Raw genomic sequence first — 144,179 nt, 5'->3', positions numbered from 1 at the left:
TTTGCCATGTTTGATCATCAACATAAAACTCTGTCTGACTCCTATAGCCAGATTTCCTCAAACTTGGAACTTTTCCACTAAGTGTAATTGCACAGCCCAGTAAGTCACCATTTCCTAGGTCACCTCATCTGAGACACTGACTAAACCCTCATTCACCTTCCATTTACAAAGAAGAAAGGGAATGTCTTTCTGAATTTATTATAATCATTACTCAGACATGTATGCTTGACTTTAAACTCAAACCAAAAACATTTAAAAATCGCTTTTAAAAAGAGAAAGACTATTGAAAGATTATAGCTTTTCACATTCATTTAGAAGCTATAAAAATACATATTTTTTCTGACTTATGACCAATATACAATATTTGGCCATGTTCTGAAGAGCAAGAGAGATTGTCTGGACAGTAACCAAAATGTTATCTCATTCTCTGACTACTTTAAAATATTAATTAGGGTGAACCTAAGCTTGTAAAATGGAATAATCATTTTAGCACTTTTATCATAACTTATTAACATGAGTATTGCATGCTAATGAATATGAAATATCATCACTGCTATAAAGTACCTGAGGACAACTACAGTAACTTGGAAATGACTCATTTCAGTGAAGACACATAAGACAGACTGGAAAGAAAACAGAAGGCATGTGATGGTTACGTAAAAAAAAAAAAAAAAAAAAAGAAAAAAAAAAAAAAAAAGTTCCCTTCTTGAAGATTTCCTTCTTGAAGATTTATATTCTATTAAAGTCATCGTTATGTTCTTAACACCTCATTCAGAGAAAACAGGGTGATTTATTCCACTCTGAAGCCCCTTGACCTTGTTATGCTAGGAAATTGTTTCATGTTAGAAAACCCATAAACATCTTTTAACTAATTTCTTGCTAAGTGCATCTGAGCTTCTAGTGTAGACATCTGTAAAGTAGTAAACTCCAGTTAAAACTGGGAGCACACGTAGGGTTAACCATGAAGACGTTGTTCCCTGGAACAGGACTATATTTATGCTTATTACCATTTTACTTGAAATATACTGACACATTTGTAGACATGGTATGTTTTCCCAGGAAATATATGTTTTCTGAAACCAAGTGCCCCTTTTAATTCTCTCTTTTCATTAACGTTGTTGATTCTAGATCCTGTGGGAAAGGAATTCTTGTAGCAATTTTAGCAAGTGCCCAGATCTCATGTAAACATTTATCCTCCTACAAGGGTTGACACTATTTTTTTAAAAAGATTTCCATCTCTTTTATTTTCTTTGGTTCTTTGGTGCTAGGTTATTCAGTCCCATTTGACATTTGATCTTTCCCATTTTCCCTGATGTTGCAGCAGTCCTTTTTTTTTTTTTTTTTTTTTTTTGCCAGCAGTTCATTTGATTTGTGGGGGTCAATGCTGTTAATGTTTGGGGTACCATTCCTGGATTTAGAATTAACAAAATATAAGCAGAACTAGGCTTAATTTATTGTCTCTGCAACAGAGTTTCACTCATTCTTAAAGGGAACAATCTGCTAAAGTGCCAGAGATACATTAACAAACTTTAATCAATCTCCTAAAATTTCAGTTAAAAAAAAAAAAAAAAAAAAAAATTAATCTATTTGCATACTTGAAGTACTATCTCTGGTTAAATCTCAGGTACTGAACAGACAGGCTCAGCAAGGATCCTGCATGTGCTTAGGAGTACATTAGTGTGGTAGGAATTAAAGGTTTGAAGACTTCTTACTTTCCTGTAAGAAGTAAGTCCTCGTGTAGAATCACTATTCCTTTAAAAGTCAGATATTTTTTGCTAAATTCTCAAGTTAAACTGCTGAGTTGGGCCTATTTGGCAGATACAAATGACTTTTCAAAACCAAGAACAATTGAGAAAAATCATGAACACAGAGAACTCTTGGAAGGTTTTAAATAATAATTGGTCTAGGTATAATGTCAGATCTACGCTTGTTTGCTTGAAGGTTAGTCAAACAAAGAAGTAATAAATGATGACTAGTCCATAACTATAATGTGAATCATGACCAACTGTGTGTTTGAAGAACCTCACTACACACAAATTTATACTGGGCGTTTTTCACTATGTCATGATAAATGTGGTGCTTATTTGCCTTCCCTGCTGCCTTTGATATATATTCACTTCACTGTAAGTAAATTTGCATCTGGCACATGGATAATAATGAATGGTCATCAAACTTTAATTATCACCTGAACCTTAATCATCATCTGTTTATAATAAACACTTTTGGACAAAGCTGTGCCTATAGTCCAGGATGTGCCACTATTTCAAGTCTGAAGACCTGTCTTGGATTAACAAGTTGTTATGTCTACTGTGCAGTCTATCACTGTGCCAAGTGAGTGGTAAGCCATTTTAAAGTAAAGCTGAACAGAAAAAAAAAAAAAAGAAGAGAGGAGAGGAGAGGAGAGGAGAGGAGAGGAGAGGAGAGGAGAGGAGAGGAGAGGAGAGGAGAGGAGAGGAGAGGAGAGGAGAGGAGAGGAGAGGAGAGGAGAGGAGAGGAGAGGAGAGGAGAGGAGAGGAGAGGAGAGGAGAGGAGAGGAGAGGAGAGGAGAGGAGAGGAGAGGAGAGGAGGTATTTCAGTATTTAGTAAAGAGAGAGGGAGAGAGGAAGAGACCATGATGTCATTTAAAAGTGATTCATAAGCTCCTGGAGGTCTTTGCCTATTGTTCAAAAGCCTAGAAGAAAATTCCAGGCATTAAGGCAAGAAAATGTTTAGAACTGTTTTACTGCTGTAGGCAAAAGTTATGAATGACCAGCTTGTAAATGGTGTAATTAACATACTTAATCCTAGTGAAGAAATAACAGAAAATGAAGACTTCCCAAAGATGTGTGTTGAAAAGACCATTTAATAAAGGAGCAGACTCATTCTCAAAAGCTAGGATTTATGCCCTCTAATTGTCAATATCCATACTATTTACATCCATGGTATTTGTTTATACTTAGTCAGATGAATCTGATCTAAGGTACTGAATGCACGTAAACCAAGTTTGTGAGGCCTAGGAAAACACAGCATCCAGTCAAATGCCATATAGACTGCCCATTTGAAATGTCTCATTGATGATAAGAGATTAAAATAATTCATCTGTTAATTAAAGTGAATAGGAAGTAGCTAATCCCTCCACACTTCTTTGCAGATCCAAACCCACCTTTCCTTCCACCATTAAATGCTTATAGGTTGGTTTTGTGTTTTTTTTGTGTTTTTGTTTGTTTGTTTGTTTGTTTTTGTTTTGTTTTGTTTTTATCTATGCACCATCATCCTTGAAATTTTATTTTGTTTTGTTTCGTTTTAATCCATAGAATTTTTTTATTATTATTATTTTTTTTGATCTAGTCATATCCTGGAAAATATGTGATTCACAATCAATTTATTTCATAATACTTCTGTGAGATATTCTGAAATATTTCAGTGAGGTATTCAGTTTAGGCTCTGTGTTTCTTTCTTCTTCAAAAGAGTTTAAGAAAACCTATCCTGCTGCACAAGTCCCCCTGATCTCAGTTGCACCGCAAGACTCATGATCATGAGTCAGTTTATATCAGCTGTAATCACCTCTCCAGGATAGGAACAAATGAAGGTTCAGCCCTTTCTAGTTTGCCACCCACCCAGGTCCTGGGTGGGGAGGAACAAGAGGAGGTATGGGAGCAAGGGTTCCTCTCCAACTCTGCACCAGCCTCTAGTCTCAACCCTTGAGTTCTATAAAAATGAGCACTTCACGTTTCCATCCTAAGCTCCTCTGAGAAACACAAACACTTTTAAAGTCAATGCTTTAAGGAAAAAACATTTCTTCACATAGGAATGTCAGTCTCACTTGCACTTTCCCAGGGAACCACCAAAAGTAGGTGCTTCACGTAACACAGAAGAAACATCATAATTCCTGTCACATCTGACACATCTAGAGTCATGACAGATAAAGATTGTTATGAACCATTGGCATGAAGCTTATTAAATCTTTCAGAATTTATTAGTATTCACTACTATAAATGAGGATATTCTTGGCTATTATATAAGCATCCAGCTACCTCTTCATCTCAGTAAGTCTTCATCCTTAACAGCATCCTTTGCAAGAAGATTTAATATTTACCTGCTCTATTTGACAATATATTTCTTTTTATCTATTTTGAATTTACCACCTTCTAATTTCATAAAAGTCTCCATATTCTTGTGTTATGAGACAGGGAGAACAGATGCTCCTGATCTACCTCTTCTATACTGTTTATTATTTTGCATATTTTTATCGCATTCACTTATTCATCTTTTTTTTTTTTTTCCCAGTGTTTTCAATTTCTCTCATATGAGTTTTTGCACTGCTCTATTCATTGTATACCTGAAGATGAAAAATGAAATAATTTTAAAACAGTTAAATCAGATAAAATGGCCGAAGCTTACAAAAAAAAAAATTAAAAAAAAAAAAAAAGATAAAGTTAAAAAGAAAAAAAAAACAAACTTCTTTAGCGAGACCGAGGACAGAAAATATTAGTGAAAAAATACATTCTTTGAGAAAGGCCCCAGTAAAGAAAATGAATAGATTAAACATGAATATTATTTTTTATTATACTTATATATATAAATATAAATATACAAAATCACTCACTCACATACACAGCCCTAAATATTTAAAGGTATATAAGCATATACAATACATTTGGCTTAGATGGGGGAATTACGAATCCTAGGTCAATGAAACAGTTAAGTCAGGATTGTGACTACAAAGATGTGGCAGTTCATGATATATCTCAAAGCGTTCTGGCAACTGAAATAGATTTGCCATATTATTTAAGTAGAATGGAAATCAATATGATAGAATTCTATATAAAATAAAATGTTTGTGGTATTACAGAGCAAACAACATGGTGCCTATAAGCCTGTTCTGTTACCAAGGAAATTAAAGATGGGTCTTACACCAGCTGCTGAAAACCAGCCTTGCAAATATACACAAATAAGTAACTTCACTCAAACACATTTATTTTGGCTATGTTAGTTTCCTCATCTTTAATCGGGGTCGCTGCTTCATTTGATTTATTACAATCATTTCCCCCCTAAATCACAGTCTGAGACACCTTTCTGAGCTGAAGTAGATAAATATTCTAGTTTTCTACAAGTAATGCCATATATTTATCTATTTTCTTACTCTGGAGTTGTTCTTTTACATTATAAATGCTAGTGAATGCACTGTATTTGAACAATAAAACTGTAATTCAGTCCAAAATCCCAGCTTCTGTACAAGCCATGGATTATAACATAGTTTACAGTGATAGCACAGTCCTTGACGGCATTAATGCCTTAATTCACCAGTATCTTCCAACCTGTCTATATTTCATCTATATTTGACCAACACATAAATGAATAAATCATAAATAGAAAGAAAGCAAAGATATAAGAAGCATTTTCCAAAACTTTTTGTGAACATGCCCACTTCAAAAAATAGATAAAAGTAAAACCAGCAGTAAATTACATAATATTACATGATTTAATCTCAGCTTCAGTTACCACTCAGCAAAACACTTGGTGTCAGAGCATCTGCTGCGTTGCACCAAGTTCTTAATTGCTGAAGTAGAAAGGAACTGGGGAACTGCAGTGAGTGCCCAGGCTGGCACTTATCATGACATCTCCACACGGCCCTGGGAGAGCTCAGGAGGGACAAAGCTCCTGTAAAGAAGAAAAGGGAGGACTATGTTTTAATTTATTTACCATCTTGTCTAAACCAAAGGACAGGTCAATGGGTTCAGCTCATTTCTGAGTCATTTGTGTGTTGTCCTCTTGACCAGGGCATTAATATTCTTGTACTCTGCTGAAGTTAGGGCATCCTTTTCCAGAGAAGGAAAAAATCTTTTATATCCTGTTCTGGTTTTGGCTGGGATGGAGCTGATTTTCTTCCCAGTAGCTGGTATGGCACTGTGTTTGGGATTTAGGATAAGAATAATGCTGATAGCACAGTGATGTTTTAGTTGTTACAGAGCAGTGTTCACACAAGCCAAGGTCTTTTCAGCTTCTTGTGCTACCCTGCCAGCGAAGGTGCTGGGGGTGCACCAGGAGCTGTGAGGGGACACAACCAGGACAGCTGGCCCAGACTGGCCAAAGGGATGTCCCATACCATGTGGGGTCATTCTGAACAATAAAACTCAGGGAGTTGGCCAGGGGTTAGGGGGAGCAGCCGCAGCTCAGGAAGGGGCTGGGCATCAGACAGCGGGTGGTGAGCAATTGCATTGTGCATCACTTCTTTTGCTTATTCTTTTATCACCATTATTGTTATTGTTATTATTATTATTGTTGTTATTATTTTCCCTTCCTTTTCCATCCTATTAAACTGTATTTATCTCAACCCATGAGGTTTTGCTCTTTTTGTTTTTTCCTGATTCTCTCCCCCAGTGAACAGCTGTGTGGTACTTAGCTGTCTGCCAGGTTAAACCCCAACTGTTTCTCTGTTCACTAGCACCAGAATCAGCATGGTTTGGTTAGTCAGCAGCATCTGTCCACTGTCTGTCCAGGCAATAATGCTATACAACAGCTTTAACTGGAAAAAGATGTGATTTTTTCAAGCTCAATGACAGTGAAGATAAGGCCAATTTTTTAAAGCTGCTAGTGAAGAGTGATGCAAAATTGGTAACATTCTACATTGTAATGACATTTCTTTGACAGATAAAGCTCATTTTCCAAAATATGGTGTAATGTATACTGAGCCCCTATCCATTACTATACCAGATCTAAAAAATAAGAGTGCTGAAAGGGAAAAAAAAATGTTAGTACTGTATGCATTCTGAAGATATCTTATTGACACCTGGAGATTTTCCTATTACAGATGAGAAAGCAAATAAAAAATGGCAATTTTTAGGAGTCAAACAGATGCTAAAATTTAATTCTCCATTTAAAAAACTGAAGATAGATCAATTTTGTTTTTAAAATGTAACAACATGATAAAATTACATTTTTGAAAGTTCACATTTCTTCAAATGGAAAATATACTAAAAGTGATTCCTTTAGCAGTTTCAATTTTAGTTTAAAAAAAAAAAAGAAATTTTTTGAAGTTCAGCTGTGGAGATGATAATGTTGATTTATCCCTTATAGAGCAAATGGATGAATTGTGGAAATCCAATGCAATGTTTCAACTTTGATGGGTATGAATTCTAGAAAATACAGGTCTAACCTATATTTATATTTACCTTATTCACTGTTCTTATATGGTCAAATATTTCTACTTGTGCAAGGAAAGCAGGTGTTTGGCTGTGTATAAGGAAACAGCGTATGCATATCCTTCCAAGATCAGTTTTCACATGAAGTCAATACATTTTAGTATCGGAGTTGAAGATTGATACATTCTTGCTAGCAGATTTGGGGACTGCACATTCAAGGTATGTTCAGCTCCACTAGCAAGGAGCTTGCCAGCTGCAACAGCATGGCAGAAAGACCATTAGTTTGCATATGTGATATAATGAAGAATCTAAATCTTTGAATCTAAAAAGCCAGTACTTGTGTTGCCATTTCAGAGCATTTTTTCACACAGAGGATCTGCAGCAAAATTAACTCATAGCAAGAAGCTAATTCTAGTTTGACTCACCCACTCCCGTCCACAGATGCTCAGCAGAAGGATTATCTGAAGGTCTGCTGGAAGTTCAAAGTCTGATCCAAAGCCCATTAAACCATCAGTCCTTTGGGCCCCTAAATGAGAATGAATCATCCACCCTGCAGCATTTTCACACTTACAAGTTTGCTCAATTGATATTAACTGATCAAGACAAGTAGCCAAATATTTATCACACATTGCCCTACCCAGCCTTGACGCCTGGTTCAATAATATGTCTGTGCTGTATAACAAAAACACTGAAGCATGAGAAGTTATTTGAATTCAGGTTTCTGGTAGCTCTTAGTTAAACATTTGGCAACTGTTATTATAGAACCTGACAAGACGTCACTCTTGACAATGAAGAGAGAAAACCTGGGGTTCTACACAAGCACCTGTTTAAAACAATGACAACAAACATTGTAACCACACATTTAAGCGGTTGCAACAAAGACTGACTTGGTAATTAAAAGAACTTTCTCAATTCAACAAATTATATCACTTTGAGCTTCGGTGTCATCTGTTAAAATTCCTCAGAGGGACATTTTTAATAGGGAATTTTAGTGCTTTTAATAAATGGCAAAGCTGGCTACACAGGAGACCAAAGTACAAGACCAGCACAAGCTGTATCAGAGCTGGCCCCTCTCAAGCCCTGCTCTCTCTTGACCAGGGCAGACAGATGACCATTAGAGATGAGAGCTTACACGCCTATCCCGCTCTTGGTCTTCCTGTCTGCTGACATTGCCAGAGGGTCGTTTTCAGATAGAGACAAGGGTGCATCACTAATGCATAAACATGTCAAAACTAGACTGCTTAAAACTCTGTTTTATTACACTGGAGCTTGCAGCAGTGATCTGGAATGAGTGATGAGTCTGGGTTTTGGGTTTGAAGATGGCCAAGTTTTCATTAATTTACATCATTTTTGGCCTTGACCATTCACTGTTATGTTTTTTAATTTTTTTTTGCTGGCACAGTTCTGATTGGTCTCCATCCAACTACCCATCCCAAATTGTGTTTACCTCATACTTTTCAAGAGAGGTTTTATTAGCATTGTCTAGTAGTGAGAAAGGAAAGCTCGAAGAGCCCAATTTAGTTTTTAGTCAGAGAATGCCATGCCACTGATGTATTAAAAACAACCATAGTAGGTCCTTGGAACAAAAACCGAGGAAAATAAGAAATAAAGGTGATAAAATAAGAAATGAGAGAGGAGATTCTTCCACAATTAATAGAATACAGGACTCACTACTAATCTAAATCCAGTTCAAATAGCGTTCTAGATGAATTTATTCTACGTATACAACATTTTTTCACTATCAGCTGTTCTCTCACGTCTTTATAAAAATGTTTCCTGTCACAGATCTATCTTACTCCATGTCCTATACAAAACACTTGCCCATTCTAGGTGCTGAACAGATAATGAAGTCATTATTATAGTTTCTGGTCCACTCTGTCGTAGAGTTACCCAGTTTATTTAGCACAAAAGTGGCTTGTGGACATAGATGCCACATTCTTGCAACCCTTCCAGACTGTCTGTATTTTTGACAATGAAGTGCACAAGCCACATTTCTGTTGGTGCCTCTGTATGCTGCCTAAGTGCATGCTATCTACCCAGGCAAATAATTATGCAGACCCTCCAATAAACAGTATCCAACAAAGATACCTGTTCATGTCCCCAGGCTGGATGGCCGTGCTCACTGGTCAGTTCATAGTTTAGGGTCCTATTCTGTCAATCTTTTTCAAAGGTATTTTTACAGTGATGTGTTCCTAATGCTTTCCCCACCGTTCTAGTCTGAACCCTATTTTATATGGAAATGTTGTCTTGTCACAGAACAGATCCATTTTTTTTCCAGAGTACTTAAAAAATGTCTATGCTGTGTAATAAAACCCAGACAGAAAGCCCAGCTATGGAAGAAAATGGGAAAAAGGGATCCCAGAAACCCTATTATTATAGGGTATTGGTATACTACCAATATACTACATTGGCACATGTAGTTTGATGTTTAACGTCAAAACAAAACTGAATGGACTCATTTTCACTTGTGAATGTCAAGATTTATATATTAGACTATATAGAAATAGTCTGTGGGAAAAAAAAAAAAAAAAAAAAAAAAAAAAAACCTACAATGATATTTGGATTTTTTGGATTAAAAATAATAATATATCTATTTTTTAACGGCTGATATGCAGAAGCTTCCCAAAAGAAAGAAAATCTAATTTTCAGTTTGTTCTAATCTCAAAGCTTACAATTAAATCTCAAGAGATTTCTATCTGGTGTAAAAGTCTCCACAGTGTCTACTACAGGATCATATATTGATGTTTTTTTTACTGGCTATAAGAATTAAAAATAGCTGACAAATTGAAACGGCTTCATAACAAAAACATTTTATATCTCTGCAGGTTGAGAACATGATTGAAGAAAGCAAGTAAATGTATTTAGAATTTCAATTGATGTTCAGGGGAAAAAAAATAAGCATTTAAGTATGTGCTTAGCTTTCAGCAGGACAAAGCATGAGCTTTAAGTTAAATTTGGTTAATATGCTTTCCTGAACACAGATAATTTTCTGCATCAGGTTGTTAATGAGCAAATGGTAAGTGATACATTTTTTCCTTGCTACAAGTACAAATGTATCATGATAATTTCAGACTAGCAAGTAATAAAACTATATTGTGAGAAATACCTTACTAAGAAAATCTACTTTGAAATGTTATATAAAAATAACAGATTGTTCTGCATTTGATTTCTCCAAATGATCTCATTTAAATGTAAATTTTAACTAAGTTATGCTTCCCTTGGTGGTATTACTGTTTAAACTAATTGCTGGCTGTTAGAACTCAAAATCATGTGTGTATGCAGCTGTGAATAATGAATTTCTATCATCTTGCTAAAGAGCACAGGTTTTTCTTTCTTGATATCTCTTTGTCTTCATGGTATCTATCAGAACTAGTTTTTACACAGAATGAAATTAAAGAACCATCTAAGAAACATTAAAAATAGGTTTTGGAAGAGCTTAGGTGTATCTCTTCTGAGGGCAACATTGGTAAACCTGCAAAATTTGTCTTAAGAGTCATGTTAAAATCATTTACTTAGCAGAAAATGAACTCTAAGAAATATTTGCTGTCTTGTTTTTATTTTTTTTTCTTAGAGATAATCAATTTGGTTTTGACATAATTTACAATACAGGGAGCAGAGTCATCTTCACAGATTGCAGATAAATGGTATTACTATATATCTCATGATGGTGGGAATTTCACAGATATGCAGTGAAATGTTCACGGCCTTAACAGATCAGTCCTTAGGTCTGTTTGTGCCTTTCAGGTGTGACCAAGTGCAAAGACCAAGATTTGCCCCAGACAAACACAAGTGTAAGTCCATTTCCTTTTGTGGCTTTTGCAGAACTGTTCATAGTCAGACAAGTGTGCAGTCATTCAGCATCAGATCCAGATTTGCCTGCTCACTGCATACCAATGCATGAGATTAACTGGATGCCTGGTGTGCTGTGAAAGGAGAGAGCACAAATACACATGGTGCAAAATGTGTCCTCTAGATAGGTGTCCTCTCTCTTTATTTTGTTTTGTTTTGTTTTGTTCCCATAGTACAGTGATTTCTTTCCAAAAGAGAACAGCATCTATTACCAGGAAGTATAGCTTACGGCATGGGATGCATGTGCATAGTAAGCGTAGACCCACTCTTGGGATCCCAGGTATAACCCTTCAGCCGTTCTTATCCAAAACCACACTGCTGTGCAGGCTGACCTTGGAAGCTCTGCCAAACATCTGGACATGAGTTTGGTTTCCCTTTTTCTGCCTTACAGTCCTTCCCTTTATAATGTGTATCTGAAACCTACCTTGATCTTCTACTGACCTGGGTTACAAAATCTGCCAGCACTCCTCTTGGCTCTTCTTCTCTCTACTGGTTATTAGTAAAAACATCAGGAAAGAGAAGCTGTTGGTCCATCACTAATTTCTAAAAGGATTTTAATGTTGTGCCTGAGAAAGAAAAAAAGAATTATAATCAATTGATATGATATTGGAATGACATATGATACAGGCAGCGAGTGGCAATGATATAATCTCTTTTAAATTTTTTGATTTCACAATATGGGTGACCTTGGAGATTTTTGATCTGCATTCCAATAGTATACTTGCAAAATGCAGAAAATATTTCCTAATAGGATTGTTTTAAGTGTAAAATTCAACCTTGTAAGATTTATGGTGTCCATTTTCTGACCCCTCCCCCCTCAAAAAAAAAAAAAAAAAAGAGAGAGAGAGAGAGAGAGAGAGAGAGAGAGAAAGAAAGAAAGAAAGAAAGAAAGAAAGAAAGAAAGAAAGAAAGAAAGAAAGAAAGAAAGAAAGAAAGAAAGAAAGAAAGAAAGAAAGAAAGAGAAAGAAAGAAAGAGACATAGAAAAAAAAGAAAAGTGTAAATTCTGACTATTTGTGAGACTATCACTTTGCAAAAAACTTGTCACTTGAAAAAACAGATGAATGAACTGGAACCCGATGTACAATTTGCATGTATTATTTAAAAGCCAGACTACTTAAAAGCACAGCCTTCCTTTACGAAACTCCTGCCAGCAAAGCTGAAGTATTTTACTTTGTCCAGTTTCCATTTTTCTGTCAAAGCTACAAAATAAATTAATTCATTTCTCATGCTGCCACTTTGCTTTAAATTAAGTTTCCACATATTCATTTAACTTAAAATACAAGCTGATGATGATAAGTTTAGCTTAGAGGTGGAAGCTTTAATGATATAGGAAACTAGTAACTGGGCAGAATCTTTCAACTTGGATTACTGGTTCAAACCCAATCAAACTAACCTCTTACAGGCTGGTTATGACATTCATTGACACCCTGCACCTCATTCCTTGAACAGGAAACCACTTACTGGCAGACATGCTGGCAATCTAAGCAGAACAAGTTGAGATTTAAGAGGTTTGGAAACTGAATCTTTTCCAAGTGTCGAAGAGCGCAGAAGGTCCTGCTGCTGCTCTGATGATGGGCTCGGCTCCCAGGCTAGAGTCACTGGGAGTACTTCCACTTCCCACACGAGCTTGGGTTCACAAGTAAAAGCTGAATTTCAGCTTCTCATAGCAGTTGGTCTGGGAATACTAACAAAAGTAATGTCATTTCTTTATTGCTGCGGTTCGTTAGCTGGCTGTAAGTGTGTTTAAGACTCCTTCACATAGTGCTAGAAAACTCCTAATGTAGTAAAGACAGGGGCCCTCCCTCAAACAGTATAAGTTTTATGGTTGCCAAACATATATAGATAGCTTGATTATGCTTCAGTAGTTACCAGGACACCATATAGCAAACTTAAAGAACTGCACTCTTTTTTTATGTCAGCGTTTCCCCACTTGTAAAGTGTAAAGGAAAATGCAGATTTCTCAGAGTTAACACTGGAACATGAACTGTGATTATCGCAATCAATAAAGTTAAATTTGATTTAAAGAATAAGGCTGCTCAAAACAAATAAGAACACTTCAGTACTGCTACATTTCTCTGTTTTCTAGTCTTCTAAAACTAATGGAAATGACATGAAAATATATCAGAAATATATAATAAGAGCTTGAAAATGAATCAGGAAACATAAAACTACAGTTCTGACCACAGCATTATATTTTCCACATTGCATAATGTTGTTGCTGCATAGCTTAAATTACTCATATAAAATCAGGGTTAAGGCAACTTATATTGAAATCTTATTAATGTTAACTTCAAAGGTTCCTATTGACTTGAGTGGCTTGGGACAGACCTAAAAGAGATTTTATTTTATTTATTCTTGATCTTAGCATTGTCACTTTGCGGTATTGTCTCCACTGGACTACATTTATCAGTAGAGTCAATAATTGTTATATTTTAGAATTAGAAAAGAGTGCAGAAAATCTGTTGATTTGAATGAGAAACCATTATGCAGGACCTGCAGCAAGGAAACTGTAAACCTCAACCCTCCTTTTGAAGAGTTGCTTGAACACCCTCCATAAATTGTAGCTGAATATCTTTTATGTTTGTTTTTGTGGATTGCCTGTGCAGCTATGGAACATTAGTTAAATAGAACCAATATAGATATATTATTTTGTATTATTGAAGGCAATTTTCTTTAATTAGCATAATAAGAGGAAAATTACATATCTTACTAAGGGCCACTTGTGTCATTTCCCTGTACACACAGATCTTTCCAGCTGATTGTTTTCAATCAACCTATAAAGCACTATGAACAAAACTGCTCAAGTGTAGCAGTCTTACTTTCAGCATTATTCATTTTATACATGACATATTTTCAAACATGGTTTCTGAGACTCAAACCACATGAAAAGATTTCTTTTGACTCTTTCAAAAAGTTTGTGGTCTGTTTGCTTGCAGTCATCATGGAAAGACTTATTCAACAACTGCATGTTTTTAGTGTATTTTGTTTCCTTTTCCTTCTTGTGAGTGAAGATGAAAGAAGAACCTAATTACTGTAGGATTAAACTTCTTTATATGAAGGACATTTTGCTGTGACTTTGAACATTAATATCACTAGAAAACACAGAGACAATAATTCTCATTTACCATACAGGTTCAGATGATGCAATGTGCCGAATTAAAGAATGTAAAACTATAATTATATACATATGGCTTGTCAGAAAGTAAAAGGAATGTCATAATAGCTGCTAATTAACTTTTACAGGCATGAGCAAAGTTGGTTATGTATTTTGAATTAGGAGAAGGTGAAAAACAGTATTTCATCTGAGCTGTGAAAAATAGTCATATGGGCACTTTTCCCCAGATAAACCTGTATCTGTAACTTGGCATGTCAGTAATGATTAGTGGTCATGTTCTTTGATGCACTGTAACACACCAGTTTGTCAAATAATGGAGGGTGAGTAGCAGTTACAGAATCATAGCTCTGAACTTTTTAAAAAATGTGTTGTCATATATTCACTTTAAAAGTAAATCTAAGGATCTGTCAATAAAAAATTAATGTTGGCAGTATGGTCTTTCATTTATTATGAAATTTTTTAGTTTTCAAGAGGAAAAAAAATAAATAAATATGAGAAAGGGAGCAATTTAAAGGAAAAAAAAAAAAAAAAAAAGCCACCAATTATTAAAACACACCAGAAGTTGTAAAGTTTTGTATGAATACTTTCAGCTTATCAAAAATGTATTAAAAAAAAAAAAAAAAATTCCCATGTGCATAGTTCCTTTTTTTCTGTGTAGTTGAAAGTAAATTAAATTTCTCAAACGGCTACAGCAGAAAACAAAGAAACTTCTGACGTGTTTTTTTTTTTAATACATATCCACAGTTGAGCAGCCATGACTCACAAGCTTACCATAGTAGAAAATAAGGACATCCACACTAAGACAAGTAGCTATGTAACTCTATATTTGGCTAAAAATTCTCATATAGATAAGCCCTAATTACTTGTCAAGAGCCACACTGATATTTTATCCATAGCAAGCAACACCCAGCTTCACCAGAAATCTTATGAAGACACTGGAGGAATGTTGACCAAAACCAAAAATACAAAAATGTCTCTTGCAATATGAATTCAATCAAATTCCATATGTACCAGTCTGCTTTCTTTTTGAGGAATTTAAATTTAAAGAAAACTGAAAGTCCTATCTGTGTCAGAAGACATTGCCCTGTGCTTCAAGGCAAAATCCTGATTTTTATTTTAAAATGACCCTCCTATAAAAATCCAGACTATCATTTATATATATATATTTGATCCAGCCAAAATTCCAATACAAGATTTTTTTTGCAGTTGGGTGTTTTATTTTTTTATTCAAATAATGTTTTTAAATTCTATTTAGATTTTGGATCCTCAATGCCTTTGCATGAAGAGATCACTCATTGAAATTGTGATCACCTAATTTTCCACATTACAAGCAAATCAGTTCTCTTCGTGGCATAAGAACATGCAGGATTCATCACAGCTTTGCCTTGTAACAAAATATTCATGACATAAAGCCCAGCATATGTATCAACCACATTGCTTATGTGCCCATAATTCTGAGATATGATGTTTACATTGCAGTTCATAGGCCTTTGAGCCAAACCTTTCTGTTATTCATTACCTGGCTTTCCATTCCGTTCAGTACATGTGCAAGATTTTAGCAATCAAAGTGACATGTTATTTTCTTTTTATAATAACCAGTATCAACATCCCCCTCCAAGATGCATCCTTCCCAAGTAAGACTTGCAAGGAACAAATAAATACTACTTAAACTAGTGTTTATTTTGCAATGACCACAGGCAAGGTCACAGGGAGTTTGAATGAAACCAGTTTTCCATACTTGTGCAAATTCAGTGCCCATGCTTTTCTGAGCAAATCAAACCCAAACTGCTTTTGCCTAGAGTTTTTAAACGTGAATTATACACAGAAAGCTTCTCTGGCTTTGATTCTCCACTTGGATTACCTGCAATTGCTTGCAAGTACTTAGATGCAAATAAGCACCAATTTCCTTTCAAGATCAAAGATTTATTAGATGTCAGATTTTATCTCTGACAATCAGAACGCTGTATGCATAAGCCTATTGCTGTAGGTTCTTACATTCAGATTCCCATGTTCCTTGTGTTAAACAGAAAGTAGGTTGTTGCCACATAGTAAGTGAATGAGCATAACACTATAAGAAATCTATAATTCTCTCTTGAGGGTTCAACAAGGGACGTAGGGAAAAAGATTGGATTAATTCTCCTGGAACAGTGTGGTTGGTCATTATTCTTTATGTGGATCAATATGAATCGAGTCTGGGCTATTCTAAAATGTACTGTTACTTTCCAGAAGGCAGTGAGCTATTTTGGTGGTGTACTCAAACCATAATAGTTACATTTGTCAGATTATCCATTATACCTCACATCTCCATAAAAATTCTCAGTGCTCAGACATGCTGTTGAAATCATCTTAAGTACTTTTGCTTGGAGGTGAGATGATGTAGTTAGACCTATTTTGGGTGATATTTTAATGATAACAGAATCAACCATTCTTTAATAATAATAATAATAATAATAATAATAATAATAATAATAATAATAATAATAATAATAATAATAATAATAATAATAAAATCTGAGGACAATTTGGTCATAATTATCCTTAATCATTTGGGCTATTTTAAAAATTCTCTTACCATCTAATCTGAGAACAATAGAATACTGCAGGATTAGACATTCAAACATCAGATGCTTCTTTACTATTACTATCAAAGGTTTTTCTCTTCTAATTACGAAGCTTGCTTTCTTAGCACCAGAATACTCAGTGCTCATACGTATATACTCAGGATGCATCCAGCTGTATTCCCAGCTGTCCACTGGGAATAAGTTTAACAGTGGTTTAGATGTCTACCAGTCAGATCCTGTAAAGGGCTGAACAACTTCTGGAACTGTCAAGTTCTTTCTTTTAAGGACTAGATTTATTTTTTTTTTATAGGTGTAAACTCTTACTGAAATAAGAAGGAAGACTTCCGTGGATCTATGATAATTTAAACCAGCTAATATTTTACCCCAGCTTTCAAAATTTCAGAAGTTGAGATCTTTCAGCAACATGTTACAGGTTGGAGCCATGAGCAATAAAAGTTAAAAATCCCTTTATGACCTCTACTATGTGCTGAGAATGTATATTTTAAAAAGTGTTTAGAACTGCATAATGTATGCTGTGCAAACGTCCTTCCTGCTTTTGACATTGGCACCGATTGTCTCAACCCATTGCAGAATGTTTCCTGCTTATAGCTAACTTCATTTTCATTTATCTTCACTGAATCTAATGATAGCAGGTAAAATGTGCAGTCATTTAGACCAAAGCAGTGTGCTTCTATGCATTCCCAGTAAATGGTGTCAGGGAATGAAACAAGGATGTCCAGAAGCAAAGGAGAACTGCAAGAAAGACATAGAGGGCACAGAAAAGTCAGCTTTTTGAAGGGAATGTGCAAGATTATTGCAGTAACCTTTATATGAAGATAAAGCATTTGACCTTTATCTTCACTGCAGCATTTAAAGGATAGGTGAAATGTTTTGTTTTGTTTTGTGTTTTTTATTTTATTGTATTTAAAAGGCAAGAAACAAAATGTGTAAAAAAGCAGTTATTTTCAGTGCTAACTGTACCAAGAAAGTAAAACCTATTTTCTTATACAATGTTTAGTAGTCACTGCTGCTCAGTAGATGTCAGTCAAAAGGAGTGAAAAGAGTTGTGAACAGTGACTAAAAATCCCTTCTTCTCTCATTTGTTCAGATTTCAGCCTCTTTTCTCTTGAGATGTCATAATTTCATTGTATCTCCAGTTACCATAGAGTCTTTCAGGATGGACAAGAGATGAATGCACATAAAAGAACAAATGACTAAACGAATGAAAGAAAAAAAAAAAAAAAAGACATTCTTTTTTCTTTTTTTCAAGATCAGTATTAAATGATATCTTTGTTCCTGCAAAAATAAATGCAGTGGATTAAATTAAAGCAATGCTGACATTGTGACATGAAAATACAAGGTCATTATTCATTTATTATACCCTACTGAGTCATAGAAGTTACGGAAACGTGCACAGTCTCACAGCATATTACCTAAGGTCCTTGATCCTGCTAACATGCACTTTAAACACGGAAGTCATTCCATGTAACCATAGTAGAAAAACTGACATGCTAACTAAAGCAGCTGCATAAACTTTTGTGGGATGGAAACCCAGACGCATGGCAGCTAATATGAACACAGAAACTAATCTGAGTTTCCATATATTAGCCATGCAGAAATAAATATTAAGTTTACTTCTACTGGAAATGGCAGCTTAATTTCCCTTTATGGATATCATCACACAACAGGAATACAAGGAGATTAAAGTAATATATTAAATTGGCTAACGCAAACCCTTTAAATCATAGAAATTCTATGCCGCATAGAAATAATGCTGCCTAAAGGTAATGTAACACACTTCTTCAAGGTATTTGCATTGAATCAACAGGGTGTGCAAACATATAGTATCCCTGTGAACCAGGTCAGTTAGTTAAGTGACTGAATGTGGATTTGGGATTTGGATTTTCAAATAAAGCTGAAGGAGTTAGACCATTCCTCTGCCACTCTCTCTTCAAAACTAAGTGAATAAATGATTTAAATGCCCAATTTTTATTGTCTTTTCCTTTGATTTATCAAAAATCATAGCCTAGTGCTGAAATCCTGGTCCCACTGAAGTCATCTACAAGCCACCCATTTGATTTCGACAATGCCAGGATTGCATCTGGGCCACCTTACTTTCCCCACTCCAGAATGAGCATTCTCTAGATGAGAACTGTTTCTGCTCCCATTAATGATTTTATTTAGAGCCAGATCAAGACACAGGAGATTAGCTTGACTTCAATCCAGCTTAAGATGAATGACCTTTAAGGGGAACAATCACATGGTGAAAATAAGACCTGGATAAAACAACCCCAATAAAAAGCACAGATTTCTGCACGGGGTTTTTATTATGCTTCCAATAGGCAGAAGCCAGTATTGCTGATCTGTGCTGCCACCCTGTGTCACTCAGCACTCTGCCTGCCTCTTGATAGCAGTTGCTAATGGAGTATTTTCCATACAGTTCAAAATCACTTACAGTATCGTCTCCTTTTCCCTTTCTTTGGTATTGAACTTCTCCCAGAGCAAACATCCCACACTAAATTTCCATTCAGTCAGTGGGATTTATATTCCAGATGGAAGCATTTGTCATCAGTTTGGTTCAAAACACACGTGTGCATTAATAGTTAAATAAATAAAATAAATAAATAAATAAAAAGCTTTCATCGTACCAAAGTCAAACTGATATTTATTTACCGCTAGGGATAGACATTGTCGCATGATAATTGTCAAATAGGTTATGCCCTGATTTAATAGAAAAACCACAACTGAAAATGATGGATAATGTTTTCATTATGTTTATTGCAAGGCATTGCTTAATCATACTTATAGTTCATGATGGGGAAATATTTTAATAGGATTTCACTGGGCCAGTCTGGGGACAAAGACTGTCCTTTCATTTTCATGTGAAGTCCTTCAGGCAAGAAGATTCTGATCTTTAATCATGGCCTTTAAATACAACTACAACTAAAAAACACATAATTTTTATATATATATAAATTTTACTGTAAATTATAACTTTTAACTCATTACAGATGTGCAAGAGCTTGAATGGACATGGGAAAACCTACCTGACTGCTGTCTTATAGGACAGTCAGTGTTTCTCTCTGTTGAAAAGCTGAAGGATGCAAAGGGCAGAAACATATATTTATTTCAATCACAATATTCTACTTCTTTGAGAAAATATTCTATTAAGAGAAGCCTACAATCTATCTGTTAAAATTAGCTGCCAGCTGAACTCCATGGTGCCTTCTCCATTTGCAGATAGGAATGCTTTTAATTAAAGTATGATTTTTGCACTCGGCAATGTTCACTGGCCAGTGAGTGCCTATACTTTGCTTGCATCTGAAGCTGAGAGCTCTGTGATCACTTCTAGTTTGTCCTTCACTTCAGATCTGCAATGGCCAAAGCAGGCAGCTTTGCAGAGCCTCTGCAGCTTTGCCTCTGACTCTTCAGGTTGTTTGTTCAAAGCTCAGTCATTTTTCCTCTGAATTGCCTCTTTCCCAGACTGCAGAACAGGACATTTCTCATGGGTCCTCTCTGCTTCAGAGAAATATTGACTAGGTACCTATATTTGCATTATATGTCACAAAACTATGTTTACAGGCTTTGGAGTGGTATACAAGCACACAGAAAACATGAGATTGTTAACAATTGTTTATTAGATAATTGTTAATTAATGAGTACTGTCTTTGATCACTATTATTTTTTCCAGCATCCTTCAGTGTTAAGAATGGACAGTACTCAGGGAATTTGTATTGCTAGTAATCCTTAGGACACTCATTGCTGTGATTTTATTTACTGCATGCCATTTAAAGCCTTGAGGTTGTACAGGATTCCCATGTCTTCATGGGCTTTTGTGTGCTATTCACTGCCATTGCTCAGTTTTTCACAAATATTCATTAATTCTAGGAGTACCTGCACCAAACAGTGGAGTGTTGGACAAGCTAGTCACAAAACCAGGACTGTTATAAATGCATCAAAGTCATTTCACGTCTATTCCTAGGGAAAGGTTTTGGCTATGGTATGAGAATCACATTTTCTGTATCTCAGACAAGTGTCTCTGAATGGTAATGTACTTTGCTGTTTAGCTGTACCAAATCACATCAATTCCTATTTGGAGTGTGTTGTTGTCTTGTACCATGCAACCGTGGCCTTATCTTTGCTATGATGGGAAAAGGTAGGTATTGGTCTTTGTATTAAAAAAAAAAAAAAAAAAAAAAAAAAAAAAAGATTATCCATTTTTGTTCCTATCTTGAAATGCCTGAAGCCTGATTTTTCAGGATTGTCAGCATTTTTATGGCATTTTAAAGCACAGTTCCCTTTGGCTCCATTTGCAAACCCATCAGATTTTGCTTTAAATTTCAAGTTAAAATGATCTCACCTCAAAACTCTGTTATGCCATGGCTAGTTTTGTGGAAAGGTAAACAAGAAAATCCCAGTCTCAACCACATATTATGAATTTTGCATGGTTTCAGTGGAAATCCATGTCTCAGCCCAGATCTTTTAAAAAGCAAGTTAGAAATTGCACATGCAATAACTGCACTTGGTTTTCAGAGAAGACAATGAATAATGCTGGAGGCATTTTATCATTTTGCAGTGGTGTCAAATTTTAGCTTTCTAATATAATCCTACCTACCTAATGAGATATAAATGCACGGCTTTTCTCACTGCCAACTGTGTCAACAGCAAACTCCTTTTGGCCAACAGCACGGTCAATAAGGCGATGTGAGTGGAAAAAGGAAGGAAGCTCAAACCAGCAGTGTGACCAACAAGAAAGCAAGGGTTAAGCTGAGGCTTTGCCATAAGACGGGGTGATAACATCAGTTTTAAATGAGACAAGGGTAGAGGCAGTACTGTAATACAGCACAAAATCCTGCTTTATGATAAAACAGGGAGCATCTGCCCTCTAGAGGATTAGCGACCAACAACCAGCAACTTGCTCTTTCAAACTCGCAAATCCTTTGTTGCAGCTTGCGAATGGTGCGAAATGGTTCAAGTTACTGACATTCCCTTCCTCCTCCTGGCTTCGGTCCTGCTGTGCTCCCATGACTGTGGAGAAGTCAGAGAGGAGGCGGCTCAGCAGTAGGTGCTTTCCCAGAAGCTGTCACAGAAAAAAAACTACTATAGGTCTAACCACTGAAGCTATCTGGAAAATGATTCAGACACTTCTGGAGCTATAAACTTGCAAATTGTGACTTTCCTGGAACAAAGCAGAGCAGATGTCATTTTTCAACACAGTTTCTTGAATAACAATTCTGCCAGTCTCCTCAGTTCCATTTAAAGATGATGTTATCACCCTTTCTCCTGGCATTGCCTCAACTTTCCTCTTGTTCTCCTGTCCCTTCCCTGGCCAGAGCTGATCTCCTTAGCACAAGTGTAAGCCCCATTGGTCACTGCTGCCCATGGACTAGGGAAGGTTCTCCTCTGATGGGCACAGCAGGTTCTGGGTGGAGAAGTTTTTCCTTGTGCGGTACCACAGAAGGGCTGCTTTGCTGCCAGAAACGCATCCTCGGTGTCCTTCCCACAGGTGGCACAAGCCTCCATCTGCTTCCTGTTGCATTCTACAATATTCCTTCTACCTCCTCCTCAGTCTCAGAAGGCCTGGAAGACAGGGGAGTTTATGACGTTTTCACTAATTCAACATCTACCATGGTGCAGACCTAAAATTCTCCACTGCCAATATCAGTTCTCTGAAGACTGAACCACTCATACCTGTGAAGAAAGCAAAATGATAGTTCCAAAATCAATAATCTGAAGCAGTATTCCCAAGATCCAGAAGCAAGGCTAAATTGATCATTTAAGAGAAAACATTTGAAAATGTACGGCATGTAATGGCACTTTGGAACTAGTTACTATTTTTATTTTAGAAATATGTGCAAATTCAACTAAGGTTCCCAAAGGCCTAAATTTTAAGGCTGAGTTGAATTTTAATTGCTTACTAACAACATTACGTAATTCTCTTATTAATCTTCTCTCAAAACAAGCTTACCCATGAGATATATTCCGAAGCCAGCTTGTGTAAAATTAATATTTTTGAAAATGAAAATATATTTGATTTCCTAGCTGGAGTTAACCTCTTCTATACTGAACGATGTATTATGCAGTGTTAGAAAATATGACTGTCCCGTTCTGCAAATAGATACAGCCCTTCTTGTGATTACATCAAGCCTTCCTCTGAAAGTGATGTACCAGAAGAAGATTTGGGGCCAACATTAAGACAGCAGAATCTATAGTCTAAAACTGTATGTTTAGTATTTTATTTAAAGTGTTTACATGTGTATGATCTATACAGGGGTGCTTGATACAGTACACAACACACAGGTAAATATTTTATCTTAGCCAAACACAGCTAGCTGAAGGCAAAACGCATGCTTGGTGAGCTATTAAAAGAAAGATATCTGTAAGCAGGCCTGGGGCGTGTACATTCAGTGATTTTTACATGTACAGTGATTTTTCTAATGATAAATGTCATATTTCACATTCAGAGCATATATTATTCTGTCTATTGAAAGCCTTGTCAGTTCTCTTTTGAATGGCAAACCGCACATGCTTGAACTATCACAATGGCAAAGCTGAGCATAATAACGGGACACAAACTGCGGGGGCAAAGGCTCTAGCCTAGAGGAGCACTTCCGCATGCCAGGGTTAGACATTGCCTCATCTGAGTGCAATTGTACCCTAACACATATTTAAGAATTGAATAAGTCAGTTATTATCATGTTCACTTTTATGCTCAGCTGTTGCTGTAGGATATAGTCTTCTGCCACTTATGTGCTGCCCAGATGCAGTTATTTTTAGGCATTCATTTTGTAAGGTTTCAGACATGTTAAGCACAGGAAGGTGAAATATATAGTACAGCTAAAATGAAAAATATTATGCATATTTTACTGACACTAAGTACTGGAGATCACCTGTGGGTTCAAGGATTCAGTGTTCATGGCTCCACATTTTCAATTAAAATCTTCTACTTCCTTTTTAATTCCCTTTTGTCAAAGCCTCACAAAATGTCAAAGCATGCAGGATTTTTTTCTATTTTTTATTTTATTTTATCTGTGACTACATACCTTGTAGTTATAGTGCAGTCCAGTTCTGGGTACCATTTATCCTGATAAAATGACAGGAAAAAACAGCATGCAAAACCTTCCTGTGCTGGTCTTATTTGCAGTGGTCCTTGATCTGATCAGCAGTTTTCACATCCCCTTCATTTTCTGTTTGTTTGTGAAAGATATGAAGTGACAGTTTATTCTCAGTATAGGGAACAACCTGAACTCTTGATGAAGCTCTAGGAGGGGTTTCTGCTAAACAGTATCCAAGATTTTTAGTGGAAGGTGTCCCTGCCCATGGCGGAGGGGGCGTGAGGGGGGCAGAATTAGGTGATCTTTAAGGTCCCTTTCAACACAAACCATTCTATCTATCATTCTGTTATCCAAACAAATAAAAAGCTGTGACATATACATTCCGCATACATATGGATACAAGCCAAAGTGAAGTAGATTTTTTGGTTGCTTGTTTCTAAAAATGTGGGAGATTGAAACTAGCATGTTAATTTCATGAGTTCTTTTTACATAGTTTGCTATGATTTTGGACAAAATAAGCAAACGTAGTCTTCAGAGAATTTGATGGTCCAGTGAAAGATTCACTCCTGAGTTAGCTTTCATGCTCCCAAGAAAAGTAACTTAAAAAAAAAATAAAAATAAAAAAGTCAAAATATATAAAACCACACAGGTGACTGAGAAGTTTTTGTTCAAACTATACTTATTTGTTTGGAAAATCCATTTAAGCAAAACAGATACTTGTGAAATTGTCTTGTTTTGAAATTCATCATGTAGGGTTAAGATAAAGACATATTTGAATTTCAAATACATACAAATAGATTTGTGTATCCGTAAAAAGTGTCCCAATCCTACAGGAACTTCAGAGGAAGTTTCACTCATGTATGTCAGGGAGGGATTTACTACATAGGTGCTGCATGATTATGACAAAGAAATGAATCTTTTTCCTGACTCCCATTGACTAATTAATGGAATTCCATTAACTTATCTGTAAATTAATAGTAGCAATCTTAATACTTTGTCCAAGTGCAAAAGTGAGACCTGGTGACTGAAGTAGAGATTATAGTGATGTACAAGTCATGCTTAATCTTAGCAAGGCCAGAGTTTCTTTTTGTAAGTCAGTGGCACAGTTAAAAGATTCCTGGAGTTGTAGTACAGTCTTCAGTTTTAATAAATACTAAAGCCATCAAAAATAATAACTTGGTTCTTTTTCATATTATTGGTGCAGGCTGCTATCCAACACTAAGCTTCTGTAGTAGGCTGCCTTCAATTATTAAGCAGTAAGAGGTGGCAGGTCTTTATAAGGAACAGAGATGAAAGAGAATACTTTGCTTTACTACAAGATGGAAAAGACATGTTGCTGAACATAATGAACTGTATACTATGTGGAGTACATCATAATGGGCTCTTTATTTGGGTTACATGTGGAAGATGAAACAAATATGTTCATACATTCCAGAGACATCTTTTCAAAACTTCAAACCACCTCATTTCATTCACTTTGGATAATATTTTACATCTGACAAAGCATAGGATCATTTAGCAGATTAGGTCACATTGCCTATTTGAAGCTTTTATGGATTATTCAAAGGAGAGAGTCTTACATGTTCTGAAAAATGTAAGTAAAAATAAAACGTGCATGATAAAAACTCTGGCTCAGTTCTGCAACCTTACTTAGGTAAATCTGACAGTAACACTTAGCAGAAAGCCACTGCTACGGGAATGAAAGCTACTCATACCCTTGCCTAAATGCAAGGATTGCACAGACTGCAGCTGTCCTTAGGCAGGTATGCTCTTCTGCCCTTCTGTGAGTACAGTGGCGGTAACAGTATTTGTGCACCTCCCTTTCCAGATGGCTATTTGTACAGCTGTGGATAAGTAGAAAGCACCATAAAAATAAATAAATAAATAAATAAATAAACATAGGGCAAATCTTCAGTGGTGTGTGCTTGATAAGATACTATTTACTTCAGTATGATTGACAATTGACTACACCATATGCAAATTAGAAGATATTTTTCGCCCATGCGACTTAAAAGATTAACTGAAAACAATCTTATTGAGCAAATTGGGAAAAAAAAATGCACCATCTTCAACATTTCTGAAGTGTTTTGACTCTAAATCTTCATAAAAATTACACGTTTTAAGTTTTACTTCAATAGCACAAGATGATAGCACAAAATACAGATATTTAATAAGTCTTACAACTGTGTCTCATGTCTAGAATGTGATTATAAGAGTTGGCCAACTGCAGCATGATGTAGACATTAACTGTGGAAGATACAGATGGTTTCTGTTTAGCACTTGTTTATAATAATGAAGTGTAAGTGAAGTTGCATTTTGTACTGCATGCTAAACAGCTGCATAAGAGCCAGTAAGAAATCTAAAACCAAGTATGATTTAAATTATAACATTGCTTTGCTTTTCTCAGAAACAGCCATTGAAGTGGAGAATGTTTTGATTACTTTAACTTTATGTCACTTATACACTTGTTTTTAACTTGGTTTTCTAGGACAGTTAGGTTTTGCAGCTCATGCTTTTCTTGTCTGTCATTGTGTTCCCCTCTCATCCACCAACTGACTACTTGCAATGGAACATGGTGAGAGCAGAAGTCTCGGATATTAAATGCCATATTTTGTTAAAAGAGACAGATGAGCAGCAGAACAACTTAAATGTTAAGATGATGGAAAAGCAGGAAGAGCTCATCCATTTTATACTCAGTTTTTTGAGCAATCTGTCCATGCATCATCATTCCAGATCAAGTACAGTATATGATTTTGTCCCTTCCAACCTCATCCATTCTGTGATTTTATACTGCTGGTATCGGCAATGGAAAACCATAGTCAAGATGAGAGGCTCTTGAGACCATCACAATATGGGGACAGATAACAGGAATTGGTTTACTTCATTGTACAAGATGTGGCCAACAAGAAATTATATTTGGTTGTTCTGCTGCTCACGGAACAACTTTACATTCCTACCTCTTCCCACAACAAACTTCTGATAGCTGAAGCAGCCAGAGATGCAAATATGGCATTTTTACTCTAAGCTTGTCAGAATACATCCAGCTGAGTACACTAAGTGTTCAAATAAGCATTCAAATAAGAAAAGCTGAAGATTAGCAAATAATTGATTCTCTGGCATTTGGAATTCAGAGCTGGCTACACCACATTTATTGTTCACATCACATAAATATTAATTCACTCTCAGAATCTCTTTTGGAGTGTACAGGTTTGTCTTGAAACAAAATCAGATTATGGATATGGCTTGCTCAAAGACCTCTTCTAAAAGGCAACTGGAGTAAGACTTAAGATGGTTAACCTGCCATCAGCTTCCACAACTCAACAGCTTAGTCATGGGGTGTTCCACACTCAGATTCTCCCATGCACAGGGGCATGCAGCACAGTTTTGTATTATAAAATCACTGCCCCAGTAAGCTGTAATACAGCTCTCTCACTACTTCAGGTAATTGAAACTAAAATTCCTCTCACCTTAACTATGTTTTATGGCCTTATAGGGATCTGAAGAGACCAAGGGCCAAGTGTGGACCTTAATTTTTATGAACCTTCTCTGGCTTTATATTTAGAAGACACTTTTTATCATAGGGGTGCCCTGCTACCCTGACATTTAATTATGTAAAAAAAGTGCAAGAAATTTGAGGGTTAAATATTTTTTACCTTTCTTCCCTCCTCCTTCCAAAATGGAAGGGAAGAGATAACAAGAAGCAATTCTTTCCTGCATGTGACAGCTGAAATGTTTAAAGATGCAGAGCAGTTTTCAAACTACTCTGAACAGAATCAGACATGTACTAAGTCCCACCTCTCCCCATAATATGTTTTACTTTACTAAAGCAAGACATAAATTTCATTCTTTTCCATTACTATGGCTCCACAGGATCTAGAATGTGTTTTTGTAGGTGCGGGCAGATAGCTGCCTTAAATTAAATTTTTAACTCTGCATAAACTCCATAACTCCTTTATGTAGGAGAATACACTTTGGCATGTATGTGTACCTGCACTCTTAAGGTCTTTGTCAGCAGTGTGACAGGAGCAGGACTGAGGTACCTTATTAGAGCTATGTGAAAGACCATATCTACACAACATTAATCTCTCTTGTGGCTTGTCTGACCCTAATGCAACAAATAAGTTAAGAAATGAAATAAAACCCAGCTAGGGCTAAAAGAAAATTCATAAAGTGGGGACACTCCATAATAAGTGTCAAGAATGGAGCAGGTGACAGAGTTTTCTACTTGCTTATCCTCTTCTTGTTTTTGTGGATTATCATTCTTTAACGGGTCTAAGAAGACAACAGCAGAATTTATTATTAGTGAGGGTTTTGTTTTTCTTCTGTTGGCAAAGATGGACTCTGATGATTCATTATTACTTATGTTACTGTTACCTTCCAACAGCAAATGGCATTACTAATGGTTAAAGTGAATTTATTCTAAAATGTTTGTAAAGGATGAATGAAAAGACTGATAAAACTATGTAAGTGATGTAGCTGAATATTTCTGGGTATTATAAGCAACCAGCAAAGGAAGATCCTTCCAAACAGAATTGCCCTTAGAAAGAAGTTCTGTAGGTTATAAATTTTTAAGCCATATTCAATGGAATAAAACTCTGCCACTTCATAATTCATTGTTTTTCTTTGTTAACCCTGAGATTGATTCTCCTTCAGCTGTCATTGTTAACAACTTCCTCATACAGAATTCGGATATAGCACTAAATTGCAATTTGAAGGCAGCACACAACAAGATATGTATGAAGTTCTCCTTACCTTCAGAGACACTGAAATGTATTTCCTTTCCATTCCTGTATTTGTGATTTTCTATAACAAAGTCTTTCACTTAATGATAATCCTTTGCAATATCCTTTTTCCTACAAATAATATTGATGTGACACTAGCTACTTTCACTTTTGTGCACACATAAGAACCAAGACATTTTTTTGTTAAAGAAACAAGATTTTTTTTGTCAACCTTCACCTAACCCCTACCTTCCCTCTACCTTTCTCTCTCCTTCCTCTACCTGAATTCTTTACTGTCACAGTATTGGTTAGCAGGGCAAGCAATTCTAATATTTAAATCTTCTAATAAAGATTTAATAAAGAAAAAGATGTGAAGGACGGTAATTAAATCAATCAAAGTGTAAACTGTTAAGTAAGGTGTTCATCTTGACTGTCACCAGGTATTCTGGTTTGGTTAAGGTAATCCTAAAACACAAGAAGCACTTGTGTTATGCTACATTACACCAGGATTTTAGCAAGACACAAGATTTTCCTCTTTCCTTCTCTCATATAACTGGTTGGAGACAAAACCTACTCCTAGCACTGCAGCAAAGGGAGGTATCTTCAAATCTAATTGTGTGATAAAAAGAAGGGTCCACAAGCTCCAGCATTAATCCTGCACAGGGTCCCATAGCCCAGTGCAGGGTGTATTTCTACCTTGTAGGATGTCTTTAAGAGAAAGTGTAAAAAAAACATCACACTGAACATTACCTGTGGTTTTTATTCCCTTTCCTACTGTAAAGTCTTTGTGGTGAACACACTCTCTTCACTCTACCATGTACCCATTTAATAACCTTCCACCTGACTCTGACAGGCTTCCTGCTAACAGGCAGGCACTCTTTGGGTACCCCCAAGCCTTAGCTTCAGTCTAAACAGGCATTTCTGAAGAAAAAGAAGAAGAAAAACAGGAGTAGCAGCACAAACATCAGTTTCTGTCTCCTGTCTTTTACTTACAATTTTGTCTAGAAGGAAACATGGGCAGAGCAAATTAGGAGGCATGCTGAGGCCTGGCAAACCAGCTTTGTAAAATACTGATTTTAATGACTTGCTGAATATTGGATGAGACCTGTAGTACAGAAACCTTGGCTAGCTAATTTTTCTATTATTTTTATTTTTTATTGAAGAGAATACTTTCAAAAATATGAATATGAATAGTTTTGGAAATGAAATTGATACACGAGCAAAGGGTACAGTGATGTTCAAGATAAAGTTGAAATTGCAGTCATGCTAACATCCTCTCAAAGAACTATACTCACTAGATCCTTTCTCAGAAACATGATGGGTGGTGTGTGAAGGCAACAAGGGTATTTGGGATGCTGAAGTTTATTCTTTTCAGCTCAGTGGATGCCCTGCAATTGTCATGAATTCCCTTCACAGAATCTTTATTCATCGCCTTCAGACAAGGGTTGACAGACAGTCTCCTCATTATTCTTTCCACTGGCAAAGCAAAATTTCTGACATACGAACTATATCCCCTTTAAATTTCTATCTTTCAGTAGACCTTGAGCTTAGCCTTTTTTTTTTTTTTTTTTTTTTTTTTTTTTTTTTGTTCCCCTGACCTTTATAGGGAGTTTTATGTTTCTTATACAGTAGAGGGCTATACAGAAAATCATGTCTCTTCCCTGGGAGTGTGAAGCAGTGTCCTGGGTTTGGTTGGGACAGAGTTAATTCTCTCAATGGAAGCTGTTATTGCACTGTGTTTTGGATTTAGGATGGAAATAGTGTGGATAACACACCAACTAAACAACTCAGTCTAGGACTTTTCAGCTTCTCACAGTGCCCTGCCAGCAAGAAGGCTGGGGGTGTGCCAGGAGCTGGGAGGGGACACAGCCAGGACAATTGACCCAGACTGACCAAAGGGCTATTCTGTACCATCGGATGTCATGCTCAGCAGTAAAAACTGAGGGGGAACTGGCCAGTTCCACGCCCAGGGGGCGTGGCTGCTGTTTTTCTTTTATTTGTGTGCTTTTTTTTTTTTTTCTTTCTTTCTTATTAAACTGTCCTCCTCTCTCTCAATCTGCGAGTTCTCACACTTTTACCTTTTTCGATTCTCTCCTTCATCCCATTGTGGGGGAGTGAGCAAGCAGCTGTGTGGTGCTCAGCTGCCTGCTGGGTTAAACCACAACAGGCAGTCACAAGGGAAATAATTTTTATTAACTTTAGCCCTGGGAAAACTCTGGAAGAAATGTGAAAATGCAGTCTGCTCTGTACAGGCAGAAATTCTGAGATCCAAGCATGCTTGGTACAGGACACCATAAAAATACAGTTATCCAGTTGCAACAAGCACCTACTAGGTGTTTTTCAGAGATTTTAACTTGGTAAAATTTGGGTCTTATTGGCCAAAAAGCTAAGAAAAAACACTCTCAAGTGAAAAGGACCAAACTCTGCCCCAGAAAATAGAGTGAGATTTCTTAGTTAAACCCAAACTAGTATTTTAATTCTTGAATAGTTTTAGTTGAATCTTTTGAAATAAATAGCTAGTACAGGCACAGGAATCTTTAACTCAACTATGTAATTTAGGTAAACTTGTAAATGATTGAAAACAAAATCTTTTGAGGGAAAATAACACCAAGTAAAAGTATCCCTCTACTCAAACATTGAAGATGAAATTGTCACCTTACTTTCACCAATTAAAAGCTGATGTAATTGCAGTTAGTTAGATTTGACATTAAATAACTGAAAGCAAAATCTGATCATGGTAATTCAAACGGTTTTAAGTGATTTGTCAAGATGAACCAACTAAGATGATTTTATATCTGTTATACTTTTACATAGTGAGATTTTTCTTAATTGAGAATTCTTAAGATGCAAAAGTCATGTTTAAGAAATTAATACATATGTGTGTGTGTGCCTGTACATTCACAAATAATATAGTGTTCTACTCTTATATTACCAATGCATCACTAATCTACACAGTAAGAAGAAGAAGAAAAAAAAAAAAAGACAAAATAACGATAATAGAAACAAAACACACATCACTTTCTGTTCCATTTCCCAGAAGAAAAGTTCTGATGTGCAAAATACATCATAGACAATAGCGGGAGAAAGAAAAATATTTTAAAGTTGTCTAAGGGGTAGTATGAAAGCCCTCCATTTTGTGATTAAATTTAAGTTTAGGAGTGACGTTTGATAGATTTTGAAACTCTGCCCAATCAGACTGGTTAAGTTTGTGAAAGGTTGCTTGTCAAATGCTAGTCAGTGATACAAAAACAGACAGCCAGTAAATCATCCTTCCAATATAAACATCAACTAAAAATAAATAAATGTCTGCAGCAGAATGTCAGCTTGATTCTCCATTAAGATGAATCTTACAAACAATGAAGCAAACTCAATAATGAATAAATCTGTAAAAAGAGACAGTCACTCATGGCCAAATTAGGAAAATGTTAGTAAAACTAGGGAACTGAATAGTCAACAAGAAAATAAATAAACAACTAAATAAAAGACAAAAAAAAAAAAAAAAAAAGCTGACCTTTATAATAAAAATTGATGCAACTTATTTTTTTTTCTTCTAACTATAATTCCGATCAGTACTTGTTCTTCATGGTGTTAATCACTATAAACGTGTATACTGAAAACAGCTCCCGCCAAAGTGGTGTGCCTTTATTCTAATCTGAAAAAAAAAATAACATACAGAGGACAAAATGACACAGGAAAGAAAAATAGAAATGCAATAGGTTAAATGAGAGAAAATCAGGTATAAAGAAAATAGGCAGTGAACAAATTACACTCACTAGTACAGAGTTCCTAAGCTTTACAAGTTTTACTGAATCTTTCCACTAGGCTTAAAAATGAATGAGAAAAAAAAAATGTAATTAAGATAGATGATAGGTTATATAGCACAGCATCTGAACTTTAACTAGAGCAAGTTATTGGCTGTGTTATTTAATTTAAAAATTAATTAAATGGGAAAATTATATGGAAAACACAAAAGAGAAAAACAGGAAATGAAAGACCAGAAGCCACATAGCTAGAAGGGAGATGGACGGTGTGCATTAGGGCAGCACAACCAGCAGCAGGGGCAGAGAGAGTGAAGGGCAGTGAGAATTGTGCAATGATGCTGAAACCCGCAGTGAGACTGAGCACAGGCAGCAGCAGGAGGCAGAGAGCAAAGGGGAGGAAAAGGTCAGAGATGATAGAGACAAAAATTCCCTGGATGCTTTAAATTCCTACATTTTATCTTATTTTATTTTATTTTATTTTATTTTATTTTATTTTATTTTATTTTATTTTATTTTATTTTATTTTATTTTTTAAGTCTACATTGAAGCAAAGATGTGAAGACAAGCAGCTTGGAATGTGCCAAGCATCCATTGCTCACACTGAATTTATTTAAAATCCCACGTACTCTCTGCTTTCAGAATCAGGCTTCTGATGTCTAAATGGCTAACCAGACATGTTTAGGAAGGAGGGCTTGGTAATTTGGTGGCCAAACTTTGCAGATCCTGTCCTTCTTTGAAACCTCATGGAAGTGAGATATGGAATCCATTATGAATCCATGACCTACAAACCGTAATAATGTGCAAAATGGAAGGAATAGAAACCTAAGCACAGACTTCCAACGTACCAACACTTTAGTAGTGGGTACAGTGGTGTCTGCTGAATCTTCAGAGGCCCGTTACCACACAGACTGGAGTACATTTCTGCTAGCCTTTTTATCTAAGGTGTACCGTTCCTGTATGAAAGGTCTTGTGCAGGAGATAATGACTCTGCACACACAGATACAAATGCAGGATTCAGCCCTGGTTTTGTTTCCCCCTTGTTTTTTGTTTATTTTTTTGTTTGTTTTTCCCTCTCAAATTGGTGGAATATGAAATTCACATTTGATATTCATGGGCAGGGACACCTGCAGAGCCCTTGAAAGACATATAACTAATTTGTGTGGTTTTTGTTGTTGTTGTTGTTGGTTTTGTTTTGTTTTTTCAATTTGAAAAAGCAAACAAGCTTTTCTCAAATATTCCCTTTACAGCCAACACAACGTTTGATTTTCCTGAGAACTCCCCAAACGCGCAGAGACATTACACAGAGTCGGTTTTATTTTTTTTATTTCTTGTCGTATCCTCCCCCCTTAACCCCCACCCCCAAAGTCTCTCCTGCCTTTCCCCAAAGTCAAACGTTTTCGGGCAGTGTTCCACCACCACCACACTCCAGTACCTTCCACTCGCGGTCCCACCGCCTCCAAGGCACCCCCGGGTCGCCTCACGCGGCTCCCCCGGGGCGGGCCGGGGCTGCGGGCGGAGCCTCCCGCCGCCAATGCAGGCCGCGGGGCCGCGGCGCCTGCGCTGCTCCGGCTGCGAGCCCCGTCCCCGGCCTGTCCTCCGCTCTCTTCTCGGGTCCCGTCCTGCCGAGCCATGTGGAGCCGCTACCGGGTGGCCGGGGGGCTGCTGAGCCGCGGCCGGTGAGGGTGGGGAAGGAGCTGGGGGGAGCGGGAGGGAGGCAGGGAGGCTCCGGCTGCGGTCGTGTTTTCAGCGGCTTGCCCTCCGCTGCCCTCACCCAGCACGGGGAAAGGCCTCGCTCCCTGGTGCGGTTGCTCCCATCAGACGGTGTTTGCTTTAAAGAGAAGTGTTGTTTCAGGTCTCTGAATCAGAAGTCGTGGAGGTGGAAGAGCGTTTCTGCCAACGAAAGAGCGCTGCAGTACAGGGTAGGAGAGCAAATCCATGGCTTCACTGTACGTCAGGTAGGCATTGCCTTTTCTTTGCGTTTTCTCTTGGTGGGGAAGTGTCACAAGGAGGCCAAATGCCTGCACACAGTGCAAATATTTACATAGATGCTTTGGTTAGTCTTTAAAAACTGATACATTAGTTTCTTATATTTATCCGTCTGCAGCTAAGTTCTCTGGATATCATTAACACATGATCCTGTAGGGACTTTGTTGTCATAGAGTAAATGATGCACTGTAGGAGTATGTGTGTCTGTCACAAATGTTAAATGTTGTGTGGTCTTCTAAAAGTATGGGCAGATAATTGACGCTTCACTGTGTGTTGTTTCATAGAAGACATTAAATTTTATTCCCAGAGTTGCTTTTGATTGCCTTGTTAACAACTTGCAATAGCAGTAATATGTGGAATTTCTTTTTACTTTTAAAGAAAAAAAGCAGAAGCAGAGAATGAAGGTAATCTGCAAACAGTTATTGGTAGCAACAGAATTAGTAGTAGAATTGAGTTCCTTGATTCCTTGGTTTTTCTTTTGCTGCCCTAGCCACTGATACTTGATATGCCTTCTCTTTTAATTCACTATCAGTTTTTTTTTTGTCTTAATATCTATACTGGAAGGGTATAGTTCTCTGATTTTAGTATAGTTTATTTGTTTTTATTTATATACAGTTGTGTTTTTTTTCCATAAAACATAGAAACAAAGACCTTATGTAATACTGTATATGGTGTCATTATGTACAGGATCAACAAACTGATCATTGCTATATTATTCTTAATTTATTTGATCTTATGGCAGACACACTCTAATGTAGATGTTTTCTTCTAATACAGGTGACAGCTGTTCCTGAGTTGTTCCTGACTGCAGTCAAGCTTAGTCATGACAGTACAGGAGCCAAATATTTACATGTGGCTCGAGAGGACTCCAATAATCTATTCAGGTAAAACATTAATGTATGTATAGCACATTCCATCTCAGCATCAACTTGTGGTTTATAAACTGTAATTCAACTTTGTAACTGGATTTTTCTGTAATAACAAAGATAGTACTTACTTTGTGGAACTTCCTTAGAATTATTCATGTTGGAACAAATGTTTTGAGAGCTGTTGTTAAATATGCTGCTCAAAACAGGGTCAGCATTTAACTCAAATGAAGTTCTTCTGAAATTTATTCAGGTAGGCCCTGAAAACTTCCAAAAGCAGAGATTCTAAAACCTCTGTGGGTAACTTCTTATCAGTGTTTGACATACCATATGTGGATTATTTTTTTTCTTCAATACCAAGTTGGAACTGTCTTTGTTTTTATTTATGAATGTCATCACATAGCCTTCTCTTGTGTGTACCTATGGAAAGAACCTGTCTCCATCAGAACCTCATTGTATGTATTGGAAGGCAGCAATTAGACAAGATTCCCATGTCTTCTGGTACACTCAGTCTACCAGATTAGTTGGGAATAGCTGGTCCTTGGTGAAGCCATAATTAGAGACAACCTTGGTTGGCTGTCTCTAATCACCTTCTCTTCTGTCTGATTCCACGTAACTTCTGGGAGGATCTCTTTTATGGTTTTACCAAGCACTGAGGTGAGATTGACTGGTCGGTAGCTCCTGGATAGTTCCTTATTACTATTTTTAAAGAGTAATATTTTTCCTTATTTCTCTTTTTAAAAATGGGTGTGATATTCCCCTTTCTTGAAGTGTGATAGACTCTGCTTCTTTGCTCTGACTTTTCAAATATCACCATATTTGATGTGAGAGTGGAGAGATATTTGGTGGAGAGTGGCTTAACAATGGTCTGCCAGTTTCCCTCAGGACACTGGGATGCCTCTCATCATATCCTTTGGAGTCATGGATGTTCAGGTTCCTCTGAACTTGATCTTCTCTTACGATTTCCTGCCTTGAGGTGCGGGAACATGAGAGGTGTGGGAAGAGTGCTTGCCCTTGAAAACAGGCAAAAAAAATTGAGTACCTTAAGCTTCTCTATATCAGTTGCCACTAATTCTCCTGTCTTATCAGTGGGGTGCATTTTCTTTAGTATTCTTGTTCTGATCAGTGGGCTTGTATTCTTCAAGTTCCTTGCCAAATTCAGCTCCAGTTGTGCTTTAGCTTTCTTTATTCCACCCCTACGTTCCTGACCAGCATCACTATATTATTCCCAGGGTATGTGTTCCTGCTTCCACTGCCCATGCATTTCTATCTTCAGTTTGATCAGGAGGTCCTTCCTCAGCCATGCAGGTCTCCTGCCTTCCCTTCCTGATTTCCAGCACATGGAAACTGAGAGCTCTTGCGTTCCAAGAAAGAGTGCCTTTAGGAGCTGCCGTTTCTTTCTGCTCTTTTTATCCCTGAGGAAGTTTTCCCAGGTAGTCCCATCCATTAACTCCTTAAACAACTGAAAACTTGCTCTCCTAAAATTCAGGGTCTTGTGTTTACTGGACTAGCCCATATCCCTCAAGATCGTAAATTCCACCAGACGTAATCACTGTAGCCCAGGCTGTCACCTTTCTTGACTTCTGTAATTAGTTCACCTGTGTTGGTAAGCAGTGGGTCAAATAATGCTGCCCTGTGGTCATGCTGTCTGTCACCTGGATTAAGAAATTATCCTCAGTGCGCTCCAAGAATTTCCTGAGCTGCTTACAGCTTGCTGTGCTGCTTTTCCAGATACCAGGTTGATTGAAGTCCCTCAGCAGGATCCTAAGAGCAGGATGCTTCCTGTACTTTAAGTAAGAATGCTTCATCAGCATCCCCCCCTTGATCAGATGGCCTGTAATAAACACCAGCCATGAGGTTTCCTTTGTTGGTTTGGCCTCTGATTTTTCACCCGTAAGCTGACAACCTGTTTTTCATTGCTGTTTTTCAAAGGCAGCTCCATGCATTCAATTCTTTTTTTTTTTTTTTTTTTTTTTTTTTTTTGTGTAAAGGGCAACCCTCATACATCTCCTTTCCTGCCTGACACTTTTGAATAGTTTATAGCCATTGATTGTGTGCTTCAGTTGTCCCATCAACTCTACCACAACCACTCTCTCAATCTCCCTCCTCAAAGAAAAAGGAGGAGGCAATACAATGGAAAGAGCTCAAGGGTTGAGATAAGGGCAGGGAGATCACTCACCAATTACTGTCTTAGGCAAAACAGACTTAGCATAGGGAAATGGATGTAACTTACTGCCTATCACTAGCAAAATAGAACAGTGAGAAACTAAAAGCAAAGTAAAAACACCTTTTTACGCCCATCCACCCTGTTCTATGTCCTCCCCCTGAGCCATGCAGGGGAATGGGAAATGGGGGCTGCGATCAGTGCTCCTTCACAGTCTCTCCCTCATGGCCCCTCTCTGTCCCTGCTCCACGAAGGGTCCCTCCCATGGGATGCCGTCTTTCCCAAACTGAGCCTGCAGGGGCTGCCCACAAGCAGCAGCTCTTCAAGAACTGCTCCCACATGGCTCTGTACCATGGGGTCCATCCCCCAGGAGCAAACTGCTCCAGCACAGGTCACCCACGGGCAGCAGCTCCCCCCAGACCCTCTGCTCCTGCATGGGCTCCTCTCCATGGGCCGCAGCTCCAGCCCGGGGCCTACTCCTGTAGGGGCTCTCCATGGGCCGCAGCCTTCTCCAGGCCACATCCACCTGCTCCACCAGGGGCTCCTCCACGGGCTGCAGCGTGGAGATCTGCTCCATGTGGGACCCATGGGCTGCAGGGGGACAGCCTGCTGCACCAGGGGCCTCTCCACAGGCCATAGGGAAACTTGTGCTGTGTACCTGGAGCACCTCCTGCCCTCCTTCTGCACTGACCTTGGGGGCTGCAGGGCTGCTTCTCACTTCCCTCTCCCAGCTGCTGTTAACACAGTAATTCTTTTTTCCCTTCAGTCTGCTCTCACAGAGACCCAACCAACATCACCCATGCTGGTTCTGGCCATGCTGGCTCTGGCCAGCAGCAGGTCCCTTTGGAGCTGGCTGAAGCTGGCTCTGATCTGACATGGGGCAGCTGCTGGACTCTTCTCACAGAAGCCACTGCTGCAGCTCTGCTGCTACCAAACCCTTGACAGATAAACCCAATACAAAAGAGAGAGAGAAAAAAAAAAAAAACAACAAACAAAAAAACTATTTTTCAGCTACTAAACTGAGTAGTAGGGGGGAAAGACTGTATTTCCCAGTAGGATGTAAATCTAACTGTTGATATTGGCTACTGTTGTAGGTTTATGAATTACTTTAGTTACACAGGTTGTCTGCTGAGCCACTTCTGGCTCTAGCGTTTAGTTACGTGCTGAAATATTTTGCGCTACTTACAGAAATAGAAGTGCAGAAGTGTTACCCCTTCTAGCAGCGATGGCTGAGCACTCAACTCAGTCCTTCATAAAAGCTCAGTAACTCTGCATCCCACTGTAAATCAGGTTAGTTACTAGACAGTGACAATATTTCCATAAATCTAAGCTGCAGATGGGAGGTGGGGGCACTTCTCATCGCAAATAAATGTGTTCATCTCTGTGCTGTCTGTCTTACAGTATACAGTTCCGAACCACTCCAATGGACAGCACTGGGGTCCCGCATATCCTTGAGCACACCGTGTTATGTGGTTCTCAAAAGTATCCTTGCAGAGATCCATTCTTTAAAATGTTAAACAGATCGTTGTCCACTTTCATGAATGCATTCACAGGTGAGCCTGAAGTAAATAATACTGTTTAAAATTAATATGGTTTTACTGCAGCAGAACTTTCTGTTGGTTCTCTTTATTTTCCCTTTGGAGAGCCATTATTAAGCGTGAATGAGAGACTCAAAATTTTGAGTGAGGGATTAAGAAACTAACAAGGCAAGGCAACAAAGTAAATCTTGTTTGTTTGGCAGTTACAAAGGCCCAGCAGAGCTGGATTTTTATAGTATACTGTAAGACATTTAAATTTTTGTATGTTTGGCCAGCACAAAGTTTTCTTTACAAATAATTACTTCATATGTCAATTAGTAAATTTCTTCTCTTCCCGTTATTTATACTGATGAGTGATTAAATATGAACGAGAGTAAAATGCATCTCAGTTGTTGAAGTTCTGTTCTTTTACCTTTATTTGTACACAGCTAGTGATTACACACTCTATCCATTTTCAACACAAAATCGCAAGGATTTCCAGAATCTCCTGTCAGTGTACTTGGATGCAGCTTTTTTCCCATGTTTGCGACAACTAGATTTCTGGTAAGTTGTGGAGATGTATGCAAACTTTAGATCTAAAAAAGATTTTAAGACCAAAAAACAAAAACCTCTTGAACTCTCAAGCAACACTTCCTGTATTAATGTTTTTCAGGCAAGAAGGCTGGAGGTTAGAACACGAGAACCCAACTGATCCTCAGACACCTCTAGTCTTCAAAGGAGTTGTTTTTAATGAAATGAAAGGGGCATTTGTAAGTTTTGTGTGTTTGTTTTTTTTTTTTTTCCTTTAGATTTTCTACACAGCTTCAATTACAGGTTATCAACAGCATTATTGCACCAGAGATATCTGTTCTTCCTTTATGAATCTTAAGTCTTAGTAAAGACAAAACTGTTACATGTTTATTCTTGAAGGTAGCCCATTGAAAGCTTGTTTGCATATAGAAGAGAACCTTGTTAATGGGTATTATTGTAGAATTTTTCTTTTAAGTTGACATAACATAGCTAGTTTTATGAAAGTACATGGGTATCAAAATACTGCATAACAAAATGCTTATGTGGGGAGTTCTTGTGTAAGTTAGGACTGAGGTCTTATTGAGCAACTTTTATTTTTAAAATGTTTTGATGACTTGTACTAAAATGTGGTGTTTTCCTCTTAAGACAGATAATGAGAGGATATTTGCACAGCACCTGCAAAATAAACTCCTTCCTGATCACACTTATGGTGTAGTATCTGGTGGGGATCCGTTAAGTATTCCTGATCTTACATGGGAGCAGCTCAAACAGTTCCATGCCACACATTATCATCCAAGCAACTCCAGGTATCTGAAATTTGTGACTAATTTACTAGGTTATATAGTGACTTAACACTGTATTTATATCTCTGTGAGGGAACAGTGTTTCTGTACTCATTGTCAGCAATATAACCTGTACCCTCCAGCTTCAAAGCAAGGAATCACAGCTTCAAAGCAAGGAATTTGCTTTAGGAAGAAAAGTAAAAGGTGAATTGGAAGTAGGGACTTCTGAAGATACGTGGCTGATGGGCGTTTTCTAGACTCCTTGTGCCTGCTGGGTTATGAGGATTTGTTTGAAAGTTCTTATTTACAGATAATTTACCATGAACTTCTGTGGGTTGGGGGAAAATTGAACAAATACAAAAATACAAAATGGTAAGTATTTGGAAGTAATGGTGGAAAATTACCATACAAGCAGCACAGATGAGTCTAGGGGTTCCTAATCCCCTTCAAATCAACCCAGATTAAAAGTTAAAAGACATTACAAATGCATGGCTCTTTATTTGCTCCTGAATCACATTACTGTATTGGGCTCTAAATAACAGATATCCATTTGAGTTAGACACTAATTCTGTTGGTACTGATAAAGGTCATTAAGCTAAAAGTCAACTTACTTGAAATATGAGGGTGATGTGGAGGGAAATCTATAGTATTCTTTCTTCTGTACTAATTTTGTGGTTAATCTCTTAGTCTGATCATTTATGGAACATCAGCTTGTGATGTGATTGTGAATTTATCATCCTTTATTTTCTCATCATCTCAAGTATTCATTTGTATCTGAGTTTAGATTTTAATCAAGTAATTAATTAATTAATTTGCCTGAGATATACCCCATGCTCATATTTAATCCAATGGAAGTTAGCAATGCTTCTTGTAGGTACGACACTGTACTTCAGCAGTGACCTGCAGAACCCAGCCCTGTTTTATGGATAAATTGAGAAACATATCATAGTATTTTATACATTGTGTGAGGACCATAAGAATCTTGTCTTCTGAAACATTAGAGCGTTGGGATTCTGGTTTCAATTACTAGTATTTTTTTGTTACAAGTTTTGTATATTGCCGCAACTAACTGAATTCTAGTCTTTTGGACTCCAAAGAATAAAACAGAAGCTGAAAAGCGTTGTGAAATTTTACCAGCAGATCTGTGGGTTTTATGTATGTGGCAAAATGTGGTGGGTCTTAAAACTACAGACCTTACAAAGCATGTTGTCTTCTAGATGTAACTGAATCACTGGAAGTTACATGAAATTCAGAAGAAAAAAAAACACCATGAATAAATAAATACACATAAAAGCTGTTCCTACAGAGTTCCTGTAAAATCTGATGTTTAATATCAAACTTCCATTTCAAATGCAGATTCTTCACTTATGGTAATTTTCCACTGGAGCAACATTTGAAACAAATTCATGAGGAAGCGTTGGTAAAATTTGAAAGAATTGAATCGAAGACTGACATCCCAAAACAGAAACTCTGGGAAAAGCCTGTGAGTATTTAAAACAAATAAAGAATATTTTTTAAAGAAGTGCACATCCAATCTTGGAGTTGCAGAAACTGAGTATAACTGAACCCAACCTGCTGGGGTTATTTTGTTTGTTTAAAAGTGTGTTTGTGTGTTTAAAAAAAAAAAATAACAAAAAAAACCACACCACATCATTGTATACTTCTCAATTTCAGTAATAACTGCATACAGTTGTTTATTTTCAGTATTCAAATGTACTTGGCATTTGGAGAACAAGCATTTATCAATTTAAAGCATCTGGAGCTAGGTATTAAAAAAATATATTGATACTTATATTGTCAGCAAATGTATCCAGCAAATTTTACCTAAGATTCCAAACATTGCTGTTAAAATAACTTTTCCACTTCATTTATTTATATTCATTTCCTCCCTGGCTTGTGCAGGAGCTTAAGCTTTTCTTTGAAATCAAGCTTAGAGTGTTAATTATGGCCGGATTTTCTTGATCCTCTTCTCTATTTCTGCACTTGTAAAAAGTGAAAATACCACTCTTAGTTTTTCAAGATATACTGAGTAAATATCCCACGTTTATGTATTTATCTATGAGAATCTGTGAAATTATTTTAAATCTTGGGAAAGAAGATGCTATGAAGATACAGTCATTTTTTTATTTGTAAGTCTGATACAAGTTTAGTCTGCATCATATGTACTTATTATACTTTACAGCGAGAACACCGTGTAACATGTGGCTTAGACTCATTTGCTGCTGATCCTTCCAAGCAGACGACTGTCAGTGTCAGCTACTTGTTGACAGAGTAAGTCTATGAAAATAAAATTTTCAATCAAAAACTTGTTTTAGAACTTTCAGGAAGATGCAGGTGTACATAACTGTGCCCCCATCCCTCGTTGCAAATGTCACCTTCAAGTTAAATAATACTGTGGGTTAATACAAATCCTCCTTTAGTAAGTGAAAATTTAAGTACCAGGTAAAACATATCTTGTCCTTTTCTTTAGCAGGTAGAGCTGAGGATAATCAGCCATTATATTACAAAACTATTCATTGGATTAGGCTTTGGGAACACTGGCTTCTTGTCTTTGAACTTCCTTCAATGTGCAAGCTTTTTCGTATGACCCAAATTCTAACTTCATCCATCCTCATAGCCTAATTGAACTTGCAGAGCTTTACTGCTTGTTATGATGAGTAATTCAAGTTTATGAACACACAACATAAACCTGGAACTCTCTTGGTTTCCTAAATTTTGGTGTGGTGTTCATAGGAGGCAGTTATTTTTCCCTTGCCTCCCCTGTATTTTTTAGTAGAAGTAATTATTCTGAAATTAACTCGGTGTTTGGTGTGACGTATTTCGAGCTTGATGTTTTCTAAGAACTAATAATTTTTCTTCAGCATTACAGACACCTTTGAAACTTTCACACTAAACCTGTTGTCTTCGCTGTTGGTTGATGGACCAAATTCTCCTTTTTACAAAGCCTTAATCGAGTCTGGTGTTGGTACAGATTTTTCTCCTGATGTTGGGTAAGTGTTACAAGTTGCATTTCATCCCTATAAGCAGTATTGGAAGAGTTACAAATGAATATCAAGTTGGGAAAAGTCATCTCTCATGCAGGCAACGTAGGCCACACCAGATGAATCTTAAAGGTTTTTCCTGATGAACTACTATCAAGTGTAATTTTTGGCTTGTCAAAATAATTCAGTGGAAGCTGTGTTAGTGATAACAGTAGTACAGCTTTGTTTAATGTTTATCAGCAAGAAAAATGCATAGATAAGAGCACGCTATGCTTTCAGTGTGCTAGTTGCTTGGAGTGTTTCGATCTTGTGCGTTTAGTATTACTCAGAAAACTGTTAAAATTAGTTCTTGCTCTTACTGCGTACTGTTACATTTGCTCTTTTGCTTTAATCCTGTGATTTAGTAGTAGGTAGGTTTGGCATAAATGTGCTTTTGTACAATTAGGTGATACTAATTTGCCACTGCCAGAATATGAAAGGATATGTCTGCCAGTATTGATTTGTTCAAATTGTAGCTTTTGCAAACAGTCTTCTGAGCTAGCTCTCCACTGCAAACTAGATGGGTGGATTCTCTTAACCTAACTATAGGCTCGGTTGCTCATTATAGTTGGACTTCAGTGTCGGCAGAAAGAAAGAATCACTTTCAGGGCGTGATTCATCTGACTAATTTTAAAATCGAGGATGACAAAAATCATGCTTTGTCTCTGCTGTCTCAGATGTTTGAGTGGGAAACTTAAACATACTAATCTAGTATGTTTGTAATGCCTTGGGGTACTCTACATGGCTTGAAATCGTCTCTATTGGGAATGCTACAAGACCTGCGTCATGAATTCCAATGCTATGTATACATCTTAATACCACAGGGCATTATATCTGTTTTCAACCAGTGAAGTAGTGATTCAGTTGTTTTATAGTTCCTCAGTTAAGCCTTTTTTGGGCTAACTATACTAATTTGGTGTTGATTTATGGAGTGAATTGTCTACTATGCATTAATAACTCTGCAGATGAATCAATATAAAGACAAATTTTGAGTCCACAGATCCTTAATTTGACATCTGAGTCTGTCATTGAACCCTTCTGTAGGTTTTAGATGTGGAATAGTGAATGCTTAGCGTTGAACACCTCTTGCTTTTTGTTTGTTGTCCTTGGTCTGAACAGCTACATTCTGCATATTTCTGCAAGTATCAGTTTGTCTCTCTATAGTGGAGTTCTTATTGTTAACTATGTCTGACAGGGCTACAACATTTTGTTGCTGTTGTTGTTTGGTAGTACTGAAAATGATTGCAGCAAACACAGAACAGTTCACCTTCACCATTTGCTCTGCAAATAATGCTTTAAATGTACTAATTTAAAAGTTCTGTTTCACTAACTTGCTTAAGTAGAATATATGTGTTTGGCTTTACAGGCAGCTACAATTTTCACTTAACAAAAGAGACTTTATTACCTGAAAGTACTTACTGATGAACTGGAAGATGAACAGAAAAGAATAGAGCTTCTTTTTCTGTAGCTGTTTGTCTTTCTCTAATATAATATGCCATATGTTTTCCTAACAGTGTGCTACTACTACTTAAATTGAACAAAAAGCGCTTTAAAGTTCAGTTTCTTGTCTCTGGTAATTATTATTTTGTCCAGCTTTTAAAGTCCTCTTTTTATGCGAAAATGATGAATGAGTGTGTTTCCCCTTCTACCTTTGCTATAAAGTTTAATGCTGAAGTTCTAGTACTTGTAACTGAGTTGAATATTTTGTTCCAGGTTTAATAGCTCAACAAGAGAAGCCTATTTCAGTGTGGGTCTACAGGGTATTGCTGAGACAGACATTGATACTGTGAAACAGATTATTGCTGAAACAGTTGATGAAGTTATTGCGTGAGTAATATTAAATTTATAAGAATACTGTTAGTTCTCTCATACAGTCTTTTACAATTAGATATTTATAGTAATATAATAATATATTAATGTATATATAATAATACAGGCACACATATTAATATACCTTAAAATTTTAGGTACGTTTTAAAAAAAAAAAAAACAAAAAAAAACTTTTTTCAGTGCTAAATGCACTGAAGAAAGTTATATTGCTAAATATTCTTAAAATTTTTATCTGCTACTTCCTCTGTTGTGGCATATTCATCAGCATAACCTTCAGGGGTTTAATGATATTAGTGCTGTTTTACTAAATGACACAGCATGATAAGATTATTTCATATCGATTTTAATTCAGTATGGAAGTCATCATGTTGTAATGCTTCCTTTATTGATGTTATAATTCATTTTCATAATTTTACTTAGAGTGATTAGTACTAATGGATATGATTTCCTTTTCTCTTTACCCCTTCCCAAAGGAAAGGATTTGAGGAAGACAGGATTGAAGCTCTACTGCACAAAATTGAAATCCAGCTGAAACATCAGTCTACAAGTTTTGGACTTGCCCTGGCATCAGTAAGTCTGTGTGTGTGCTTGTGTATGTTGTGCATGGTTTATTTTTGTTTGTTTCAGACATAGGCATGGAATTTGCATTCTACACATTAATAAAATATGGGGTCATTTTGTAGGCTCTTAATACCTAAAACTTTTCATTTTATGGCTTTTTTTTCTTTGTCATTTCTTATACATCTCTCCATTATTTTCAGTAGTCTTCAAACCATTGCTAGACTCTACTCTGTAGGACTTAATCAGGCAGTTAGCCTGTTGTCTTTGCCTGAATAGTAGCTTTGATTGCAGTAGGACTGATTACTTCTGTAAGAGAGGAATGTCATGCTGGCTCTTGGTACGTTTTGGCCAGTTGCCCATGTATTTTTATAGAAATCAAATTAAATGACTGTATTTTTCTTTGGAATTTAGGGTTGTGCCACTATAATTTAATATAATTGCTAGCCCTACCATTAGAAGGACCTTCTTCTCTGTGATTTATTTATTTAAAACATCAATAGGAGAATTCAGTAAGCCTGGAGGTTTCCATTTGTTTCTAAATTGATCAAAACAGTAGAAATTGCGTTCTTGGATGGTGGCCTGTTCTGGCTTGCTTACTTTTTATCTGTGCAACTGTTAAAAACAATCAGTCTCCTGATACTCTTTTGTCCTTTTAGATAGGTTCCACAAGAAAAGCTTATGGAGACTCAGGTTTCCAGGTAGAAGAGATCAGCACTTCCCTCTCCATTTTCCTTCCTTGAAAAGTTGTAAAGAGCAATGAATTCTCCTCTTAGCCTCCTTTTCTCCAAGCTAGACAAACCAAGTGTCCTCAGCCTCTCCAAACAGAATGTGTTCCAGCCTTTTTACCAGCTTTGTTGCCCTCCTCTGGACGCATTCAAATATCTTAATATCATTTTTATATTGTGGAGACCAGAACTGTCCACAGTATTTAAGGTGAGGCTGCACCAAAGCTGAATACAGCAGAAGAATCCCCTCTTTTGAGCAGTTGGCTATGAAGGGTTTTATGCACCCCAAATGTGATTTGCCTTCTTGGCTGCCAGGGCATATTGCTGGCTCAAGGTGAGCCTGCTGTCAGCCAGCACCCCCAGGTCCCTTTCTGCTGAGCTGTTCTCTAGCCACTCCTCTCCCCATCTGTACTTTGTCCACCATTTCTCTGTCACAGGTGCAACACCTGGCATTTGCCCTTCTTGAATTTCATGTCATTGCTTATTGCCCAATGCTCCAGTCTGTCTAGATTCCTCTGTGAGGCTCTCAGCCCTCCAGAAAGTTAACAGCACCTTCCAGTTTAGCATCAACTTGCAAACCTGCTAAGGATGCATCTTAACTCCTGTGTCCAAATCATTGATAAGAATATTACACAGAATCAGCCCTAGAATTGAGCCCCGGGGGATACTGCTAGTGAACAGATAGTTTCATCTGACTGATAAGGTAAATGAGGAGACTGTTATTTATATACTGTTTTGCATACACCTCCTGTTCCCCTTTTCCTTCTTTCCCTGGCTGAAAGTGAATTTACTTTGAATCTGAGAGAGGAAAGAATATTCCAATAGATTTCCAGAATACAGACATACACACCTATGCAAAAAGAGGAAACGGGGGTTTGGTATGGTAAAATTGGAGGAGGGAGTGGAGGGGACAGAGGGACAGGTGATGATGACATAGTCCTTTAGTTTGAACAAACACTTCAGCAGCATCCCCCTCCTCAATCTATTAGAAGTATGCAATAGCTATTACTTATCATCTATATATCGATAGTAGATAAGGTGGTTTTGGAACACAAATGCTGCCAGTTACAGAAATATATATGAATTGTCCTGCTTACTTAATTACCCTTGCCTTTCAGTATATAGCTTCCTGCTGGAATCAGGATGGGGATCCAGTGGAGCTTCTGAAGATTGCAGATAAAGTCTCTCGGTTCAGGCAGTGCCTCAGAGAAAATCCCACATTTCTTCAGGAAAAAGTTAAAAAGTATTTTAAGGTAGGAAAACTTGCAGGAAAACACCTGCAGTATTGATTTTTGAATCACGATTTTGTATTTAAAATTAATTTGAAGGGATCTGAGTTGTTCATACTGTCTATTTTTAGAAGTAGATGAACAGCAGCAATTCTGAATAAAGCATGTTCATTTTAAATAGTTGAAGTGAAAACTTTTTAAAACTGGAAAAATTGGCCATTGGACGTTTGGAAACACACACATTAGAACACTGAGAAAATACTAATGTTTTAATGTTTAAAATACTGTGATGCCTGATGTTACAGAAAGACACATGAGTCTTTCCTAATGAGAAACTAAGATGTGGACAGCAGTGTGGACCTAGTAATGTTCACTGACTGCTGTCTGAATTTTGCTGTCAGCACTAATTGCTTTTTGCTCTATTTTCTTGTTTTCCTATCTATATGTTCTACTAGAGTGCTTTTCGATTTAAGGACGGTGAAGGTATTATGACAGTGGATACTTCTGAATCCCTGCATTAGCTAATGGCAGAACAAAAAAAAAATCCAGTGATAGCAGTGCAAAAGTGTCTTCTGTTGTTTTTGTTGGTGGTTTTGTTTTGCTTAAATTCTTTGGGTTGTTTTGAAGGACACATCTATTATATGGAACTGCCAACCTGATTTACTAGTGAGTGAATGGTGGTTTGCATATACTCAAAGGCAACAGGACATGGTGGCATCAGTTGAAATCTGATTTCCTAAAGGCATAATTAGTGTCTAGAAGTAGTAGGAAGCTATTAAGCTTTTGGCTTTTGTATTAAGAAATATGGGCATGGTATTTTTAAGAATGTCCTTTACTATGCAGTTCTGCTGAGAGGCCTAAGACAAAAGCACGACTCCTCAGGAAGTAATGAGGATAGTTGGGTGCTCTGATATCCAAAGATTATGTACCTTATATTACACACTGTGCCTGGAGATTAATAAAGCAGGAAGGCTGTGAGCAAAAGAGATGTTGTTCATCCTATCCATTCAACTGTGCTTAGTTGATTTTATATTTCACTCTCTAACTTTGCAGTCAGTCATGTTTCCGTAGTATTTCCATATAAGCACAGGGGAGATAAGCTCATAAAACAGAGAATCCGATTACATTGTCCCAAATTATTGGCAGTGAATCTCTGTGACAGATGTTGCTGTTTGACTCCTACTTTTAATTGGACATTTTTGAGGTCACTGTCTCTTGAATAGCCTTCCGTTATTCTCTAAAATGGAAAGTGATTGAGTAATTTTGTGATTAAAATTCCACAATACAGTATAAACAAAAAGAAATTCACCAGCAGTTCTAACACTTGCATAATGCATGGAGTTCTCTAGCAGCAAGACTGATGTAAACCATTTCTGAGCAGGATAAGGCATGCCCCTTTTACATCATATGGGATTTCTGTGCACTCAAGCTTGGGCAGGTTGAATGAGGTGTTTAATGAAACCCTGCTGTATTTAACTAGATTCCCAATCTTAGAACATTCTCCAGATATAACTTCTGGCATACTGCTCTGTAGCCTTATATGCAGTTGTTTAACCTTGATTTAATTAAACTAATAAGTACTGTGTGTTGTTAAGGGAATCTGACTCCACACTGAAATTTCACAGAAGGTTGTTCATGCTTGTTCGTGTGGTAAACTGTCTCTCTTCTCCACCCTAGCAGCAGACTGCTGTTCATTAATTGAGAAGTTTAAATTGCCTATTTGTGATACTTTTGATAATACATAAACCAAATGATGTGTATCTTTTCTATTTCTGATGAAGCAATAATCTGAGGCAAAACAGGTGAAAGTAGCCCTCAGAATTAATAATGCTTTGTTTTGGGATACATTTCTGCAGGATAATCCACATAGATTGACTCTGTCAATGAGTCCACAAGAAGACTACTATGATAAACAAGCAAAACTGGAAGCAGAAAAACTGAAAAAGAAGGTCAATGCTCTTTCTGAAGAAGAAAAAAAACAAATCTTTGAAAAAGGTTAACATGCTTTTTCATCTTTTTGTTTGGGTAACTGTTTAAGAACACAACCTTTTTTTTTTTTTTAATGTTCTGTAAAATGCCTGAAATTTTTAGATATATCAGGCATAACCCAGCATTTGTTCTGAAAAGGATGGTATTTTTTCATTGGTGGTGGAGGTTGGAAGCTTGTGTATATGTGTTATGGGCCTATGCAGTTTACTGGTCATTCTAAATTGTATTATGGGTATACTACATTAGTTCTAACACTCAGAAAACAGAATGATCAAAGTCTCCAGTAGGACAGAAGAAAGGAAATTATTTAAAAATATTAACCTGGTTCTTTCGTATGATAGCTGCACTAAGTACAAGAGGTATGCCATGATTTATCTTAAAGCTCTTTATTTTTGAGTGTATGATGTTTGTTCCATGCTCCTATAAGATTTACATTTTGTAACTGTACTTCTCTTTTCTACGTAAAGAGCTAACTATAGCAATAGCTTTTGACTTCCTCTGAGGAATAACTTAAACTTGGAAATATGGAGCAGTTATGTCATTTTGTAAAAACTGTGTTCTAGTCACAGAGATTGTGTAGAAGAAAGGTGGAGTTAATGTTCAGAAGCAGTGTTACTGGGAGGGGTAATAAGGGAGCAAACTGCTTTCAGAAGAGGTCTCCTTACAAAGGTAAGATTGAGGCTACTTAGAGGCAGCCAGATAGAATCTGAAAGAGGATGAAAGTTGTGAAAACACAACTTAGGTGCATTGGTGTACAGACTGAGAACTTGAGAAAGATTTCTAATTGGTTAGATTTTTACTGCAAGGTCTCTGTTGCCTGGGTGGTGTCTACAGAGCTAGACAACAGGGCAGGCTGGCAAATATCACTTCTTTAGGGTTTTAATTACATGTAAACAGGATGCAAAAGGAGAGGGAGAGGCTGGAAAGAGGATTTACAAAGGTACACTGTTCTGTTCACTGATATGGTATGATAATATTCAGAATTCTTCAATACAGTGTTTGAAAGAAGAGTTGATAGAAAATGCTGAACTTCAAACTCTTATGTTTTTCTGATCTGCATCATCTCAGTAGGTTTTGACAGCATTTTCACTAGAAGGTAAAAATTACAAACACTAGTATTCTGCTTTCTTTATTAGGTTTGGAATTAATTGATCTTCAAAGTAAACCTCAGGATACCTCTTGTCTCCCAGCTCTAAAAGTGTCTGATATTGAACCCAAAATCCCATTCACTGTGCTGGAGACAACACTCACAGGTTGGTATAACCAGTATTTTGTCCTGAAAAGAACATTTGTATTGTTATCTGGCTACTCGCCAAGCTGTTCCTCTTCTTTGCTCTTTAAGAAATGCGTGTACCTGCTAAGCTGTAAACAAACACTAAACAAGAGTAGTTTGTGGAGAAGGAAAAGTCAGTCATTTTGGCCTGAATTGTTTGTTTTTGCCAGTTTGTCAAAGTTGAGCTAAATATGATATCCAAAACAAACTGTGATAACACTGTGAGTCAAGTAAAAGCCCTGACCACCTAGCTCCTGGCTTTGTTGTCAGTGTTAGCTTGCCAAAGCCAAGCTTCCAGACTCTAAGGCTGTCTTTTTTATTAGGCTTCAGAGCTGTACTGGAGTAAAGTTTCAAACACAGAGTACCTAGAATCCTTTGAGTGAGATTAATAAAAAAATAAAATCTGAAAGTGAATCCCACTTTACTGCCCATAGCTTTTCATCTAGTCCATCTCCTTTTCATCTAGTCCACCACCTGGGCAGTACACAGTTTGCAGTGATCTGCAGAAAATTCTTGCCATCACCTCTGAGGGGTGATGTGGGGCTGTTTCCAGCTGCAGTTCAGCTGCCTGCTCTTCAGTAGGAGTTTGGCAGTAACACTCCTGATGCAAGCTCCCTGCCTTCTGCTTTCTCATTGCCTTGCCTGCCCTGCCCTGCGGTTAGAAAAGTCACTAGGTGGTATGCTCAATTACTCTTGAGCAATCCCCTTGCTTTCCAGAACTTCAGCTTGTTACAGGGTGCAGCTCTCCTGGCAATGTGTGCATCAAGCCTTTGGTAGTGTCTGCTTTCCCTCCCTCCCTATTTTTACAGAATATGGTGTGTAGGAACCATGAAGAAAAAAAATGGTCATCCATCATAACTGCATTGACAGTCTGCTCTAGTTTTGCCAAGGCTGTCCTGTGAGTTGATAGGAAACAAGAAATTTTAGATCTCAATTTTGTTATGGTTCTGTCAAAATCTTGCAGGTAATATTGCTCTACATTATATTTTTAACAGATAATTTTCTGCTAAAATTACCAGCAAGTGTCAAGTGCTGCATAATTCTGATGCTGAAATGACCTATTTTGTGAAAATCCTAATGTGTATTCCCAGTACCCATTGTTACCCAGTGTTAGAATAGAATGTACAGTTCAGGAACCATTTTTCCTCAACTTTTGAAGTGATGAAGGTGAAAATATGGGAGGAAAAACTTCTTGAGCTGTTCAGAAACAAATTACAATTCCATTATTTGAATATTACCTCTAAAATGCATACTCTGTCAATAGAATTCTCCAGATTGTCCAGATATCCTTTACTTTACCATGGGCAGAAACAAACAAACAAAACCAACAACCCTTCAGTCCATCATACAGTGCAATATTTGAAGTTTAAATAAGTGGCTCTGAAGTTACAGAAAGTAACTCTAACAAGAAATGCTTTTGTTTTTCAGAAGGAAAGTGTTGGTTGTTCTTTTCTTGTTTTTTGATCCCTAGCTGATGAAGTTCCTGTCCAGTACTGTGCTCAGCCAACCAATGGCGTGGTATATTTTAGAGCTGTTTCCAGCTTGAACACTCTTCCTGAGGAGCTCAAACCATATGTACCGCTGTTCTGCAATGTCATTACAAAGTGAGAGGTTTACTTTGCTAGAAGCTAAAGCAGTAAGATGTAATACAACTTACTGAAATAATACTTTTTTTAATATTTGAAGTAGTTGTCCTTTTAGGAAGGAGGTGCTGATAAGTTGGTGTGCTGCAGAAACAATGGTTCTTTCCTCTCTCCACTGAGTTGCCATCTACTTTGCCCTTTTCCTTTAGTCTCTGCTTTGCCTTGTTCCCTAGTGTCAACACAAGCATTCCCCAAATAGATTGGAAACTTGATCTAAATGAAAAGTAGCCCAGGAGAAATTGAAGTTTTCACTTTTTTGGGGGGGTGTAGCATCACAGTGGTCACAGAAACACTGACCGTATCATAGGAGCAAGAGTGGCACAGGGTAGATGAAGTGACATGGACCAGAAGGAATCTGTTTTTTGTGTTGTTTTTTTTTTGTTTGTTTGTTTGTTTTTGTTTTTGTTTTTTGGTGGTGATACCAGCTTATGTGATGTTGCTACTCTAGTTCAACATGGATGTTGGGTGAACAGTGTTGGGGTGTTGTGAAGTCTGCACACTTACTACGCCATTTTGAAATAGCAGTGGGTTTTAGCTAAAGAGTTTGTTGTACTACTTATTTTTTTAATATAAATTGTGAAGTGTTATATTTGTTTGATAATGCCCCAAATTACTTACTTGCTAAATTAGTATTGGCCTAGCAGTATCCTTTGCATTTGGTATATGAGTTGTGTTTTTGCCATTTAATGAAAATAGAAGTAAATCTCTGATTATTTTTCACAGGATGGGTTGTGGAGCCCTTGATTACAGGGAACAGGCCCAGAAAATAGAGCTTAAAACAGGTGGGATGTCTGTCAGCCCACATATCATTCCAGATGATTCACACCTGGATGTGTATGAACAGGTAAATTAATCATAAACATCATGATGTTAAATTACAATAAAAGCTCTGTAGTTAAGGGTCAATCACGGCATCCAGTAGAGGGTCAGCTAATGTGCATTGAAAGCAGTGTATAAAAGGGCTTGTACCTTTTTGTGTAAAATATACAGTTGACAATTACAGTATCAATATTTTGTGTTAAGGGAAGTGTTTGCAGTTATCTCTTTTAAGATAGTGTTTCACTAGCTTTTGTCAACATGTTTCTGAATGCTGCAAAAAACTTCGGAAACAAAGCACAGAGGAGAGAAAGGCATAGTGTTGCACTATTGCTGTCAATGTATATATGTCACAATCCTGAATGTTTTCAGTATTGTCAGATCTTAGTATTGGGCATAAAAGTTTTAGCAACGTCTCTTAAGATTTTTCAGACTTGCTGGGGTCTGTTTCCTGTAGCTTGCTCCCTATGGATTGTGAAGTTGAGTTAGGGGGGATCCTTTGCAGAAGGACTCATCCCCAGAATAGTTTTACTTGTACTTTGAGGAAAAATAAAGTCTGTTTCTGAACTGCTGCTTACTGTTGAAAAAGAGTAATTGACAGGCTTGTTTTGTGTGAAGATCAGTCATATTTCATGATTTTAGTAGCACAGCCTGTATTAAAGTGGTTTTGTGTTGTGAATCATTAGGTTGGTACCACTGCATCACTTCAATTAAAAAGTTCTTGCTCTTTACTTGTTCCATTGCTGAAGTTTTTTTTTTTCCTGTATGTGTTTCTTTTTTTCCTTCAGGGTGTGCTCTTTTCATCTCTGTGCTTGGACAGAAATCTGCCAGACATGATGAATTTATGGAGTGAAATATTTAACAAGTACTGTACATTGGGTTTCCTTTTTTTTTCCCTTATGTGTTTGGGGTTTTCTTTTTATTTCCCCCTCATTCCCCAACCATTCCCAACTTCTTAGAGATTCTACTGTGAGATTTGCTTTCATAACTGTATCTTTGAGTGGCTTCTACTTTCTAAATTACAGATTCACAGACTAGCTTATGTTGGAAGGGACCTCTGGAGACCATCTGTTCTAACCCCCCTGATTAAGCAGGGCCACCTAGAGCAGGTTGCTCAGGACCACGTCTAGACAGCAAATCTAAGCATGTCATCCTTTGTATGATTATGTAGTGGATTAATTGGAAAAATGATGGTCTAAAAGCTCTTTGTTGAACTTGGGATAATGAACGAATGAGTCAGTATTGTGAAAACCCATCGGCGCAATTTCGCCTGAGATGTAGAGAACTCCTTCTACTCTTTTTCAGCCCGCGATTTGAGGAGGAAGAACACTTCAGAGTGCTGGTTAAGAAGACTGCCCAGGAACTGTCAAATGGGATTCCGGATTGTGGGCATTTGTATGCCTCTATTAGAGCCAGCAAAAACCTTACACCTTCTGGAGAACTGCAAGAAATGTTTAGTGGGATGGATCAGGTGAAAAATTAATGTCGTCTTTTAGTGAGGCCCAAATCCTCCACTTTGGAATTAGAGTGCTAAATTTTTGCTGGTTCTTTCTAAGTGGCTTCATCTGTAGTCTTTCTGCCTTCCTGCACAGGTGAAGTTGATGAAGAGAATAGCAGAAATGCCTGATATTAAACCAGTACTACGCAAACTACCACGCATTAAGAAGTATCTATTAAATAGTGACAACATCAGGTGAGTTCCAGCTAAAACAAAAAGGGGCCGTTTGGTTAGAGAGAGGCAATGGCCTATGAAAGGGCATTTCTTAACGTGCTTTCTGGGATGTTGGGGTTTTGTGAAACAGAAAACCCAAGGAATTCATAAAAATGTTTTTAGTCCACATTTTCCTACCTTAAGAACTTGATGGTAGTTATGGTTTATTTTGTTTGATTTTTAATATGTTTATGAAACTTAAGGCAAATTTCAGATGTAACTGTTGCATCAAAAGTGATTAAACCGTTTGTTGGGTTTTACAGAAATATTCCATCAACATTTCTGCTTTTTTTTTTTTTTGAAAAGTGCCCAAGATAGAAATACTATTATAGTGTATTATATCAGTTGAATATAGTTTTTTGTTTTTCTTCCTTACAGAAAATAGTGGTATTTTGAAATCTGCTTTATGTATATACTGGAAAAAGTAAGAGGGCGTGTTTAAGTGCTTAGTATCAGAAGCATTAGTTTGAAAAACACTTTCATTTGAGGTGACATTAAATTGCAACATATTGTTTGCAAAGAATAAAATGACGAATAAAGTTACTGAAATACCTGTGCTGTTCAAAACCATGGGACAAAGGAGGACATTAGTTTCCTTATGAGATGTTCCTATTTTGTAAAATCTGTGTAGTCTTGTCCTGCGCAGAGAAGGAGGTCACAGCTACTGCTATCATCAATAGTGAAGTTGGTTTGGGGCAAGCAAAGGAACAAAGTAATTTGAATTTATTTTTTTTTGCATGCCAAGTGCTACATTATGAGTATTTTTTTTTTATTTCTATGATAATGATTATCAGTGATCACAGATCTCACATTCTGACAATTTAACAAAGTATTTAGGAAGACATAGAGGTGCAAATTATGTTGGACTATACAAAACCACAAAAACATTAAAAAAAAAAAAAAAAAAAAAAAAAAAAACTCAATATGTGCTTTTAACAGATGTTCAGTGAATGCAGCACCTCAACAGATATCAGAGGCATCTAAAGAAGTAGAGAAATTTATAAAGGGCATAACTAGAAGTAAAAAAGAGAGAAAACCTGTTCGACCCCATGTGATTGAGGTAGGAAATGACTTCATTTGTGACTAGTTCATCAAATACCGTTGGATTTGATGTTGTGTAAAGACAATTGTGCAATCAGAAGATGATTCGATCTAAAATATTGTATCCATGCATAGATGTCTGAAGAAATTTGCAAGTCAGCTCTGTGATAAGCTGCTATGTTTCCTCACAGTACCTGTCTTCACCCTGTAAAATAGACAACAATAATCCTGTAGATCAGCTGTCAAATGTTACTCTGAGGTGGATGCTTTTGCATGGGATGAAGGAAAATAAATTCTTCTGTTCTCTGTCACATAAAACTGTAATTTCTTTTTTAGCTTTACTTGGCATGTTAGCCAAAGGAAAATAGGGAATTGTGCAGTTCCTTAATTGTTTAGGAATCTGTTTCGTTATCTGGATGGACATTTGGCACAGAGGGTACTTGGCTCAATCCAGTTGACAAAGGATCTGCTCCGATAATGTACATCTGTATTAATTTCTGAGACTGGAATAGGCTCCCAGTTCCCTACCCATGAAGGAAATAATTGCCTGAAATTTTGGGGGGCTCTTTAATCTCTCTCTTGGTGTCTTTCAGTACCAAATTACTCTTCAAAGGAAATTTATTTAGCTTTGAAATACAAATGATCGAGTAGGTTGCTTATGTGTGTGAAGACACATGGGCTGATGGTGGTTTCAAAAGCTCACACAGGAAGTTCAAGGGAGTAGGGACCATATTTATTGTAATCTTAGTTTCAATTGTTAAATCACCATTTAATATGGGTTGTGTCTCTTGTAGAAATCTTCAGAAGTCAAACCTGTGGGAAGCAAAATGCTTAATTGTTTGCAGATCACAAGGAAACTAATTAACGTAAGTACATTATCGGTTGAGGATAGTGCTACGTACATTTCTACACTCTTACTCTATTGTTTCTCTAAACCATTCGTCAAACTTCTTCATGTTTCTATGTCATCCTTTTTGTTGTCTTCCCTTTGGTTCTGGTTTGAAGATCATTTAGCTGACTTCCTATCTGTGCATGCAGGAAATTCCCGCTTATGCTGTTTCTTGCAAGTAACGTTTACAAGATTTTATTTTTACCTTGGTTTCTTTCACAATCAGATCCATGTGGTGTCACTCCAAGTCAGCCCTTTTCCTTCCTCTACTCCCTAAGTTATTTTGAATGTGAATAACACCTGATAAAAGAATATCTGTGACAATTAAGTAAAAATGAAAATTTTTATTTGACTATATGGGAGAAACACAACTTGGTGTATCCTGAGCATTGAGCTAAAAGGCAGAGATTGCTCAGCCAAAGGTGGTTCTTGCTTACAAGTCCAGCATGTAGTACTGGGCCGGGCCCAACCAGCCAGAGATGTGTGAGGGGCTGGGGAGCAGGTTTGTGGAGTTAAGAAACATTTGGAAGCATTGAAATGAAATTTTAAAAGATTCTGGAGGTGCTTAGGGCTCTGCTTATGCTTAAGTAAGCACACAAGCAGGTGTATGTGTGAAAGAGACAAAGAAGTGAGTGCTGCAGGGACCTGGAGACATGAGAAGGACTGGAAGTTTTGAACTGGGAGAGTCCCCATCCTTGGAGGTATTTCAGAGGCGTGTGGACATGGCACTAAGGAACTTGGTTTAGTGATGGGAGCTGGTTGGTCACATTGATGGTTTGACTTGATAATCTTGAAGGTCTTTACCAACCTAAATGATTCTGTGATTCTAAGTAGAAGTCAAGTTTATTGCAGGGGATGTGTGAGCAGAAATTGATGTAGCTGCTGCTGCTCATAAAACAGTGGGGGGGGGTGTCTTTTTTTTTTGTCCAGTTGCAATATCTAAAATTGAGTAGGAGTCAAACATGATGGACATAGAAGTGGAGAGTTATGAACGCTTGGTTCAGTCCAAGTAAAGACATGTTAAGAAGCAAAGACATGTTATTACCAAAGCTTTTTGGAAATAACACAAGGCATGGACAGCTGAGATGCTGGTGAGCAGCGATGGGTAGCCTATGTACAATATCCACATACTTAAGTTTCCTAAGGCAGTTGTATTACTGGATTGCTAACGTGGGGCAAGATGAATGTCACTGATTGCAGTACAGGTCAAGTGGCAGCTTTACCGTCTGTGTGTTTGGTGGCACTTCATAGTCCTCAGCTGGCTAAATTGTCTCCTATCTGCTAACAGTGCCAATAATGCATTTTTCTCTTAGGATCCTACTTTCAAACCATGCCAGATGAAGACCCATTTTGTACTTCCTTTCCCAGTGAACTACATTGGGGAATGCATTCGTACAGTTCCCTACACAGCTACGGACTATGCAAGGTAGGAAACATAATCAGCAGGGAGCTTTGTATGTGTGTTGGGTAATGCAAAACAAAACAGGACTGCTGAAAATGGAGTGTCAATTAAAAAAAAAATGCTTTGTGGTGTGTTTGTGACAAATTCTTTACAGACCAATCTTCATGTTGCTAGGTCCATAAATGCGCTGTTTTGCCAAGTGCTGAGATTAAGTAACTAGGGGTTACTAACCCCTAGCTTCCAAATAACAGCCCTGCTTACCTGGATGTGTCTGAGGTGACAATCCTATTGCACTAACAAAGTTACAGGTAGGAGGCTGCTTTTGTATTTGATTACAGTGACATAAGTGGAATAATCGAGCAATGTTCCAAAGTAGCAACAATTCTTACAATGATGTGACATTGCTCAGCTGTTACTAAATACTGAGTATTGTTATTGTTGTAGATTGGAAGAAGCAGTGCATAGTAAATGGGGATCTTTTTGAACTTCAGAGGCAGTTGAGAATATTACTGTTATCCCGTTCATTTAACATCTTTGCTGTTAATATTTCTCTCATTACAGCCTTCGAATTCTGGCACGGTTGATGACATCTAAATTCCTACATAGAGAAATTAGAGAGAAAGGAGGAGCTTATGGTGGAGGTGCTAAACTTAGCCACAACGGCATATTTACTTTCTACTCCTACAGGTAACAGCATTTGTTCGTGTTCATGTCTGAGGGAACTACTGACTGCACTTGTGTGTATCTTTGTTTGAATTTGTTTTGATTTCACTTAGTCTTGAAAGAGAGATACAACTATGTTGAATCAAAAGAAAGTGATTCAGCACTGATGATGTTGAGATTAATTGCTTAATGTATATCAGTTTTGTTAATAAACCCCTCCTCTGGTTTCTGTCCCTGGGAACGTCTAATTTCTCTCTGCTGGTAGCAACCATTGTTGTGTCTGTGTACCAGGCTTATGTAACACTGGTTTTCATTTATTTCCTCATGAGTTAAGGAGGTCCTTCATATTTATTTATTTTTTTTAATAAATAAATAAGCAAATACAAGGAGAAAAAAAAAAAAAGTTGAGATTTTGTTGTTTGAGACCATGGAGTAGAAATGATGCTGTTTCCTAACGCCCTGGTTTTGAAAATACACAGCTTCCTTGGCAGTGTCTGGAAACACCAGAGATTCAGCAGAAAGAAAGCATTGCTGGTGATGAGCTAGAATGGAGAAAGTCTCTTTTTTTATGCTTTTTGTTGTCAAGTCTGGAACAGTTAACCAGCTTTGGTCTTACCAAACTACTTTCAGATGAAATTTAAATTGGAAGCATTAAAGACTAGTTGTAAAATCCCCCCTGGAAATGTCATAGAGTCCTAGCTTAAATAATTTTCCTAGACCAAAGGTAGTCCATCACAGTATTTGGACAGTATTCCTGCCTAAAATCTGAGCAGTGTTGCGCCTCTGCAAAGTTTCAACGTGGTGGGACTTGTCCTGGTTAGTATTTCAGTAGTTGTCAACCTGTTGCACTTGTTTTACAGAGAGCAAAAAGAGGTGTAGCAGGAAGAGCAGCTTAGAGGAGATAAGGTGGTATACCATAAATATTACTGTTGTTGATATTAATGGAAGTTAATGCTTATTAAGTTGCAACAGTGAATTGATAGTGCATTATAAACACTGTTGGCTTACCATCTTTTGAATGCCACTTCTCTGCACACTGCCTTGAAACTACTTACAGGCAAGTGAACTTGCTGCACTTGTGTATTTGAAAATTCAAAAAATGTCTGGTTTACTGTAATACTTGCTTCCTCTAAGAAAAAATCTAATAAACAAAAAGTAGGTTTCTCATTTGATGTAATCTACGTGTATCTATGTTTGCGTAATGAATAGTAAACTCTAAATTAAGAACAAAGTAATTACAGTATTTCACTTTGTAAGACTGAAGCCCTTAATTTTACCTTTTTTTTTATTTATTTTTCTTTAAGAGACCCAAATTCATTAGCCACCTTGAAAACATTTGAAAGAGCAGTTGAATGGGCCAAATCTGGAGAATTCACACAACAAGATATCGATGAAGCTAAGTTAGCAGTATTTGCTGCTGTAGATGCACCAATAGCTCCTTCAGATAAAGGTACGTTCTTAAGTTTTAAAGGAGAGAAAACAGTTAATTTGCTAAACTGAATCATATGTTAAAATTTGTACTTGGCAGATGTAAGACAACTGTGGTTTCAACAAAATACTCAGTTCCTGTTATTCCCTTTTCAGAAATAGCATACATTCAGTCTCTCCACTGAAGTATTCATATTCATGCTTGTCCTTGATGTCAGGGGAATACAGTTGGAACATGGAGGTATATTACAGAAACAAATTTAGGCTTGGAAAGGGAGTCAGATGCTAGCAAGCAAAAAAAATAAATATTTTGTCTTTTGATTAAAGACAAATAGAATTGAAGAATTATTTTCCTGACACAACTGTACATTTTGACTACAAATGTATAACCTTCTGTGCATGCTTTTTTTTTTTTTAAATAAATTAGAGCATAGCAATGCCACAGTGGAGGGTGTTACCTTCTTTACATATCTGCATGCATATCACAGTTGGTAGTATCTTCGCATCTTCTTTTTAGTTTGCCTACATGTTGCATTGCTTTCCTCACTTTTCCCTTCCTTCTCCAAGTCTCAGCTTAAATTCAATTCAAAACTTGCTAATTTAAAATACATTCCTTTCCTTTAAGTAATTATAGGAATAAAATTAATGTTATTTTAATATGTATTTGTATTAACGCTAGTTTGTTAAATAACACTTGAAAACGTGTTGAAAAGCTGATTTCGTGTTCTTTGAAATGAATTTGGTTTTGGCCTGGGCAATTTAATTTTAAAGAAAAAAGTAATCATTTTTAGGTGCAGATATGAGTGAAATGAACGCATATTGAATGTTGTAATTTGTGAGAGCAGTGATTTAATTTTAACATGTGCTGTAGCAGCTGTGACAAATTTAGTGAAGAACATTGTTCCATAGGCCTAGGATCTGTTGCAGAGACAAATAGCTATCCCTTAATACTACTGTTATTTATTTGGTCCTGCATAGGGTCTTCAACAACCTTATCTCATTTTATCCTGCCTTTGGCAGAAGTTTGGATGAGTTAACTGTCTCCAGATGTCTTTCCCACCTACTCTTTTTTTCTGTAATTATTTTCATGTTTAAAATCTTTGCTATGGTTATTTTGGAGTTCTCTGGTTATAGCTCCATGCATAACATTCATGTTAATATTGATGCTGAAATACTGTAGGTAAGTATTCCAACAAAAGCAATAAAGTATTTGTATGCAGACTTCTTTCTGTATGTAGCTTGATCAAAAGGTGATTAAACCATTGTCTTGGCATGTATATTACAGCTGATTGAAAATTTTAAGAGGTTGTTCGTACAAGCTGCATGAAATCCAGTTTGGCTAAAACATTTTAGAAAGTATTGAGACTTTTTAGAATGAATCTTGTCAGCATGTTTTGTTTTGCCTTGGTTTATTTCTTTAGGTTTTCTGGATCCCAATTACATTTATTTTTTTGGCAAACTTGCCAGACTATATAATACAAATTCTAAATAGCAAACTCCTACTACCTCAGAAAAATAAACTTACTTACTCAATTCTAACTTTTGACATTTGATTGACAATTAATTTGTCTCAGAACAAACTGTAGGCTCTATTCTTCCCTTCCAGTACATCACTGCAGTATGCGGCTTTTTTTGTTTGTTTTAGGTATGGATCATTTCTTATACGGGATTTCAGATGAAATGAAGCAGTCACACAGAGAGCAGCTTTTTGCTGTCAACAGTGATAACCTGGTTAATGTGTCAAACAAGTAAGTCTATGCTCAACTTCAGAGAAAAAAAGATGCTTGAAAAACTGAACAAATCAGAGAAGTTTGTTAAAGTTACCATAATTAAGTTCTTGAATTTCCTTGGTCTTCTGTACTACTTCCATTATTTGTTTTTGTAACCTTAGAGAGATGTTAATTATATTCTGATCATTGAATTTTAACAGATGTAATTCACCTACAACTTCAGAATGTAGGAGGGATTATTTTACTTTTCAAAAGCCTGGAAAGGGCCTGAAGAAAGAGTACACTCAGACTTCCAGCTCCTGGCTAAAGGAGCTGGTTCTTCTGGACTCCTAACATAGTGTACTTCTTTGGATTTCTGACTTGCACTTTAGAGTTAAGAATTTCACACAGAAGAACATCTGTTTAAGCAGATTAGGCTAGTTATGGCCAGGTGCTATTGACTGTTGTACCATCATTAATGGGGGGAAAAAATGTAAATCCAAAAGATGTTATAAAAGCAAACAATAGGTGCATATCAGACAGCACTTTTTCCTGAAATCAGTCTTTTAAACTGTGTAACATAGGTACAGATAACCAAATGCATTAACTTTTCTTTTATTTCTTTTTGCAGGTATCTTGCAGTTGGGAAGAGCACACGTGGTCTGGCGGTACTTGGCCCAGAAAACGCAGATATTACCAAAGATCCCTCATGGGTCAAACGATGAATTGCTGCTGAACATCCAGGCTCATTTAAAACAAGCCAATCTTTGTGACTAAATTAATTATTTTTTTATATTAACTTTTAACTGGCCCATGGTCCAACTTAAATGTTCATTGCTGCTTCTAACAACACGCAACAAACCAGTTAAAACCATGTTGTCAAATCTTCTAACCACACAGTATTTGAGAGCAAGAATTATTTGCTCTGTTAGGACAAAGACCATAATATTTTACTCAAGAGACTCATATGGATACTATATAAATTAAATATTTTTGTATATGTAGAACTCCAGAGATTTAAATGGTATTTGTTTGAAATCATGTCTGCTGTTGGATATATAAAAAATTTTAAAAAAGTCTCTTATACTACAGCTTCCATTCTTTGGTATGCTAATTCCAGCTGCCTTTGCTGGAATTAATTCTTTTGTAGGTGGAATAACCACCTACAGCTAGAAGAGCTTTTGACAGTGCCTTCCACCTCACAGCAAGTTTGTAGTGAATGGCAGTGTAGTGGGCAAATCACTAATGAGTCTGTGTACAGTGCAGCTTTTATCTTGTTTATTTGGGCAACAGTCAGTCAACTTTTGGTATGAAATGGTTTAGTACTTTTTTGGTCATCATCTAGTTAACAAATCAGCCTAAGAAAAGAGTTTGGTTTAATTTTAAAATTAGGTTAACAAATAAGGTTATTTCTACCCTTTGCCCTCATTATGCAGAGTTTCTATAGCCTTAACAAAGGTAAGAGAAAAAGAAACATGAAACAAGTAAAAGTAAAAGAGTTGCTTTTTTTTTTTCCCCCCTTCACTAGATAGGGAATTAAGACTGATGCTTTTTTTCCTTCATTAGTCTGTAAAGAATCCTTCATGAAGGATTTTTGCTATTTGTGGTTAGAAGCAGGTGAATACATTTTGACACATCACACTTAAGATGTTTGCAACAGTACTTTATTTCACTTCAGATACATTAAGCACATCCTGTAACTCAACATAAAACTAGCCATCTACACTTACTTTTGGGTGTAAGTACTCTGAAACAAAGTGCAGTAGGTGAGTAACTTACAGAGTGCATAGAACAGTGTTGCACTTTTTTGTTAAAGGATAGTATGAGTAAAATGGTGCTTATTCCTTAGATGCTGGGATTTGTTTCAAATGTAACACAAATATAGGACAAAATTTGTGTGACGTGACTGTCTTGTTTCACATAAAGTGCTGGTACAATAACTTAAATGTTACAAAACAAAGCTGTAACGATTCTAAAGCATTGTTACTCACAATGTGCATCTATGACAACAATCTAAAAATGATCTCTTTAGATGGCTCCGGTTTCTGCTTCCTTTGGGCTGTGCATAGCAACATGCTCCAGCTGGCCTGAATCTGAAACATCATAGCTGGTCTTGTATTTGGCCAGGATTTTCATCAGTGGTCTCAGCTTCAGCCACCATTGCTCCATGGGAATCCTATGTCTGTGGTGTGGCGGAAGGAAAAAAAAAGTATTTACTTAGTAGCCATGGCAAACAATGTGTAGCTAATTTAAGAACACTAACATGAATATTCTAACAAAGAGGATCGAGTATTGCTATTTATTGGGTTGCATTGGGTTGGTGCATATAATACTTATATGCACCAACAAAATGGGAAAAAATAAAAACAGAACACTGAAGGAAAAAAATAGATTTTACTGGATAGTTTTTCATAGATAAAATGCCATCTAAGGCACAAAAACACCACTCTACTATTCTATTAAATTTTATGAGAAGTAAACCAATTCCAGACATTAGAGCAAAGATGATAAAAAAGACAGTGGGCTCCCAGAATTCATAAAAGAGAACTTCATAAAGTATAAGGACTAGAAAGCATAAAGGGAGTTGTTCAAAAAGACAAGTGAACAATCAAAGTGAATCACTGGCTGAATATAGGCCAGAGACAGAAGCACAATAAAACAGTTGGCAAATGCTGTGTGTCAGCACCATGAAGACGACGTTCATTTGATGTGGTGAAAGAAAGCCTGTGCTGAGATGTTTAAAATGTAAGCAGCATATACATACACAAAGTCTGTTTCATTCTTCAGCTCAGCCACTGGTTGGAAAACAAGGTTGCGTCTACGCATTCCCAGCAAACAGACTGAGTCATCAGTATTGGCAAATACTTTTCCTAAAAAGAATGAAATAATTCAAGACTTTTTTTATTCACATTTGTATGGCCAAATACCCTTGTTCTGTAATTAAAGTGAATGGGGTAATTAAAGTGAATTTCAGTTACTGAACATTTAACATAACATTAAAACATCAATTAGTACTTTAATAGGGTTAGGAGATCTTCACTTTTTACATTTAGCTTTGATGATTAGCCATGAAAACAGTGTAATTAATCAACAAGACTGAATTTTAACATCCAGTTTTAAATTAGATTTTAGTAAATAGTGTTTTATAAAAATTCCCAAAGAAGACATATTACCTTCTTCTGTCTCCCATGTAGCCATCATGGAACAAAAAGGAAGAACAGATGTAACTTAGGTAGTCATCAATTCCTTCATGCATAATAAACTGCAATCATACTAGCATTTTTTAAAGGCAGGTAAGAAAATAGCTATCTAAAATACTGACCTCACTTGAGGGGTAATATAGCAGGAAGCATAGCAAGACGTTACTGAATAAGATGGAAAGAGGTATGTTAACTAAACCTATCATGCATTCATGTGTTTGTGTATGGCAGTAGTCATATACTAATATCTAACTGAAGGCAGTAAAACGAGAGATAGGACCAAGTGTTTCTGCACCTTTCCTGTAGGTTTCTTTCAGCTTTTTGGAGATCCACTGCATAGCTTTTGCAGAAATTTTTGTCCCAAAGTTTCTATCAAATGGCGAAGGCGCACCACCCTGTGTGGAAATTTAACTGTGGGTTAATTCAGTTATCAAGTCAGTATTTGTCTTCTTATTTTACTAGTTTAATGGCCTGCTCACATCTCCCCCACTTTAAACAAACAAACAAACAAACCTACCACATAAACCAAGATAAAACACTTAAAATTTGTGTTAAGCCTGTGTAGAATTCTCACTGAATCAATACTACTTTTCACTTAAGGTAAACAAAGGCCACTGATTTCCCTTTCCTCCATTTTCCCTCAGTGCTGATCATAAAGCACCGCCTAGCTCTCACACTGCACTGGGCAACCCAGTTTCAGCATAATATAAAACAGGAAACAGTTGAAGGTGTCAGAATGAGTGTAAGAAACTTAAGTGCTGACTGTAATCTAGGAAGTTGGGGAAACAAAACTCTATTGCAGCTAGAAAAAGGAAGGCTAGAATGCTGTGTACATAAAACTAGGATGAAACAACTGGGTTGGGACTTTTTTAAATAGTACATTTTTTAATTAATATTATTTTTTATGGCTGCTTTTATTCAAAGTATTAAAACAGCCTTTATACGGCTCTGGGAACGACGTTATATTTTTTAAGCTGTCTATATATGAAGTCTGATTTTTGTGTTCATTTTCAATGCAACAGATGGAACTGAAATCATTGAACTATTCAGAACAACTTCACAAACAGCAGATCATTTCATCAATGCTGCTCTTGACCTTAAAAATAAATTTTGTTAAATTTTATGCAGAAAGTGCCAATCTTCGTGTTGAAGAATCTAAAAATAAGTAATGGTAAAAGGACTATGCATACAAGTTTAAATGACTTAATGTGAACAAGAGTTATTTCACTACTAGCACTTGAAAAATTTAGCTCTACATGTGTTTTTAACTGTACCTCAGTCTTGGTAATTACCATAGCCAAATTAGAAACTTATTATCTGCCCACTAACAATCAGCATGAGTTAAAGAGAGGGAAGCTACAGAGACCACAAGGAGAAGCTGAATGCTGTCTCTTCTACCAGAATAATCCATCTGCAGGTAAAATTCCTTAACCAAATTTCTTCTCTTCCAGAGAGTTCCAAAGCCAGATACATTATGTAATGGTAGAGATGTATGTTCTAAATATGTATTACAGTAATAACGATAGCTGTAATGTCTATGATTTTTTTTTTTTAATACAGACAGAGGGAGAAAAAATAATTATTAAGAAGCTAAAGGTTGTTTTTTTTTTTCCTACATTTTAAGGAAGGAGTTGCAATAAATTGTGATGCTAACAAACACTTCAGAGCTACCTATGAGCAAAAATCCACACACTTTTTAATTCTGAGTCAGACTTACTTGAAATGCTTGAATAGTGTGTGCCCTTTGTGCATATAGTTAAGCTTGTCTGTAAACTCTAAAGTCATTTTTACCTGCTGCATGTGGCCCAATACATTTTTTCGACAGTCAAACACTCCTTTTCCTTCTTCAGAATACAGCTGATAGATGAAGTCAGTTGTGTAGTTCTCATTGCAGTTCTCATTTCTGTAACAATTCAGGCCAAATAGTCATAGCTAATTAACTGCTAAGTAGTCAATGTCTTTACAGATACTGAATGACAAACATCTTCCCAGTTTCTTGATAGCAGCGGTCACTGCTTGGATAATTTCATCTAATCCCATACGTTCACTTTCATGTTTCATGAACATATTTTGTGTAACATATTCATGATTTTAAAACCTGCATTACTTCTACTATACCAGCATTACTGGCAGGTCAGCTGGAATCCATTATTGAATAAGGTAGCGGAAAATAAAATTTATGTCTGACAACTTAACTATGCAGTGGAAAAACTTTACAAACAGAAGTTATACATACTGGCAGTAATGTCAGTATCTTGCCATTTATAAAAGCATGGATGATGAATAACACCTGGTCTGCTCCTTATCAGTACTTTAAATGTCAAGTATTTTTTCACCCTAATCACCATAAGCAGAAAAATGTAAACAAGTGTAATAGCTTCCTCATACAATTTATTATAGTACTCATTTTTCAGCCCTTTGCTACTCAGCACACTGAAGGTAAATGCTAATGAAAGAGAGAGAGAGAAGCTGCAGACTGATTCAGGATGCCTTAGAATGGATAATTTTAAAACATGTTAAATAACAAGTTTTAAAGTTTTTGGTCTTTGAAAAATGGTTTATCCTGTGTTACCTTGTAAAATCTAAGTAGAATTTTTATAGTAAAGGCTATATGTGCATGCTAGTTTTCACTGTCTTTATTAATAATCTACAGTTAAAAATCATTGAGAAAATAGGCTGAAAAGAGAATCAAGTATTAGATTATAGAACAATTATATTTACATAGAAAGAAGGAAGTTTTGGGCTTCAGCTCCCAGACAGCTCCCAGACTTGCCTTCTGGAGCAACAGCTTTGCTAATAATCTCATGCTAAAGGAATAATCAAGGAATACAGACTTGAATTGTCTTCACTAGTGGCCAAACAGCCTTGGCTGCGAGTGCTCAGCATCACAGATTTCACTTACTACAACTATTTTTGCTTACCTCAGCACTAGACCACGCTGGATACTGGTTTTCATCTTTTCAGTTAAGTGTTCCACATTAGCCTAGGAACAACAAAGGTATTTTTAAAGAGATAAGCACAACTTTTAAAGAGCTTGAATGAACCTACGAGCTTATCCTGAAAGCTCGTGTAAAGATTCCACATCAAGTAATACGTACAAATTCAAATAATCAATTTTAGAGATCCAGGAAAACATATTGAGTATGGCTATTCATCTTGGGTTAAAATGAACTTCTTCTTCTGCATCACAAATTTAAATTGTGATTTAAATTCAAATCACAAATTTAGATTTTAGTAGGCACATAAAATTGTTATTTTTTTAATGCTATACTGATAGAGCACCAAATTGGATTACCTTGATATACATAAAAATACATTGTCACATAAGGTCTAATCCTGCCGTTACTCCCAATCCTTGCAGTCCTATATGGATCCAGCAATGTATTACCGCGTCAGTACTCCCGTGCATGACATGAAGAGTGCATGCCACTGCAAAATGAGTGGGGAGGAACTACAATTCACTTTCTATCTATTAGGAAATCTGTATCTGCTCAGGTTTGTATTAGTCCATGACAGCAGCTAGCACTTCAGAAGTGTAAAAGCCTTGTAGTAGACAAGTTTCACATCAGCTTACCCTCTGCAAAGTCATATCCTAATCCGTAGCCCTTAAATCCTAAAATCTTTATTTCAATAACACTTCAAAAATGCTCGTAATAGTTTATCAAAGTCAGTATCTAATCCACCTTAAATCCTGTTCATTCCCTGACCTGAGCAGCCTTCTGACACAATGAGCTGAGGCACAATTATAATGGAAAAGGTATTTCTTTTTATCCTGTATTTGTCTGTCTTTTCAAGCTGCTGAACTTTTTTCATTTACATGTTGCTTGAATTTCAATCAGAAGAACAGAAATGAAATGATACCCTAATAATATTTAATGGTTAATACAAAAAAAATCATCAGTTAACTGACCCTGACGCCAAGAACAACTGGGTGTATGTTCCTTTAGGTAATAAGGCATAAAAACTGGAACTATTTGACGGTGCTACTGACAAGCATAGCTTTTAGCTATAGTATAATTAAAAATAAACTACAACAAAAAACAAGTTAGCTATCTACTTCAAATATATACATGTATGTTCAACAGTTTTAGGATCTACCTAAAAATGAGGAAAACATTTCTCATTTTGCATACCTGGAGCTCTCGAATATCAAACTGTTCTTCAAAAATATAAGCAGCGTCAGCTCCTGCCGCAAGGGCCCCCATATTGGCCAGATATCCACAATAACCGCCCATGGTCTCAATGATGAATACACGACGTTTGGTACCACTAGCTGACTGTTTGATGCGATCACATGTCTACTCAAAGATAAGATATTAGAAATTTTAAATTCTGAATTTTTATTTTATGTCACACATTTTTGTGTCACATTTTGATTTTAAAAATTTTATTAAGAGATAAATTTTAAAAGGCTCCAACATAATATAACCCATTTAACTACCATAAGTCATTTTCATAAGTAATATATTGAACATCACACTAGCAAAACATTTTATTTTGACGATCAACACTTGTTTCATGCAAATACTAACAAGAAATAAATTTGTCTTGTGCATGAACATAAAAATTGTGATAGTTTTCTAACAGAGATACTAATACATATATTAGAGCTTTTTAATCAGTTTGAGCATAAGTTTCTCTTCTTTACTTTGACTCCATTCATTACTGAAAAGCTTTTATCATTTTACTATTGATTTTAAAATTTACTGCACTCCTGACTATGCTCAAGTTTAAAAAAAAAAATATGTAACTGTTCATACTCTTGGGTATGTTCTGCTCTGTGGATTACTTTCCAACAAAGATATCCACAGAAATACTATTCAAGCACTACTGGAGCTATTGCTCCTTTATTTATTTATTTGTATCATGCTCTGAACAGCCTAAGAAACATTCTCTACTAGGAGAGCTGATGCTCACATAGCACCAATACTACCAGTATTTACTATGGTTGCTTAAGAAACTTGGGAAAGAGTAGCAGAGAAAATCTCCAGGGTTATAGGACCTAGGAAACTGACATTACTACGCATAGCCATGCTATAAGAAGCTAGCTGACAAACTCTCACTTCCTGGAATGAAAATATTTCTACAGCAACTGTTCAAAGTTATTTTTAAGTCATAGGACAAAAATACTTCCTTTCAGGAAGAGATTAAGAAAAGAAACATATTACTTCCTCCTTTTCCTTCAAAATCAATAAAAGTTATGCTAGACTTGGTAACAAGAATAATTTTGGAAAGTTGATGTATAGTCCATACATCAGTTCCATTTGGTAAAAGTAAGAAATGAAAGTATCTAGCAATCGCATAATTTTGAAACTTGAATTATATTTTTAAGAACTCCTCATGCCTTACTAATTTTCTGAATGACCAACTACAGATCCTGTTAATATTTATTTGTTTCACAGATTTTTACAACCAAAAGCTTCATTCAGATAGCAACAGGACTTCAAGAAGAAATTGTGAGCTATAGGAGCTTCAAAAATATACCAAACAGACCACAATAAATACTGAATTGGTAAGTGAGGAAACTTAAAAAGACTAAAACTTTTAACATCATAGTGCTTAACGCATTCAGAAACTAAAACCAGTATGCATTTATTTAGGTCCAGCTACCAAAAGATGCATGTAACTTAATCTATGCATCTTTATATTTTCACACATATGTAAACGTATACCTCTACCCCCCATGAACCCATACACACACTCAAGTGCAGAATTCACACAGATGTATTAAGAATACTGATTAACACTCTGTTATGGAAAATGTTTCTGAATACTTCTGTTTATCATAACCTAAACAAGTTTAGATAGAACTTCGTTGTTTTTTTCAAGGTGACATTTTCTTTTACCCGTCTTGGATTTTACAGTGTCCTCAAGCTTTCCTGTTCCAGATGTGGTTTTGTGGTTTTGTAATTGTTGCAGAATGCTGGTACTTGGTATATGGTAAACAACAAATTTATAAAAGTCCCTATTACTTGTAACAGTAGCAGGCACATTGATTTTAACTCAAAAAAAAAAAACAAAAAAAAAACATGCCCACCCCCACATGCCTAGAACTGGATTGATAATACATTGATTTACTTCTGTTTGAGAGACCTAAAACATTTGTAAACTTCAAGCAAGTTTTCCTGCTGCTGGTACAAGAATGAAATTTTCTGCTTTGGGGATTAACCATTTTAGATGTATTTAGAAGGATGTCTCTTGTAATAGAAATGCAGAAGAAACTGTCTGCTATTCTTGCTGTCTCAGAATAACTGTGACAGAAATACTCAAATGGCACTGATAGATTTTAAAGAAATTCAGACAGCTTTATAGGAGATACAATACAAGTGTTCTTATTCAGTTAGCAGCCTGACTCAAGACTTAAGAGGATTAAGTTCTAGGACCCAATATGCATGAAATCAGACTGGATGAAATGTGATCTTTTCTAGCCTTAAGACACACAGGTATCTCTGTATGTACAGATGTTTTTATTTAATATGGTTAGCAGTAATCTTCTGCAATCTAGTAGCCATACATTTCAGTCTTCTACATGCCTGCTATAGACAGACAGACCATCTTTATAAACTGTTGCTATGTTGCTTTCTAAGCAATACCAATCACCATAATAGCAATTGGTGGTGTTAGGTACTAAAACCAGAAGGCAAGGCAATTCCTTTTTATGAACGTCTCATGTTTTTTACTGCGATGATATATAGACTATCATACAATCAGTTTAACTTGTCACGTTGCTAGCTCCTTTTATCTCAGCTTTTTCATGGTAGAATTTCAAATCCTTACTTTAATTGACTATGATGAGGAAAAAAAACACATAGCTTTTTACATTGATGCTATATTTCCTGTTTTAGAATAACTGCCAGTGAAAACTTTGTGTGTACTTGTCTACACAACAATGGATTTTGACATTGGATTTTGACATAAAACATTAGCATAGATTTTTATTTGCTACTTTCAGGGAGAGAGATTTGTAGCTGGTATTAACCCAGGAATTTTTAATTCATGGTTATGGGGTCAGCTTCAAAGAAACTGAGACTATAATAGCAAAGACTACTGCTGTGGTAGAAACCCTTTGTTACTTGTCCATATTTCACTGCCTTGACACTACCTTCTGTGAAACCTCACAGTGAGCTTGGTCAAGTAATTGATCAGGATTTTAAGTCACCTTTCATTTTTTTCCTCCCCATTGCCCTGTCTCCTAAATAAGCTTCCCCTCCTTAAAAATCTAGAATAAAAATTGTTCTAGCCCTTTTTCCTGATGGTCTTGGAAAAAGTAGAAGTGAACCTATACAAAATTGGAAAAATAACATTCTTAGAAATTATATTTACCAAATTCTGTCTTGGACTTCAGTCTTGACTCTGTATTTTTAATTCACATCCTACTCCATAGGCTAGAAAGGCCAACGCTCAAGAGTATGATGCAGTTTCAGGACTCTTAAACATGGAGGTATGGTGATTCTTTCTGGAGAACTTTTTAAGATTCCATTGCTAGTTGTGTTGTCATACGAACTAAACCAGCTTCATGAAAAATCTGATATTCAAACCTCCAAATCAACAATATTTTATCTTTTTAAATAAACAAAACTTTCTGAAATTTAATAGATCACTTTTTTTTTTTTTTTTAAACACAGCATTACTGAATGCTGTACAAATTGCAATTAAAAGTACTTAAAGCAGTGAACTAAGAGGAAGCAGTAGTATGTATATTTTCTTTTCCATTGTGTTGTCGTGTTTTTATTTTTACATGTGCCTATCAGCCACACTTAAGAGGCTGGGTAAGGCAGAAGCAGCTAATGGAGTGACTAGAGGACTTGTGTCCTACCTGTGAATGTGCCGATGCTGTTTACCCATTCTACATCATAGGTTGTCTTCATTCTCTTCATTCCAGGGATGTAATATTGCATCTCCTACTGACCAGGTCATACTATATTCTGATGCAGCTATTTCATTTAGCTACAAGAGGATTTTTACTCTAATGAATAAGTAATTCTGTACCGGAGCAGGAAAACAAATCAGTTTTCAAGATGATTTCTCAAACCCCAGGATCTCCAAGCAGACTTTCTTGGCCAATTGCATAATTATTCATTTAGTTTCATAATAGGAGGTTTGATAGAACCCAAAGCTATTCAGTCATCTGTTTGCATTAGTCCTCAACCAGTTCCCTTTTTTGTTACTCCAGCAGACTTGGTGAAATGGTAACGAATTAAAGACTTCATATAGTAATTGTACCTGAGGAAAAATGCTACAGCAGACTAGAACTAGAAAACTGATTGTTCTGATCAAAATGGAGAGCTTCACCCATAGCAAGATCTGGCTTCAAATCAGCATCAGTGATGAACTTAACTGCTTACACTATGTTTATACTTGATGTTAAACCTATGTAGTCCATACGATTATTCACGTGTTTAGTGTTAACACACACACAGATGTTCTGTTATGCTAAGTTCAGTCATTGGCCCATACAATAAATATGGTATTTATAAAAGATGTGCTTTCTTCTTTCAGCTAAATAATGTTGAGAAGCTACTTAGGATTTAAAAAAAAAAAAAAGAAAAAAAAAAAAGAAATTCATAAAATATTTTATTTTCAGTAAAAGCAAATGCCTTAAGCACTAATGCAGTAGTCTTGGATAACAAAATAGAATCCCCAAAAGCTAAATACTGACTATAATCAACTTTAATTAGGTTCATATTTAATCAGTCTTGGTAAAGTTCTTAACTGTAAAACATAAAAATTACAATGACAGAATTATTTTAGAACACTAGACATTTCAAGGTCTTTAGGTATCCTGATGTTATGTATGTTACCATCTTAACTTTTAAAAGATACACGGTCTTACCTCCACAATAGCATTCAAGGCAGTGTCAGCACCAATGCTAAAGTCTGTGCCTGGCACATTGTTGCTAATAGTAGCAGGCAACACACAGATAGGTACGCAAAACTCCTCAAAGCGGGAACGTGCCTCATGTAGCTGCAGACAACTTTCATAGGCCTGAAGCAGTGGTACAAGTATGAGTGATACATTCCTTGTCTTTGGATTGCTCTGCTAATGACTCCTTGCATGTGATGGTAAATTTGGCTGTCCATTGGCCCAAGTGAATACAATTGGTGAGATTATTGGGGGTGCATCCTGTACAGACCACAACAGTGCACTGAGGTTGCATTGGCACAATGCTCTTTGAAGAAATGCAGATGATTAGTGCAGGTAAATATGGAGTGAATATGAAGTGTGCACAGCATTAGAGGTCTGAAGCAGTTTAGCAGAAAGAAGACAGCACAAAGATGGACTGGAAATCATTCAACAAAAAGCCACTTAAAGAACAAAGTTTGATACGTGTTAAGAAGTTCAGAAAGTTAACTAGGAAAACACCTGCAACATGAAGGAAATGCTTAAAAGAAATCTGTTTTTTAACACTATGTTATCCTACAAAGTCAAGACACACCTATTTCCACTGAGAAAAAAAAAAAAAAGAAAAAAATTGCCTTTGCCTTCCAAGGTTCTATCGACATCACACATGTGCTTCTATTCACATAGATCACACGGAGGTCCAGAAAAATCCAAGAACATGTGCACATGGATGAGCTAAAGTTTGCAAGTACATTTCAAAATTGCTTTGTGAAGCAGCTGTAGGTATTTAGGAAGATTCCAAATTACAAAATAAATCTGCATGTGAAAAGGATTATGTATTCCTAACAGATGTAAAAATAATGCTTGAAATTCAAGCTGTTTTAAGTCAGTAAACTTTTTTTTTTTTTAAACTTACATTATTCCAATTCTACCTAATCCAAACTCATTCAGCATCTCTCATGATGTGTGACAATTTTTTAAACTACCTATGTAATGACTCTCCACAAGAAAGTCTAATTACATAGTATGTTCCTATTTTGTTAATCCTTTTCCCAGAAAAGAATGACGTTCACAGAAGTCTCATCTTTTTTCAATTTCTCAAATCAGTTCAGAGAAGCAAACTATGGCAAATCAAATTATTAGGTAGCTATTTCCACAAATATCTCCACAGCTACTAATTTAATCAATGACTTGGGAGAAAGCGATGGGAAAAAATTCACTCGTGAGAGCTCTGCTTAAAGGCTCTTTTCCCCAGATGGAGCAGATCCCATTCAGTGAGATGACAGGTCATATGTCATCGGGTGAATCCAGTGCAAACTAAGTTTCTAAAGTCTATGTTGACTTCAGATAAATTTTGGAAGTGCAACTTTAAACTCAGCTCAGTGCTAGGATGCATTTCCAATTTAATATCTCAGTCTAAAAAGCTGCTGTTTCAGATCTGCAGCTCTGAGTAGTATAGCCAAAACAGCGACATTATTTATTTATTCAAAACATTCTGATTATTTTATTATTATTATTTTTTGAGTGGATGAGAATGAATTTTCACTGAGAAAATTTCATTGAGCAGTAATTGCTTAGCTTAGCTTAAGTCAGTCAGTTGCATTTTTTGTTTCTAAGGAAAGAAAGTGACGTCAAAACCATAAGGCTTCTTAGAGATCTGCAAAGAAACGCTGATGAATTTCTCTGAAAAGTTTTACAATGAGACTTTTGGGAAACCATGCTGAAGGGAAATTTAGAGCAGTAACTAACACAATTGGTTAGTTATGATATGGTAAGATATGTTTTTACTTGCATTAAATTTTGCCATTTCATTTGATGCAAGTGATTTTAGCAAACATATCCAAAGATTGTACCTCCACCAAGCATAAGCATCAGATAATTATACACAGCATCATAGCATCACCACAGAAAATACGAAAACATTTTCAATGAAAGGTAATTTAACAATTCTGGAAGGTAAATGATGGGTGGTTGTAATCATTGCTTTACATTTTATTTTGTTTTTTTAATGAGGACAACAGTAAGATCATAGAGGAATACTGTACCACATCAATAACATGTTTTAATCATTTCATATCCATTTACTGTATTATTATTTAGAAGTGTATTGGCAGAATCAAATGTGTTTTATAAAAATACAAGCAGTCAAGCACAGACTGTGTTCTGTTGACTTGTGTCCATTAAAAGGGATGGACTTACTGCCCCAGCTCCATATCCACATTGCTAGGATCAAACTGGATGAAAACTGAATTGGATAATTAGTTTGGCCAGGTTAATATTCAGCCTGTTCAGCTGCATGATTCAGATTAATGTACAATCACGTATGCTAGCACCAGCATAGGGATGATAACAGGAGAGTGGTCCTTTTTTTTTTTTTTTTCCAATGAAACTGCACAGACAATCTAATAAACTTTCTTCACTCCAGTGAGAAATTGTCTTCTTGTGGCTGTTTGCTATTCTTTTTCTCATGACCAGTTGATCAGCTTGCACACCCTTCCCTTTGAAGGATGGCATGAAAATGCAGATTGTCAATTCTCTGAGCATATCAAAAGATTTCAGCCTCCTCTTTTTTCAAGTTCCTTCATTCTCCATCTCTAGCTGCTACCTTTACTTTTCATTTCCACATCTAGTTCTTATGTCCTAAATCACAATGCATATATGGGAATACATTGTTCTGGATTATTGCTCTTTCTGTCACTGTCCTCTAGCCTTTGTAGGCTTTGTTTTCAAATTTAATTTTCATATTTTCCATACATTTTCACACTGTGTAGCTAGAAGTCTAACTTTTTATTCATTCTTCTACTTACAGAGTAGATTTCATTTTTTTTTAATTTCACTCATAAAAATGTGTTGATAACCTCCACTTTTGATGGTTATTAAATAACCCAGTAATGTATAGGTTATTTCTACGTAAGTATGAAGACTAACACTTTTCTTGTCATATTTCAGAAGTCTGATATCCAAAATAGTACTCTACTTATTTCACTGAGTTAGCAACATGAAATTAAGAACACAGGTACTTTTATTACCGTGGTTAATTTACTGCTGCTTCTTTTCAGAGAAAAATTCAAGTTAACGTTCTCATCCTGTAATTCTAAATAATTTATGTCTACCTAGATACAAAAAGCCTAAAGTATACCCTATTCACATATTGAAACTTCCACCTTTCCCCAGGTATTCCAGTACCGTGGAATACTGACAATTTCTCTGACAATTGTTCTCACTGATATTTTACACTGAAGTGAAAATAGAATATATAGGCAAATTTAAAATGCTACTCAAGAGACAACCCAAATTCTACCATTCTACTGATTAAAAGTCTAACATTGTAAAATACAATTTGGAAAAAAAAATAATCAAGAGCATCAAAGAATCTGTCACAGAATCCAAATTCTAGTTATTGAGAAACATACCATCCACTATCGTGACTTAGGACACAGCATGCTCTTGCCTAATAACTCATCCAGAAGATCTGTAACTGTTCAAGTATTTACAGATCATATACCATCTTTAATACCAAGTTTAGGTAAGTATAAAACAAAGTAGTCTGATTTGTGTTCGTTTATTTTCTTTTTTAAATGCAACATCACCACATATGCAAATGTCTCAGGGTACCATTTACATGCCTTGACAACTCTCAAACAACCTAACACTGACAAACATCTATTAATGCCAAAAAGCAACAAGGCCTCATTACCCAGAAGATTTTACTTACCTTACTGAACGTTGTTGAGAACATAGAATTGTAAAAGTACCACAGAAAAACTAAGCGTGGTAACACTTTAGTGTGCTAATCTGAGAGCTAAAAGACGCTAATCTGAAAACTTGACACATTTACTCATCTAACAGTGTCAATAGGAATGAAAATTATATGACTTGTATTGAGCCTATAAGTCACACTTAACAGGGGACAGCATCGCTATTGAACCTGATCTGAACATGTGACACAGGAATGAAAGGAAACATTTTTTATTACCAGTCTTAGTGGATCATATTCAAACAGTCAGAGCAGAAAACTGAAAAAATACTAAGCAGGAATCTTTCCTTAACACAAAAGTCTGCTCCTTTCCAAGGAGAAAAAAAAAAAAAAAAAAAAAAAAAAAGAACAAACCTTAACCTTCTAAATCTTAACCTTCTATTGGCTTGAAACTAAATCCTGCAAAGCTATTACATTTTGTATACATTTCAGAGAAAAATCTCGACAAAGTAAAATGCAAGAACAAAAAGACTATCAGTAAGATACAACACAAACAAGTTTTCAACTACTGCATTGAAAATATGGAGACACTGTCAATTTGTTACCTAATGAAGTCTAACAGTATCTAGAAACCTAAGTATAAAGCAAAACACATCAACAGTATAGGGAAAGGGAAAGAGAGGGAGACCCTACTCTACATGAAATAACCTATAAAAAGAAGGTAGTTAGGTAAACATACACAGGTTATGAAAAAAAGGAGAAAAGAAAAGTAGGTGTCATGCACAGTCATTTTACTCACCTCAATTTATGATCAATCATTTTGGTGAGATATTTTTATTTACCAGAACTGGAAAAAAAGTCAACCTTTATAAACCTACAGTCTTGTTCAAGGCAACAGTTTGGAAAACTGAAATTTCTTAACTCAAATGAGAATTATCTTGAGAAAAACAAACCCCCATGTTGGTATGGTAAACAGAAATAAATAGGTGAAAATTATGTTAATGCTCTTGAGGTTGATAGCTTTTGAGGAATCATTGATATTTTTTGAAATATTATCATGATTAAAATCTTCAAACAAATCTATATGACAGAAGAACCGATATTACATTTCAAAAGCAATCTGAGATTCTTTTCCTACTTTACACAAACATCATGGTTATTGTTTTTAGTTTTTTGTTTGTTTTTAAACGTAGCTCAACATGTATAATCAGTGAAAATATTTTTGCTCCAACACTACTGGATATGCATCCACAGATTATACTAAAAAGAAAAATAAAACCAAAAGAAGTGTAATGTTCCCATTGTTATTGCTTGGATAACATTATCTCAAAATATATAGGAACAGTATTGCTTTTCTTAGCAGGTGTATGATTGATTAGTGCTTCCTAAGTGATTCAGGTGAACTGTAAACATGCGTGCTTGATGTATTATTTGTGTGGCACCTGATAATTCTCTGATAATCCAACTGAATTTACTTTTAATTGATCCATTCTTAATTTACATTATGTTACTGTTGTATTTTGCTGTTGTTTTTTTTTTTTTTTAATATAATATGTCTCAGCTCTTTATGTTAAATCTGTTTCTTTTATTAGTAGTGTATACAATTCTTATTACAGAAATGGTTACATAAATAAGGATTCATTTCTGAACAGAACAATATTCACTTGGGATTTGTCACAGCTGGGTATACTGAAACTTCACATATAACAGGGATTTTTTTTTTCCTTATTCTACAGTGCAAATGATCATCAAGTCCTAGCTTTAGGTTTCTTTCTTTCCTATATAATAAATACATGCCATCCTATTTGGTAGTTTACAAATTCAAAGGTCATTGTAGTTTTGGATCTACCTCTGAGATCACAAAACTTCTCTCTTTTAACTAAGTATCATGAATGTGCCTATACTGAGTAATTGTATTATTTTCCAGATTAGATTTCCAAAGTTCTGGTCTATAAAAATATCCATTTCTAGCCAATTCAGTCAGTTTTAACCAGAACTGCTGTATTAGTAAGCGCACACACCAGAACAGACTTACATCAGTTATAGTGTTCAGAGCAGTATCTGCACCAATGCTGAAATCTGAACCCGGTACATTGTTGGATACTGTTGCAGGAACCATAACCATTGGAACACAGAATTCGTCATATTTCTCTCGGGCAGCTGACAATTCCAGGAGTCCGAGGTACGCCTGTTGGGCACAGGCATTGGATGAAAAATTAGGACAAATAAAATAAAGACAAGGTTGGAATGATAAAATGGAACGGGCCACAGGGGGAGCCATTTCTACCACGACACACTTCAGCAAGTCAAAGCATTAAGAATCCACTAAAATGACAGATACACAAAAAAAAACAGAAAGGATTAAAAACATGTATGCATTTGAAAAGAAACAATAAACAGAATACTCATTCATTTCAAGAAAATATGTAATTTAGACATAAAGGTGCTTTGTACAACAAATATACAAAATAATTCCCCAATCTTCAGGTACTATTACCTGTTGTTTCAAATCATAGTATTCCTGAATCAAGACATCCTTAAAAAAAATCACTTTGGTAAAGTAAGATGAACTTGAAATATGGACAGAAAACAAAAAAGAACACTTATCTTCATTTATTACAGATTTTTAAATGCACTGTTTGAGAAGAGTGGCTTAAATAAGGGACCACAGTACAATTACAACTAAAGCTTAAAAACTTTTTGATGTGTTCTGAGTATTGATATGGTATATAGACTTGCTTGTACTGCTGAAGGTATTATTTTTTTTTTTAAATATAGAAACAGCATCACATCACCTCATCTTATTTATCCATTTAGCTTACCTGTTTTTTCAGTTATTAGTCATTGCCTTGAATGCCAACTTTCCACAGAAATCAGTGATTAGTAAAAACTGATCCTAAATGCTATATTGTGCATAAAATACAGCAAATCAAATGCACTTTACATGAAGATTGGGTGAAAATTAAAATGGTCTATTTCTTTTGTTAGGAATTCTATTCTACTTAGACATAAAGTTGAAACTTAATTGTACCTCAAATCCACCAATAACCATAAGAGCGTTAATGTTGTTAGTGCGCATCTGGTCAGCGATCTTCTCCAAATACTTAGCAGGAAGAGTACTGAAAATTATTAAACCAAAAGAAAAATAAAAACAATTTACAGACTCTGCAGCAATAAGAATTAATTACTAAGCCATAACGGTAAACCCAGCAAGCAATAGAATATTTTTCATTTTAAATACCTATTCATAAATATATTTCTTTCTGGCTGCCTCTAAGGAATCACATCAGCTATGAGAAAAATACAGGTTTGCAATACTTTTAAATAATTTCCCTAGGAAATTTTTCAGTTGAAGAAGAATGACAACTCCCATTGTCATTCTCTCCTCAGAGCTGATACAGTACCATCAAGATACCCACATTGGAATATAACATTTAAAAAAAATAAAATAATTAAAACATTCAGTGAAAGGAAAAGAGAACTGAAGTATACACAGGTTATATAACATACTAGAATTCACCATAGCAATTGGAAAAATATTGATGTTACCGTTTGGTACCAAGAATCGATCCTCCCTGGCCAGTCCAGCCTCCAACATCTCCCCAGCTGATTTCCTTTATCTTTGAATTAAAGTAAAGGAGATTTTGTTACATAATTATTCAATTACTCTTCTTGACATGCAACAAACACAAGATACTACTTAACATAAAGCTGTTGGACCGAGTTGTTGGGCACTTTGGCAGCACCAAAAATGAAATTGGCAGAAGTATCAGTATCAAGAGGTTAAATAACTTAAATTCTCTTTAATTCTTACCAGTCCCTTCTCATTCTCTCTCTTTCTCCAGATCACAATAAACTTTTCCTCCTTGATTCATATCATGGTCCTGTTTTCATATCCTCTTACTGAACATGAAACATACAAGTCTAAAACTAGGTCTTTGAGGTTAGTTTTGGGACCTACTGCTCCAGCTAATAATCTTATATATATTTTCTCCTTACGCCATTAACTGATGCATAACATTTAAAACAGAGGAACAGAAGAATCTGTCTCACCTGGAAAAAAAAACAAAAGCTTCCTTCCTTAAAAGGCATCTCTGCAAAGTTTCTTATTGTAAAAGAACACAAATGCAACAGCAATTCTTCTGTTATTCTGTGGAAAATCTACTATATGCTAAACATTGACCATCACCTGAACTAATTCTGTAGCTCTGAAGCATGTAGTATTTAAGCATAAATGAAATAAAGCAATAACAAACAAATAGGTTTATATAGTTGAGAAATAGTTACAATTTGTGTTTCATATGTCTTCATTAAATAACTTACTGATTTACTTTCCATGATAGTATCACAGAACACGCAATTATAATAAAGAACATGCCTTATAACAAAGGCAGTAGAGTGGGATGAGGTACATACTACTATACTATCCACACAAAATACTGACCTTCCCTCTAGAAAAACCTTCAAATCCATCAATGACAGCAAACATTTTATGGCCTTCAGTTATGCCAACTCTCACTGCAGCCCTTACTGCAGCATTCATTCCAGCTGCAGGAGCACCAACATTTAAGACTGCCACATTAAAATTAGTCTGCAAGAGAAAAATAACAATCTTTAATAAGCACTTTCTTTTTTTTATCATGCTTAATTTTTCCATCATGCACAGATAAATATTGTAATGTAGGAACTTGCAAAGCCCTGAAAACCATTCAAAACTAAAATATACATAAATCTATTTTTCCCATTTTCAGAATGCCACACAATCTGTTTTTTTTTTTTTTTAGAAGTTTTTAAATAAGACTTTCAATTTGCTTTGCAGTTTGTTACGCTTTTTTTTTTTTTTTATAATTAGCTCAGCTAGGTTCAAGAAAAAAAGAAAGAAAAACAAAATAGACTAAGTTATTCAACCATTTTCGTATTATCCAAACAGTTGGATTTTGCAAAATAGAATATCCTAGAAAAGAGTAGGAGCTGATGTATTTCATTCAATCACCGTAGCAGTTAGTGTCATCAGCAGACACACAGATTACAACTTTAATTTAAAAGTATCTGCCAGACTTTTAGAGCAGCTAGCAGCAGTAGCAGCAGTAAACAGGATCATTCAGCATCTTTCACATTACCGTAAGGTTTCAGATTATGGCAGATTTAAAAGCATTTTAGTGACTCAGTGTAACTGTTTATATATAGTGTTACCTCCTCCTGCAAGTTTAATATGTGTTCCAGGTAAGTGTCTCGTCTATTCAAAGGGAAAAGTCTGAGATATCAAACATACATTTGTAAACTAAAATACACGCAATGTAAGAGAGAAAAGGTTCTGCTTAAAACAAGACATGAAATAATATTTTGCTACATAATATATATTCCATGATCTTGCATTTAGTTTCCATATATATTTGTTAGTTATTGTGTCTAAATAAAGCAATTCTGTAAATGTAAGCATTACTGACTGAACAATGGAAAGGACCACAATCACACGACCTAGATATAAAATAGGATGTAAAACTTCTATCTTGTTACAGCAAGCCCAGTTCTTAATTTGAAAATTATTTTGTCTTTAGAACACTATCCTCAATGGAACTATGTCTTCACACTGATAAATCCAAAACCTTTCAGACCACAGATTCTTTTTCAGAGTTAAAGCTTCAGTACTTGCATTAAAAACAAAAAGAAAAAACGTGTATGGGTAAAAAAAAGCAACAGTACTACTATGAGTAAATGCTAGCAAGCATCTTTCAATTGAACAGCAAAGCATGGAATGCAAATCATACATGTATGCATTTAGCAGAACAGGCTTTAAACAATAGCAAACTAAGAAAAATGCAACAAAATTTAACAGCCTGAGCTTATACACCAAAATTCATCACAGCTCAATGATCTTAAATTGTTTGCAATCATTAATATGACAAAATTGTAACAACTTAGTACTGGAGAAAATTGCTTTACCCTGGAAAATGGGAATAAAGAACAAAAAAAAGAAAACCAAAACAAATAAACAATAAATACAGAGCAGTTGTTAGGCAACAATCATTGAATCTTTTCAAATAAAAAAATACAGAATTTTTATTTATTTATTTATTTTTAAACTTCAGTGCAATCAAAGAATTGTAAAAAAGACAAAGGAAACGTAAGAGCAAAATATCTGCATGCAGCAACACTTCTGAAGCAGAGCACTGAGTAGGCTCTAGTGATCTGATCAGCTTAGCCTCTTCCTCAATTCTTGTGACAGGCTCATTTTATCTGCTTTTTAATTCCCCTCTAACACCTTTTATTGAAGCACAGATTTGGCTGGTGTGGTCATAGCCAAGTACTTCTGTTAATTATTACAAGTGACCTACAATTCCTTCTAATGTCTTCCATCACAAAAAGACATAGTAGAACTACTGTGAAACAAAATAGACTAGTAGAAATAGACCAACGCTAACAATCCTAAAATTACACTGCAATGTAAACAAATAGTCTGATCTGGCAAAGCAAATGCTGAATATCCACTAAAAATAATCCTGAATTCTTTGGTCTCTTGAAAATCACTAATTTAAAAATCACACACTTTTAAATTAAGTTTTTGACAGGTATATTTGAAATAACGTCAATCTATATACTTATTTTTACTTGTATTTAAATAAAGTAAAAATATAATTTAAACTACATTTTATCCTCTCTAGTAGCTTCTATTATAACTTTTAATTTGCAATCAAGTTTTCTTTATTGTGCAAAGATTTCCCTGACAGATTACACATTAATTTTTGTCAACCAAAATGGCTATTGTGACAATGCTATTACCTATCCACAGAATTTCTAAATCAAAATGAACTTTTCCTATTTTCAATGCAAATTTGTGCTTAGTAATATGGAGAAGGTACTGTTAACCATTACTTAAATATTTCATTGAAAAAAATCCTCAAAACATAATAGTAATATAATCATGCAAATAAGGCAAAAAATAGTCACAAACCACAATTAAAAATGAATTAACCAGTGAGGTGACATAGTTGCAAACTGGTGAAAAACAGAATTACTCAGTAAACCATTAATAGGGAAAAATTAAAAAAACTACTGTCTGAAATTTATTTCAGACACCATTTATTGACAACTTCCTAATAAATCCAGCTTTTCTCAGTCTGTAAGTTGTATAAAAGGAAATAAGAGGTAAATAGCCACTACTGCCTTGTGCACAGTGACTTACTAGATCAGATAACCATGTGTCTTATCCAATCTGTTCAATGAATTCCTGTACTTGCCTCTGTTCTTGAGTAGTTTTGCCCCTTTGAAATGAAAGGCTAGAATTTTTTTTTTCATACTGTACCCTTCTTTCTACCAAGATTTTTAGTCTCTTAATTGCGATTACATCACCTTTCCTTCTCTCCATGTCACCTAACAAAAGTGATGACAGTAACCATTAGGACCAGATACTGTAGCAATTGGGAAAGAGACATATCCAAGACATATTCACAATAGAAATTGTCTAGGATAAAAATTTTTAGTTAGACTTGTATCATTTTAAAAAATATTAACTATTATAATAATCAGATGGTGTGTTACAATCACCTTTCTGCCATTATAATATTTGACTAATTTTATAAAATAACATACGATATAGAATTGAAGACAATTTTTAAGGGGGTGACGAAGAAAAAGTTGATTTGTTAATATACCCTAGGGGCAGACACACATTACACACTCATGAAAGAACTCTCACCTTTGGAAGCTCAGCATCTGGTTTTTTGTGTGACAATAATTTGTAGGTGTTAAGGTTGTTTTCAAAGCTCCTAAAGAATAAATAAAATAAACAAATCCAGTAACACAGTAGTTTTTTTGAACACACTTACTTTAAAGAGTAAACTTTTTCATAAGCTGATAGAAAGAATAAGAAGTTAACAGAACATGTTTTTAAAGATAATATGCAAGATCTTACAAATGTTAAAACTAAGTCAACTCCCAAGTAAGAAAGTTTTAATATCAGTGTTCTGGCTTCACAAAAAGCCTTTACAAAGCGAGACAACATAGTTCCCATTAAACTTTGTTATCGCAAAGTGTATTGGGCGGGTCATAGGTCTTCTAACAAAAAAAATAGTAATAATCTTTTGGAAAAAGGTTTCCTTTTTTTTTTTTCCTCCACATTTTGTTTAGCCTAGACCTTGGTTGAATGCGAAGCAACACTACAGCAAAAAAATAAATAAAATAAAATATAGCCCCATTTTCAAGAGCATACCTGCCAGTTCATAATATGAATATGCAAGGCTTGTCTATCTCAAACAAACAAAAATAAAGCATGCATCCTGTATTAGGGTAAGAATTTCAAATTCCACTGCTAATCTCAAGACACAGCACTTATTTGAAATAACTGTATATAGATAATGAAAAAATAAATAGAAGATTCTAGAGGAAACATGCCTTAAATACTGAAGGCATTCAAGGCACTGAATTTGACAATGCAGCAACTTCAGCTACAGTACTAGATTTGAAAAGTGTTTTTTTTGTGCAACTAGTAGCAATCACATTGCTTTGTACACGTAATACAATATTACTGAGTAAAACAGATTTCTAAGAATGAACACTTTCTGTACTTTCTAAACACTTAATTGAAAAATATTGTTTTAATTATAAGTATGAATAATCAATCCTCACTCTAGCAAATCAAAGTAACTTAAAAACAGCTATCCAATGTTAGGACTAAAGTTATTACAAATGCAAAACATGGTAATAATTGAAAATGAGGGAACACAGAAAAACACTGTGTTACACACTTTGTAAGATAACATGAAAACATAAAATAACCATATGTAAGGCAAGAGAGTTTTATTAGATGGGTGATAAAACACTTTACTATTAAGCAACTTGAAACAGAACGTGCCCTTTTGACACATACGGGTGCAGAAGGTCTTTCCCCAACATTACTGTTGGAAAACTAATGGCTGTTTACAAATAAATTCATCTTACACAGGATTCGTTTCAAAATCTTGAATAAACAAACATGTGGTTGCTACCAGCCAGTTCATACATGACAGCAGCTCTTTTCTCTGTGGCTAGTTATCCTAACATCAGTCACTAGAGTCTCACACGGTACCAAACTAGTTTTCTTTGTTTTGTGTGGCGGGTTTTTTTGTGTTTGTTTTACACAGATAAATGTTTCTATTATTCTTTTTAAGCAACTCTTCTTCCATCTTCTCTACTATATTATTCTAAATACACAAAAACATTTATAAACTGATTTAAATGTAAAGTGCCAGCAGAACAGCAAAGCAATTCAGCCCTTCTAGAGCAAATAAATTAATGTGTTATTTGTCATACCTTCCACGAAGCCTCACAGCCTCAACAAATCTTCCTTCATCCATGGCTTTCTGTACTTCTTGAGTCTTGAAAGAACAAGTTGATTATTCAGTAAGTTTAAAAAAACAACCCAGAAGATTGATTATCAATATATTTCTCTAAACAGGCACTATGAAATAACTTTCCAAAGTGAAAAATTAAATACCGATTTTTCATTTTATGACCTACATTTTATCACAGCATAATTTATAGTACACAGGAGAAGAACAAAGTAGAAATTGACACCTCAAGTCTCCCTGGAAAATCAGCATATCTATTTTGCATTTTCCCTTTTTATTTTAAGCTAAAGTAACACTGAACAGTTTTGGTGGAGAAACCAGAGTGTTGTATACAACGTGCAAATGGATGCAAGCATTCTTCAGATGCTTCCATTGCATTAATGAATATATATTTATTTATATATTATTTATTGGTGGTTCACAGTTATCACTTAGTACCAGAGAACACACACGAAGCTCATTTTTCCCAGATCCGGGTAAGTGTTGTACACATTCCCATCAGCATTTTAACGACAGACCACTGATTATAGTACACAGTGGTCCGTTGTAGTTAATGAATAACGATGAACTGGCTTTTTGCCAGAAACTCACCATCTGCACACACTCCATCAAAGGCAGACGGACAGCCTGGTTTCCAGACAGCGACACAACGCAGGCAGGAGTATCTGGAGTGCCTTCTAAAAGGGCAAGCACAGCTTCTACACCCATACGGCTTGCCTGAAAAAATAAAACATTCAAGTGTTCAAGCAAGTGTTTAAAACCTAAAAGCCTGCACTCACAGAAATGGTCAAGATTTCTCTGAAAATCAACCTGAAATTAATTCTTATTTTTCAGGTGAAACTGTAACAGATTGTTCTTGCAGCTTTGCTTTTTAACCCTACTACAGATTATTTTATGTAAAGTGCTTCACTATTCTGAATTTGACAGACAATTGAGATCTCCCTCTCTCCAGTAAATAATCCGATATCTCTATGCAAGGTGGAGTTCAGCCAGTCATCAGTGTGAAACTACCACAAATGATGAACTGTGCATTTGTACCAAGTGATGCCATGAAAAGTTATTTTAAGTAACTCACCAGAATTCTGTCAAAGGCTGAAGGGGTTCCTCCTCTTTGCACATGACCCAAGATAGTCACACGAGTGTCAAATCCAAGCCGCTGAACCACAAGCTGCAAAAAATTTCAAAATGTGTTTTTATTATATGTAGTTTTATTAGCATAACTAGTTTATGTATCTCTGCCAATGAGTGGTTTTGAAATTCTTTTCCAAAAGGACACTTTGCAAATAATCAGTGATTTCAGCTCAAAAGGTTTTTTTTGTTTGTTTTTTTTTTGTTTTGTTTTGTTTTTGTTTTTTAAATCTTAGAGAACAATAAAAATTATTGACAAAGATCCATTTAAAAAAAAAAGACAAGACTGTCCAAAGTAAACATAATTATTTCACAATAAGTGGGACATATCAGGATTTAAGTTTTACAAGAAACAATGTATAATATACCTGTAATTACTGATTTAAGCAGATTTCAGACTTTGTATCAATGAAGGTACCAATGAAGTAAGTGTTTCAGACTGTTGTCTTATATTGTGACTAAAAAAGGTCCTAATTAACAGCAACTGAAACAATTTCTCTTTAAGTGCACTTGGATAAATAAAGCACAAATTTAAAATACAACCAGCAAAGTGTGTTAGAATCTACTTTTGAACAGACTTACTTAACAGAAATGTTAGTGTTAGTAAAAAGATCTCTGGTATGGACAAAATAGAAACTGCATCGTAAATGTATCGACACTTACATCCTTAACCTTCTCTGATGTTATAGGTTTGTTGTGGCAATCAATAGCTCCTTCAGCTACAATAATAATATTCAGCCTTTTCTTTCGTGCACGATTCTATAGTAAAAAAAGCATATTCATATAGTTATATAGAAAATCACCACGCAATTTCAAAAGAAATTGTTTTGCATTAAAAAAATATTCCCTCTCCATGCAGTTTATACTCAATCACTTCAGAGTTCTCATACATTTTATTTTCATACGGGTATTTTAATTGATGAACCAAAACATCTTACCAAATTAACAAGGAAAGGTGCTAAGAAGTCTGATTGCATTGCTAAATCACTGCTTTCAAAAAAGGATCTACAAGAAGTCAGGAAATCCAAAACAGAGTAATTTATTACCTCTGAAAGCTTAACACACATTGAATCCTCCCATCCTTCTTCTGGTGGGTATTCAGGAATAAATACCCAATCTGCACCACAAGCTAAGGCACTGACAAGAGCTAAATACCTAATAAATATAACAAATACTTAGTTATTTATGGTTCAGATTTCTTGGTATTTCATAATTATATTTGTATGAAACAAAAACTACTGAATATAATACATACCCACAGTGTCTCCCCATAACCTCCAGAACAAACGTCCTCTGATGGCTGTAAAGATGAGAAAACAAATTAACTGCAGCTCAAAAATCCCATCCAAGTTCTTGAAATCAGCAGCTGGTATTGGGAAATATGCTGTGTTTGGTAACATGACCACAGCCTTCATTAGCAAAATAAAAGGCCATATTAAACTACGTATCTTCTACAATTTAATTCATTTTCACTCCTATTTCATTTTAAGATTTATAAAAGCATTTACAAGAGAAGAGATGAACACTCACTAGCAATGTAAATGATAAAAACTCATAGTTATGAATTGTAATGATACTGCTGTAGGTTTTGTAGTTGTTGTTGAACTTCATAAAACTATCATTTAATTACTACCACTTTACCTGTGGAAAGCTTACATGAAGATGTTATTTTGTACTATTCAATGCGTGTCTGAATCTTCTCTAGAATAGCATGTCTAGGAAAGACTAAAAATGTATTAGAAAAATGAAGCCTGCCCCTAAAGCTGATAAAAGCTGTGCCCCTAGATCTCTACAATCAGATGTTTGAAATTCCGCCATGACAGGAATGAAAGAAAAGCAGTTGCAAATTTAAAAAAAAAAAAAAAAATCAAAACACATGAAAGATGTGGTTAAAAATAGCTTATATTCACACTCAAGAAATACTGTGTGAGTCAATTACCTAACTTCTATTTAAGATGAACATATATCCTCCATTACTGCATGACAATAGGAAATAAGACATGAAATAACTATGTTTGTTACAGTCTTCTATAACATGCACAATTACCTTTGAGCAGTGGTCATGATGGCATCCACGACTTCAATGATTCTGTGCAAGGCTGAATCAGTACCTATGGTCATATCAGTGCCACAGAAGTCATTATCTATGGATCCAACCATTCCCACAATGTTAAGATAAGCATATTTCTTAACAGCCTCTTCATCAATCTTTCCTGTAAAGAAATATCCAGAGAAAGACGTGTAAGTTTAAACTTCAAAAAAATGCATACTAGAAATATTTCTTGCGTGCTCTATTTTTGTAAATTAAACATATCCAAACGTTAAATAATGTTTAGATATTTTAGGTAGCAAGGTTAGTCAGAAGTACAAAGAAAGGCCAATCAAACAACCAAACAAAAGAATCCTGCACAGAACTCCTTACACTACGGAAGGAAACAAGAGCTTTTCAGTCCATTTCAAAGCGTCAACAGATTATCATGTTTTGTAACCAACCTTAAAATTGGTGGTTGGGACACAATAGCATCCAAATTGTAGGCTCAGTGTGTGACACACAATGTACAAGCAAAAAGATGCAAACTGGATGTCAGGGGGCATACACAAGTAATCAAACCCCACATTTAAGCTTCTGAAGACTTCTCTTCTGCATCACTGAAAGGCTCTGATTTCATGATTAATAAGTAAATAGAATAGGACAGCTCCTACTCTTAAGTTTTCATATATGTCTCCAAAGACATCAGTGAAAATGCTGAGTCACACAACAGTTCTAAAGGATCTCAAGGATGAAATGTCAGCTGTTTAAGTGCTTACAACTACTTTAGTAGCTGTGGCAACTAAACTGTAGCAAATAACACCAAATTTTTCATGCAAGATTCAAGAACTATATAACTGTTTAATGACTATATTAAAGAAAATATTATAAACCATACGGAAAAAATAACTAATGTTTGTACAGATAATTACAGCATTCTGAAGAAGAGTCAGTGTTTTCTGTGAACATATATATAATGCTTTACAAACCATTTCTAGTGTTCCTAAAGTGACATAATAATAATGCAAGGGATATCTGGTTGATATATTCTACTTAAATTTCCAAAAATTGACAAGGATTTTCAATCCCCAAAGGATTTTGAGGGAACTAAGCATCCACAGCATAAGAGAGAAGGCTTTTGCATGGAGTAAATGATACGAAACGAGAGAGTGAAAAATACAGAACAGGGCTGTAGTAAATGCAGATTTTTATATCTCAGGAAGGTAACCAAAGTAGTTTTAAAGGGATCTGGACTGTTTAACATATTCAGCGATAACCTAGAACAGGAAATGAACAGTAAGGTGCCAAAGTTTATTGTTCATACTGAATTACTTGGGTTCTAAATGTGTGGAAATGTCTGTGAATAAAAAGAAGACTACCAAGACACGATGAGCAGCAATAAAGTATCAGATGGAATTCACTGTAGAGAAATATAAACTAACCCACATGAAAACATATCCTAACATGAAAATACTATTTTCTACATAATTATATGATAATGCTGTTTTCATTAATGAATCAGCTTCAGTGCCCAGTAGCAGTCAAAAATAAAATGAAAATATTAGGAAAATATTAGGAAAATATCAGAGAACAAAACAAAGATCATTATACTACTGTGCAGATCCATGGTTTGCCCTCATCTTGAATACTGCGTGCAGTTCGGGTCCTCCCCACCTCAAAAAGGATATGGTAGAACTGGAAAAGGTTCAGAGAAGGGCAACAAAGATGATCATAGGTACAGAACTTATACATATAAGGAACTACTAAGCAAACTAGGACTCCTCCATCTAGAAAAGAGATGATGAAGGAAAAAATACAACAGCTGTAAAATCATAAGTGGCACACAGAAAGAAATCAGGATTGATCATTCACTGTTTGTTCTAACAGAAAAGTCGGAGGACAACAAATAAAACTAGAAACTAATAGGGTCAAAATAATCAGGAGGAAAAGATTCTTCACAATCTTCATAATTTGTTGAAGCTGTAGAACTGCTTGCTACAGTGTTTTCCACAAAAATCTGTATCTGTTCAAGGAGACTGTATACATTCATACAGGAGAAATTCATTAAGGACTGCTAACAGCATCTGGTTCAGGAAGTCTTGAAGACAGAAAGGGATGAAACATATGTGAGTACTTATATATTCTGAGTAACACAGAGCATCAACATGGCCTTGTGTAGGCTTGCTCCGTTCTTTTTCTTAAACATTCTCTTAGATGCCATCAAATGAATACTGGGCTGGATGCATTTTTATAATGTTCTGATCTTAAACAACTAGGCAGGAAAGTAATAATAAATTATTAACAACCAAATATTGTAGGAAAATTTTGCTTATTGTAGGAAAAAAATGCCATCTCAGTTTACATTTGAGTGAAGGGGCCTTTCAAGCAGAAGGCTCAAAGTTTAGACACTGAAATCTGTTCATAATGGGAAAAAAGCCACACTGACAGATGCCCAGTATTTTATGGGGGTCTTTTTGAACATTTATGGTATATAGGAAAGGATGTACAGAAATCAAGAACTAATACTTTATGAAGAGATGCATAATTTCCCAGAATGCATGTATTTGATTTTTAAAGTTAATAAATATCCTCCGAATATAGTTCGTAAACATATAGTTAAGGTATATAACCACTCTGGAGATTGAACTAAAAGTCTAGAGGGTCTAAACCCAAACTTACCTTTCTGCGCTAGTTCTTCTAGAAGTCCACTCCATTCTTCACGGAACAGATTGGCACCAGTTAAACTACCATCTCCACCGATCACACACAGATTAGTGATTCCTCTCTGAACCAAGTTGTAGGCTGCCTGCAGGCGGCCCTCCCGAGTACGGAAGGATTTGCACCGTGCACTACCAATAACCGTACCTCCCTAGAAAAAGGAAATATAATGGTTTTAATTTATAACCTAATATATTATTGTATTTTTAAGATGTATTAATGATGAATGGTTATTTTGTAGCATAACCTCCACCTTTAATTCTATAGTGAGTAAAAAGTAATGAAAACAATTATCGAATTTGTTGGAAATTATGTTCACGGGCGTCAATACATACAACAGAAATAAAAAGGTAACACTCAAAAATTTGACTCCTTCTCTGTCCTTGGCCATAACACCTCAATTTTCTCTTGGTTATAGATGCTACAAGATAAAAAAACTGTATTTTTCTATGCTAACCAAATTATGCTTATTATATTTGAATTACAGATAATCTCAAAGAAACAGTTCACCTGAAAGGAGTTTTCAGAAAGCCTAGCAAGCAGCAAGGTCTCTTTGCCAAACATCGCATCTGCTCTGGAAGAACAGTATTACCATGTCGAGGAAAAGCATAAGGAGATCCAAATGGCCACCTTGCAGGACATTGTAATACAAATGCACAAAATCACTGGTATTATCTGAGCTCTAGAGAACTGTAATTACATCCATTACTATAATTCTAAATTCACTTAGACAGGAAGCCAACAGGGTTTTGTAAGAAAGCACTTGCCTTACGAAATACAGTTATTCCTTATTTAGGCCCTATAACATCTTTGCCAATATATCTTCAGGAAGCTAATGACATGTGATATTGAAAATCTAGAACAAAGGTTTTCGAGATTATTTTTGTGCACCAAAAATGAGATCCCACAGAGATCATCTTTAGAAAATGTCAAGCAACTGTATCACAGAAATTAGGCTCTGCTAGAAGTGGTATGTGATCACTTCAGTCATCACAGAAATAAAATTCCATAACTGCAGTTGTTAGCCTGGATGTAAGATTTTGGTTTGTTGTTCAGAGAGATGCTTTGTGTTCCCACCCTTATACCCTAACACTTACTACTTGCAGGATACTCGAAACGCTTTCCCATGAAACTTCAACAATATTATCACCTCCGTCAACCATTCCTTGGTAACCCTAAAAAAAAAAAAAAAAAAGTATTTCAAGAAGGCTGATTTGAAAAGCTGTAGCATTTCCACTGTATTCACCATATAGTAATATTCACATTAAATGCAACTCTAAGTAATGAGAAACACTGAATTAAAAGATACTTAATTCAAATGAAATAATGTTCAATCAGAAAAAATCTACCTCTGTAACACTTTGTATGCTTTTCCCCCAAGGTATGGATAAGCAAAGCAAAATAAACAGCAACAAGCAAAAAGTTTTCATACAGGAAGAAGAAATCAGGTTATTCAATCTTATATGCCTTAACTCAAATTGTCTTCAAAAACCAGTGCATATTCTAATACAGAAAGAACTACACTGAGCTGAAAGAAAGAAAATGATGTAGTTAGCAGCTACAGAAAATTGTTTTGCTTGGTTTTATTAACTCCCTGTATAAATATTAGCAGAAAGATGATAGTTACAGACTGTTTTCCATTAGGTGATATTGTAAACACTAATGAGAAAAAGAAAATACAGCAAATTTTGAACCTGCAAAAAAATAATTGATATAGAGAGAAGACTAAAACTGGAGTTACTATTCGTTTTTTTGACATTTCTCTAAATTCAAAGGGAAACAATACACCAATTTTAAAAGAAATGTGTATAAAAGGAACTAATTAACCATTCTTCCATATCCAGTTACTGCAAGGCAGTACATATTTATTTTTAGGGTTCTCTGTAATAAGTCAATTGGAAGCTGCAATAGAAAGCTTGTAAGACAGCAAAACTGGAAACACTTAATTTGGGATGATCCAGAGGAAGCAAAGGTTTTAGCCATTAAGAAAGTTCATTTACATGTTACAAGCTTGCACTGGCTTAAGAAGGTGATGTTGGAATACAATATAATATGATATGATAGGAATATTCTATAAAATTTGAGTCACATGCTAGAACGTGAATATAAAGAAAACCTCGACTCAGCAAAAGTATGAGTTACATGTAAGATAATCAAGTAATAGTAAAGAAACAGTTAGGTAGAAGATAATCTGTCCCTAATTTCTGTCCTTAACAGATCTTTTCATTATTTTGTATACTCTCTAGATACCTTTAATATGTAACATACACACATACAAAATAAGACATCTTAAGGCTCAGATATTATTTGCATAATTCTTTCAAAATTAAAGATCAAGCTGGGAAATAATAAATCCTTAATCTATTTAATTTATCTACAACTTTATTTCTGAAAAAGCGCAGACCCTCAGACAGAAACATTCCATTATATCCAACTGAGCCTGATAAACAAATTGCAGAGTTCAATTATCAGAGAATTGTTAAAAGAAAAACAAATAAAAAAAAGAAACCAGAGTGTTACTCATATCGATAAATAATGGATAGAAAGCTTCTCCTATCCACATTCCTATTGGCTACAACAACACTGAAATACATAGCCTATAAATCCTGAACGAATAGCATGATGCTATACCCTAACTCTGCTTGTAAGAGACTATATATAGCAAGCTGCACTACAAGCTGACAAAAATGCATACAGTCCACGAATTTGCTCAAATCATTCACTTCCCCTTTCTACCTGAAAGGAAAAATAAACAAACTGGATCCAATAAAGTATTCTAAGTATTAAAGGCATATCATGAGACTCACAGATGAAAATTGCTAATTCATATTTTATTAACAGATCTAAAGCATAGAAAGAGCAAAGGAATAAACTACTACTTGAAGTTGGCTCTGTGATTTGAAACACTTTACAGCAAGGCTAAAATGAGCTGACTGACTCACAGTATGGTTGAGTTTGGAAGGGGCCTCTGGAGGTCATTTTGTCCAACCTGCTCAAGCAGGGCCATGTAGAGCCAGGTCCAGCCTCAACCAACCATTCTGTAACTGCGTGACCATGAGCTTCTCTGTGTTGACAAGCAATAACAATTAATAATTCCTCTAACTGAAAGGTAGCTTTTGGAACAGGCTAGATGCATATTAGCTTTGTTTACATTAGCTTTTACTAACTCAGTTCTGCTTGCCAAATGGTGCATGTAAGCTAGCTCGGAACAACGTAACTACAATTTCAGCTCTGTTCTTCCCTGCCACTAACAGGTACAAAAAACATAGAACTTAAAAAAAAAAAATCTTTCTATAAAAGCTACAGAGGAAAAAAAAAGGATCAAGTAGAATTTAAGTATTAATAATAAAAATGATTTCCATTTATCATTTTACCTACTTAAACGCTGATGTTAACCTTGGGGACAGAGCAATTCATTTTAAAAGTGTAATTCAAGATTAAATATTTCATCAAATATTGCAAACTAAACCTGTTAGATTTAACACTGTCATAATTGTCTGATTACTGGTAATCTCTGCCTGGCATGCATATAGACCTTAATAAAAATATGGTGGCAATTTGCCAATTTACCCCCCAAAAAATGTTTACAGTTTCTAAAATAGCAGCTTTGGTACTAACATACTCGAGCTATAAGGCAAACATGGAAAAAAAAAAAAAAAAACAAAAACAAACTGTAAAAAATACAACAATACATATTCAAAGGTCAACCCCTTGTCATGCTTCCTTCTTCTAACATCTGATAGTTTAAAGACAAACTAGAGGAAATCTGTGGGTCACACGTTTGCAGGGCACATGTGAATATAGCGTAACTCTAGAAGAGAGCAGCAGGGACAGCAAACCTTGCTTCTGATCTTAAGTCCACAAAAAAAGCTATAGGGAAAGAACAAGTTATCTTCTGATATGATTCATGTTAAATAACTGTTGAAGCCCAAAATATATGCTTAATTACTCAGTTTTTCTGGTTATTGCTTATAAAAATATCACTGGGTGCACAAAACACCACATAAAAGACATGAAGATTTCCACACAGAAATCCATGACAGCTTTACCACTGAGTTTCCAATGCTCTTGGAATGCCTCTTAAGAAAAGGTCTCTTAAGCAAGGCAAAGAACCTAAGGGTTCCACAGCTTAGCGGTAAGAGCAAACAGCCACTGGGAACTATGTGGCCTGCTTCAATTGAGGAAAAAAGGGAAGTTATTTATATAAATATTTAGGATCTCGGTTTCTCAAATTGATAGCCATATATGACAGCTAACACTTCTATATGAAAAAACACATTTCTGATTAGTAAAAATAAATAAAAATAAAACAGCTTCCTAGCGCAGCCTGGTACTTTTACACATACTTCCTACACTTACTACATTTTCACAGCATGAATAAGTCCATGGGTATTAAAATTTTAATTCAGGTTGTGTAGATATGGGAAATAATGTGATGGTTTTCTATGATGGTAGCTACAAACTGTTTATATCCTAATATTAAGCGCTAAAAGATGCTAACATGAATAAAATATAGAACCAGAGCAACTGTGTAGAGTAAGCATTATTTCCACAAAAGAACTGTAAACATTATTTCCACAAATGAACAGCGTAATTCTCAAACGTGCTCATTTCAATTACATAAGATACGTCTTAGTTTTGTTTGTTTTGTTGTGTTTTTTGTTGGGTTTTTTGTTTGTTTGTTTTGTTTTTGTTTTCTTTTTGTTTCTGTTTTTTTTTTTTGGGGTTTTTTTTTTTTTTTTTTTTTTTTTAAATTAATTTTAATTTTCATGTTTGTCTGTTTTTCCTCCTCCTTTTGGGAATTAAGGTATGTCCAAACAGCATAAGAATTCCAATATCTAATGTTTTCTTTCTTTGGGCCTTGCCAAGATCAACTTAAACTCTATAAAATTAGATAAGTCTTACTTCACTGCCATTTTCTGCTTATTTATCTTGTTAGTCTCTCTTACCTCTAAAAGAAGGACAGAAAGATTGAGCTGTTGTTTTATGTAGAATATTGACCTAGCTTTGGACACAGTTGTAGAAGACAGTGATTTTTGCAGTGCAGAAGTTCTTATGAGGGAAAGCAATAGTTACATGGAAAAAAAGAGCAGACAACTGCAGCAAAGTAGGCTTCAGAAGGCTGAGACGTTTAACTCCATTTTTGGCTCCAAATAAGAAAACATTGCCAAAGTAGGGCAACAAAGATGTTGAAAAGACTAGAGGGCATGACTTATGAGGAACAGTTGAGGATACTTGGTTTGTTCAACTTAGAGGAGTCTGAGGGGTGACTTTGCTGCTGTCTACAGCTTCCTTGGGGAGGACGAGGAAGGGGGGTGTTGATCACTTCTCTCTGGTGACAGGATGAAAGGGAATGGCTTAAAGTTTTGTCAGGGGAAGTTCAGACAATATCAGAAGAAAGTCCTTCACTGAATGTGGTCAAGCACTGAACCAAGTAGTTACAGCCCCAAGCCTGTAGGTATTCAAGAAGCAAAACTCCAACAATAACTTGGTTTCTACAAATGACTTTCATTCAAAAATTATGTGACTTCACTCTTATCAAATTTTAGCAATTGATAGAGAAGCACGATAACTTTCACTGGGATTTTGACAAATTCAGAAAAACAACAGCACTTCTATGGAAATTCATCACTGGATACACTGCATGATACAAAATAGCCATTAAAAAGCAAACAAACTCAAAGATAAATTACAACAATGATAATTCTCAATTTACATATAATTTAAAAAAAATCTGGTCTTTCAGAACAGCCAAAAAACCTCCTTACTTTCTCAAAAACATTTGACCTATTTCAGCAATCCTGCAGAACAGCTGAACATTGAAAGAATTTTAGAGATTGGTCATGTAATTAGCACACACACAGTATTCAGGGCTCCTTGCTGTAGCAGTGTAGCACAAAAGAATTCTGGAGCACAGTGCTCCACTTATTTGCATTTCAATGCACTTCACCTCTCTTTAGTAAATGAGCTGTAGGAATAAGCAGACCAAGAAAGAACATGGATAAATAGCTGCCTTTTAAAACTAAATTGTGTATTTTGCATGCACAAAACAGAAAATAATGTACTTTCATAACACCTCTATGAATCCGAGTACTCCTTTTGTTAAATAACTTTAAAAAACAAAAAAAAAATTTTGACAGGAGTACTGACTACTGAGTTTTGCCCCACAGCAAATGTTTTTTATGATTTGTAATCACCCCATACTTCTAAGTAGTTGTAAAGGAATTCAAGTGTAAATAGAATGACTTTTTGCTGAAAAAGTATTTACGGTATTGTGCAATTTGCACATTTTATAACTGAAGGTGTCTTTCAAGCTGAAGTCTAACCTGAATTTAAGTCTTCCGATAAGACATGCTCAGATAGTATTCTTTTGTCATTTACATTAAACTTGCCTTCTGCATGTTTCATTTCAGAGGATTGTTATGTTTCTTATGTAAGTTAATAGTCTTCATGCACATGCAGTCATAATCTTCAACCACAAAATTCTGATGTCTGGATATGCTACTTTTTTGTTTGTTTCTTAAAAAAATAATAATAATAATAATAATAAAAAAATCCTATCTTTAAACCAGGAAAAATGGAACCAGCCTAGCAGAACTCATAAAAAAAGAAATGGTGTTATTTGTGAAATTGTGACAATGGCACATTCTTATCATACCCTGGGGGGAAATAAGAATTAGAAGTTTAACTAGGTTTATTTATACATCACAATAATTGAGACCAAATCCAATAATAATAATTGGGGACAAACATCTGACAAGTACACAAATACCTATCTCACTGTTGAGTGTCAACCACCTCTGTATTCTTAATGCTTTCAGGCTTCTGGTGCTATATGGATTATTCCATTTATTTACAAGTGACTTAACTTTATCATATATCATGTCAGAAGCGCTTTACACACACACAAAAAAAAGTTGATATGATTAAAAGGGAATGATATCTACAGCATTTTTTTTCCTATTTTGTTACTCACTCTCTATGAAGTTTCCACAGTCAGAAAATTACTCAAATACAGTCAAAAGAAATACAGAATGAATAAAAACCACTAACCTCATAAACAAAATAGACTTTGGCTTTCACATAGATTCCCATGCGTACCACTGCACGTACAGCAGCATTCATACCTGGTAAGAAAAAGCAAAATCACATTGTTCCAGGTTACCTTTTTTTGTGTGTATAGTGTAAACTTTCAGCGTTTTTGAAAATAAATAAAAATAAGAACAACAATTAATTCATTCCTAAAGGAAGACAATGATCAGCATCTATTATACCAGGAATTTGCTTAATGATATTGCAATCAGTCTATAAATATGAAGGTTGCAGTAGTATTTACCTTAATATAATAATGATATGCCAGTATGCATGTCGGTCTGTGATTAAATTGCTGTCTATTGTAAAACAGCATTGTAAAGCTAACAGCTACTAAACCAGAAAGAGAAAGGAAATTCACAATGAACACTCAACCAATTTAACATCTTCAAAAGGGATATTATGCTACAACAGCTCTTTTTCCTGAGCTCTCCAAACAACCTGAGTATAGAGTATTCTGTCAGGAGCACAGCCAAAGCTCCTGACATTGAAGGAAAAAGGAAATAAAGAAATAGCTGGAAATTAACACAAGAAATGTTTTTTGGACACATCTCACATAAAAGAAAAGTGTCTATATGCCACTTTGCTTCCCTGAAATGCAAATTCACACTGGAACTCTCTGCTCACATATCTGACAAACTATACTAATATAAAGTATTACATGCAAGCGTAATGATCAAACACGATCTCCTCAGAAACAGTGGAAGTTCCACTGGTCCCCCTACATTTGTTAAATGAATTTCTATCATAATCCATCACTTCAGGTTTCATGTTACCTTTCTCATTAATCAAGAAGTTCACAAAAGTAATATGCTAATTGCTTCTATACCACTTAAAAAAGGCATGAGATTATCCAAAGCCTGAGGACAGAAGCTGCAGTTAGGCTACACTGAAAGATTAGCCTCTGCACATCAGCTGAAAAGGGATGCCAGAAACAAGACAAATTCTCCAAATCTGCTGCATTCAATATCAAAATAGCAAAGCAGTAGGTCAGCTCTGCTGTTAACGTAGGTGTTACGTGCTCACCAATCTGGAGATTCGAGAACATGATAGCTAGAATACGTAAACTCACAACACAGTAAGCCATAATGGCCTATCCCCACAATACCATTACTGGGAGAAAAGAAAAAAAAAAATACTGAGCTATAAATGCCTACCTGCCTAAATAAAGAATGAGGCTGAGGTATTCTCAGAGATTGACTAATGAGGAACATACCAGAAAATTCCTGAAGTTAGCTAATGTTAAAAAAATAAATAAATAAATAAATAAAGTTTGCCAAAATCATGTAGACAGCTTTGTTGATGTATAATTAACGAATAATAATATAATTTGCATAATGTCACTTCACCTTAAGACTCAAATCTTAAGTAACCACGCTTTCCCCCAAAATCTGTATTAGGAAATAAAAGCAAGAATTGTCTCTTTGTCCCTCTGTCTTGTGGCAGAACATGGAAAAGTTCTCAGGTGCCAACAAAGCTAAAAGCACAGCTCTGGAAGAAAAACTGGCTAATGCCAAGGAAAAGCTGAGAACTTCTTTTGACACACTGTACTGAAAAGAAAGTTAGCATGCTAAATTTCAGATTAAAACTAATCTATTACACAGAGTGAAGGTATCTCCTCAATTAAGCAGTTCAAAAAGAAAATACAAATAAAAGAATAACATCCCCCCCCTTCCAAATTCCTCTGGAAAGCAGAGACAAAGACCTTTAACTGTATAAAATCAACCGTTCTTCACAGCACTGCCATTTTCTGCAAACCAAGAAGACACAGGCACAAGCTACTCCTTTCATCAAAGTCCACCGCATACTTAGCTCGTTCTGTGCACAACTGTTTGTTTGATTAAGAGATGAGGACAACTTTTTGTACTATCCCTATCACCACACAGTTTTAGAAGAGAGCTGGCAAGCTCATTTTCTGAAGGGAAGATGTCCATTATCACTCAGAGAGGAGTACTCAGAACTGCCCTTATAAGATTTGTTCTTGAGGTTCAAATGTCACCTTTCCCGTCTGGCTCCTGAGGGGACACAGTAACACGTCTTTGGTATCTAACAAACGTTTGGCTTCAAAGACTCTGGTGTCTCACTCATTAGCTGTCTCTGTTCTCCATGTATCTAAGTAAAATAAAAAAAAGGTGTCTGTGATTCCAGCCAGCTGAGGCAGAATTGTTTTGTCAGCAAAAAGAGTATTTAATAAAATAAGACATTAAATACAAACATCCAAATCTACTAAAGACGCGAACTTGTCTTTTATCTTATGTTTCTGCTTTATTGGTCCTGTACCATATCTTTATATCTTTAGCATAAATCTCTTAATCATTGTACTTTAAAGAAGGATTCCTCTGTTCCTATTCCAAATTCTCCAGATCTGCCAGAATTTTTTTTTAACCAAAAAATTAGCCTAGTTGATTAGGCTTACCTTTCACTCTTCTAAAACAGAAAATTTAAGCATTTATTTCTTAAAATGGCAAATCCACTAACTCTTTAACCATGAATATATTCTTAATACAGTTGCATACGTTTTTAGTGAATACTTCCCAGTTTCCCTGTCTGACATGAAAAACTGGTGAGACTCATAATTTACCTGTCCAAAAAGACAGTAAAAGCTCAAGAAAAATGCAGGAACTACAGACAAAAACCATTTTCTCTGTACCACCACTAAAACTTTGTAAGTTCACGTAACAGGCATTATTATTGCTTGGCGATGCAGGCTTTATTTCTTTATATAGGAAGAGGATTTGGGCATCTATTGGCAAACTCCTAAAGAAGTGGCTGGCATTTCAGAAGGACTAAAGCACACTATAATTCGGTATCTGCAAAATACAGGTAAAACACTGAAGCTTTAGATTTTATGTTGGCTTTCTAAATCTGAATAGACTGCATTGCTTGCAGTGATTCAAGTATGTAAATACAAAGGATTTCACAAAGTCTCCGCATAACTTGTCTAACAAAGCGCTGCTCTATTTCATTATCTGTGGAGACTTACAATAGCGTTTGTGAATTACTGTAATATCTATGAAATGTAATTACACGCTTATTACTGAAAAACAGATTTATCCAGTTAGCCATGGATTTAGTCCTGAATAATAAACACTGTGCCGATGAACGTAGGATTAGAATAGCAGCTTTAAAAGTAAGCTACAGATAAAACCAATATTTTTTTTTTGGTTTAATGCAAACACTTTTGCAGAGAAGCCTTTGAAGGAAGAAAAGATTTATTTTGTTCTTTTGGACTCCGCACAGATTACGCTACCTGCAACGACTTAGATGGCTTTATGTAATGCCTAAAATTAATTTCAGAGTGGATGATTTACTGTCCTTCTTGATATTCTCTATTCAGTTCTCTTTGAAGAAGCTGATTTTTCATAGCAGAGTTACAAACAGTACTGCAGAACTCTTTAAATTATTTCAAAGACACTCCCCCCAGAAGAATATTTCTCTCTTGTGCCTACATACTGTTTCACGTGCATGTGCAAAATTACAACAATGGAATTTGAGTAAAATTGAAACACAGTTTTGTGTTTAGCTATCTTTTTTCACGTTAGTCAGCTCAAAGAGGCCTTTAAACAAGTAACTATAACACTAACCATGTAAAAGAAAATGTAGAACTATGCATCTTGCTCACATATCAAGAAATCCTTAAGTTTCAACTATTTTAATTTTAGTTATTGGCTTAAATGCACATTTAATGCCTTAACACATGAACTACAGAAATGTCTTAACACTGTTAAACAGAAAGAATTTATTCAAGGACATAAATGGATATACCTATAATACAGTAGGAGGCTATAATCGTCAAATGGAAAGATAAGAAGCTGTAGTCAAATACAAAACACTGAACAAATCATTAAAGCTAAATGGAGAAAATTCAAATTGTTTTGTTAATTACATAACATTTTATTGCACATTAATGATTCTAATTACCTGAAGAGAAATACTATACAGTTTAAGCGCTTAGAAAAACTGTATCAGATCAGAGCTCTGTACTACACAAATATTTACATAACATCTAGACTGCAAATGTATCTACTTCTTCACAATTTAAAGGACATCTGAAGAGACTACTTTCAATCACAGATTCTGCAAATAATAGATAAGCTTCCTCCAAAATATTAAATGTCTTGAAACAGTTACAGTCATCCATTAGTAACCACATGCCTTATTTTTTTTAATATATATTAAAAAGTGGACACATGTTTTGCACATGGATGTCTCTACACACACAATCATATTTGCTGGAAAAGATGCCTTTATTCCACGTGATTATCTTCATATTACATAAGTGTTAATAAATAAATTGTACATTTTGGATGTCATGAAAGAGTGCATATTTTATTATTTGTTCAGTGGCCAAAATTCATTTTTCCAAAGGAAGTGACCAGGATAAGAACAGTACATCTACACTACTATATTAAATATGCCTTGAAATGTCATTGCCAAGCCTGTAATGTATCAAACAGAGAAATGCAAATCTTTACTTCAGCAGCCTTGGTCTAGTATATTCTAGAATATTACCAGGCAATCCAGATTTCTAGTCCCCTCACTTGCTATCTTCCACAACACTAAATCCCTGAGTTAGTATCAGAAATAACGTGATCACCTCTAAGGACAATAATCCTGAGCAAGTAAATGGGAACAGCTCAAAGGAACCACAAGCTCATCCTTTTTCAACAGCATGCAATTGCCTTCTGTCAGATGCTTTCAGACGATATTGCTCCTGCTGCTGAGACACACCTATCATGGTTCTGGAATAAGCAGCCTGACTGGAGGTTATACAAACACGAAAGTGACCTACAGCTGCCCAAATCGTCTGTGGTAGTCATTGCCAACTACCATAAAATACAACCACGTACCTGAAGCAGATCATGGTAAATCCCACTGAGTAATGATGAAAGCATGAATAAAACCAATTTTTAGTCTATTTTTCTGAGCTTCAATCTCTACCATTTGTAAATAGTCCAGGAAATGAATTAACCCCTAAATTTTGAGAGTTGTCAGAATTTTGCCTCTCAAGGTAATTGTGATTAAGGTAGAAAGTACTTACTCTAGTTTACTAGTTAGCTGGCTAGCTAAAGCGATGGACTGCCAAGTTTAATGCTCACACACATTAGTGTACAAACTACACCTTTATGATGTAAAATAAACCAGCAATACATTCTTTAACCCCACCAAAAACAATACTTCACGAAGTGTGGTGACTAAATCATAATAATCCCAGCATGGCATGTACACATTATATAGTGCTTAATATTTCACAGCTGGCAAAAAAAAAAAAAAAAAAAAAACTTACAAGGAAGTTGTTTTTTCCCACCACAAAGGTGGGAAAGTGATTTACACTTTAACACATCCTATAAATAGGAAGGATTGTTTGTTTTACATAATGCTACTTCTAAATTATTCACAACAGCAGTAAAGGCAGTAACTTGTATTCTAAAACAGTATCAAGCATATTTTGTTCTAGGATAAGATTTACAGCCCACCTGTCTAAATCCAGGCACCTATTGGGATGCAGATATGTGTTTATTGCAACTTTAACAGGTATTCTTTCCACTGTATTTCCTGCTGAGGCTGGTTTACATTACAGATAATCTGACCTTTTCTACATCTACGTAAGACATTTGAAAGAAAACCACAGACTGGAACTTTTTTATATTTTCACTTTTTTGTCTATGTCACGGTTTGTAGTTTTACCTGCTCTACAATTTTGCTTTAAAATTTATTTGCAACAAGTTCTGCAGCAATAGCAGCATATTTCCTTCTGCGTATCCTTCACAGTTTCTCTAGAACATTTGCCCTACACAGAGCAAATGACCTTGACAGGGCATGACTCATTCTGTCCCTTGCTCTACGCCTAACCCAGCATGCAAACAGACTACAGGTTGTATATCTTACACATCTCTGTCATTCAAGATAGTAAGGCTTATGAACCTCAACTGCCTCGTGTCATTTGGTCCAAATGATCAAGTCCTAAAATTGCTTTTTTCTTGTTCTAAGTTAGGTCAACAAAGCTGCCTACAAGATGTCTTGGAAGACATCCAGCTTGCTTTGTTTAGTCTTTATGACAACCTCTCTCCTCAGACAGCAGCTTTCACAGGTTGTTCATCTTTACCTTTCCATGGAAATATGCTGCAGTTGCAATCTGCCAGATAATGTCTAGATGCTATCCACTCATTCTGTGATTTGCAGAATGCCTTAATTCACATAGTGACAAGTGGAGATTAATACTTTATAAAAGGAGATGCATCTGCCGCTGCATTATATAATCTCCAGACACGCGGAAGCGAGCAGCAGGGTTCAGCCTCTTGCTGAACACGCTACTGCTGCTTGAGGCAATGCCCTGTCACACTTAGAAGTTAAAACGGCGATTTGGGTGACCTGACCACTACAGCAGAAAAGCCTTTATTCGCAGTCCCTTCTAGAATCACTTGTCAGTGGAAGTAATGAGAGCAAACAGCGGATAAAACTTGAACAAATGTAACCTGACTGCAGAGGAAAAGAGAAGCCATTTAAGGTCATCAGCTTGCTTTTTCTCTGGAACTGTTTTCCTTCCTGGTTGGCACTAGATCAACCCCAATCAGAAAGATTCCTGAGGATCCCAGGTAAGACCGGGGACTCCCCGTTATTCCTGCAGAGGGAGGGCGGGAGGATGCTTCTCCCAGCCCAGATGACGCAGGGAGGCGGAATCTGCAGCGACTCGCAGTGGATCACGTACACACCGGAGGGGGGGAGCGGGCAGACGCTGGTCCACGCGATGCGCTGCCAGGAGGGCGAGCAGCAGGCACGGCTCTGCCCATACCCACTTGCCCGTTGGGAGAGCCAGGAGAGGCTCCACCATGGATGCAGACCGGTCCCTGCACGTTTCCATGTGCAACGCAGCAAGCAGTGGTCACTGAGCTGCCAAGTATAAAGGAAAGAGAGGGAGGCTTTTCTCTTCCTCCTCTCTCTTCAATCCACAAACGCAAGTAACGTTTCTTCTCGAAGTTAAAGTACTTCCGAGGCACTCTCCGGGGAAGTAAAAAAAAAAAAAAAAAAAAAAAAAAAAAAAGTAAATAAAGCAAAGGAGCTAAAAGCAATCATCACAAAACTCTCCCAGCAAGCGTGGAGAGTCCTGTGAAGCAGCACGAAAAGCTGGAGGTCTGAAACCTTAATTAACTGAAACTTCAAGCTGTTAGCGTAAGTGAGGTTTTCTGGTAGAAAAGGGGAAACGAAAGTGCGGGAAAAAAACTACTTCACGACTAAAGTACGTTGAGATCGAGCCTCTCTCTTTCCCCCTGATGCCCGCGCGTCTTTTGTTCCCCCTGCTCGTGCGGCTCGGGCTCCCTCTGCACTGAAGGCATTCAGGGAGGTGGAACACGCTGCCAGCACGCTCCTCCCGAGAGCAAGCCACCGCCTGAGCTTCCTACATCACGGCCGGGCACACGAACGTGTCGCCGGGGCAGCCTCCCCCCGCCGTGAGGCAGCACGACCTCCTTCCTTCCCCCCCCCTCCATTTATTTCCCCGGGGGCGAAGCCGTCTCGGCGGCAGGAGTTGCTAACGCCGCAGCGCTGCTTTCTCTCCCTCTCTTCCCCGCCCGGGGCAGGCTGAGGGGAGGCCACGCGTTAGGAAGCGAGGGTGAGAAAAGGAAAGGAGGCACGGAGGATGAGAGGCCGTTTGCGGCCAGGCCGCGAAAAAAAAAAAAAAGAAAAAAAAAAAAAAGAAAAAAAAAAAGGTTATCTTTTAAATGATCTTAGTACGAGATAGCAACAGGAGGCGCAGGACCCCCACACCCCCTCCAGGCTCCCTCGAGGCCGCTCTCCCCCGCCGTGCCCTAGCCGGAGCGGGGCCTCCCCCAACCACCCCGTCCCTTCATCCGCCCCCCGGGGAGGGGGAATTCCCCCCTCCTCGCACCCCCCCCCCCCCAGCCTTCCCCCCCCTCTCCTCATCCTCCCTCCGGGCTCACCCTGGGCATCGCCGCCGCTGGTGAGCACGCCGATGGCTTTCCCGGTGCCCGAGAGGTTCTCGAAGAACTTGGGCTGGTGATCCATGGCGCCGGCCGGGGGGGGACCGGGCGAGGTCGCTGAGGGAGCCCCTGGCCTCGGGGCTCTGCCCTGCTGCCCGGCTCCGCCGAGCGCTCGGCCTCCCGCGGAAAACAAATTTAAAATAAAATAATAATAGAAAAAAATGGGATAAAAATATAAAGCGGTGCTGGTGTGGCTTTGCAGACGGATAGTAAGGGGTAGTTGGGTGCCAGAGGGCGGGGAGAGAGAGGAAGAGGCGAAGAGAGCGCGAGCGAGACCAGAGGAGGCGCAGCGCACACCGCAGCCTCGCCGCGCTGCCTCCCCCGGCTCCGGCTGACAGCGCGGCCCGGTAACGCCCCTAACGCCCCGCCGCCACGGGCGGTTGACGGGCGGGCCGGGAAGCCAATGGGAGGCCGAGGTGCCGGAGCGAGCGGAGGCCGTTACGGCGGCGGGGCGGGGCCGGGAGGGGTGGGGGCGTGAGGGGTCTGGGGTGGGGGCTGAGGCGGAGGAGGGGCTGCAGGTGGGGGCGGGAGAACCTTTCCCTTCCCTTCCCTTCCCTTCCCTTCCCTTCCCTTCCCTTCCCTTCCCTTCCCTTCCCTTCCCTTCCCTCCCCTCTTTCCCTTCCCGGTGGCAGCACCTCTGGCTGGCCTCGTGTCCCAGGGCCTGCTCGGTGTCTGCTCTGTCAGGTCTTTGTCCCTCTTTTTGCCCTCCCCATCCCTCCTGAGGTATTTATTGCTGCACTGCAGGCACTCAGGCACACGTAGGGAAGTGGAGTTGTTGCCTGTGAGTGTGCACAGCTCGCAGACAAGTGTTGAGTCTGAGGGAGCAGTGGAGGCCAAGCAGATGGCAGAAGTTACATAGGAATCCCCTGTCTTTCTGCCCTCCTTCTGTTCCACACTGATAAAGCAGTGCTCTCTTAAACTCACTTCATTATAATATCTCATTGGACCAAACCAGTATGATTATGTTCATCGCTGTAACATGCCTGTGATTGTAGCAGAAACAGCTTAAGACCCGGATTTTGTTAATTTAAGTAGATATTAATGTGTTATCCCATAAACAGTTCTGTCTGGAACTTAGCATGAGTAAAAGTATTTGCAGAATCAGGGACCAAGTTACTCGCCCAAAATTATAAAGCAAGTCAGGGAGAGAGTCAGGAACAGAAGCAAAATGCTGACTCAAGTTTTATACCTTAATAGCTGTAATAATTATTGTTTTTATTCAACATCTACATCACATCTTAGACTTAATTCTCATTCTAAAAATACACGTTCTCATCCTGTCAACTTTCACACAGTCACAGGCAGAAGCGCAGTCATTTAAGTACTTCAGTCAATATTACTCATAGGTAAATGTTTCAAGAAATTGTACCTGCAAAGAGATATCTGCACGTACTAAATGGGCACCACGTATTTGCAAATCTTCTCAGAGGCTAAAATGAGTGTATAATTTAACAATGGAAAAGACACGTTTCCAAGTAGTTTGCATACCCTGAACATCTTTTCTGTGTAAGTAGCTGCAAAAACTATTCAATAGGGAATGTACTGTATTATATCTGAGGAGAGTTCTGAGTCATGCAGTGCAACAAAGATAAACTTTTATTGTAGAAATATATAAGCCCCATAAAGTCCTGCTTCGATCATCTCTGTTTTGAACTGGAGTTGCATCAGTTTCTTGAAGAGTAGTTCTGCAAAAGCTAAGTTAACATTTTAAAATTCAGGGCTTGATACAAAGCCTGTAAAATCAATAGGAAGGTCTTAGGTTAATATAAAGTATTGCAACAACTTCAAGATAATGGACCAGTGATAATTTGTCATCTGAACAATAGCATGAGGAAGTTTTGCATTGATTATGTTTGCTTTGGTGCAGATACTTAGCCCATCTTTGGAATTGGTTTATTTTGCTTTATTCTTTGTAATTAAAGCATTCACACTTTGTCTTGAAGGAGACTTGTCCCCTTTGCTTCCAGATATACCCCTGATGCTGTGGAGTTATGACTTTCTGAAAACATTTTTTTCTCCAATAGCCTTATGGTACATAAAGAATTCAGTCCTTGTAAGTGATGTAATTTTCCACTCCCTTCTGGAGGGGCCTGTGATTTCACTTCATCATTTATTATAGCTACTCATTGTTCTTTAGGAGAGCTCTCAGGAGAGAGTTATATTTTGTCTGTGTAAAGTCTAATAACAGAGGTGGGAGGAGAGGAAAAGATGTGGAACTGTTTGTTCTCGAGGCTGTCTTGATGTACTTAAATGTATTCTGGTACTACTGTTGCCAATAATCTTAAAAGGCTTGGCTTGAATATTGAAGATTGTTAGGGAAAACAATCTCGTTTAACCCTGTGGGGTATAGTTGCAATGTAGTTAGGTACAGGCACATAAATCTTACTGACACGGAGAGAATAGGCTTTTGTGAGATATGCAAACCGATCATGAAAAAAATGCATATCTGAGTAAAATCTCAGCAGTTAAGCTGCACACTACATTAAGTGCTCTAATTGTCCTCTTACTATAACAATTAATACAATCAGTTTACATGGATAAAGACAGCACAGGTGGATTTTGACTGTTCCCTGATACTGACTGTTGCAGGTAGGCAAGAGGAGAAGAATGTGGTTAGACTGTGTGTTCCCCAGGCCATCTAGATCAAGGCTTCTTTAAATCCTGTCACTACCTAAGAAGTCCTGATGGATCCTTTAAAAATACTTTCAGTTGCTGCCTGCCTCAACTTACTGTGCAAATATGGTTAAACAATGTTGTGCCTTTGAATTATAAAGTTGTTCATATTGTGGATGTAGTATCATAGATGCATCCAGTATTTCATTTAACTTCCATGGAAATTAAGTTAAATTAAGAAGAAAAAGCCTTTCCAAAAAGATTATTGCATAAGTAGCGTAGCAGAGTATAATTCATTTTTAATAAATTTCCAGCTTTTAGTACATGAAAACTGAAGGTCCAATTGAAATAATTTTCTACTGCTAGATCTTTCTTTCATATGTGGATTCTCTGCCATCTAGTAATATTTTAGCCCACACTTCAAGTTTTTATAATGAGATTATAGAAGCTGTCTCTTCTGCTCAGCTACCATGAGACTTATGGATCATAAATTCATTGATTTATTATTTAATAATAATAATTTATTATTATTAAAATATTGTTTATAAAATATTAAAAACAGGCAGAAAACAGAGGATGGGGTGGAAAGATATTTAGAAATTACGGCACTTAAAAATGAATCAGGATAGACACAATGCACAGTTTGGCATGAAAAAAAAAAAAAAAAAAGAAAGAAAGAAATCATTGGTTTGTCATTTCTGGGAAGAGGGAGACAGAGATTTCTGTTAGAGAACAGATTACTTTATTTCTTTAATACTGTGGTATTCCCTCCCTATATCGTGCATACAAACCCTTGTGCTTCTTAGTCTATCTTTTTCCAATTTGTTTTCACCCTTCAATTGCATCATTCTAACAGTGTAAATGTAGTACAGCAGCTGGATTCCCATATTTTGTTTGTTTGTTTTTCATTTTTCTCTTTCAAAGTACTACTATGTTGATGTCCATAAGTCTTCCTTTATGCTAGAAATAAAAGGTGTAAATGAAAATAAATCTGGAACTAGCAGGGGCAAGAGGTATAAGAAAATCTTCAAGAGATTTGAAGAAAGGTCTTGCTGTTAGGAATAGCTGAGGATGAAAGGGAGATGAGGGCAATGGAAACTAACACAGATTTGAGAAGGGGATGTGATTGTATCCAGAATAGTTAAGTCTTCTAGTAAATATTCATATGATTTTTTAATGTATTTTTTGTGTTTTCCATCTCTACCTGGTAGTGATTTTGCTAGGTGGAGAGTAGCAATTGACAGAGTCATGGAGAGGAATGTACTTAAAACTCCGACGTACACAGACATTATGGAAAAGGTAATCAAAATATTAATCTGTTACTTCCCAGCAAAATAATTTTCATTATGAAGATAGATAATGTCCTGAGTCACTGTAATATCAGCTTTTAACAGAGATAAAGAGTAGTATCACTGGTTTGTGAATATGCCCATTTTACGCAGGGACAAATAAAACCCTTATACTAAGTGTAAGCTATTTAAACTGACCAAAGTCAGCTGAGGAAGTGGGAGTGGGAACAAGTGTCAACTATAAAAGGATGTTATCTTATTTTCAGAGAGGGATAATAATATAAAGTCACTGTATTCATCATGAAGGAAAGTCATTTACTGAACATCAGCTACAACTTTTTTTTTTTTTTTTAATGTCAAATGGCTGTTGCTTTGAATTTCTTGTACCTGACTATTCACTTGAGAGTTCTGATACTAATCTAAAGCATTAATGAAAGTCCCAGTAAAACCAAGCAACCGTTTGATGGTACTTAAATCAATCTCTGTATAATGGAAAACACAAATCTAATCCCTAAATTTGCTTAAATATAAATGTTCTTAATTAAAAATTAGCTTATTTCAAAAAGCTAATAATCTGTTTATCAGATTATTAACTTGCAATAGCAAGTTAATTCCTAGAAGAAATATCTTTAATAAGAATATTGCTATATCACTTCAAAACCAAGAGATATTGATCAACTTTTACTAGCTTTCAAGTGGTAGTTTTTTATAGAAGATACTGTATAAATGGGTATATGGAAAAAGTATTAGTTTGGTCTTTACACCAGAGAGTTATTTCTTCCATTGTAAAATCACGTTTTCTTAAATAACACATACTAGAGTTTGTAATCCATGCTCAGTTTTTTCATTATGTGGCACTGTTTTTTATTTTGTTTGTTTGTTTGCTTGTTTTTCTCCTGCTTCAGCTGTTAAACTCACTGTTCAGTGCCACCATCAAACAAATACTGTTAACATGATACATATTTTTAGGTTATCTAGGTTATCTACCCTTCAAACTTTGATTCTTGAAAAACATGTTTTAACACCTTAGAAATATATTTTCCATCACTTTAACATGATCCATGTAACTCTGGAGCCCACTTCTTAAACTAAAAATATGTTTTTATTGTTTTATTGGGAAGGAAAATTCAAGACTATGCTAAGCACCACCCAAAATATTGCAGATCAAAGAGGATTTGTGTTATGAAAGACGTGTTGTGTCAGATATACAAGGCTTGGAATGATTGAGCCATGCTAGTCATACATGTATCATAATTGCTCAGTTAAAAAAAAAAAAAAAAAAAAAATCAGAAACAGAAAAAACTGCCTAAGAAGCTTCTTTAAAAGAAAACATTGTGGTAATTAAATTGTTGGTGAATCACACAACTGACTAAATTATTTCTTGTATTTTGGGGAAGAAGAATACGTAAGTTTGTCTTTCTCACCTAGAGAACTTCCACATTGAGACATCATTTGGTGCCACAGGATAATTTGTAAGCTATGAGCCACAAAAGGTACGTGTCTGGTTGGGAAATGACTAGGGCCATGTATACATGTTCATAGTTCACGTGAAAAGTATATAGACTAATGATGCTATTCTTGGAATATGGTGAGTCTACAGTTTTCTTTTAAGCAGCATGAATTATCTCAAGATATTGAGGAGAAATCTTATCGTCTATGTCATGTGAATGACATGCTTATGTATTTTATTGCTCAATATAAAAATATAAACAATCCTTAGAACATTGTCTGGTACAGAGGGCTTCTTATATATGAGTGTCCTAATTACTTGATTATTAGATGGTATTATCCTTTGAACAGTATTTCTGGATTAGTGAATCTTTGTAACAGCTTCAGAAGGAGAGTTAGTGTCCTCATCCAAAAAATAAATAAATAAAAATATCCTCCTGACTCTCCTGACTGACAGGTCAGATTGTGGAGAAAGGCTTCAATGTACTTGGGCAAAAGAGGGAGTTGATCTTAGTTCAGTTTCTGGTCATGTGCTGTAATTGTTAGGCTATATTATATGAGAGGTGAGCACTGTGGAATTTTATGTGTAGGTCACTTCTGATGCAGATGATATTTAAGAGTTCTCTGAAAATTTATTCTATCATATTCTTCAGACGAGTCTGGCTGGAATATTGCTTTGGCTTTTGTTTCCAGCAAGGCATGAATACAGGAGACATCAGCGAACTGCGTATGTGGATTGGAGCCAAATTGGTAATTTAGCCTGAGGCTGTTTCTGATTTTTTCCCTCAGCAGACTTCATGGAAATAACTGCAAGGGGGAAAAAATCTGGAAAACTAGGTATAAATCAGGGTTGCTTAAGGAAAGAGTAACCACTTCCCCATTTTATAACACTGGGGATCGTTAAAAACAAAAACAGATTTGTTATGCTCCTTTAAAATTATGTAACATTTTTATATTTCAAGAAATAGGCTACAGTAAGTAATGATCTGATTTAATTCAATTCATTTGGTAAGTGTAACTTTGTTTCTTCCTTAATATAATATCTGATGTCCTACAAACATCAAAATTGTTGTTACCTTTCTCAAAGACTTGAATTTTATTTTATTCTCCTAAATTAACAAGACAATGTAATTAGTGTAATATAAATTTGATTATACAATTACTAATCAGATGAATTAAAACATGTAGTTCTCCCAAATATTTGTAGACTACATGCAGCAGTTTCCATGTTACTAGATAATTTCAGTTTATCTAAAATTTAACTAAAATTAAACTAATTGACACTAGAATAATGCAGGTTGGAAGGTAGATGACAAGATCATCTGGTCCAACCTTTTGTGGAAAAGGGGACTTAGATGAAATTATCTAGTGCTCTGTCCAGGTGCATCTTGAAAACTTCCAGTGTTGGGGACTCCACCACATCTCTGGGGAGATTGTTCCAATGGCTGATTGTTCTCACTGTAAAATATTTCTCTCTTGTATCAAGATGAAACCTTTCTTGGTGCAACACTTATACCTGTTGCCCCTTGTTCTTTCCATGTGGCTCCTTGTGATGAGAGAGCCTCTGTCTTCATAGCCACCCAGATGAATAGAGTGGGATGATCATTTCTTTGCCTTTGCTGGTAATGTCTTTGCAAATGCAGCCCAGGGACTGATTTGTTTTTGCTGCTGCAGCAGCACACTGCTGACTCATGTTCAGCTTGTTGTCCACCAGGACCTCAGGTCCATTTCAGCAAGGCTGCTCCCCAGCTACACAGATCCTACCTAGCCTGTAGCTCTTTGGTTATATCATCCCAGGTGCAGGACCTTGTACTTGTCTTTGTTAAACTTCATCCAGTTCTTGCTTGCCCATTCTTTGAGCCGATCCAGGTCTCTCTGAAAGACAGCTCTCCCTTCTGATGTGTCCACCTCACTGCCCAGTTTAGTGTCATCAGCAAACCTGGTGAGTGTTCTTTCAGTCCTATCATCTGGATCATTTATGAAGACGTTGAACAGTGCAGGGCCCAGTACTGAACCTTGGGGAATTCTGGTTATAACTAGCTGCCAGGCTGAGTAAAAAAAATGTTGATCACCACCCCCTGAGCACAGCCTGCTAGCCAATTTCCTACCCACCTTGCAGACCACCCATCCAGTCTGTGTCTTGCCAGTTTGTCTAGATGGGGGCTGTGGGAAACAGTGTCAAATGCCCTGCTGAAGTCCAGATATATAGTATCCACTGTTTTCCCCATGTCCACAAGAAGTGTTACTTTGTTAAGCAGGTGGTCCAGTTAGTCATGCATGCTTTGCCTTTGGTAAATTGTTTAGGCTTTTCTCAATCACCTGCTTCATTTGGTTGGGAATTATTTCTAGGAGGACTCACTCCATCACTTTCCCAGGGACTGAAGTAAGACAAATGTGCTTGTAGTTTCCTGGGTCCCTTGGGGGGACTTGTAGATGAATGTGACGTTTGCCCTCTTTCAGTCATCAGTATTACTGCCTGATCTCCACTACTTTTCAGAAATTTTAGACAGTGGCTTTGCAACAATGTCAGCCAATTCTCTTAACATCCTTGGGTGGATTTCACTTGGGCCCATAGATTTATCTGGGTTGAGCCCTTGTAAGAGGCAGCAAACCAGCCCTTCCTCCGCTACTGGTGGATTGGCACGTGAGTTACCATAGCTACTTCATCTGCTGCCTGGGGTCCAGCTATGCCAGTAATGACAGAGATAAAGAAGGTATTGAGAACCTGTGCCTTGACTGCACCAACTGTAACTAATTTCCCCGCCCTATTTAGCAGTAGGCTTATGTCTTCCCTTCGATTCTGCTTACTGCTCATGTATTTGAAGAACCTTTTTTGTTGTTTTTGACATCTTTAGCCAATCGTTCTAGATGAGGCTGATCAGAGGGCTGCAGCACCCCTCCTATGAAGAAAAGCTGAGGGAGCTGGGGAGACAGCTCCCAGGACACCTCGTTGTGGCCTTTCAGTACTTAAAGGGGTCTTATAAAAAAGATGGAGAAGGGCTCTTTACTCAGGTAGAGAATGATAGGACAAGGGGGAATGGTCTTAAACTAAAAGAGGATAGATTTAGATTAGACATTAGGAGGACATTTTTCACTGAAAATATAGTGAGGCACAGGCCAAGAGAAGTTGTGGATACCCCATCCTTGGAGGTGTTCAAGGCCAGGCTGGATGGAGCCCTGGCCAACCTGATCTAGAGGGTGGCATCCCTGTCTATGGCAGAGGGGGTGGAGTTAGATGATCTTTAAGGTCCTTTCCAACCTGAGCTATTCTATGATTCTATGAGCCTTAACATTCATACATATATTTATTGCTCTTAAGCACACCCAAAAAACTCATTGTTAAACCAATATGGTCTCTAGTTCTGCTATCTTCCTTTCCCACAGCCTTCTTCCTTTGCCCTCCATGGATTCTCCCCACAGATTTCCTCACTGCTGGACTCTGAGCATGTTGAAGTTGGCTCATCTAAGTACTGGCCTTTGGTGTGCTCAGCAAAACTATAAACTTCACAATGAAATGATTGCTGTTTCCAAGGCTACCATTGGTAGTCATGCTGTCTAGTAAGTCCTCTCAGTTTGTGAGCAGTAAATCTGGCAATATGCTGTTCCTACTCAGCAGGTTCAGTGTCTGCAGCAGGAAGTAGTCCTCAGTGCATTCCAGAAAACTGATGGACAATTTGGGCAGTACCTTGTTTTCCCAACAAACGTCCATTTGAAGTCACTCACGAGGACCAGATTTTGTTGGCCCAGGACTTCCTTGAGCAGACAAAGTAAGGTTTTTACATCCCTGCCTTGACTTCAAACAGCCATAGAGTGTTCAAATAAAGTGGTATGACTGCACTTTTTATTGTAGCTGCAGTGACCTTCATCCTTCAAAGGCTCTTCTTATTCATTGTGGTTTCTTACTGATGGACTGAAAGAGAATTCTAAGCTCAAAATGTCTGAACTTAATGGAAACATTAATTCTGGGATTCGAGAGGCAGGGAGAGAACATAAACGGTCACAATGGAATGCGTTCCAGAGTTTACAGGCCATCTTTGTCTCCTCTACAAACTCTCTGTGGAGCAGAGCACCACAAAGTTGTCTTTCTGCAGGACTGAGGAGACTAGAAAAGGAATTTTGGCAGTAAAGCAGACAGTGGGGATCTGCATTACAGTTTGTGTATTAGCAGCCTGCAGTTTCTGAGAGAGAGATCGGAAGTACTTAAAAAATCAATAAAGTTAGATATTTGCTCCAGATAATTTACACTTCAAGAAGCAGACTTTACCTTTGATTTTTTGTTGTTGTTTTGCTATGGTGTCATGAATAATGTATAACAGCAAAGATTGTTTCTTCGAGAGAGCATCACAGTTCTTACTTATGCTGTTTCTTGATCAGTCAATATTTCTTGTTCTCAGCTGTGCGCTTTTTATCTTACTCCTTTTCCTCCTTGCTACAGCTTACTTTCATTTTTTTTCTCTCTCTTTTTTTTTTTTTCTTTTTCCCTACCATATATTTTTCTTTTTTACCTTTCTTGTTATATTTTTTGTTTCTTTTCTTCCTTACACTGAAGATGGGAAGAAACTCAGCTTTTTCAATCTTTGGATAGTATTAGTGTAGAGATTAACTGGTACAAATAGCATATTTCTAATATGCTATTAATATGTTAAATATTTTTTATGACACTGACTGGAGATCATAATTGATGGTGAAAACTATGTAATATTTCCATATGTGGAAGAAAGAAATAGCCTTTAATGACTAGCAGAGTAATTTCATTTATCAGATGCCAATCTGGATGCCTTATGCAATGTGGTCTGTTTTCTTCTTATGAAAGGAATTAGTAACATCTCCTTTCTCCTTTTCTTAAAAATTCAAATAGTTAGATGACATATATTTAATACTAATTCCTTGTAAAAATGCATTTATGTGTATCCTTTGCTCAAAGAAATACCAGGAGTTTTATCCCACATTCCGCCACACAGAACAAAATAAACAAACAAACAATCAAAGAAAACAACTCCATAAACATAGTGTCATATGCCAGAACCTACAGATAGAAATATTTTGGCATCTTTGAGAAATTAAGAAACATGTTTAAGTTGTTGGAGCAGAGTTAGGGTGGTGGATGGACAGGTTAAAAAAAATGTATTTGCTTTTCTTATAACGTTGTAAACTTACATGGTATGTAGTATTTAAAAGTATGTGTTAGATGTGCTCATGATAAGCACATTTTAATATCTGGCTTTTTACATATATACATGTGTATATATATATATATATATATATTTTTTTTTTTTTCCTGTAATTGGTTCTAATTCTTTGGAATGTCTTAACAATGCGATAAAATGCTCTTTGACTGCTTATGCAAGTGATCAAAGTCCTTTTATGATATGTTTGAGTAATACCATTAGGAACATTATGTCAAAATAATCATCATATTGTTAATAAATTGAATGTTGACTGTTGTGATGAGACGTGGAGCATATTTAATGTTTACAGTAAATTATCCTAGGATCATATTTTCTCTTCCAGAAAAGCACTGTTTCCTTGATTTCAAATACCAGTATTTGCTGCTGAGATTGAATGCCTCCCACAATCTCTTGTCTTTAAAATATGGATGGTGTGCATCAAATAGCTTTTTTATTTTCTTTCTTTTTTTTTTTTTTTTTTTTTTAATGAAAAAAGTATAATGCTGAAAAACAGGTGCCATAACAACAGTCTGCTGGAGAGGTTTTTCTTTTCAAATGAATATCCTTCTTATCAAGAAGAAAAATGAATTTGCTACACAGATGCAAAATTAACTTTTATTAATCAACACCATATAAGATATTACATCTGCTGGTATTTGGCTTTCATTACTGCTTTCATGAATTTAGACCTTGATCAAATTAAATTTCACTATCAAATCACGAAGAACAAAATATTAGGTGAGCTCACAGCAACAGCTAACTCAGTTTTGTGACATGCTGGAATAGCTTCTAAAGGAGTAAACAGGAGTAAGAGAGATTAGTTAGAGTTTGGGAATTAATGAGTGGTAGGCTAGAAGGCAATCAACTGACTCCCAGGGAAGGATGTGCCCTACAAACTTAGTAGTATTTTAGCTATTTCTAAGAAACATTGCCTGTAGCCAGTGTAATTTCTCCATGAGTTTAGGATCTGCTCCAGTGAAGCATCATTCCATTTCAGTAGCACATAGTGATGTTCACCAAGCGTTAATCAGACACCTCTGGCAAAGTGATTCCATTTTCCTGAGTGACTGGGAGGGATAAAAATTTCCATTCTACCCCTGAAACACTTTTGCTGCAATGCCATTGTCCTTATCTTCAGATCCGTATTTGCTTGTGGATCACACATTAAATAAATCAAGCATGTGTCTGACTCATGGAGAAGACCTGATGCCTTACATTACCTAGGGTCAGACTATGATGGGTTACTGAAAGTTAAATAAGCAGAACAGAGGACAAAATTAATTACATAAGGGTAAATAAGACAGGAAGGGAGAGAGCAAAGATAATACCTGTTAGCAAAAATATTTTAATGTCGTCTTGACTATCATATTGACACCAATAAAAATAATTAATCAAGAATCATGATAGAATGAGAGCTGCTATGAGGAACATTCACTTATATGTTGGATGTTTTCAAGACCTGTTTGTACGAAGTCTGGAATTCAGTGTTAACCCTGCTTAGAGGAAGAGGTTGAATTTAGATGTTCTTCCAACCCAAATTATTCTATGAGTCTATAATTCCAAATTTTACTCAATTTACTAAGTAAGTACAAAGTACTAAGAGGATCAATCTATGTAATGTCTGGAAAACAAGGTAATCTTTCCTTTATCTCTTTAAGTGCATTTACAAATAAGCAAATGATTGAAGACAATTTTCTGAACAGATCTGTTTTGGGAAAGATACAAGCTTTAGTTACTAAAAGCATTCAGAAAGTATTGTTTTCTTCTTGTTTCCAAAATTCATTGTTTCTGAAGAAACAGCTCTGAAAAACAAACAAACAAAAAACAGTGGTGCAGAAAATTATTTCCAAGACAACCAAAAAACCACTGCTCAGAGTCTTGTTCTTTTTGCTTCTTGTGACTTATAATTTCCTTCTGAGAATAGATTTTTTTTACTATTTCATTGCACTTCAGTCTTTAGCTGCTACTGACACCAGTGTTTTCACAGCAAAATTTAAACTGAAAATTATCATCAGAAACATATAAAGCCTCCAGTCCTATACACAAGATAATTAATCACAGAATCACAGAATTTCTAGGTTGAAAGAGACCTCAAGATCATCGAGTCCAACCTCTGACCTAACACTAACATTCCCCACTAAACCATATCCCTAAGCTCTACATCTAAATGTCTTTTGAAGACTTCCAGGGATGGTGACTCCACCACTTCCCTGGGCAGCCTGTTCCAATGCCTAACAACCCTTTCAGTAAAGAAGTTCTTCCTAACATCTAACCTAAAACTCCCCTGGCTCAACTTAAGCCCATTCCCCCTCGTCCTGTCACCAGGCACGTGGGAGAACAGACCAACCCCCACCTCGCTACAGCTTCCCTTGAGGTACCTATAAAGAGTGATAAGGTCGCCCCTGAGCCTCCTCTTCTCCAGGCTGAACAAGCCCAGCTCCCTCAGCCGCTCCTCGTAGGACTTGTTCTCCAGGCCCCTCACCAGCTTTGTCGCCCTTCTCTGCACCCGCTCAAGCACCTCTATGTCCTTCTTGTAGTGAGGGGCCCAAAACTGAACACAGTACTCGAGGTGCGGCCTCACCAGAGCTGAGTACAGGGGGACGATCACCTCCCTAGCCCTGCTGGTCACACTGTTCCTGATACAAGCCAGGATGCCGTTGGCCTTCTTGGCCACCTGAGCACACTGCTGGCTCATATTCAGCTGACTATCCACCATCACTCCCAGGTCCTTCTCTGCCCGGCAGCTCTCCAACCATTCCTCTCCCAGCCTGTAGCTCTGCTTGGGGTTATTGCACCCCAGGTGCAGGACCCGGCACTTGGCCTTGTTGAACTTCATGCAGTTGACCTCAGCCAAGTACTGCTTTGTCTGCAGAGCTTGGAAACCTAGTTCTAGTAGCTTTCCTTAACAGTAATATCCTATGCCACAATCCCTGAAGTATGGAGAAACTTTCTCTACAACAAACAGAAGGAGGTTGTACATCTACCAATGTCACAAATTAGGGGTACTGAAGCTCTGTTTCTTTATTCATTCATTTGGATGAGGGATACCTGATGGCACAGGTCTCACAACATTGCTTTCATAAGTGTAATGGCACAGCTACATTCAGCACTTGAGGTGAAGCAGCACCAGCGCAGAGCAGATCGGGACCATCACTTACTTCCCTTGACTAGCTAGCCATGTGGTGCCAGGGCATGGTTAGCTATCTTGGCTGCCAGGGTGCACAGAATCCCAGATCTCTTTCTGCAGGGCTTGTGTGTACTTCACTTGAACTACTTCACCTTGAACTACTTCAGAGGCTCTCATCCTGTAGTTGACACTACTGCTTTCCATACAAGAGGTCACTGTCTGTATTGCTGTGGATGAACAAGCGGTATCATTTTGCTACAGTCAGGGCAGCATGAAAATGAAACTGAGGATAACTTGTAGGGTAGGTCTGACAGCGCTGCAGCCAAGTCTTGAGCAGCGATGCATTGCATGGCACCAGTGAGTCAGCAAATATGTGGACAGAGCTTGATCTGTTGGAGTCAGAGACAGCTGAGCACGTGTCCAGCACAAGGATAGCAGTAAGAGGACATATGGGAGAGATTTGTCCTCTGTTAATTTACGATGGAGCTAATTCAATTTTACAACCATTCCACCCTTGTTATGAGATAGCATTGTAATGTCTGCAGTATAGGCAGTGCTCTGATGTGGGTTAGGACTTCAAGTGAAATGTCATTTGCATATGATAACAGGCACGTGAAAGCTATAAAATATTTTTTACTGTTCCTTTTTCCCTTTGGCATCTGCAATACAAGTGCAATTCAACATGATCATAGTAATTAGAGGTAGAAACAGTTGCATAAGCCACCTATCGGATATCACAATACCATATTATTTTTCAAACTTTATTTTGTAGTAACTTGTTATTTTATTAGCAAGCACAACTGTTAAAACTGATATCTTTCATCCCCATGTTTACTATTACTTTGAGTTGTTATTCAGCCAAAATACTGTTATTGTTTAGTGTTTGATGTGCTTCAGATCTTTTTTGCATTGAATGGTAAGTGATTTTGCTAGACCCTTAGAGTTCAAAAAATTCAGTGATTTGGTTCACCATATTTTTAACAGCATTAGCAGTTACTGCAAAAAAAATCTCTCAAGCATAAAGAATAAAGCAGTGTATGGTCAGATATGTAATGAAGCCAGTGAATAAGAGAAACGAAGTCTTATATTTTGCATTTTTAAGGTATTTTATATGAAATATTCATAAATTGTGAAATAAAAAGCTTCTGGGCTTGTGGCTGAAAATGAAATCTAAGAGTACATAGGCATGAAAAAGTATTAATCGTGGTTTAATGAAATGCAAGGATAGGAAAGACAATTTTGAAAGAGCTTTTCAAATTAGTGTAAAATACTTTACTGTATAAAGCTGCTAACTTCTCTACCATATACACTATATGCATCATTTTGGTATCTTATTTGTAATGACAGAAATATGTAGAACATCTTAATTCATTATTTATTTATTTGCAAGTTATCAATTAAATTAAACTTGGACTTATCAGATAAGTTTTTTTGTTTGTTTGTTGGTTGGTTTGTTTTTCCTTCAGTTAGAACTGAATAATTCACCAAAACAAATCAAGATGCATTTCAGACATACATTTGGGACTGTTTTTTAGCCAATACCAAGCAAGCTATATATCGCAAAGCAGATGTTACATATTATTGAAAACACAGAGACTTTTATATTCACAGAGTATCTACCAGACAACTTTCATAAGGATGGGAAATCCTTACACATCACTTGAAAAATACCCTAATGCATTAATTGTTTGAGAGAAGTGGGTAGGATTGCAAAGTGCTAATGTATTGAGATAGAATGAGGACACTGTGATGCACTTACTTGGGATCTTGTGTTGCATGACACTTTTTCTTTCTATTGCTGTATTATGAACAGCAATATGTAAATTATGAATACATCTTGATCAGATCTAGTAGCTGCTATGGTCTTATTTCCCCTTCTTTATATTTGAATCATAGAATTGTTTAGGTTGTAAAAGACCTCTAAGATCATCTAATCCAACCTTGTATCCAGTACTAAAGTCTACCACTAACCCATGCTACTAAATTCTAAATCTACATCCACCACTAAACCATGCTAAGTTCTACATCTACATGTTTCTTGAAGATCTCTAGGGATGGTGACTCAACCACTTCCCTGGACAGCCTATTCCAATGCCACACAACACTTTCAGTTATATCAGGCTTATGTGGCAAGGTTTTAGTAGCAGGGGGCTGCAGGGGTGGCTTCTGAGAGAAGAATACAGCAGCTGTCACGTTAGATAAGGGCCAGTTTCAGCCGGCTCCAAAGGGACCCACTGCTGCCCGGATTCAAGCCAATGAGTGATGTTGGTTGGGCCTCTGAGAGAACAGACTTAGAAAGGGAAAAAAACAAACAAGCAAACAAACAAAAAACTACTACACATCAGCAGCCCAGCAGGAGGGCAGAAGGTGCTCCAGGCACGCAGCAGCAGTTCCCCCTGCAGCCCGTGGAGAGGCCCCTGGTGGAGCAGGCTGTCCCCCTGCAGCCCATGGGTCCCACATGGAGCAGATTTCCACACTGCAGCCCATGGAGGAGCCCCCGGTGGAGCAGGTGGATGTGGCCTGGAAGAGGCTGTGGCCCATGGAGAGCCCCCGCAGGAGCAGGCCCCGGGCCAGAGCTGCAGCCCGTGGAGAGGAGCCCACGCAGGAGCAGGGAGTCTGGGGGGACCTGCCGCCTGTGGGGGACCTGTGCTGGAGCAGTTTGCTCCTGGGAGATGGACCCCGTGGTATGGATCCATGTGGGCGCAGTTCTTGAAGAGCTGCAGCCTGTGGGCAGCCCACTGAAGATCAGTTCGGGAAGAATGGCATCCCCTAGGAGGGACCCTGTGTGGAGCAGGGGCAGAGAGGGACCATGAAGGTGGAGATGAAGCATCAGGGACTGACCACGGCCCCCATTCCCTGTTTCTGTGCACCATGCAGGAGGAGGAAATAGAAGAAGGTGGATAGGGGGAAAGTGTTTTTAGTTTGTTATTTTTGTTTCTCACTGCTTTAGCTTGTTAGTAATAGGTAATACATTTTATTAATCTCCCTGTGTTGTCTGTTTTGCCCATGATGATAACTGTTGAGTGATCTCCCTGTCCTTGTCTCAACCTTTGAACCCTTTCCATTTCATTTTCTCCCCCATTCCCTTTGGGGGGGGGGGGGGGGGGGGGGCAGGGAGGGGGAGTGTGAGAGCAGTTATGGTGGAGCTCAGCTGCCCAGCTGAATAAAATCACCACATCAGTAAAGAAATTTCTCCTAATATCCAACCTAAACATCCCTTGGCACAACTTGAGGACATCTCCCTTCATCTTATCACTTGGTGCTTGGGCGAAGAGCCCAATACCCACCTTGCTGCAACCTCCCTTAAGGTGACTGTAAAGTAATATAAGGTCTCCCTTGAGCCTTCTTCTTCAGAGTGTGATTTGGAGCAACTTTTTTTTTTTTTTTTTCTCTTTTTTCTGACTAACTACAGATAGCTTCCCTCGTATGCGGTAGTCCTTGCTATACCATATTTTTTCTCTTGTATGTCTTAGAGTGGAGATTACTTAAAATGACAGTGCAAACCTTCTTCCTTGTGTGTGCTGTGGTTAGCTCAGAATGCTCACAGCACTTGGGTCTTTAAACTAAAAGCCATGCATTCTCATTAAATTATAGAAACTGGTGTGTAGTGCTCATTTCTCCTTGTTTTCAGCTGTAAGTTCATGGTATAAAACTACTGTTTTCCTAATGTTGCCTGAACACCTTGATTACTGTGGCTTGATAAAGTCACCAGCAGGCAAAAAGTACCCTCTACATGGCTTTGTCTCATGCTGTTCTTCCATGCCACTTTTAAAATGCCTCTGAGCAAAACAAATGTTTGAAAACTTCAAACTTTAAATAACTAGTGTATATTTTGTTTGTCATATGTTGATGATGACATAAGTGCCTCGAATTTCACTTCTGCCTACTATTCTTGCCATTACCATATACCACCAGGTTTCTTTCTCTTGTGTAATAGCTGGGTCAAGGACAATTACAAGTTGTTAACATACTGGATACACTGAAGTATGCGCACTGATCTGACTGACAAACCCAGTGATGTAAACTGCTTCATTAAATTAATTTAGTTCAGGCTATGAAGAGGGGACCACTAGAATTTTAATTCTGGCTATCTGATTCTTTTTTCATACTGTATACATTCTGCTTTCTATATTTACCTCATAAGTGCATTCATATTGAAATATTTTGAAAAAATGCACTAAATAAAACAGCATACATTTAATCCTGTAACTTCATTAGACAAAGTGTAAACTGTTTAACATGGTCATTCCTTCATACCTTTATATATCTTCCCTTTAAAAATCTTTCTCCTACCTCTCCCCGTTTTTCTGTTAATACACAATGTGTTAGAAGATGCTGAGTAATTTTTCTCTTTTGCCAAGACATAAAAGGCTTTAACATTTTTAATGCTGTTTTCCAGGGGAAAAAAAATAGTAATAAAAAAATCCCCGTAATAGTGAGTTATATATTATGCATTTTTTTTTTTTTTGGACCTGTTTTGTATTTGTACTATATAAAATTGGGATTGTTGTTGATCATCTCTTCACTGCCTAAGTGAAGAACTGATAACATTACCTCTACCCTGAGTTTTTATCATATTTTATTACCAAAAGTTTAAAAGCTAGCTCAGGTAATTCTGTACTACCTTGTGCTACATACAGATGTCTTTGAAATTATCCTTATTGAAGCCCTTATATCTTTTAGTCCAAACTTTTTGTCACCAGTCACCATCTGTCATAGACAGTGTATTGCAGCCATGATTCATGATTGTTTTCCTGTAAATAGAAGATAGATGTCTTCATTTCATATGTTGCCTTAATTTGCTAGCATGTCTGTGAATACACAAAAAATTATTTTCCTGGGGAAAGAATACAAGTTGTTCTATTCATTCTAACAACTAAGAAGGTTAGAATTTGCCAATTTTTCTGTCAGAAATTAAAGTGGCTTTGGCTGCTGCTTGAAACTCACACTAGAGCTGCTGGATTCCTAAAGATTTCCTAATTGCAGTAAATCTTCCTCTGTGCTAGAATGTTTAGGTAGATATTGTAAAATGCTGCATTCATCAAATGATTCATTAGCCAAGGCTATAAAGTACAGTGCATCTATTAACTCCTTTATTTTTGTGAAGTCGTTTTTCTGTACTTACATTTTCTGCATTGCATATTTTAAGTACATGTTGTCATTTCTAATCTGATTAAAATGGATTGTGGCTGTTATTAAAATAAATACTCAGACAGATGTATTAGCATAATAATCCTACCCTCCTACCTGACCTCAGTTTACAAATTGATAATCTTAAGTAATAAAACTACATATATAGTTTTGTTTGATTTTTTTTTTCCCAAGAAATTCATTGAGAAGGTAATGATTTTTTTTTTCTTGGTTGTTATTTTATTTATTTATTTAACTATTTAGTGCTATCAGTATACATAATGTGGGTCACTGGCAACGCACCTTCCATCATAGAAGGTTTGGATCCATATTCAAACTACGGTAACATATATCAATATTTTTCTTAGAATATTGCTAGAGACAAAGGCACTTCCTCATTTCAAAAATATGTGTTTTGTTTGTTTGTTTATTTGTTTGTTTGTTTTTCTATTTTTCATTATTGTAATATATTATTTGTCTCTAATTTATTCATTAAAAAAAGTTGGATTCTTGTATTGATAACTATGTGACTTCAAGGTATTAATTTTCTGCTGGAATACTGTGCACTTTCTTTGCACGTTGATCTGTGACAGAGGTCTCTTACCATCTACATTTCTCTAAAGACATAAATTATAATCCAGTGCTTAGAAAATCTAGAACGAGGCTTAACTCACTGCCAGAAGATGGTAAGAACATTGTCTGAACTGTTCATTCATTCATTGTTCATTCACTTCTACAAGCTTTCACATAATCTGTGAGCTATTTGGACAAATGTATATACAGTGCTACCAACACATATCAGATACTGATATGATACATTTAAAGGTGTTTTGCTATTTAGGACCTTGTCTACATAATGGAATATGTTTTTTGTTTGTTTGTTTATTTTTTTTTTATTTTTTTTTTTTTTTCTGTGTGTGTGTGTTTTGTTGTTTTTTTAGATATAAAATTTACATGTGGATGATCAAACTGAAATGTAAGAATTCTCCATGAATAGTTCTGGAAACCTGGAGGCATGACACTGTGGAAACATGCATATCTTTCCACATGTGAACAGTTAGGTATCCTTGTAATTGCAGTGGTAAAAGTGCAACAGTGTAAATTCATAGTATTGGAAAAACATTAGGCTGATATAAGGTCATATTTCCATCATTTAATGGAATGAACTATCAAATCAAGCAGTGTACTGATATGCTCACTGTTTAGCCTGAATACAAGGTTTGGAGGACCATATCTATGACATCTATTTTATGGAAAATATAAATATATATATATATGTTTACTAAAACCAATAAATATTGACACATTTACATGTTCTTTTGCATCTTTTTTATTAAGACTACAGTTATTATAAGTAGTTTAGAAAAATACTTTGACAAAAATATCTTGACAAAAATAAATTAAGTGATTTAAAACCTTAAATAGGAACTATGTATATACTACTTCCTTTCATTTTTAGAAAAATTGGATAATTTATCTTGATGTGATCCTCAAATTATTTGATTGAAACTGACATTCTTATTGTGTTGATCTTCTCTTGAAAGAGTAATTTTCAATTCTTTGAAGTAACTCTCTGGATTGTGCATGGATCTCTTGCCAAGTACAGTGATTGTTTTTCTGTGAAGAAAATATTATTAAAAAGCTTATTACTTGTTTTGTAAAAGGTAACATCCATTACTATGGAAAATAAAATATAAGTTGAGAAACAGCCTGCTTACCTTGGCCACCAACTTATCCATTTTTTTGAAGCAGTCCTTCACTATGGATTCATGGATAATGTTAAGTCCAGACTTCAGCTGTTATTTTTAATGGAAAAGAAAAGAACCTATTAATCTGAACAGTCAGAAGTAAATAGAAGTTCAACATGACTCAGTAAAACTGATAGAAATTGTCACGGCTGAAAGCACTGTAGTGCTTCTGTCATATGCAAGCCTACTGAAGGGGTTAATGCTACAGGTAGCATGTTGCACACGTGCTAGGTCTATGAAGAGATCAGAAAATTAATTCATCAGTGCTCAAAACAAGGTAAGGGCCTGTGGATTTTCCTTCTTTTGTGACAGTACTGTGTTTAATATATATATATATATATATTAAAGAAAATTAGCTTCAGAATAACTGGTGGTCATTTGACATACTATGTCATAGATGTAGCTGTATGTTTATTCATTAAAGAAAAAAAAGGAAATACATAATGTGCTTAGTTAAGGACTGATTATTACCTGTTATACACAAGTTGTCCAAGAATCTGACCTGTTAGAAGCAGCAATGTGATTTTGGAGCTCAGCGTTTATATGCTACTGCGCATTCAAGGAACCCTCTCTACCATGCACTGGGGGCTCCCTCTTTGGGAACAAAAGGGTGTGTTAGCTGCATGCTTGTATGCCTGGGTTTGTTCTCCTGCAAGTTTCTTAGCAAATCTGACTTCAATATCATGCTGTGGAGGAAAAAAATAATAAAAATGTGTGTGTATATATATATATATATATATATATATATATATATATATGTATACTTACACAAGTCTTGAGCTGAGCATGAGCTTCATACATTCCTCTTAGAAAATTGTTCTTATTTTGAAAGGTGTGTCTGCTCTCTTGAAAAACTCAGCAATTTCGTGCACTATATGAACAATGGTGACACTATCATATTTAACCTGCAAGGAAAAAGAAAAAAAAAAAATGAAATGTAGACTACCTTGGTTTCTGAAGTTTGCAGTTAAGTTTCAGTTACTACAAGTGTCTGAGTCGACTCATAAGCTCTTGCACAGTTTTCATCACTTTCTTGTGTTTTTTTTTTTTTTTAAATTTTAAGTGCAAAAAAGAATATATAAAGTAATATGTATTGCAAAGACAGTATTTATTTGGAAACCAGGAATTGTATATGCAATTTCTAGTTGCAAATTTTGCTTCATAAGCTGGACCCCTATTTTTTAATGTAAATATATATTGCATTTTCTTATATATGTTATATGTTGCATCTCTTGGATTCAGACCCAAAGCAATACACTAGTAATGTGCAGCTCTTTCCTCACAAGCACATAGCAGATTAAGAGGAGTTCTCTCTTTCTTGGAGAAGATGGAAATACAAAAGTGGTTGATAATGCTTTCTGTCCTTTTTGTTACCTCAGCCAAGTGCCTTCTTATTTTGTGGACTGAATGTGGACTGTGCATATATGTGTTGAGTTGGCATGCATGTGTTGAGTAATGTAAAATTACTTCTGTGCTTCTTTTATAGGATCTGCTTCTGACTGAAGCCAAAGCTGGCATGCCATTCTGGTAGATTTCAGAACATCAGACTAATTCGAACTAACTTTCTGGTTTGAACAGCAGGCAGGACTAGCATCTCACCCTTTTCTGGTAAATGTAGTAACATAAATAGTAGGAAAACAAACAAAAGCAAAAACCACCAAGAACTTCTTGCTCTTCACCTCATACTTCCAAATACACCTCAGGAATGGTTTATGAAAACACTTGAGAAGTCTTTTTAACAGTAATGAATAGAACAATAGAGCAATAGACTGCAGAGTTTGAAATTCAAAAGCGTGGTATTAAGGATGAATTTGACCAGTTACTGGCTAAGTTGTTACTTAGCTTAGTCTTTATGATCTCTGCAGACTTGAGCAAAGGGCAAACCACAAAAGGTGAAAAATTGGACAAGGAAATGTGCTTCCTATATAGCTGACTTCCAAAATACATTCTGAGATTATTTGTGCCCAAAATACTTTGTTACTGTGGAAGTACTTTCCTTTCAGTAAGATTGTGTTCTTGCAAAGCAAACTGTGATTTTATGAGCTTGGCTGATGCCAGTTAGCAGGTAGCCCTGGTTACTGTGGATTCCAGCGTATATGACAAGGTATGTTTTTATTTAGCCAGTAAGCTCTCAGGGAAAAGAGTTTGGAGTGAAAAGCCAAAAGTCAGATTTGTCATTTAAACCTGCAAAGTTCCAATGTGAAAGTCTCATGACAAGGTGCATAAACTGCGTGAAGTAGAGTTGTTACAGTGAAATACTATCATGTATTTATAGTACTTCAATATCAAGTATCATATCTTTTCTTACTTACTGCTTTTAGCATCTTCTCAGGGAAACACAAATCTTCACTGTTCACTTCCTCACATTCCAAAGAAAAACCTCTTTTGTCTTAAAGAAAATATCAGTTAAAATAGTTATTTTAAGTTACTTAAATAAATAAATAAATATTTTAAGTAACTTTAAGTTACTTGAAATAGTTATTTTAAGTATGTACAAAACTAGGTTTATTATGAACAATTCATAGAATGGTTCACTAAATAATCATTTGGTCTCTTAACAATGAAATGTATGAACAACTGCATATGTTCACAAGCCTGGGAAGCTTCCAAGCTATGGAAGAAATAGATACTTTTATAGTATCTATATATGCTTTTATAGTAGGACTCTTTGCCTATTATATTTTCTCAAATGTTCCAGGTATCTGTATGGTGGTGAGGAAAAGGCAGGCCATGGGGGGATGGGGGGGGGGGGGGGGGGAGCTAAAATGGGAAAGGAAACATGCTTTCCATACAGCTGATTTCAAATAAACAAATAAATAGAAATAAAACAGACAAACAAACAAAAAACACAAACACCTTAATTGAGTATTTGTGCCTTTGAAGCACTTTTCTTTGGGTGGGAATTATATTCTGGTAAATTATGGGGCTATGGTTTCAGCTGATGCTAATTTGTAGAAATCCCTTGTAACTGTGTACTCTGAAATACATGACTTCTGTCAATCATCAGTGGAGGAAATGGAGTTTTTCATAAGACACATAAATGTCATATATTCAGCCAGATTAGTTTGAATAAAAAGATAAAAATAAGATTTCTGGCTTTGTAGAAATAGGGCCATATGTTTCATAATATATTTTTATAATTAATAATTTCCTGATTTACTTTTTTTTTTTTTTTTTTTTTTTTAATGCATTTAACAATTCCTTCCACTTATACTGAAGAAAGGAAACATTACAAACAATGTCTATAGATTATGGTGGTATTTTAAACATCTACTTACCAGTTTCTCAATCTCCTTTAAGAGCTCACTCCACTGCACGCTTTCAAGGCATTGGTGGCTGTTACTTTGGTGATTACCAAGGGAAGTAGCAATAAGGCAGACAGATAAGAGGATCAGGAAGCTCCCAGGGCAATACATTGTCTAGTTCTTGGAGAACGAAGAAGTGGACGGGAAGCTAACAGAATTAAGATGGTTTTACAATTCTGTAAAGTCATACAAGCACAGTTGATATCATTTACCCCTGCATGTTCACTTTTACGCTGTAATGATTCTAATTTCTAATAAAGACGAAGGCCATAACTATACCTGTACATGGACTTTAATCAGTGTAATTGTATCCACTTTAAACTAATAGGAATTTGGCCCAGCACTCCAGGGCAACCATAATGTTTCCTAGGGTAGAAGTCAATGGGAAGATAGCACTGATTACGGATGTGCTGTGGTAAGCCTAATGAGTTAAATTTTTGTGGTGTAACATTTGAAAGTTATATTATACTATGTATCTACAGAAAAATGAAACATATAAGAGAATCACATGTTGATATATAATTTATTTAATATGTAAATGTCAGAATGTGTTTGTTTTTTTTTTTTAATTATATTGTGATTTTCTAAAACATTTGTTTTCCCACCATTTCTATATAGATAAACACATACAGTATATAGAAAATTGCTTTCTGTAATAAATTTGACTAAATGTAAACCGCCAGGTCTACAAAGTAATGAATTAAAAAATAGGTTGTTTTTTTTTTCCATCAGTTTGCTGTATACCTGTAACTTGTAACATAATTTAAAGCAATTGCTTCTAAATATAAGATAATTTTTAGGAAGACATGAAAATCATTTGACATTGCATTAGTAAAGGAAAAAGGAAATGAGTAAAACAAAAATCAGCAATAAAATCAAAGAAACCAACCTTGTGGATAATATTCTGCTCCCAATTGCACACTTCTGGAAGGCTCCTGGGGTACCATTCTGTCAGCTATTTCAGTCCCTTTTAAATGCTCTTCTTCCACTTCTAGAAATCTCTGACCGCCTCCTTTTAGTAGGTGATGTAGAGTGAAACTTCCTTCTTTCAATATTCATTTTCTTCAGGTACATTGATTTCCAGGCAATAGGGAATTTATATGTGGGTGGCATAGAGGCTACATTTTAACATTTTAATCTAAACAGACAAAAACTAGATAGACAAAGTCTGTAGAACAAAATCTTTATTTTACAAGATTCTATGTCAATAATTAACAATTTGTAAATATTCACATACAGTTAATAAAATAGAACAATTACTGTTCTTCTTGATGAACTATTATTTTATATATTTACATTATGAATGCATAAATTTGTATAACTTCCTGTGGTTTTAATTTATGTTTATGTAAGTAATATCAAACATAACAATAAAAAGATCAGTGTGAACATCCAACTTTATAGTTCTGTAAGAACTATTAAATACAAAGTACAAAAACACATGCACACACATGCACATACCTGTTATACATGTACATGCATATGTGCCTGTGCATGTATATATATGATACTTCCCCAAATTACACCAATAACTATGAAGTAATCTGCAGACATTTTTCATTGACTGTAGGTTGGAGTATTCAAAAGTACTAAAGATAATTGATGTCTCAGACTGCTAATCCTTACCAAATTAGAAAATGTCCTAATAATAATATTTTAATTACATTTTCTCCCTCAGGCTTTTAAATCCTTTCAAAACTCAAAGCACAGTAGCATCTAAATGTATTGTCCTTGTAATTTCATACCTGTCTGAGACCCTTCATCCTATTGCCTCAAGTTTTTCTGTGATAGAATTTGTTAAGCACTGTTACTTGCAGATAGACAGCATTTTGCACCAGGTTTATGTTAATACAAATACCTTTAAACAATGGCACCGTAAATTTTACAGTTGATACTTGTTTCAGATGAGCTTTTGATTCTACATCAGTACAGGCTGAAAAATGTATCTTGTATCCATCTTCAGTAGACTTCCTTCAATAGGAGAAGTTTAGAGAAGTGTCTTGGGGGAGTTGGATGATTTCATGAAAATTGCCTGTGCTCTTTGTCTTTCTCCTCCCCTTTCTTCTTAAGAGAAGATTCACAGTGATTGCTATTTAATATCTTGTGACTAAGTCACAATTATTTTTCCTTTAACTTTATTGTACGTACAATAAAATCCAGTTGGACTATATTGGAAAGGTGAGAATATTCAAGGAAGGAGTACAGTCATAATGGAGCTAAAATGGGCCAACTTTTAAAATCTTTCAAAACCAGGTGTTTTTCTGATATTTTTCTCCAGAAATTAAACTGAGCAATCTTAGTCAGGTAAGCATAAACACTACTTGTTGCTGTGCGAATTACAGACTTTTCTTATGAATGGTCTGTAAAATGACTGACAGATGTCTCTGAAAATTTAGCACATCATTTTTTTCATTCTACTTGGCTTTCAACATTAGGTTTCATACTTCGGGATAATTTTATAATTTCATTTTGTGCATTAGAACTACTTGACTGATGACAGCAAGGCATCTGAAACATTTTAGCTTCTTCTTTGAATGCTTTTTTTCTCCCTCTACTGTGGTTTTCATAAAATAAAATTAAAAAAGAAAAAGAGAGAAGTAGTAAACTTTTGTTCTGTTGTGTTTCTAATTATTATTATTATTATTGTTATTATTATTATTATTATTATTTCCCAGAGGAGAAAGCAACTATTTTTCTCAAAATAAGGTAATAGGTAATTAAATATGGCCAGTATTACTATGTAAGAATAAAAAAAAAATATGCTAGAATATTACATTCTGTCTGGGACCGATGTGTGTGGGATAGGTGTTTCCTGCCCCTCCCATCCTCCCCCACCCCCTTTTTTAAGTGTGGGTGGGAACTGTGTATTTTTGTGTGGTTTTTGTGTTTGTTTTTTTTTTGGGGGGGGGGGGGGGCAGATGGAAAGGAGAAGCATACCTTAGTGTATCAAGCATGTCCACAGAAAGTGAACGCCACACCTGACAGGAAGTAATTTCCTGCTGATCAGGGAAAGTATTCTGAAAAATCTGGAAGTTAAACAGCTCACCACATTTCTTAGAATTTCAAACTAGGGTGCTGTAAATGAAATGATATTGTCATAGCTCTTGAAAATTTTACTTTCACTTGTTTGAGAAGGTGCATATTGATGAAATTACTAACCCTTGACATTACTATCCACTTTAAATGTTTGTCCTGGCATAAATGTAGGTTTTCAATAATCTCTAAGGCACTACAATGGAACTTGGAAGATCTTGGAAAATCTGAATATTCAGACTTATTTTTTTTTGGTGACCTTTGTGCGAGGACTTTCCTTCAGTGCTTTAATTCTTATCTCTAAAAGAGTAGCCATAGGGAATGTTAGGGTTGTATTGACTTGAAGGAATTTAACAGGTTTGTTATCTGCTGAAAGTTGTTACAAAGTAAAGCAGAAAAACCTAACCTAGAGCTTGTATTGATAAGCACAGCACTCAGAAGACTCAGAAATGTGAAATGGAAAGAAATCCTAACAAATTTTAACCACTTGTGCCATCCTTAGTGGAGGCAGCTGCAGCTAGATGTAAAAAAATAAAATAATTAAAACAAAAACAAAAACACAGGTTTACACAGTATATGCGGTACTGTTTGGTTTCTACTAGATTCCCTGCAAAATTATGAAAAAAGCTCATGATAAATCCTTAAACAAAAGTATTTACCAGAAAGGGCAGAGAATATTAGTGTTTTGTGACAGCTATAGGTAACTCATGTTTCTTGAGAAATAAACTCAGGTTGTTTAAAAGTAATTATTAAGTTGTTTCAATTTAATTTATATGAAGTTTTGTAACAGGCTGTAATATTTTTGTGACTATCGGGACATTAGATGTATGACAATACAGAGGGTGAATAGTGAGTATTGATGGTAATTTAATAATTTGTGATTAAGATGATCTTTTTAAAATTCTATTTGGTTCTCGTTAGTAATCAACGTTGTCCTGGTCCAGCATGCTATGTTTTAATGTCAAACAAATGGACTTCCATGTATTTAGCGATACAAAGCAATTTTAGAAATACTGCAGAGGGTCAAGAGGGCTAGATTTTACAGGTTACTTAGTACAGTTCTTTTAAGAGAAACTCCACTATAGAGGGACCATTTGACATAAAGTTTTAATTATCATTTTGAAAGTTCACAGCAGTGATATAGGAAAATTTGTATTAACATACAAGCTTGAGAAATTGATGAAAAGGATAATGTCAAGCAGTGTATATCAGAGCTTGAGGCTTGGATTTGGTGAATTTAGATTTTTTAAAATATATATATATATATACTTTGTAAAATGTGGGTTAGTGTAAACATCCCCAGAATGTCTAGCTGAATTGTGATCTGAAATGCAGAAAACAGCAATAAAATAAAAGCTTCCTCTTTTTCAGATGTTCTCAGAACCATATCTACTCCAAATAAAACAACTGTACAAACTAATGTTAAATATTCTGAGTTAAGCCTGAACCTTATCTGAGAATAATTAATCCTTACCACTTTTGGTATCATTTCCTTCTACATCTTTTAATGCTCATTGCTTTCTATTCCTGAAGTTTATGTATTTGTTTTAGAATTCTCACTCATTTCAGTGTACAGTTTTTCATGCAATAACCCAACCCCATGTCACAGACATTCCAGAGTTAATATTTGGAAGAACTTTGTGGTTTATATAATCTATTTAACAGTATTGAAATATGAAACGTTCTAGTCATGATTACTTTGGCATCCAGACTAAGACACTTTCAAAAGACCTAGCTTCCTGCAAATGCTGATCACCCAGTCCCTGAAAATTTTGCTCTTCATAATTAAAATATTAAAAATTTTCAATGACTTTGAAAATGATGGCCATATCTAACCTCACCCTTTTTCTTAAAATTTAGCTAGTGCTCACCCTGTTTGTATGAAAACATGTATGAATGTAAGCACTGCTAACACTTAATTTTTGCTAATTAAGTCAATTCATTCTGAAAATAATACAAAAATGTTTTTGGAAAATCTGTTGATAAGCCTCATAGTTCAGCTGCTCAGTAGATTGTAACACTGTTCATAATTCCAAATTTAAATTAAGATCCAGTTCAATTAACTGTTTAATTCTCATCAACTTCCATAGGTTTTTTCACATACTGAAAGGTATATGCAATTTAAAAATAAAAAATACTTTCCTATGAGGAGAGGCTGAGAGAGCTGGGACTGTTCAGCCTGGAGAAGGGAAGTTTCAGGGGAGATGTGGTGGTTTTACCGTGCTGGGCAGCTAAACCCCACAACCGCTCTCTCACTCCCCCTCCTTTAGATAAGGAGGGGGAGAAGTAAAGCAAAGAACAAAGTTAACATTCCAGCCAGACCCAGTACAGGAGATAACAACAATGTCTATAAATACCTGAAGAGAAGGTGCAAAGAAGATGGAGCCAGGCTCTTTTCAGTGTTATCCTGTGATAACAAGAGGCAATGAGCATAAACTCAAGGGTAGGAAGGTTCTGCAGGAGGATCTGGATAGGCTGGACCGATGGGCTGAGGCCAACTGTATGAAGTTCAACAAGGCCAAGTACCGGGTCCTGCACCTGGGGCACAACAACACCAAGCAGAGATACAGGCTGGGAGATGAGTGGTTAGAAATCTGCCTGGCAGAGAAGGACCTGGGAGTATTGGTTGATAGTTGGCTGAATATGAGCCAGCAGTGTGCTCAGGTGGCCAAGAAGGCCAAGAAGCATCCTGGCTTGTATAAGAAGCAGTGTGGCCAGCAGGGCTAGCGAAGTGATTCTTCCCCTGTACTCGACTCTGGTGAGGCCACATCTCGAGTACTGTGTTCAGTTTTGGGCCCCTCGTTACAAGAAGGACATAGAGGTGCTCGAGCGAGTCCAGAGAAGGGCAATGAAGTTCAGATAAGGTGAGGGGTCTGGAGAACAAGTCTTATGAGGAGTGGCTGAGGGAGCTGGGATTGTTCAGCCTGGAGAAGAGAAGGCTCAGGGGCGACCTTATCGCTCTCTATAGGTACCTCAAGGGAGGCTGTAGCGAGGTGGGGGTTGGTCTATTCTCCTACATGCCTGGTGACAGGATGAGGGGAAATGAGCTAAAGTTGCACCAGGGGAGGTTTAGGTTGGGTATTAGGAAGAACTTCTTCATTGAGAGGGTTGTTAGGCATTGGAATGGTATGCCCAAGGAAGTGGTTGAATCACCATCCCTGGAGGTCTTTAACAGATGTTTAGATGTAGAACTGAGTGATATGGTTTAGTGGAGGACTTGTTAGTGTTAGGTCAGAGGTTGGACTCGATTATTTTGGAAGTCTCTTCCAACCTGTGAAGCTAGAAACAAATGATGTTCCTTCTGAACATCAGGAACCACTTTTTTTACTGTGCGGGTAGTACTGCAACCTGTACTGTACAGGTTGCCCAGAGAGGTTTTGGAGTCTTCCTCCTTATATATCTTTAAACACCATCTAGACAAGGTCCAGGGCAACCTTCTTTGATTATCTCTGCTTGAGCAGGGTATTGTACAAGATGACCTCCAGAGGTCCCTTCCAACATCAACCTTTCCGTTTTTTGGAAATTGGAAATGTTTGGGAAAGAACAGTTATTTTTCTTTACCTAGTACATTACAGACATAGAGGGACCTACATGGATAGACGTGATATTCTCACTCATTTTAAGTACATGTGTATTTTGTTGGTGCATGCTAATGCTGATTTCAGATGTCTTCCAAGAATGCTACATTCACAGAGTGAAGAATTATTATTTGCTCTATGTTGTCTGCTGGCTGACATGCTCACATTGGTATCTCTCACTCATTGTGGTTGCATTATTTTACAATAATTTTACAACCACAAGATGCTGTGTACCTATGCAGTGAAGACCATACAGGAGCATACCAGGTGTCGGGCACAGGGCAATGGGTTTTGGCAAGTTGTGTGGTGGGTTAAGTCATCACATATGGGATATGAGTTGGTGGATTTTGGAATCTTAAGGTAAATTCCTCAGCAGAATGTATTGTCAACATTTGATACGGATTCCCTTTGCTGAATACTAGAAAGGCTCAGTATTCCTAAACATTCCACTATAACAGATCAGCCCAGGACCTGTGAAGGTTGGACAGTAGAGATTCTGGACAATTTGGCATTGAATAAGCTGTTGGAGGTGCTATAACAGAGCTTCATTCCAAATTCCAAGCAGGAGTGTAAACCATAACATTAACTTGATATCTCTGTTCCAAACAAATGTATACATGTATGTACAGAGGAATAGCCAGAAGTATGGGAGATGTCCCTCAATTTATTCTAAACTATAACCTAGTGATTAGGGCAGAGTGTAGTGACTAGGGATCAATGTAACAATAATCCAGTTTGTTTTAGCTGATATGTTTGGGTAAGCCTTGTGTTTGTCTTGACTGCTTACGAAGGCAGTTACTGGTAATGCGAGAGATATATAGCCTCCCAGTTTGAGAATGTTTCCTTTTTTATCATCCAAAGCGTAAAGGACACTTCTGGTCTTCCCCAGATATGCTTTAAAAATAAACATCATTGACTTCACTACAGAGCATATTCACTTTGTTTTTCCAAAGTGTATCTATTAGATTGACTCCCTGGAGAGTTTCAGACGTGGGCTTAACCAAGAGAAGGATGCTAGACAGGCTCAGCAGAGAACAGGAGAGGAACATTAAATGGCTGGAATAAATGAATGTCAAAAAGATGAAGTTTTGTTAAATACATGCATTTCTAAGGCTTCCGGAACTGAAGTTTTGAACCTCAGTGTATAATGGCATGAATTCAATCCTTTTTGGAATTGTTCCCAATTAATCATATTTATAGAAGCAGACATTATTGTTTACTGTTAAAACTTTTTTTTTTTCTTTTTTCTTTTTTTCTTTTTTTTTTTTTTCCCCAATTATATATATATAATTTACATTGGAATATCTGGTCAATATGCATCAACTTAAAAAAACTGACATTCATAAGATTCCACCTACCTGCAGAAGTCTATGACAAGACTTCTGATATTTTAACAGTGGATGAAACTATAAATGTACAGTAGATTTTCAGCCTTTTAGAATTTGCTAGTTAATTATCAGTTATTGTGCAGAAAAGATCAAAGATTAAAAAAGGGGAAGCCAGAAAAATAAAAATAAATAATTAAAAAAAATCAGTATGATATAAACCAAAACATTTTTCCAGTGAATATGTAATGTATTCAGTTCTCAAGTACATCTCCAGAATTGATTCTTTTGCGTGTATGGAAATATAGAAGAGTTGCCTGGAAAATAAAAACTTTTTTTTTTTTTTTCCTCCACAGAAGAAAACTTAGGAGGGTTAATTTCTTTAAAAATTTGTACTAATTCACCCATCTTTGTGTAATACCCAGAGCTGTAACATGAATTTAGGAGACTTAAGGTCAATGTTTTTTTCTGCTTAGCAAAGTGCAACCTCATAATCCAAACAGTGGCAACCAAATTTGTAATAAAATATTTTAGGTTTATGGGGCTTGTGCAGGTATGCTTAAATTAGGGAATGATTCACACCAAATCAAGTATATTACTATGGTATTTAAAACAATTTTTTCACAACGTGGTAGGTGAACCAAGGTAGTGTGGAAACTGGGGTTTTGGATTATTGATTATACTTATTGATTATACTTATTGATTTTATTATTTTATTGATTATTGATTATTATATTGATTATATAATCAATCCACCCATTGATTGTATAATAAAACTGAACAAAATTAATGTGATTTTCATAAACATTAATGTTATTAATCATTTGTAGATGGCAAAATTATAGAATATAATTTTTAAATTGACACGTATTAATCACACAGCAATTTCTGTTTCTGTATAGCCATTGTACTTTGGGAAAGCTTAAGCTAGGTGCAAAATGAACGGGAAACTGAGATAAAAAATATGGTAAGAATAAAACCAGTAAATTTTTCGGTTCCCAGAAACAGACATTTAGAAGATATGTATTGTCTACTTAATAATCTGTCTTGACTTGCAATAACAGTCACAATTTATTTATTTAATTAGTTAGTTAATACAGGATACTTAGCACTTATGGGAAAATGCACCATCATTACAAAGGTATTATATAAAGACTGGCCTAGGAAATCTGTACCTGACCTTTCAAAAACCTAGAAAATTAAAAGTATGAAACTTCATTTATGAATAAATAACATGGTAAAACAAATATAGTTTCTATGACCTCAAATTTTTAGTACAAAGTTCTTTGTATTTCCTAGAGAAGGTATTTGAAATAGTACTTTATTTTTAAATATTTTAAAGCTCTATGATTTTTCAGTATTCATAGTACAAATAAAAGTTTCCCCAAATCCCAGAATCTTTCAAAGCAGTATAAAGGAGCAGATTTACATCGCTCCTAATTGGAGATAAAATGAGACATACTTATTTATATTTGTTCCTACATTTCTCAGAATTCAGGAAGATATTTTAAATAGTAAATAGATAACTGCAAGATATTCTAAACTAGTGTGTATAGAAATATAGTTATATAATCATATACATATATGTACAAATATATACAAATATTAGTTCCACTAATTTACTATACATAAAAATAAGTAATTCATAAGAAAATTTGGAAATGGCATTTGTTACAATTTTTGAAATGTAACTTTTATAGTGATTTAATTTTTTTCACTATAGAAGAAAAGTATATTTAAAAATTGTCATAGCTTTTTGATAATTACAGTATGAAGCTCATAAGAAGGCTAACAAAAATGGTTAAAAATCTGCCTTTTTAAAAATGATAATTCTGAGTAGAAAAATTAATTTCTGTGTAATAAATGCTCAGCCAGCTGAGCTGTAGGCTTTGAAAGCAGCAACACTACTATGACACAGATAGTTGTATACAATCTGCCTGTATTTATAGCTAAAACATATATGATTTCTAATATCTTATGCTTTTGGTTATTCCAGTTAGCTAACAGACTATTTTATTGTGCAAAATCATAAGGCTATTCCTTTCCTAACTTTCATTTTCTTGCTCAGGCTAGCACTAAATGGTTTCATTTTACTCTAACCAGTAGCTGGGAGACACTCTCCACCCTTCCTACAAATTAGACACCTCACTTTACAATAACTTACAGCAGCTCTTTAGTGTCCAGCTCATTTTTTGTTTTGTTTCTTAGTACCATTTCATGAAACAGACAACTGTTTGTACACTTCATTCCCTCCAGTTTCAGATATTTTATTTTATTTTATTTTATTTTATTTTATTTTATTTTATTTTATTTTATTTTATTTTATTTTATTTTATTTTATTTTATTTTATTTTATTTTAATTTTAAAATGTTAAATTCCATTAGTGGATTTCCTGACAGTAAATGGAACTTCTCTAATCATGACCTTACTTAGTCATGAGAATTTCACAGCTACCCCACACTTCATGAGTGTACATTGAGATAAACTCTGACATATTTTATTTTCTTTCCTTCCACAGTACCAAGGGCATATGCTGAGTTCAAAAGCAACAACTGGGCTTTGTATCCTGGAAGGAAGTCTTTGTTCTCTTAGGCCAGCTGCCTGATTTTAACTGTCAGGGATCCAAGACTCTGGAGAATAACTTTAGAGTAATTTAGCAGAAATTTCATATTTAGAAGTTTTTCAAGGTGTTACAAGGTTACTTTTAGAATTTCTACTCATCATATAAAATTTGGCTTCAAAGCTGAATTTCAAAAGGTTATTTTTTCATGAAAGACTGGTGTGTTTGTCAGTTGGTGGTCTTGTAGTATTCAATTGCAAATTCAATTGATGGCTATCCTTTGTATTTCTCATACATAATTGGGCTGAAAACATAAATCATTTAGGTTTTACTTTTTTATAGCACAGGACTTTTCATAGCCTTCTTACTGAACTGTAGTTTGATAGAGGAACTCTTACAACAGCTAGCACCGTAGCTAGGTGTGCTTTCCACTGGATTCTAAAAATAATTTCAAATTATGTCATGTAAGGCTAAAATGATAATGCTACAGGACTAAATTAAGTACATTTTCAGTAAATCATAAAATATCCTGAGTTGGAAGCAACACACAAGGATCATGGAGTCCAACTCCTGAGTCCCCAAAGCACAACCCAAAAACTAAACCATGTGTCTGAGAGCACTAACGAAATACTTCTTGAATTCTGGCAAACTTGGTGCTGTGACCCCCACGCCGGGGAGCCTGTCCAAGTGCCTGACCATCCTCTTGGTGAAGAGCCTTTTCCTAACACCCAGCCTGACCCTCCCCTGTCCCAGCTCCATGCCGTTCCCTCGGGTCCTGTCACTGTCCCCAGAGAGCAGAGCCTGTCCCTCTGCTCCGCTCATGGTGAGCTGCAGGCTGCCATGAAGCCTCCCCTTGGTCTGCTCTGCTCTGGGCTGAACAAACCAAGGGACCTTACATCTTCCCTTCCAGACCTTTCACCATCATAAACCTCCTTTTACTCCCCTTTACCCTTTTGCTGAACATGCTACAGTATTACAAACCTTTTTTTTTTTTTTTTTTTTTTTTTTTTTCCAGACCTGCTTTCTAATAGAGCTAAGAGAGGCCAGTATGTCTTCTTCATTGGAAGGACACAATAATGACTCATTTTCATACCCACCAGGACCACATGTCCCTTTTGCAAAACTGTTTGCTGGTGCATTTGCTTCTGTTGAAGTTCGTGAGGTCTCTCCATATCTCTAGTCTGCTGAAATTCTTCTGGTTGGGAGACCCACCTTCCAGTGTACCAGCCCCAAACCCCAATTTAATACTCTACATAGCTGCTGGGACTACATTCCTTCCCATTGTTTGGGTCTTTAAAAGAGATGTTGAGCAGTACTGCCCCAGCATTGACTTCTGAGGAAAACTTGAGGAAGGTTACTGTCAGTTGACCTTTATGCTGTCAATCACAACCCTTTGAGTCCATCCACTCCATTTCCCACTCATTTTATAGTCCATATATCCAAAGTGTATTTCAACAATTTGACCATTAGAATACTTTGGGAGAAAGAAATGATAACAAAAAAGAAAAAAGAAAAAGTGGATTTTACATGTGAGAAAAATGATATGTTGATCAAGATCACCTTGATTGTGAATTTGGATTTGTTTTCAAGTAAGAGCTTAGCATTTTTTTCTGTTAAGTTAAAGATGATGTAGCACATTAAATTTCATAACTCTTTAGTAACTGTGTAATTGCAGTGGGCTAAGACAAGAGCCACAAATAGTTTGGTGCCTAGCTACTGTAAACAGCAGTAGAGTAAAAATGTGACGATTATCATTGATCAGTTTGTGTTTGTTTTTTTTTTTTTCTTTATAGTTTCATGTTAAAATTAGTAGAATGTGTTATGAATGCATGTAGAAACAGTTTTTTGTCAAAGACTTGAGCAGC

The 144,179-nt window shown here is 36.3% G+C and overlaps 2 protein-coding genes across 5 annotated transcripts; one reads left to right on the top strand and one right to left on the bottom strand.

Annotated features, from left to right (window-relative positions):
- Window positions 1-33,757: 33,757 nt before the first annotated feature.
- PITRM1 (pitrilysin metallopeptidase 1) lies at window positions 33,758-63,037 on the top strand. Its single transcript, XM_032182346.1, has 27 exons — window positions 33,758-33,860; window positions 34,037-34,139; window positions 34,948-35,054; window positions 38,602-38,753; window positions 39,167-39,281; window positions 39,391-39,487; window positions 39,894-40,054; window positions 41,387-41,513; window positions 42,213-42,301; window positions 42,892-43,020; window positions 44,764-44,877; window positions 45,354-45,450; window positions 47,285-47,419; window positions 49,252-49,390; window positions 50,521-50,637; window positions 52,129-52,261; window positions 53,024-53,144; window positions 53,905-53,981; window positions 54,422-54,587; window positions 54,709-54,809; window positions 55,767-55,887; window positions 56,663-56,734; window positions 58,071-58,183; window positions 58,721-58,846; window positions 60,127-60,272; window positions 61,896-61,998; window positions 62,591-63,037. Exons 1-27 carry the CDS (start codon window positions 33,814-33,816, stop codon window positions 62,682-62,684), a joined length of 3,102 nt encoding a protein of 1,033 aa, XP_032038237.1. The 5' UTR covers window positions 33,758-33,813; the 3' UTR covers window positions 62,685-63,037.
- Window positions 63,038-63,605: 568 nt separating this feature from the next.
- PFKP (phosphofructokinase, platelet) lies at window positions 63,606-108,334 on the bottom strand. Of its 4 annotated transcripts, none has more exons than XM_032182348.1 (23): window positions 107,929-108,334; window positions 99,953-100,026; window positions 93,997-94,074; window positions 92,861-93,050; window positions 90,200-90,365; window positions 89,408-89,452; window positions 89,199-89,307; window positions 88,816-88,911; window positions 88,100-88,192; window positions 87,616-87,741; window positions 86,987-87,051; window positions 85,395-85,464; window positions 82,143-82,289; window positions 81,248-81,318; window positions 80,730-80,817; window positions 73,993-74,145; window positions 69,293-69,457; window positions 68,081-68,142; window positions 66,951-67,062; window positions 65,455-65,554; window positions 65,133-65,138; window positions 64,724-64,829; window positions 63,606-64,141 (listed from the first exon to the last, which is right to left on the bottom strand). In XM_032182348.1, the coding sequence occupies exons 1-23, from the start codon at window positions 108,011-108,013 to the stop codon at window positions 63,988-63,990; spliced, it is 2,361 nt and encodes a 786-aa protein (XP_032038239.1). In that variant the 5' UTR covers window positions 108,014-108,334; the 3' UTR covers window positions 63,606-63,987. The 4 variants fall into 4 exon arrangements, with proteins under 4 accessions (XP_032038239.1, XP_032038238.1, XP_032038242.1 ...); XM_032182347.1 differs by lacking the exon at window positions 73,993-74,145 and adding an exon at window positions 79,734-79,886 and having other exon boundaries at window positions 107,929-108,333; XM_032182351.1 differs by lacking the exon at window positions 65,133-65,138.
- Between the last annotated feature and the right edge of the window lie 35,845 nt (window positions 108,335-144,179).

This window comes from Aythya fuligula, chromosome 2 (genome assembly GCF_009819795.1).
Source record: "Aythya fuligula isolate bAytFul2 chromosome 2, bAytFul2.pri, whole genome shotgun sequence".
Lineage (NCBI taxonomy): Eukaryota > Metazoa > Chordata > Aves > Anseriformes > Anatidae > Aythya > Aythya fuligula.
Note: the sequence above shows the minus strand (reverse complement) of the source record. Positions and strands in the feature narration are given on the sequence as shown.

Coding starts and splice junctions, on each gene's coding strand:
- PFKP (XM_032182348.1), bottom strand. CDS start 108,013: ATGGATCACCAGCCCAAGTTCTTCGAGAACCTCTCGGGCACCGGGAAA. Junction 87,742..88,099: donor CAGCCTTTGACAGAATTCTG/GTGAGTTACTTA, acceptor TTATTTTTTCAG/GCAAGCCGTATGGGTGTAGA. Junction 82,290..85,394: donor CAGATGCTGAGCTTCCAAAG/GTGAGAGTTCTT, acceptor TTTCTCTTGCAG/ACTAATTTTAATGTGGCAGT.
- PITRM1 (XM_032182346.1), top strand. CDS start 33,814: ATGTGGAGCCGCTACCGGGTGGCCGGGGGGCTGCTGAGCCGCGGCCG. Junction 38,754..39,166: donor TTTCATGAATGCATTCACAG/GTGAGCCTGAAG, acceptor ATTTGTACACAG/CTAGTGATTACACACTCTAT. Junction 56,735..58,070: donor TCACAAGGAAACTAATTAAC/GTAAGTACATTA, acceptor TTTTTCTCTTAG/GATCCTACTTTCAAACCATG.